Source organism: Nyctereutes procyonoides, unplaced genomic scaffold (assembly GCF_905146905.1).
Source record: "Nyctereutes procyonoides isolate TBG_1078 unplaced genomic scaffold, NYPRO_anot_genome, whole genome shotgun sequence".
Lineage (NCBI taxonomy): Eukaryota > Metazoa > Chordata > Mammalia > Carnivora > Canidae > Nyctereutes > Nyctereutes procyonoides.
Window position 1 is genome coordinate 44,433,420 of NW_026575126.1, and position 143,385 is coordinate 44,576,804.

Consider the following 143,385-nt stretch of genomic DNA (forward strand, 5'->3'; position numbering starts at 1 on the left):
TTAAAGGAGGGAAAAAAAAGAGGGAAAGCTATTGATTTGTTCTGTTTTATTCTTAACGTGCACCCCCCTCCTAGAGTACTGGAGTCCCCTGTCTTATGCAGGCAAAGGACAAGACTCTCAGCTTCCAGGATAGGAAACTGAGGCACAGAGAGAGGTGACGGTCACCCCCCCCCACCCGCCGCCACCTGGTCACACTGAGTCGCAGCACGGGAGGGTGGGGGAGCCCCTAAAAGGGAGCCCAGCCCTGGAAGGAGGCTCCGGTTGGTGGAAGTGGGGAGGAATCCCGTCGCTGTCCTGGCACTAGGAGAGGAGGTGGCACTCCGGTGCCTGCCTCTCAGGCTCTCCCTCCCTTGCCCACAAAGAAGAGACCACTGGGGACGTCGCAAGAAGACAGCTGTCCCCCAGCCAGGAGGAGGGGCCTCCACCAGGACACGAATTGCTGGCACCTTCATCTGGAACTTTCCATTGGCCAGAGCTGTGAGAGGTCGGTTTCTGTTGCATGTGCCACCCAGCGTGTGCGGTGTTCGGCCTTCCTCTTCCTTCGCCACAACTAGCCATGGGCTCGGAGAATTTCACACCCAAATTTGGTGCAATTCTGGTCTTCAGTTATTTGCTGCGTGTGTTGTCCGCCCCCAGGCTCTGTTTGGGGTGCGGAGAGCATCCAGAAGCAAAAAGTGCTCACCCAGTACCCACCCAGGAGGAGTCACCTCCCGGTGAGACAGCAGGTGAGACAGCAGGCCAGGGGGGTGAATAAGGAGGGCCAGCTGGGGGTGCTGGATAAGCCTCTGTGGCTCAGCGAGTGCCCTGCCCTCGGCCCTGTCAGATAAGATAGGTCCCAGGGAGGTGTTCTCTCTCCCAAATTGTCACGGCGTGAGCCTCCTGCAGCCCGAGACATCAGGCCACCATCTGATGACACTGGCCCAGTGGCCAGACTTGAGCCAGCTGCCCATGAGGAGATCCAGCCTAACTTTTCTGATAACGACCAATCACCTATCCAGTCACATGACAAATATTTATCGCACATGTGCCCTGTTCCAAGCCCTGGGCTACACAAAACTCATGTGGGTCCTGTCCCCACCCCCAGAGAGGCACAGTCTAATAGGGGAAGCAGATGTTAAACCAGTCATCACAATGTCAAATAAAATCCAGCAGTACCCACAGCAGGGACAGTCGTCGGGCTGGAGAAGCCAGGAGAGGCTTCTCTGGAAAGTGCTGGCTGACCTGAGATCTTCTGGAAGATCAAGAACTAAACAAAGGAAAGGACATTCCTGAGGAAGGTTAGAGCAAGTGCAAAGGCCCTGAGGCAGAGTGCCGTAGGGCTGGACTCAGAGAGAGAGAGAGAGAAAAGGAGTGTGAGGTGAGGGGGCAGGAGCCAGAGTGGGCTAACTTGATGTGTCTTAATTAAGGAGCTTCATTTTGTAGAGGGATGGCAGCAGGTGGGGTCTAAAAGCAGAGATGAGGGGCACCTGGGTGGCTCAGTGGTGGAGCATCTGCCTTCGGCTCAGGGCGTGATCCCAGGGTCCTGGGATCGAGTCCCACATCGGGCTCCTCACAGGGAGCCTGCTTCTCCCTCTGCCTCTGTCTCTGCCTCCCTCTCTCTCTCTCTCATGAATAAATAAATAAACTCTTAAAAAATAAATGAATGGATAAGTCATTTTTTTAAATTTTTATTTTTATTTTAATTTATGATAGTCACAGAGACAGAGAGGCAGAGACACAGGCAGAGGGAGAAGCAGGCTCCATGCATCGGGAGCCCGACGTGGGATTCGATCCCGGGTCTCCAGGATTGCGCCCTGGGCCAAAGGCAGGCGCCAAACCGCTGCGCCACCCAGGGATCCCCTGAATGGATAAGTCAATAAATAAATAAAAGCAGGGGTGGGGTGAAGGGAATCCCTGGGTGGCACAGCGGTTCAGCTCCTGCCTTTGGCCCAGGGCTTTATCCTAGAGTCCCAGGATCGAGTCCCACGTCAGGCTCCCTGCATGGAGCCTGCTTCTCCCTCTGCCTGTGTCTCTACCTCTCTCTCTCTCTCTCTCCCCCTCTTTATGTCTATCATGAATAAATAATAAATAAAATCTTAAAAAAAAAAGCAGGGGTGGAGACTCCCCCCACCCCAGAGTTTAACTCCACCCACCTGCCCCCCCTCCGTCCCTTCCCACCACGACTAGGGCCTCCACCGTCTCACCAGGAGCAGCCCCCTCCCATGGCTTGTGCTTCCCCCTAGTATGCTCACGTGTGTTTTCTGTGCAGCAGCCCGAGTGAGCCTTCAAAAGCAGAAATCCAACTGCTACTAAAGAAAAAATTGCTTATGACGTTTGTTAAACACGGTGAGACGCACTTTTGTCAGGACCGCGGTGAAGGGTGCAGGGGCCACTGCCATGGGGTTCTGCGGTAAGGGAGAGGGACTCAGCCCCGCTCCGCGCACGTGGCCGGGACACGTTGGGGGGGGGGGCGGATTTAGGACAAGCTGGAGATGGGGAGGCGGCTAGGAGGGCCCCCCCCGGGGGCAGGGGGTGGAATGTGGCTGAGTGGCCCCTGCAGGATCCTTGCAGAACCAGGTCTGGGCAATCAGGCCTTCCATGGGAGGTGGCAGGGGATGAGAAGCTTGGGCAGATCCCCGGGGCTGGGAATTCTGGCTAAACCAGCCTGACGGGATTCTTGCCAAAACTAGACTCCATGGAAAGGATCAGAAGCTCAAGTCCGGCCTAGTAGGGCAGAGGGTGCAGAGGGACGTAAGTGAGGTCTGGTTGGGGAGAGAATCTTGTCACCATGCCCCTCCCCTGCTCAAGACACTTCAGTCACTCCCTATTGCTCTTTATTTTATTTTTTTTACGATTTTATTTATTTATTCATGAGAGACACAGAGAGAGGCAGAGACACAGGCAGAGGGAGAAGTGGGCTCCTGCGTGGAGCCGAACATGGAACTCGATCCCGGGACCCCGGATCACGCCCGGAGCTGAAGGCAGACATCAACCGCTGAGCCACCCAGGCGCCCCCCTATTGCTCTTAAATGCAAGCCAGACTCTGCTGTGACACCTCAGATTGACTCCTCATAAGAAAATGCCAGCAAGGGTACCCAGGTGGCTCAGTTCTGAAGCATCTGTTTCTCCCTCTGCCTGTGTCTCTGCATCTCTCTGTGTCTCTCATGAATGAATAAATAAAATTAGGAAAAAAAAACAAAAAACACCTGTGCTCCAGAGAGGGCCCCGAGGAGGAGCCCAGGCCGGCCTCCAGCCTCCCTCGTGGGGCCCTGGGTCCCGGCGACCGACCAGATCTAAGCCGGCTCCCCCGTGGCCTTGCAGTGTGGCCTTGGGCTGCAGGACACAGGGTAGGACAGGAGTCCTCAGCCCCCAGGGCAGCCCCTGAAGGGCAGCGGGGAGGAGGGGGGGCGCACAGCTCTGGCAGAAGAGGCAGCCGCAACAGTGCAGGCTGGTGCTGCCCCCTGGTGGCTGTGGCCTCGATGGGGGGCTGCTGAGGGCACCCCGTCAGCTCTCTCATAGCTTCCCCCTCAGGGCACCTCAGTGCACAGGCCGCAGCCTGGGTCTCAACCCTTGGGAGCGGGGACCACCGTCCCCCCAGAATCCCCAGACAAGGGGGCTGTCCCCACCCCACGAGGTATAGCCTCAGCTCTATACAAGGACCCTGTTTGCTGGGGCAGGGGATCCAGGGGATTTTAGGCCAGTGGAGTGCAGGGGGGGGCGGGGGCGATGAGTGGAGCGTGCAGCCCGTTCCTTCCTTCCTTCCTTTACTGTCTCTCCGTCACTCATTCGCACGTCCAACCTATGTTAACTGAGCACCTTCTGCATGCCTGGCGCTGGGGGGTACAGCAAGGTCAAATCTCAGACACCGACACATACAGAGGTGTGGACAGGCTCCCGAGGACGTGCCCCCAACCCTGCCGTGGAATGGAGAAGAAGCGATGGTGAGCTGTCACCAAGTGGTGGCAAAAGGGCCCAGCCATGCGGGCAGGAACATGGAACTGGAAGTTTCAAGACTGTGGGTCGGGGGAGCCACAGGCATTGATTGCTAAGAGAGCGAAAGCAAGAGAGAGAGAGAGAGACTGAGATCAGAGGGACAGCTGGGGGGGGTGGCTGGAGCCGGGCCCCCACCTGAGAGGTGGTGTCCATGAAGACAACACCTTCGTGGGAATTAAGCAAGGGCTTCCTCCAGACGCCCCTTTTTCCCCATCAGCTGAGAAGCAGTTGCAACAATGCACAGATCTGCCCCGCCCGCGATGTGCGAGGCACCTGCTAGGCCAGCCCCCCAACTGCCCTGTGCGCAGACGCCCCTCCCCCCAACCCTTGGCCGGCGGCACCTCCACTTACCACACCTCGCAGCTGGTGTCCTGGGCCCCGCTGATGCCTCAGAGGAAGCTGGTCTCCCCAGGGAGGGAGCTGGGCGCCCAGGGCACGTGGAACCTCCCCCCATTCCCAGCTGGAGCTCCTCCCCCCGGGGGATGACTGCAACCAGCAGGTGGCACTGCGGGAGCCCGGGGAAAGCCCGAGGACAGCCCGGGGACCTTATAGATGCGTATATATTAATAAAGCAGGTGCTACCCGAGCATCTCTCTCTATCTCTCTCTAGGTTCCATAAGCTGGACAGTAGCGACGGTCCCAATTCTCCCTCCCTCCCAATGATGTCACGTAGCTTTTGGCATCCCCATCCCGGGAGGGTGACCTGGGCCCTGCTACCTTTCTAGAAATGGGGGTGATGCAAGCTCACCCACAGCCACTGGCTTTAAATGCCCACAGTTCCAGCAAGCAGCAGAAACCCAGTGGTCTGGGGCAGCCCCGGTGGCGCAGCGGTTTGGCGCCGCTTGCAGCCTGGGGCGTGATCCTGGAGACCCTGGATCGAGTCCCACATCGGGCTCTCTGCATGGAGCCTGCTTCTCCCTCTGCCTGTGTCTCTGCCTCTCATTCTCTCTCTGTGTCTCTATAAATAAATAAACAAAATCTTAAGAAAGAAAGAAAGAAAGAAAGAAAGAAAGAAAGAAAGAAAGAAAGAAAAGAAAGAAAGAAAAAGAAAGAAAGATACCAGTGGTCTGTATCTGCCCCAGTTCCAAAGTCCCGCACAAGGAAATCGGGTTGGCCTAAGCCAGGTCGGGCTTCCACCCGCTTCAACCAGCCAGGCCCTGGGGTGGCAGGAAGGGCTCTCGCTGCCCGTTCCTGGGGGAGGGCAGGGGGCTCAGAGACGTGAGCGTGTGGCTCAAGCATAATCCTGCCCATAAATATCACAGCGCGGTGCTGCGTCATGTAAATAAGTCTGCCCTGGGGGACCCGGGGTGGCTCGGTCTGTGAGGCGACTGCCTGGCTCAGGTCATGATCCAGGGTCCTGGGACCGAGTCCCTCATGCATTGGGCTCCCTGCTCAGCGGGGGCTCTGCTTCTCCCTCTCCCTCCGCCTCTGACCCTGCGCGTGCTCTCTCAAATAAATAATAAATAAAATCATAAAAAATAAATAAGTCTACTCTGTATTGTTCTGCTACCGAATTTCTTGGCATGCATTCACTGGTTTTTATTGGCTTTCCACCTTTAGAAATGTCTTTTTTTTTCCTTTTAATCTAATTACTTTTTGCTCTCCCCCTTCCCAATTTTATTGTAACAAAAAATGCGCAAGCGTACAGAAAAGTTGAAATAATTGTGAAGACCCCCATGCCCACCCATCACCTCCATCCTGGTCGACATTTTGCAAGCTTTTCTATTTTTTTCACAGATGTATCCATCTAATAATCCGTCAACCCTTCTTACCTTTCAATGAATTTTTTTTTAAGATTTTAATTATTTAGGGCAGCCGGGGGGGCTTAGCACTTTAGTGCTGCCTTCAGCCCAGGGCACGATCCTGGAGACCTGGGATCGAGTCCCACGTCAGGCTCCCTGCATGGAGCCTGCTTCTCCCTCTGCCTGTGTCTCTGTGACACATACAGAGAGAGGCAGAGACACAGGCAGAGGGAGAAGCAGGCTCCATGCAGGGAGCCCGATTGGGACTCGATCCCGGGACCCTGGGATCAGGCCCCGGGCTGAAGGCAGATGCTCAACCACTGAGCCCCCCTTTCGATGAATTTAAAAGTGAGCTACAGGTACCAATACACTGCACTCCTGAACACTGCAGCTTACATACATCATTAACTAGAACTCAATATGCATCTGCAGCTCTTGAGAACATTGATGATGAAAGACACAGCTCTGACTGCACCATTCTGTGGGTTTGGACAAGGGCACAGACCTGTGCTATGTCAGCCCCTATCAAGGTATGGGAGCCCTCCACTGCCCCATGGTTCCCTCATGCCTTTTTTTTTTAAGATTGTATTTATTTATTCATAAGAGATACACAGAGAGAGGCAGAGACACAGGCAGAGGGAGAAACAGGCTCCATGCAGGGAGCCTGATGTGGGACTCGATCCCAGGACCCCAGGATCACACCTTGGGCCGAAGGCAGACACTCGGCCGCTGAGCCACCCAGGCATCCCCTCCCTCATGCCTTTTCTGTTGATAAATCCACAGCCCAGTTGTCAAGCCCTGATCTGATGGCTTCTATAACTTTTGTCTTATCAAGAAGTCCATATAACAAGGATCGTACAGTACGCACTCAGATGCAAGGCGTCTTTCACACAGCATAATGCATCTGTGATTCATTTCTGTGGTTGCGTGAATGATGTCTTTTCATTGGTGAGTCATAGTCGAGCACGCGAATATATACCACAGTGTGTGTATCTGTTCCCTTGTTTGTGGGCACCAGAGCGGTGTCCAGTTTGGGGCTTGTGGGAGGGGCAAAGCAAGAGAATCCTTTTTTTTTTTTTTTAAGGATTTTATTTATTTATTCATGAGAGACACAGAGAGAGGCAGAGACACAGGCAGAGGGAGAAGCAGGCTCCATGTGGGGAGCCCAGTGGGGGACTGGGTCCCCGGAATGAGATCACGACCTGAGCTGAAGGCAGACGCTCAACCACTGAGTCACTCAGGTGTCCCAAGAGAGAGAATCTTAGGCCCCGACACTGGGCTCAATCTCACGACCCTGAGATCATGACCTGAGCCAAGGTGCAGGCTTAACTGACTAAGCCATCGAGTCGCCCAGTTTGGGGCTATTTTAAATAAAGCTACTCTGAGCATTGGTGTATATCTTTTGTGTGTGTGGATTTGTCTCCCTTCTCCTGAGCTCACACCTACGCATGATATATCTGGGTCATCGGATAGGTTTAGGTTGTTTTTGCAAGAAACTTCCAGATTTCGTATGCTCCCACTGATGACAGACGATGAGAGTTTGGGGTGCTTGACATCCCTGTCACCACCTTCATGTCAGTCTTTGAACATTTTTAACAATCCAGGTGTGCAAGCTCCAAGAGTTTGGAAAAATGAATACACTTATGTAGTCATGATAGAATCCTTCCATCATTTTATTTTATTTAAGATTTTATTTATTTATTCATAAGAGACCCATAGAGAGAGGCAGAGACACAGGCAGGATCGAGTGGGACTCGATCCTGGGTTTACAGGGTCAGCCCTGGGCTGAAGGCGGCGCTAAACCACTGAGTCACACGGGGTGCCCAGAGTTGGCTTGTGATCTCTCTCTCTCTCTTTCTCTCAAATAAATCAACATCTTTAGAAATAAAATAAAAAAATAAGAATGTAACCAGTAGGGCAGCCCTGGTGGCGCAGCGGTTTGACGCCGTCTGTGGCCTGGGGTGTGATCCTGACGAACTGGGATCGGGTCCCGCATCGGGCTCCCTGAATGGAGCCTGCTTCTCCCCCTGCCTGTGTCTCTGCCTCTTTGTGTCTCTCGTGAATAAATAAAATCTTAAAAAAACAAAAAGAATGTAACCAGTAGCACCTATGGTTTTTACATTTCCTAGGTGGCTAGTGATGCTGAACACCCTCTTGTGTGTGTGTGTGTGTGTGTGTGTGTGTGTGTGTGTGTATCGGCCACAGCCACGTTCTCTTTTGTGAAGAGTCTGTTTGGGTCTTTTGTCCACTTGTAATATCGCATTTTTTAAATTGTTCAGTTGGGAGTTCTTTTATATTCTGGACGCCTGCGCCGCAAGTATCGTCTTCCTGCGTGTGGCTAAGCTCTTTGTCTTCCCCCACCTCGTCTTTGGGAGAGCAGGTGCTTTGATGATGCCGTCTTTCAAGTTTTTCTTTTTATGGCCTGTGCTTTGTGTCCCTTGGAAAAAAATCTTGATATTCAGCCACGTTTGTTTGTTTTCCGTTACTTTCCGTTGCTCGGCGTTGCTTTTTTCTTCTGTGCGTGCTTCCTTTTAAATTAGTAAAAGCCGTGATATGGTTCCAAAGTCAAACCTATAAAGCGAGGCGTAGAGAGAGAGAACCTGCTTTCCGCCTCATCTCCCCCAACGTCAGCCTTTAGCTCTTAAAAAAATCATTCCTTGATTTCGTCTTGATTATATATATCCCTCCCCATCTCCTTACACACACATGCGCACACTTACACACTAACTCTATACGTATATATGTGTGTGTGGTTATACAGGTATAGTTATACACAACTTCTTGGGTTTTTAGCAATATATTCTAGAGAAACTGCACCATAGTAATTCGTGAAATTTGTCCTCTTTTCAATCTTTTTCTCTTCTTTCCTTCTTTCCCTCCCTCCCTTCCTTTTTTTCTTTCTTTCTTTCTTTCTTTTTTTTTTTAGATTTTATTTATTCACAAGAGACACAAAGAGGCAGAGACACAGGCAGGGGGAGAAGCAGGCTCCCTGCAGAGAGGAGCCCAATGCGAGACTCGATCCCGGGACCCCGGGATCATGCCCTGAGCCAAAGGGAGACGCTCAACCGCTGAGCCCCCCAGGGGCCCTCTTCCTTTATTTTGGATAGCTGCAGAGGAGCCAGGCACAGACACTCGGGTTCCTTCGAGACTTTTTTGTTGCATCAAACAGCCTTGTGTCAACGTCCTTTGGTATTTTTGCTGGTCTGTCGTTGGGATGGGTCCCTGGAGCAGTATTGCTAGATCCAAGGTTCCCACATCTCTAAGTGAGCTGCACATCCCCAGATCCCCGTTCTGGGTCCTATGAGGAGGCCCATCTCCCCGCCAGACTCGCCGGTAGGTTTCGGTCTGGGCCATCTGAGAGCCGAGCAGGGTTGTTTGGGACACTCCCCCCAATATATATATATATAATATATATATATCTTCCCTATAGAATTCCAAGTAATTTAAGTATATATATATATATATATTTTAAGATTTTATTTATGCATGAGAGACAGAGAAAGAGAGAGGCAGAGACACAGGCAGAGGGAGAAGCAGGCTCCATGCAAGGAGCCTGACGTGGAACTCGGTCCCGGGTCTACAGAATCAGGCCCTGGGCCGAAGGCAGGCGCCAAACTGCTGAGCCACCCAGGGATCCCCTCCCCCCAATATTTTATGGCAACACGAGAAGTCGCAGAGTTTACTGTCTGAGCACACAGCCCTCACTTTGTGCCCTTGTTGGCACCAATCCTGGCTTTGTCCTTACTGGCCGTGACCCTCGCCAAAGCCCCGGGCACAGAGGCCGCCCCCTACCAGGGACAGTGTCTCTCGGGGCTACTCCGGCCAATCACCGCCTCGCAGGCACCACGGTGGCATCGACCATTCGCTGTACCTGGCTCGCGTCTCACAATCTCCCAACAATCCTCTAGCGCAGCAGCCGGGACCCCCACTTGACAGCTGAGGAGGCCAGGGGGTGCAGGGCTGGAGAGTTAGCACCTTGCCCAAACTCAGTTCAGCGGGCAAGAGGGGCCGTCAGACATGCGGGGAGACGTGCGTGAACCGGTGCACCTGCGTGTGCTGCATGGGCACGTGCATACGGAGCGCGGGTCCCTTTCTCAGCCACAGGACGCGACCAGCCACACGGCTGGGTGTCTGCCTACGTCCCTGGAAGCAGAAGTCCCGGCTGTGGTCAGATTCCCCCATCCTGCAGGCCCCGGGTGGCACCCCGACCCACACTGCCGTCGGTAACCGAGGGCTGGTTTCAGGGGGTCCGGGGAGGGCGGTGGGGCGGGGAGCAGAGCCACCTCCACAGGGTCTTCCGGCTCGGCCTGCAGGGAGAGGAGACACAGAGCTCACCCCTCGCCCGGTGACGCCCCACATCACAATGGCTGTTCCACCCCAGCCAGGCCTAGGAAGAGGCGCCAGGGGGGCCCCCACTCTGGTGCAAGGGCAACCAGGCGGCGCCATGGGGACCCCTCGGGACAAGCGCTCGGCCACTCTGGGCTCGGAACCCGACGCCGCCCGGATACCGCTGCTGGAACAAAGGTCACCCGGAGCACCCCGGTGGAACTATCCCCAGGGTGAGATGTCTCCCCATCCTGGGCCCAAGGTGACCTGGGGGCCCACGGGAAGCAGGAGAGGATGGGTCCCCTTGCCCGGTGGGGGCTGAATCCAGTCCTCCTGGTGTCACATCGCATGGTCCTCTGCCAGCCTGGGGACCCTGTGACTCGAAGGAGACAAAATAGGGTTTCCAGCAGCCCGTGCCCTCTCTTAGGGTGTTAACAAGGAGTCAAAGAAGAAGACTAATGACTCCCTTGTTTCAGGTACAGGCTGCCCCTCAGGTCTCCTGCCCACCCCGGGGCCAGACACAACCTAGACTGGCTGGGGTGGGGGGGCGCGGGGGGCCTGGCCCTCCCGAGGAGATCTTGGCCAAGTCGCCCATTGGATCCAGCCATCTCTTTGGATCCAATTTCTTTTTTTAAAAGATTCTATTTATTTATTCATGAGAGACACAGAGGCAGACACAGAGGCAGAGGGACAAGCAGGCTCCCTGCGGGGACCCCGATGTAGGACTTGATCCCGGGACCCCAGATCACACCCTGGGCTGAAGGCAGATGCTCAACCGCTGAGCCCCTCAGGCGCCCCTGGATCCATTTTCTGTCTGGAGAATGGTTTGAGAGGATTAGGAGGTGGTTGGTGCAGGGCTGGCCGCTAACTCAGCCGCGAGGCCAGGTGACAGGTTACTTCCTCCCTGGCCTTCACTTTGCTCACCTGTGAAATGGGTACAAAAGTCAGCCTCAGACGGGAATGCTGGGGACACAGGCCGGCTATGACATCTCCTGTCCCCAGGAGTCTAGGCCGTGTGGGAGAAAGTGGGGAGGGGCTTTCTGTCCCCCGGCTGCTCCCAGTGTGGGAAGAGGCACTGGGTGGTGGGGGTCTGCAGCAGCCTCTTCAAGCCACGAGGCCCCTCCCCCGGGAGAGGCAGGTCCCCATGCAGAGGGTCCGCGTGGTTTCCCGTAGAGACCCCATGAGCCCCACCCATGGACCAGAGGGTCATGTCGACGACGGGGTTCCCACCCTGCCTGCCCCAGACTGCACCCTGGGTGTCCGGATTCTGGAATCCCCTGTCCAAACAGCTTCGCACCTGAGGGCTCAGCCCCGGGAGCTGCAGCCGGCGGGCTGTCGACATGGTTGCGAGAGGCCCCTGGGGGGGCAGGAGGGACCCACGGCCGGGAGGGATGTGGGCAGGCCTGGGCCCGGACGGCCCCTCCCGGGAGGCGCGTGGACCCCGCCGTCTTGGAGCCGTCCTGACCAGGGGCAGGGGCCTCACACGCAGGGCCGCCCCGCACGTCCTCAACTTCCATACCTGCTGGCTGACCTCGGCTGACCCTCGCTGAGCCGGGTCTGCACCTGTGCACCACTGGAACCCTGCTGCCGCCTTCCTCACGGGGCTTTTGGCAAGAGTCCGTGCAGCGAGGTCGTGTCAAATGTGTAGCAGAGTTTGGCACGGAACAAGTGCTCCGTATTCTATATTTTTTAAATTTTATTTATTCATGAGAGACACACACACACACACGGAGAGGCAGAGACACAGGCAGAGGGAGAAGCAGGCTCCCTGCTGGGAGCCCGACGCGGGACTCGATCCCAGGACCCCGGGATCACGCCCTGGGCCAAGGGCAGGTGTTAAACCACTGAGCCACCCGGGGATCCCCGTATTTTTTTTTTAATTTTTTTAAAGATTTTATTTATTTATTCATGATAGACATAGAGAGAGAGAGAGAGAGAGAGAGAGAGAGAGAGAGAGAGAGAGAGAGAGGCAGAGACACAGGCAGAGGGAGAAGCAGGCTCCATGCACCGGGAGCCCGATGTGGGATTCGATCCCGGGTCTCCAGGATCGTGCCCTGGGCCAAAGGCAGGCGCCAAACCGCTGCGCCACCCAGGGATCCCCCTGTATTTTTTTTTTAAGAGAGATGATGGCCCCATGCGCTGCTTACATCCTCAACTTCCTGGCAGCACCTCCAGGATCTTATATCCGAGTCTGTGAGGACACATCTGGAGCCAGAAACGCCGGGTTCACACCTCAGCTCGGCGGCCACCGGCCCTCATTCCTCCAGGCCTCGCCTTGCTGTAAAGTCGGGGTCACCGCGAGGCCGCCGCCTTGTCAGCACCCTGGGGTCTGAGCAAGTCTCCTTCCTCTCTCCCCAAGGGCCTCCTCCTCCTCCTGGTCCTCGGCCTCTAGGTGCTCCGAGTCCTCCCCCGTTGTACATCCAAAGCCCCCAGGCCTTTCACCCCGGTGAGTGCCTCCCCCGGCTGATTCTGCCCCCGCAGCGCCTCCCCTGAGAGCCCTTCTCTGCTGAGCCCCCCAAGCTGCGTGACCCCCACCGCCGGCCATGCCTCCTCCTCCCCGACGTGAAATTGGCGGCACAGGGGCCTGGTCCCGGGTGGGCGCTCAGGCAAGGCTTCTGGGGCAAAGTCCTGGTGAAACCCCCTTCCCTACCCTACCAGGCGCTCCTGCAGCCCCCACCCAGGGTGGGCGAGCCAGGGAGCCCGGAGCGGGCACAGGTCCCCGGGCGGGGCCACCCATGCTAGGTGCACAGGTGCCCAGAGGCCCGTCGGGGTTCCAAATCCCGCCCCCCCCCTCACCGCTGACCCCTGGGAAGGCTGGCTAGCTTCCTTCCTTGCTTTCCTTTTTTTTTTTTTTAAAGATTTTATTTATTTATTTGTGAGAGACCCAGAGAGAGAGGCAAAGACACAGGCAGAGGGAGAAGCAGGCTCCATGCAGGGAGCCCGATGCGGGACTCGATCCTGGGACTCGAGATCACACCCTGAGCCAAAGGCAGACACTTAACCTACTGAGCCACCCGCTTTTTTTTTTTAAAGTTTTATTTATGTACTTACTTACTTACCTACCTGAGCGGGACGGCTTTCTTAACCAGCTCAGCCCCTACCAGAGCCCCCCTTCTCTGCACACCCCACGACTGCAGAAACGGCCGCAATGTTTAAATAGCTAAACGTCCATTTTTTTGGCCTCTCTGTATGAATGGGAGAGGGAGACACAAGGATGCCGACAGGTAGGATCTAGGTTTTGTCGCTTCCCCCACCACGCTTCACCGAGGTTGTCAGAGCTTTCCATCAGGGGCGGGGACTCGAGGACACACTGGCTGACGTCACAGACACCCCGGCACGGGGGTGGATTGAGCACGCTACCCCGGGGGGGGGCTCACTGAATCGTAGGAGCCCCCGGGGGAACCCAGAGAGGCTCCACATCCCCCAGGTGACCCCTGGCCGGGGAGACAAGGTGGAGGGAGGTCCGAGGGCCAGTGGCTGCGGGGGCGGGGGGGGGTGACAGGACAGCATGAAGGGAGGTGGAGCCGAGTGGGCAGGGGGCTGGGGTCTGAGCTACCCCCCCCCCGCCCCCAGGGCTCAGCAGCTTGCCTAGGATGGGGTCTGCCACCCCCATACAGTCCGTATGTCCTTACTGCGGGAACTACATCATCACAGTGACCAACCCGGTCCCGGGGACCCTCACCTGGCTGCTGTGTACAGGCTTCTTTGTGTTTGGGTGAGTGCACCACCTTTGTCCCCCCAGGGGCCCTGAGCATCCAGGGGGACAGGGACAGATAGCCTGCTGGGTTGGGGGAGGGCTGCCTGTGGGGCGGACGGGCAGGGCAGGCGCAAGGGCAGGCGGGGGGCCCAGGTGAGGACGTCGAGGCTGCACCCCCATCCCACTGCTCCTGAGGCTGCAGGTGCTTCCTGGGCTGCTGCCTCCTCCCCTTCTGTGTGGACAGCCTGATGGACGTGAAGCACACGTGCCCCGTGTGCCAGCACGAGCTCTTCCGCTACCGTCGCCTGTGAATGTCTGCGAAATAAATGTCCATTAAATGCCGCTTGTCTGCCCACGTCTATCCTGCTGGGTGCCTGCTGGCGCAGGGAGGGCCGGGCGAGGGCTGGCCAGGCGCCTGGCACACAGCGGGTGCTCAGGTAGCCACGGTGAACGAATCTCGGGGAGCCTGGTCCCCGGTGCCCCTTCTCGGGCTCCGCGGTGTCCCGACCCCAGGGAATCCACAGCACGGTCAAGCCGTCCCTTCCCGTCCCTTCCCAGCAGCCACGGCCTCACGTGTCCAGGGGCTTTGGCAAGTGCTTGGGACAGTGAAGGCCCTGAGCTGGCAAACAGGATCCCCCGGGGTCACGCGGGGTCTGCAGGGGACCAGGTGAGGGCGGGCACAGCCTATACAGAAACCTGGCGCACAAGCAATGGAGGGCTGTGGGTCTTTTTTTTTTATAATTTTATTTTTTATTTTTATTTTTATTTTTTTTATTTACTTATGATAGTCACAGAAAGAGAGAGAGAGGCAGAGACACAGGCAGAGGGAGAAGCAGGCTCCATGCACCGGGAGCCCAATGTGGGATTCGATCCCGGGACTCCAGGATCACGCCCTGGACCAAAGGCAGGCGCCAAACCACTGTGCCACCCAGGGATCCCTATAATTTTATTTTTAACTAATCTCTACACCCAACACAGGGGCTCAAGCTCACAAACCTTGAGATCATGCTCTTCCCACGGAGCCAGCCAGGCTCCCCCCCACAAAGGAACTTTATTTCGCAAAATAAGATGGTTATCCACCCACGTTTTCAATGGAAATGCATTTCCTAGAGAAGGGGGAAAGGAAGTGGGTTTATCAGGGGGCAGGAAAGACAGGGAACGAAGGGAGTGCCCTTCTTGGGATTTAATTTTTTTTTAAATTAAAAAAAAAAAAAGGAACTTCACCTGCTGTGTGCTCATCACCCCCCGGGGAGGGCAGGGTGCCCCGGTCCTACAGACGTGAAGGCCCAGGCAGAAGGGCCCTCGGCTCCAGTGACCCACCGCGGCTGCAGGTCCAGGGCCTGTCCCCCTGCAGCAGAGATGGGAGGGTGTGTGTGTGTGTGTGTGCACGTGTGTGCGTGTGGAAGAAGTTCCCGGAAGCCTCACGAGGTCACACAGCCTGTGGGGACAGCCCTGGCCTGGTGTCACACTACCCAGGGGGCTGCACGAGCTCTGGGGCCGGATCTCTGCCTCTGGATGTCAGCCAGGCCTCCGGCCAAACCCCAGGGGCCCTGGAGGACAGGGGGAGCACTGGTTCCCGAGCCAGCTCCTCCTTCCCAGCAAGGTGTCCAGGACGAGGTGAAGCATCTGACCCATGGGGGGCACTCCGTAGGAAGGGACCAGCCCCCGTCTGTGATACAGCGGGCCGGCCGGGTGCACCCAGGGAGACAGAAGGGCCCCAGGCGGACAACACAGGTGGCCGCCCACCTAGGCTCGGCGCCTGAAGGAGACGGCGCATCCCACACATGGCAGGTCGCCGTTACTGGGGGAGGCGGGCAGCGGGGAGCGAGGCCAGGGCAGGCCCGCCGGCCCCCAGCACCCAGGGGAGTCTTCCTGGGACTGGGCCCGTCTCCGGTTTGGAGGAGCTGCATGCTTGTGCAGAGGCGGCCAGACCATGTGGGGACAGTCACCGGCGTGCCTGGCTCCGCTGACGAGGCCAAGACCGTCTGGAGCTGGAGCCGGAGCTGGATGCACCTGCAGAACTCGCCTCGAGGCTCTTGGACGGACTCCGGGCTCACTAAGCAACTCGCTGGTTTTGACTGGGATTCCCGGAGACATCCACGGGCGGCGGCGGCCGGTCCTAGGACAGGTGCCTCTCGACGTACACGTGGCACTGCTTGCAGGGTGCTGAGTTTGGGGGACCTCCTTCACTGGCCTGGCTCGGCCATAGCCGTGCTCCTCTTCAGGGGCGAGTGGGTCCCTGGGATGCCCTCGATGTTCGGGGGGTGGGGGCTGAGGCGGCCAGGTCTGCACGGAGCAAGTGGGGAGCCCCACCAGGTGGCACATGCTGGTCACTCTGGGCTGCCTGGAGGCTGCACGGCGTGCTCCATGGTGACGACTGTTACAGGGTGGCTGACGGAGCTTTCTCAGCTACTCTCTCCCCCGCGCTTGGCCAAAGCCCAGGGACGGGACCGGAGCCCACCCCGCGCGGCCTGCAGGTGCAGGCGAGCCCCCAGCCTGGAGCGCTCAGGAAGCTGAGCAGCGGTGGGGCGCGGGGGGCACTCAGGCCAGGCTTGGAGGCGACCAGCCCCCCCGCCGCAGCAGCCAGACGCGGCCCTGGACCAGCTCCCCACGGCGAGGACGGGGCCCCGAGGTACCCTCCCTGCCAGCACCTACCACATCTCTGAGCCTAAGGCAACTCCGGCCAGACGGCGTGTGCAGCCTCGATCCAGCGCAGGGCCCTTCGGGGCGCCCCTGGTGGGGGCCCTCCCCGCCAGCCTTGCTCTGATGGCTCTCCACGCCCCCGGGGCCTGGCCTCACGGCCTCCCTCAAGGATGGCGGGGAGGGTGAGTCTGCATAGCTCCTTCCCGGAGGGCGGCAAGGTGAAGGGCGCCGGGAAGCTGGTCTCGATTGTGCTTTGCTCCCACCTGGAAAGGAGCGCCGCAGGCTTTGCGGGGACGGCAGGTCAGGCTGAGCAACGCCGACGCGGGCAAGAGCGGTCAGCGCGGCTTTCCCGACGCGGCACACGCTGGCCGCTTGTGGCACCTGGAGTTACACGGCGGGCGGATGCTCGGCTGCTGGGGCAGGCGCGCAGCAGGCCCCCAAGGCTGCAGGGACAGTGCCCCCATGCCACTCTGCGGGCCACGAGGTGCCGGAGATGTTCCCCATGTTGTCCGTGAGGGGGTGTCCTGGGCACCGGCTCCCCACCGGCCCAACCGCCACACAGGCCTCCTTCCCTGCCACGTCGGGGCCGCGAGCTTGGACGGCCTCTGCCTGTCGGTACCAGGTGCCGCGGGACCCCGGGCTCGGCCGTGTGCTGCCTGCAGTACGTAGCTGCTTCCAGGCTCCCGCGGCGTGGAGCCCCCCATCCCGGGGTGCCCACGGCCAGCGCCCCCCAGGTCTCCGTCCCCAGAGCCACGCAGCCCTCAACCACATGCCTCAGAGCAGAGACGGTGGCAGGAAAGGCCTGAGGCCTGCTCGGGAAGACACGGTCCCGACCCCACCGTCCGTAGGTCCCATCCCAGACATGGGCTCCCATCTCGCGCCAGAGCCGCACTTCCCAGGGGCAGGCCCGCGGATCCCGCTGTTGGGCGCTGGAGCAACAGGCGCCCCCTCTTGCTGGAAGGGGTGGTCCCTGGGACCGCAGCCTGGGCGCTCCTAGCGAAAGGCCAACACTCTGGCCACCTCCATCGCCCCAGGAAGGCACTTCCTGCCTATGGGGACTGTTCTGGAAGGAGATGGCAAGGCTGGTATGCTGCTCACGGGTGGACTGAGGCCGCCTTTCTCCGCCCACTGCGCCCAGGTTGCAGGTCACAGGTCACATCATGCTTCCCAAGGGGCTCCTCCTTGTCAACTGATGGGAACATCCTCGGGGTGTAGAGTGAGCAGAAGCTGCTCTCCGCTGTGCCCCCCACAAACACTGTGAGCTCAGACGCCCAACCAGAGCTGGGAGGGAACGGAGCAGTAAACGCACGGGGCCACACCGTCAAGTCTTTTGTAAAAAGTCCCTTGATAACCCGAGCAAGCGCTGTGCCAGCTACCCGGCCAGGACCAGAACTGAAGTCCAGCTGAACGGAACGTCAACCCTTCACGCTCAACGTCAAACACACAGAGAAAGATCCTCGCCGGCCTGCACACACCTACCCTCCCTATGGCCCGAGGCCTACACCTGGACCTGGAAACAGACCAGCCCAGAGTCCAGGAACCCGTGCCGGGTGGGCCGCGCGGCCGGCTCCCCAGGGCTACGCCGCCCACGGTGCTGGCAGTATTTCCGAGTCGCCTCGCTTGTGCCCAGGATCCCCCTGGAAAACCTCCTCTTGCTTGAGCTCAGACCTAACTAGGAAGAGGCAGCATCAAATACCCGCAGGAAACCAGGGCTGTCGGGTGAGCAACATGACCGGCGGTGGGGGGACATGGGCCTCCCTCAACCTCCACGTCACTCACCGAATTGTCGTTTTTATAGAAAATTTTATTCAACATACAACATTTTCCAGCAAAAAGGCAATATACAGGAAGAGTTGGTGTACATTGCTGCTACAGAAACAAACAAAAATCCTGGAAAAGGATGAAAAATAAGTGTGATCTGCTGATTCTATTTTACTGCACTCAAAACTAGACACGCAGCCGGCATTAGCTCCAAAATAAAAGGAAACAAGGCTGGGACTGAAATAAAACTACACACAATGAATATCGACATCGGTGAGAGTCACTTAGATGCACCCAACAAAGTCACCTCCTCCCAGTGGCGAATTGTACATGTTCATTCATTAAATATACAATTTCATTTCTCTTTTTTTTTTCCTTTTAACTTTTTTACAAAGTCAACAGCTTACTGACTAGTGAGCATGCCCTCTTTGCTAAAAGGCTCTCCTTCCTTTTCTCCTTCCGTCTGTTCCGTCTCGAGGAACCTCTACGGGCAACTGCTTCCCCCGCGTGAGTCAACTGTGGAGAAGGGGCAGCAGAGGACACCGTGATCGTACTCGGCGGGGCTCTCAATGTCAGAAAAGCCCCCGGACTGCCTGTCGGGACTGTACTGGTGTGTACTGGTGCTCGGGGCCTCCACGTGGCGAACGGGCTGCAGCACGGCGGCGGCTGGCAGAGTGAGGACACGGGGACGGAGACCAGGCAGCGGGCGGGGGACCGAGGAAGGGGGACAGTACACGCAGTGAAGGAAAGAGCACTATTTATTAGGTTGTGAGTTTCTCTGTTTTGCCTTTACAGATGCACAAAAGGTCATGGCAAGTAGAACTGAGGGAAATATGTCAGACGAGCCTACACGTACGAGCGGCCGCAGGGGCCGGTGACCGCGGCCCCAGGAAGGCAGCCAGGCAGCCTCGCTGGCTGCGAACACATGAGAGGCCTCGCGCCACAGCCGCGTGGCCCTCGCCTCTGCTCCCCTGCTACGCTGGCAGTCGCCTTGCACTGTGGTTACCAGAAAATAACTCTCATTGGCATCCAAGCTTTATAAAAACACCTTCATTTTGCTCAAAAAGGGCAGTCAATAGATACAGAGAAGCCAAACTGAACAGCCTCAACAAAATAAAATTAACATCAGCAGCAAATCCTCTTGCTGAAGACTTCGGATAGAGTGCACGTGTACCAAAGTTCTAGGCTGGTAAAAGGGGGCACACACCCACGCACGGCCCCTCGCCCTGCACACACTGAGTAAGGAAGTCAGTTATGGATTTTAATGGCCTTTTCCAGATAAGTGTAGCGACTCCTCTTTGGGGCTTTGTTGAAGTGGTCGAGCCCTAGCCAAGGCCGAGGATGAGACATGTTACCTGGTGGAGAGAGAGACACAGCTGAGACCGGACGGACGGCCACCCCGGAGCCCAGGGCCAGCGGCCGAGCACACCCCACACTCCTGGGGCATCCTGTCGGAGCCACGGGCACCTCCACCCCGCCTGTGTCCTAGAGGAACCCCGGTCACACGCCGTTCCTCCCTGCCTCAGACGGAACTGGACCCCGGGGCCGCGGGAGGGCTCTTACCAGGTTGGGGCTCAAAGTCTTTCAAGTTCACTTCATACTCATCCTCGTTTATGTACTGGTGTCGGCCCATCATCACAATGGCAAATTTAAACTGAAAGACAGAAGGGGCCCTCCTCCGTGAACTCTGGGCACGAGCAAACACACACCTCTGGCCAGAGTCCAGGCTGCCTCATGAGCCAAGATTTCGGGGTGCTGCCCCTACTTCCCTCGCAAGTGCCCAGGACGTGCGTTACCTTCTCAAACTCCTTTTCCTGGATGTCTAGCAGACTCTGAATCCGTTTCATGACTTCTCTGAAATGTTCGCCCTACGAACGGTAAAGGACACGTGTGCACACACTCGCCTGTGCCCCTTTGTGGATGCCACCAAAGCCCATCATCAGCCCACGGGGCAGGAGGCCACATTCAGCAGCATGAATCTCAAGGTACCACGAGACGTCACGTTTTGGCGAGCAGATAGATACTTGACTGATTACCAAACACCCTCACCTGGTGTATCCTGAGCAAAAATGGAATCCCGAACGTCCCAAACACCTCTTTGTGGAAGTGTGCCACGGTGACCAGCATCTCATTCTCCTTGTCTATGTCCACCTGGTCCAAAGGGATTTCCTGGGGACACGGAAGGAGACACACGGAGCTGAGCGACTCCGTCTATGCAGGACAAACGCCGCGTCTGCTTCTGACTCGCTGCTCCAACAAGGCAGTCAGGTCCTATCTCTGCCCCAAGAATGACAAGAACTCAAGAGCTGGACGCTCTCTGCATTTTTAAAGGAAGCTCTGGATTTTCAGGGACCAAATAATGGACTATTCCAGTAACTATGGAAATTTCAGCTGCTCTGAAATCAATAGGGAGGCCCAGCTTCTGACCACATTTACTTGGGGCCCATATTTAAAATTTACACCCGAGCACAAATCCTCTGCGATCCTTCCTTATATGTGGACCCCGAGGAGTCAGACCCAGAGACGGGACAATGCTGGTGCCAGGGCAGGCGGGCAGCTGTGAGATGGACAGCAGGAGGCCGCTCAACACGGTCAGCGGGCTTCACGCCGCCGAACTGTACACCCTTAAAGTGCTTACAATGGAAAATTTTGCGTCTATTGTATCACAATAAAACATTAATTTCTCAAAATCTGGAAGAATAAAATTAACTGCAGGGATCACCTCTACTGGTACCATAAACACTTGGGCCACGTCTGCAAGTCGGTGATACGTGAGGAGGCAGGCGGGTGGCCGTCCCACCCGGCCAGGGCGCCAACGAGGGCGAGGACGGGCCGGTTACCTCTATTCGAAACGTTCTACTCGTCGCCGGAGATAAGCATTCCAGCAGCTCATCTTCCTGGTGCACACCAATGATCTTGTAGCTTACGATTTCTAGCAGCCTGCACACAAGAGGGGGGAACCACATCAATTTGTGTGAGAGAAAGGAAGGTTAAGTAGCTTCCTGAAACAATTCTTTAGTAAAAAGCTACTGACATTTGCCTATTTTCTCCCTTTTAGAGCTGAAATGTCCAAAATGCAGGCGTCCCTGGGGAGCACACAGAACCCTGCTTGGCGGCCCCATCTGGGCACAGGGATGGAGCTGAAAGCAAGTCTCCAGGAACCGTGCACATCGTTCCCACAACGGTTCCCAACAGGGCGGGACTGGGGGGTGTTTTCCTCCCGCACCCATTAGAGAATAAGGATCTCATTCTTTTATTAATATCACGGGGCAAACATTCCCGGAACCAAATAGCCTCACGGCCTGTTGTGTCCTGTGAGCAGACGGCAGGGCACCGGGAGAAGAATGCCTGCCTCTGAAACAAGCCCAGCCCATCAAGCCTGGGCCTCTGTCTTTAGCCGGAGCATTAGCGACATGGATCAGAAGTGCCCTGATTTCTCAAATGCAACCAAAAGCAGCTCTGTCCACTTCCAGCTGATATTCCATCTGTATCCTCTTCACCACGTGTGGCTTTTCTACCTGCACCTCATGTGTACGACAGCTTAATAATAATCAGGAGACGGGAAGGAGGATATGGCTTAACTGTGAAATATTTATAAACTGCCACGAAAGCCGGGCCAAAAGCTGGTCTGACGCTCTGCGCCACGGGCCAGGCCCACCCCCACCCCCGGCCACATTCGGCTTCAGAAATACTTGCCTAAGCTTCCCTGACGCCTTCTCCCCGAGCTCAACAGCCTTTTTACATTCTTCCAGCAGGTCCCGGACACACCCATGCTTATCGGGATATAGTGTTATTTCCTAGGAAACGACAAAATTTGAAAGAAAACCTGAGGGGTGTGCTTGAACCCATCCACTTGGCTGGAGAAGAAACTGTAGAGACGTTCAGTGGTCTCTGGCTACCCACCACTGTTGCCCTTGTCGCCCCCACACCCAGGGCCTCACCCCAGGCCCGGAGGAGAGTTTAAGAAATGCCACTTGGATGCAAAAAGGTTGCCATTTATAGGACAGCTTCTCAGGACGCTGCCCACGGAGGGCCATCTCCTAGCCTGCTTGTCCCAGCAAAGTGACAACGGGACACAGTGTCAGCCTACGTGGTGACCACAGGTGGACCTGAGGATTTCAGGCTGTCGGTTCAGCCCCAAAGAGCATGTTTATGGCACAGGGTTGGCAGAGCTACAACAACGAAACACTTGAGTGCAAACAGGGACAGACTTTCTAAAACCACCAACTCAAGTGGGCAGGCACGCCCTCGGTTAACAGTGGGCGCCAGCACCCACCCGCCCTCAGGCTGGCTGCTCACGGCCAGGGGGCCGGCAGAGGCAGAAATGGTTCGAGAAGCGGCAGTGGTGGCAGGAGGGGGACAGAGGGCCTCTAACACCTTCCTGTTTTAGTTTTCAAGGGCTAGACAGACAGAAACACACGCCAATGAAAAAAATCCTATCATTGGAAAGCACATACCTCTTCCCTAAACTGGCTGTTTAACCAAATACACTTAAAACTTCGTCTGTTTTCAAAGTCTGTGATTTTCATCTTAAGCTAGTAAGAAAAGAGAGACTGTTAGATACATTTCCACAAAACCCAAGCCTTCTCCTTATGACCCATGGTTACATGAAATGGGACTCCTACCTGCTGATAGTAAAGCTTCTTAGGTTGTCTAGGCTTGAAGAACTGTAGGAGATCTCTTAAAGTCCCTTCGTAATTATGTCTAAGAGGGTTACCTGGGCCGTCCCTATAGCTGCACAAGAAAACAGCATATACAACAAACGACTTGTTTATTTGCCTACAACAAATATCCACAAGTGAGCATAAAAGCAAACTCTGGCCTTATGCCTACATTCAAAATTTGGGCCTGGCTTCCCTCAAGACTCCTGTTTCCCAAGCCCCAAATCCCTCTGGCGGCCCACCTGCGCGCCCTCAGCAATGGTGACACAGTGCGGGGCCACCACGGCAGGGACGGGCCCCATCTCGATGCATGGGACACGTGTGGGTGCTGTCACTACCGGAAGCCCGGCTTTAGAGGAGGCTGCCGATTACTAGGACATCTGCGAGCAGTGTGGTCAGGACATGCGTGGTGACGACTATTGGAAACTAAGCAATGGCATGCCAGCTGCCGTGGCCAGCTACTTATTAGAGAAGTAGTTGCACCATACGCGGGTCAACTGTGGACGGTTTGCAGTACAGACCAACAGCGAGTGACCGCGGGCGTGCCTTACCCTTGAGACTTGAAAAACTGGAGCAACATGGGGTCAGTGTTGAGTCTCTGTGCTACTGTCTTTGCGACCTGGGAGGAGGGAAGAGACCCAAAGTCAGAAAAGAAGGCTCATCTTGGGGAATCAACGGAGATCTGCTTACAAACTTTATCATTAACCATTTACCCAATGTTCTTAAAAAAATGTGAAATGTAACAGTCTGAATTTACATGGCCTCAACATCCACCACCTACCAGGGATAAACTCCCCAGTGTATCCCCATGGGGAGGGGAAATTAGCTGTTAAAGGATTTTTGTGCCACTCCCCCCTTTTAAGTAGCCTGAACCCAGAACTCTGAGATTAAGACCTGAGCTGAGATCAAGAGGCAGACCCCTAACCGACTGAGCCACCCAGGTGCCACCTTTTCTTTTGAAGGTTACTTAAGTAAACTCTATACACAACGTGGGGCTGCAGCTCATGACTCTGAGCTCCTCCAACTGAGCCAGCCGGGTGCCCCAAGGGTTTCTCACATTTAATGGTGAGGACTACAGGTTTAATTTCCAATGGCATGTTCTAATTGAGGCCAAGTGGCTGTAACAACAATCATCTCTGAAACCGAATTATGCCGAGGTGGATGGGGTGGGGGCCGGGAGGGTGACAAGCAGCTGCTAGCCTCGTGGCAGCGCCAGCACTACCCACCCCCCCGCCCCCGAACCATCTCAGACTACGGGGCTGTTACCCTTCTTCCAGAACCAAACCCATCAGCCTCTTCAGCAACCCTTTCTTTTTAAAAATAACAAGCTCTCAGGTATGGAATCTGAAGGGGAAAGGGCTTTTATTTATCAAATACCTGAAAATAATTCATTCGGTTTGATAATGTAACCACAAATCCAGGATCATTAGGGATTGTTTTATCACAGAAAATGACATCAACACGGTGGTAGAGGTCTCGGAAATATTCTTTTGCAGTGGGTAATTCACTGTTATCATTCTCAGGGTCATCCCTGGGGGGAGAAAGAAACAGTTTCCGGACTGAACCAAAGTCCAGGCCAGGGGTATCGGTAAAAAGCAAACTGGCATCACCTCTCAAACCACAGGACAGGTGTGCACAGAAGTTCCGACTAATATTCGAGGATGCTGGGAGTCTATCCCAGGCGAGGGTGCTGTGTGTGTGCTCTGAGCCTCGCACAGCCCCAGTGCAGACGGCCTGCTCCCCGACTCGATACAAACACGTTTCACGCACAGGGAAGGACTCCGGACCATGCGCTCCTTAACCAGGGGCTGGCAGGCAACCACTGTCACACTAGGGCAGCCAGGCTGAGTCGTCGCTAAGCCTAAAATATTCACTACCTGGCCAAGCCCCGCTCTCGGCCACTGCACTCGGGGGGCCCCCCACAACCAGTGCTGCAGGATGCCGCAGCCAGATGGCTCCTTCAAGAGCACGAGAAAGGCTGCTTTCAGACAAGGTGTCTAAGACCGCAGGGCTGCTGCTTTGACATGCACATGGATTTAACGCTTGCACGTGTACACCGGGGAACCTCACGTGAAAGGCAAGGGAAACCATCCTCCTAAGAGCTGCCATGCTCATCGCTGATTCTTAGGACCTGAGACCATTCATCAAATGAGGGAAAGGTTCACCGCCTGTGACCCCCACAAACCAAGAGAAGGCCGACTTCTGTCAACATTCTCAGCTACTTCAAACAAAATGTAACTCAGGGTTTCAATCCAGTTCTGTTTCTTGGTTCTGGGGCTCCTAGTACAAAGCGATAGAGTCCTTCAAACACTACTCACTTCTGGAAGACGATAATGTCACCATCCATTAGTTCATCAAGGGCTTTATCGAGAGACACGTCGTAGTCCTGAATTCTCTCTGTTAAATTCGGTTTAACTTCCTACAGTAAACAAGATGAGTGGTTGCAGGTGAGCATCTGTCTAATGTCCTCCCTGAGCATCCTCTTCTCTCTGCCCTACGTTTCTAGTGAGTGAAGACGCTAATGGGAACGTTACAATCCACAAAGACATAATGATCAGTGAGCCTTACTGAGGAAAAATCCGAGACTTTCAGATGTGACCTTCAGCTCGATCCCGCCCGAGGCCCCCACCACTTTGTGGCAGACTTCCCATGACAACCAAGTCAGGGCTAGCAGAACAAACAAGAGCCCTCCCCAAACCACCCAGGACAGATACACTGATTATGGAAAAATGAGCCATCCAAACCTCATAGAGGATAAGGCTAGTATCCTGGATAAATCCTGCTCTGTCACACATAACTGGAAGCAGGTCACCTGGGTTCAAGGAAAACAGAGTTCAAAGCTGTAATGGGCCAAGACTTCAGCATGACCAGCTCCAGGGGTGAGTGCAGTGAGGACTTACGTATTTTACAGGATATTGGTGTGTAGATGTGCCCACAGTAATTTAAGCTCCGTGTTTTGGGGTCATACATCTTCAAAAATAGCATGACATCATCTATAAGGTTAATAAACAGGTTTTGTTAGAATCTTAACACTTGGGATGACGTTTTAAAAATATTAATGGTAAGCTTAGTGGCAATCAAAATGACAGCCTATGGCACCCGAAACGTACCAGGCGAGGTTAATCAAAAGGCTAAGCTGAGGACTACGGCACCACTCCGACCATCGAGCCCCTGGGAAACACTAATCCGAGGCAGTGAACTCATGAGGCGTCTTATTTTCCAGGCCAGGTACCAACTAGCTAGCTGAGCGTCGCCATGAGAAAATGGCAGCGTGTGTGTCTGTCAGCACAAACGACTGAGCACTTTACGGCGAGCGTCAGCAGACCCATCTGCCGTGGGTCAGACAGCGCTGTGCCAGAACAGAGCCAACCCGCTCGCCGACGCATTCTCTGCGGCCGCCTTTGGACAGTGGCCCACAGTGGCTCCCAGGCGTGAATATTCACTCCCTGGCCCTTGGCAGGAAGAGGCTGCCAGCCCTGCTCTGTCGCAGCCCCCATGAGGCATGCGGCAAGGGCGGACATGAGGACCCAGCCCTCGGATGGCACCTCCACCTTGGACGGCACCAGGCGAGGTGCCACCGCTTTCCCGCCACCAGTAGTCTGGGAGGCCCACCGGGCTTCGCCAGTAAGCCTGAGCATGGGGAGGGGTTGGGGGACATTTCTGGAACCAGACTTCTTGGCAAGGGAGGAATGCCTAACCCCGTGTGTGTCTAGACACTGGTATGGGAAGCCAGCTCTGCTGCGTGGAGAGCACTTACGATCTTTGTCAAATTTGGGTAACGTGGCTCCACTAGCAGCCAGCTCTGGATCAACGGTTTCCAGGAATATCGTCCACGGGTTTTCATTATCACTCAGCTCAATCATCTATTTCCAGAAGAGATGCCGGTTTTAGAATATTTCAGTAGCTAAGTGAGAGCGAAGACCACACCTGCCTGCACGTAGGTGGGCCAGAGGCAGACCGACAGGCCACAGCAGCGCACAGTCCCCAGCACCTCCCGGGACTCCAACTAAGACACACGGCGCCCGTGACCCTCACCGTCTTGTTGCCATCTGCCTCGTTATCCAACATTGCCGGCCGTTTGGTTCCATTGCTCCTTGCCTGCATGGGCCATAATCGAATTTGATCTTGGGGAAATCCCTGAAAAAAAAAAAAAGTCAAAAATAAATTAATTAAAAACAAAATAAGCTCATATTTTAATTCTGTAGGAATGTAACGGTTCTAGGATTAGAAGGGAAAAGACCGTTACAGCTCTCCCTGCTGACGTGGACAACAGAGACCCGGCCTTCAGGGTTCCCAGTGCCAGGGCTTCAATGCCCGGTGCCACGCCGTCCACTTAGGAAGGAGGGCAGGCAGCACCCGGAGGCCAAAACAACCCTCCCCAGCACGACCGGCACTCACCATGGTCTGCGAGAGGTTCTGCACAAATTCAGCCAGGGAGGAGTTTTTCAATACTTTGAACACAGTGTATTTCACTTTTTCTTCATCGTACATATCATTTCCCTGGTGGCCACAAAACTGGTCCTCTGCGACTATCTGAAAATACACAAGAAAACACACAACAGAGTTCCCAACGGACGCACAAATGCCAGGAGACCACCCCAAGCAGAACAAAGTTTCCACAGTAAAACGCAAGGAAGAGCTGGTCTTTTGCTTCCATGAACCTTCCTCGGGAGGCCCGAGGAGAAAAACATCAGGATGACGAAGGACAGAATCCAGTGTTCAGTTACAAAGTGCCAAGAGCTCCACGTCCACACAGCCACTCCTCCCTTCCCTGAGCACTAGCCAGAGGCCTGCTGCGTGCCAGCGTCTGGAGACCACGCAGTCAGAACGCGTGCGCGAGCACCTCTTCCCCAGCAACCAACCTGCTGAAAGCAACAGCTGCTTCCCAATACTGCAACCGAACCAGGCAGCCAAACCGTCTGGAAACTCACCTCCCCGTCTAGCTCTCCTTCCCTGCCCATCACCAGTCACACCTCTCCTTGGCCCACTGGAAGCTCGCCCTCCCGTGCACCCCTCCTGAGGTGCTCCCCTCTCTGCCCCCCTGCGCTCCTCATCCACACCCTGACACAGCACTGCTGGTCGGGGGCCTTGAGCGGCCCCTCAGGTGCAGATGCTCAGGCGGCAGCCCCGCCCTGATGAGGCAAGAGCGCCGCGGAAGCCTGGCTGACCTGAACTTGCATGTAGAGGTGGGCTTCCTGCCGCTCCTTCCGCTTCTGGGCCTCGATCCTCTTCTCTTCTTGGAGTCGCTCTACCAACTGCTGGGGGATGTCGTGGTCGGTGACAGCTTGTAAAACCTCACCTGCACGACAAATGTGGCCCTGCTCACCTGTGTACAGGCTCTCTTCTCTGTCTCCCACCTCCTCCCCCCACCACTCTTATGAGGCCCCAGGGTCCTGTCGTGGTCAGCACACAATCTTATCCGAGTGAAGTTACTAGGGACCTCGAGGCCACATAAGAACCCGCACGCGCCATCCAGTTGGCCCGGAGACGCCGTGACTGAGGCCACACGAGGACAAGCAGCAGAGCTCAGGGCCACGGGGACGCAGGGCACGCCCCAGCTCTACTCACTCAGCTTTGATTCCCTGATGTACACCAGCATGTATGCGTTCGTGCAGTGCCGCACAGACAGGTCGTCGTCGTGCCCCCCGTAGTTGTGCTCGATGGCCTCCTCCTTCGTACACCTGGACACCACGTCGTCGTCAAATTTACACCACTGGCGAGGGAAGCAACGAGACGCGGCAGAGATAAAGCGCTCTGAGAAGCACACGGAGCAAAAGGCAGTGTATTCCTCCAACCTGTGAGGTGACGGTGTGCAGGCCCGGGCACGGCTGCAGGCAACTGGCCCCCCCTCACGAAGCTCACTGGCACCTCGGCCGGAACCGTGAAGGTGCCTCTGATGGCGACCCTGTCATATACTCCAACGGCCCATTTCAATTTAGATTCAATCTACCGCCAGTACAACTCTTTACAGATTTGAGAAAATCATACAGGGCACACCCAACTCTGCTAGTAAAATGGAAATTTTACGGTATAGCTATAAAATTAAATGAGACATTTGATCCTATCTCATGACATACCACAGCCAAGTGAGGACCTGACTTAAAAAAAAAAAAAATCAGCAGAGTTCTATGTAATACTTATTTTCAATCTCTTCATTGTGGGTTGAGTCATTTTACATGCTGCTACATCCTGCAGTGAAAGGTTCATCGTGGTCTGGTGCTGTGTGGGTCCCTCTACCAAATCTCAGCCTGAGTGAGGCAGGCTCGGCCTCTGTTCGTTCTTCACTGGCCCTATGGTCCTGGACACAGACCCCAAGGAGACCCTCGTCCTCTCAGGAAGACTCTGAGAGCAGATCCATGCAAACCAGGGGAAGATGAAGCATCACAACTCCAGACAACCAGGCACGCAAATCATCACTGCCTCGCCTGCCCGGCCCCAGGCCGTGGATGATTATTCTGCTGGTATTCATAAGTACAAAATTTGTGCCTCACTTTACATGAGGGGATAAAGGTCCAACATTGGATACTAATAAGGAGAGGCATACACAAAGCACAATCACTAATTCACTATCCACCTTTAAGTATCAGCAACTAATGCAGGAGAGCACACAGATAAATCAGAGCCCAGGGTGAAATCTTTTGCTACCCAGGCAATCGGGCAGGAAGAGGAAAAGGCGAAGCTGAGCGTCAGGGTGAATGCCCTACATGCCATCACATCCAACTCTGCCCCCTGCCCAGCACTTACTTTGCCATCCCCTTTGGGGTTTAGATAAACCACATAATGTCCACCATGATTATCTCCACTGTGAACCAGGACTGCATGAAGAATATAATTTGCAGGGTCCTTAGGATCTGTTTTTTGCAAAAATTCATCGAGTGGTAACTGTTCTGGGAATTCAAACCTATTGAAAAACATTTTAAAAGAAATCCAGGTTTATTAACATGTGAAATAGTTTATTTACCCTTTAGGCTTTACTTATTGCTAGGCGTTCTAATTTACTGACTCATCTTTATTTGGACAAGGAAGTATCAATGTGACTCAGGAGGCCCCTGAACGATTTCTAAGGTAGCTTCTATTCATTAGAACAAGTTAATTCTCCATACAGCAGTACAAAATTTGAAGTTAGGTAGATGGAAATGCTTCTACATGCACTGAGATGCCTAACAGAATTTTAAGCTGAGGGTATTACACAACAGCCAGCCTTGTGATGGATACACACCATGACTTTTCTAGGATGTGCGTAATTCCAAATGTTATTAATAAATAATTCCAGCTGTCCAGGAATCAGACCACAGAGGATATACTGTAGGTTTGGGAAACATGGGAAATTGAATCTGAATGGGGAAGATATGTAAGAAAGGATCCCCTATAACCTTCTGATTTCTAAACACATCCTGAACTCGATTCATTTTTAGATTACAGGGTCCATAAATATTTTAACACAGTCAAAATTAGTCACGAGGAGTGCCTTGAGAGGGGGCCGGCGAGGACTCAGAGGAGAGCGTGTACACATAGTCCGAAGGGGCAACTGTCCCGGCACTAGCCCAATGCTGCCCTCAGCAAATCTGGCTGGGATGCCAAATGTTCAAAATTCCTAAAGGATGCCAGGAATCTGGGCTTTTACGCGAAATCTCATGATTTTTTTTTAAACGCTGGCAACTAATGCCAATAAAAACAGAAACAAAAGCAAGGTAAGGACCCAATGAAACACCTGAGCAGGGTGGACTTAGTCTACAAGATGCCAGTATGTGAGGTCTGGTGGAGACAGTTCCTTATAGATTCCACAGTGATGGGCAAGAATGAAAGAGCAAAGACCTGGCTGGTGGCAAATAATTTGGATCCCATCCTCCTTCAAGTTTGATTGGTGAATAACCAACCTCTATCCTGTGCCCAAACTAACCAGGACAAAACTTATATATTCTAAACCAGGGAAGGTAGTTATGTACTATCACTTTTTTTAACCTGGCATTTTAGGAATCTAGAAAACACCTGGAATAAAGCACACACATACATCTACATCATCTTCCTGAAAATTCCAGCATATTCTAGAAGTCAATGCCAACTGAGAGGTTAGAAAGTATTGGAGAATCCTATTTAAACAAATACAGCAACATCAAATTCCACTCCTGAGGTAACAGTGACATTCTGGTGAATGCACCCTCCCCTCAGGGACCTCCTCCTGCCACAGTGTGGAGGGGGCTGGTGTTCCCTAAGAGGGAGCTATGGGAGGAGCAGCTTCTGAAATCTCATAAGGGAAATTATCCTTTAAAACCATAGTTCTTGGGATACTGAGGCAGGAGAGAGACCGAAATACATCAGAGTTGAACTGAAAACATAAACAGACGAAATAAAGCACTGGGACTGACCCCCAAGGGCAGGCGATGTTCAATCTTAACTTTCACATCCCACTATAGATTACCTATCATTGATCTTGATATTTTGGTCCGTCTGAGGGTCATACATAAATCTCATCAGCTGTAGATGTAACACTGGTGGCAAAGTTAGGAATTTCACACCTTTCTCTGCTTCCTGAACATTGAAAAAGAAATGCAAGTTTAGTTCAGCCCTACTTAGTCCTTGAAACAAGGACAGCAATAGTGGTCAGTGAAATCTGGTGGGAGAGGAAGGGGTTTATTAGGTATCCAGCAGGGGTGCTTTTAAATTGTTTAAGAAAAGCCTGGATGGCTCAGTTGGTTAAGCGTCTAACTCTTGATTTGGGTTCCAATCAAGATCTTAGGGTCAGGAGATCCAACCCTGTGTTGGCCGCCATGCTCAGTGGGGAGTCGGCTTGAGATTCTATTTCCCCCTCCCTCTCCCCAGTTCACACATGCACACACTCTCCCCCCCAGATAAATAAGTAAGATGTTAAAGAAAACCAAAACCCCAAAGACAAAAAGAGAACCAGGCTTATCAACAGTGAACAAACTGGTGGTTGTCAGAGGGCAGGGGTGGGGGAGGGGTGACACAAGTGAGGGAGGATCAAGAGATACAAAATTCCAGTTAAAAAATAGGTCACAGATACAAAGTACATTATAGGGACAGAGTCTGGCAACACTGTGCTGTGGTGAGCACTTCCTAATGTATGTAAAACATCAAATCACTATGTGGCACACCTGACACTAATATTAAAACTGCACATCGATGACACTGCAATTAAAAAATAAAGGGAGGGCAGCCCCGGTGGCGCAGTGGTTTAGCGCCGCTTGCAGCCCAGGGCATGATCCTGGAGACCCTGGATCGAGTCCCACGTCGGGCTCCCTGCATGGAGCCTGCTTCTCCCTCTGCCTGTGTCTCTGCCTCTCTCTCTGTGTCTCTATGAATAAATAAATAAAATCTTTAAAAAAAAAATTAAAATTAAAAAAAAAAATAAAAAATAAAGGGATGGCCTGGGTGGCTCAGTGGTTGAGTGTCTGCCTTCGGCTTAGGTCATGATCCCGGGTCCTGGGATCGAGGTCCACAGTGGCCTCCCCGCAGGGAGCCTGCTTCTCCCTCTGCCTGTGTCTCTGCCTCTCTCTCTCTCATGAATAAATAAATAAGATCTTTAAAATAAAAAATGTAAAATGTTCTGCTTAGATCATTCTCTCAGGTTTGCTACAGTAGCTTGCATGGGAGAGATTTACTTTGCATTATATTCTGATGCCCAACAACAGGGGAACGGCTAAGCAAATTGGGGCTTAATCACTTGGGGCTGTTTTACACAATCATTAAACACTATGGGAAAGAAATATGAAAAGAACACCAAAAATCAATAATGGGAAAAGCAGAAGCTCAGGACTACAATGACGTGAGATCAGCTGTGCTTACAGACACCTGGCTGGGGCAGCCCCAGTGGCCCAGCGGTTTAGCACCGCCTTCGGCCGGGGGTGTGATCCTGGAGACCCAGGTTTGAGTCCCACATTGGGCTCCCTGCATGGAGCCTGCTTCTCTCTCCCTCCCTTCCTCTCTCTCTCTCTCTGTCATGGATAAATAAAATCTTTAAAACAAAACAAAAAACCAGACACCTGGCTGGAATAAGCACAGGTGCTCAGAGGTAGGGGTCAGGAGGACGCTACTAACCGGCTTCCTTCCCCTGGGCTCTCAGCACCTCCAATTCAGAGCACATGTTGCAGAGTGCGCACTGGATGCTTACAGTCCAACCCACTTCCGAAGACTGTCCTCACTCAAAAGCAGCAAGACCCTCACACTAGCAATGTGGCCTCTGTGGAGTGGGATGTGCCCTGCTTCTGAACAAGGCCTCCCCTGGAGGGGACCAACCGACTCCATAGCTCCCACAGCCCTGCCCTCACCTCAGCCGACTCTGGTTTCCTCCTGTAAATAACCCTCTGATAACCCAACCACCACCGGACCACGGGGGCTCTCATCATAGCTCAGCTTCCAATTCAGGCCTTCCCTCTGGGGCTGGCTAGGTCCAGTCGGAAGAACCAACACAGACAAGGTTCTTTGACATCGCATTAGTGTAATTAAGAGGACAAATTATCTTTGGAAAAATGAAAACCCAGGAGCTTCCTGCCACACAAAGGAGTGGCATGGTTTTGATAAACTTTAAAGGACAATAAAAGAATTGTTTCCCTACCATGGTCCCTTGAGGCTACGATTCCAAAATATGTATTGCTCACTCAGACCCCAAACTATCCAGTGTGGACCAAGGCAATTCTTGTGAGTTGACCAAAGTGTTCCCTAAGCGAATCTGGTTGCATGCTTGCAAAGTGACTTTCTGATCCACAACACAGCATCCTGAGCGGCCTAAGCAGAAGAGCAGATCTGTGGCCAACTGCAAAATAGGCACATCAGTGCCACAAACTGTAAATTAGCAAGCTTGGTATGGTAAACACAGGATGGTCTGGGAAATTATAAACTGGCTGAGCCCACATGTCCAGGTTATGCACCTGCAACACAGACTCTGGATGGCTGCATCTTGGAGGATGCTGCTGACCCACTCATTCGCCTGACTGGCAGGCAGGAACATATCATAGTCCATGTCTCTCCACCCAATTGTGGACTGACCAGTCACCTGTCCATAACGCTCACTGCACTGCCAGAAGCTTAGAGTCCCCGCAAGGCCTTGTGGAAGACAAGCAGGGACACCCTGTGTTCACAGAACAAGCAAGGGAAAACACGCTGCTCATTCTACAAATAAGGATCCTTTAGAAAACTCTCATGAATAAATAAATCTTTAAAAGTAAACAAGAAAACTAACTACATCACACATATAAGTGCCAAAGTACACCACGAGGCAAAAGCAGAGCCCGAGCAAATAAGAAAGTCTGTAAGAAAGTCTACAACAACAGGAAGCTGAGGGAAAGTTCCCAGGGACACCAGTGAGGTGAGGAACGGGGTCTCGGATGCAACAGAGACAACACCACAGAGCACCAGGACAGGGCCTCTCGTGCACCAGGCCCACCTGAGCAGCTGCACAATCAGAGGCCCCAAAATACAGTGTGTGCACTAAGAAATAAAATCCTTTGAGCTCTAAACTTGAGCAGCGCATGAAAAGGTACGAGTAACTGTTTCATTCACAAGTGACACAGAGGATGTGGAAACACAGTGAGTGCCGTGGCGGGTAAGGTGGCACACAGTTCCCACGTTACCTGCAAGCCGTGTTCCCCGGCGTCGTATTTATTGTCACCGTCTAGTTGCTCTACGGCCACGTAATCCACGAATGATTCAAATACTTGAAAGAGAGAAAGAGAAGAAAGTCAGCTAATGATTTCACTAAAGTCTTGATGGTGACACCACCGTCCCGATTACTTGGGCCTGCTGGAGGAAAGCAGAGAACCGCAGCTCCTGGCCTCTGCCCGAGACCCACCAACACCCACTGTGACCCTGCCACTGCTCCACAGGAGCCCCAAACCTCTAAGAACACAGACACGGTTTCTTCAGGGTGTTGCAAGTGATAATGTGGAGTCAAATGTTTTACTAACTTTAACATGACCAAGTAACATTAAAGCGCACAGTTTGACCCAAACACTTACCAAAGCTACAATCAAGACAGTACAGGTAGAGAAGGGGAAGGTGGGGACGAGAGGGACAGGCTGGGACAGTAAGTAATAAGATGAATTGGGGCTAAGGACCACATGGGGAGCACGGGGACTAGAGCTGCTAACCTCCTGTTGAGTAAATGAAATTCGCTACGAGATCAGAACTCAAATGCTCTGACACGCACACAAAGAGGACGATGTACAGGCATAAATGTGCTCACTAGGATGGAGTGCTCCTTTCATAGTATGTCCAGAAAAATCACAACGCACACTGTGAACATCTTACAATTTGGTCAACTAAACCACAGTAATGCCGGAGGGTGTGGGGGAGGGTGTACAATTCGTGCAAGGATGACCCATGTCCCAGAAGAAAGAGTCTAAAAACAAATCCACACAGATATGAACACCTGACTGCTGACAAAGTTGCAGAGCAAGGGGAGAAGGTGATGGGTTCACCAGAGACCCACATGTGGAGGATCAGTCTTGACATCCTACCACATGCATACAACCCATTCTGGGGGCAGCCCGGGTGGCTCAGCGGTTTAGTGCCACCTTCAGCCCAGGGTCTGATCCTGGAGACCCGGATTGAGTCCCACGTCGGGGTCCCTGCATGAAGCCTGCTTCTCCCTCTGCCTCTCTCTCTCATAAATAAATAAAATCTTTAAAAAAAAAAAAAACCCATTCTGGGTGGCTTATGTATAAATAGAAAAGATAAAACAACAACAACTAAGGGAATATCTTATGACTTCAGGGCAGGTGTTCTTAACATAAAAAGCAAAGAACGAAAGGCTTGATTTCACTAAAACTCTGAAATGCCCTTAAAGGAGCAGCACCCCTCAAAGAGTGAACAGAGGTGAGCCCCACATGGGGAAGCGGCTCTACCTGCAGCCAGGCCAGCATCCAGAGTGGGTGTGGAACCCCCCCTCCTCCCTGCTCCTGCCCACCTGGCACCCGCTCAACTCTCTCTCCTGTGCTGAACAAGTTCACACCCTGGACCATGGGCGGCACAGGACTGTGAGCCTCAGAGGGCCCTTCAACTGTCCAGCTCACTGTGTGGAAAGAAACCCAAATGGGGCCCTATCTCCTGAGAGCCTGAGGGCCCAAGGCAGCTGGATTCTGTAGTGTAGAGTGCACAGGAAGACGGCAGTAGCAGTTTGTGGAAAGCTCTCCTGGAGCCTTGGGGGGTGGTCATCAGCAAGCAGAGGGATGACATGATCTGAGGCCAGGGGAGGAACCGCCCAGGACAGGATGACAGTCCCCAGAGCTTACACCTGCCTGACAATGGGGGCTCTGCTCCCTCCAGCCACAGTGAAAAGCCTCCTTGTACGTGAAGCTCCAGGCAGAAGGCCCAGAACGGCGCTGCCCAGCCGTAGGCACCAGTAGCCCTAACTAAACACTGTGGAGCTCCCATCTGACGGCATGAAAACCAGCCTCCAAAGAACTACACCATGTCCAAGTCATCTCAACATGCTCCAGAACAAAGGTCAAGAACATCCAATACCCAATGACAGAAGAATTACCATAGCAGGCATCCAAGAAGATGCCCAGACATGCAAGGAAGCCGGAAAACAGCCCCCGATGAAGAGAAAAGTAAATCCACAGAAACAGATCCATAAATCACAGGTGACAGAACTGGTCAACTAGGACATTAAGTTACTAGGAACTCTACTCCTGACATTCAAGAAGATATCCCAAAGACCAGCAACCACTTGGAGAGGTGACAAGGTGACTGCCCTTCAGGGGAACATATATTAAAGCGGAGACAGCCCCATACTCCCACTATGATGTTCAGTGTGATGAACATGTTCTGAATGGACACCCCGCCTTAGAGCCAACAATTACGCTCACCGTGAACGCACAAACACATATGGGAGCCGGGCCCAAGAGCGGTGGGGGAGCCTCAAGCCCAACAGCCACACCCTGAAAACCCAAATGTCTATCAAGGAAGGTGTGGTCTGGAAACACCCGTGAATACTCCTCATGTGGAATACTGGAAAGCAGCAAAAACATTACACTATTGCTTCTCTCGTCCATAGGATGTGGAGCACAGGAAATGCAAAACAGAGGCTATATCCAACACGATCTGATCTTTATATTTTAAACATGCAAAAATAACCTGGGGGGGGTGTTTTTTTTGGGGTGTGTGTGTTAAAAGCCCAAACAGTGGTTTCCTTTGAGAAGAGGTGGTCATGGCCAGGAAGGGCCAACCTCTGTGCTGCAAATGCTGAGGTGCCTGACCTGTGTGCGGGCACGAGCCTGTGTGCACGTGGGTAGCTGCACACCTATCAGCTGGGCAATGTTCTCTAGCTGTGCCCTATTTCAACAAAAACCACTTGGGGAAATGAAGTATTAAACCAAAACAGAAATTAGCAAAAGGTTGTGCCATGACGTTCAAAACTTACTATTTTTCTTTCCTTTTATACTTAGCTGGATATCGTAATAATCTTCTCTTCTATCAGATCGATAGTCTACTTCTTTGCACTGGATATAGGACTACAAATAAGGAAAATAAGATGGCTTAAGTACTGATTGTCAAAATAGTAGCATTCTTAAATCGTTTAAAATCATTGGTGAAAACTGGTAACCACATACCACCATTTTGCCTCTGAATAATTTAGGTATGGTGCCCTCCACACACGTGCCTTTCATCTTATTCTCCACATTATCAAGCAACTGGAAGAGAAAGTTTTCACTTTAAGAAAATGTTATGCTCAATTAACACACCATAATTTGAAACTTGACTAAGAAATTTCAATGGTCAAAGAAGATCTAGACTATAAATATTATGACCTTTAGCATGCAATTATGAAAACATACAAAGTCTTCTTTCTTGGTTGGATATTTACAAAAATATCTACATGCAACAGTTGAGATTAACCTCTATACAGCCTTTGGAATGAATTAGTAATCTGTAGTGCCTTTAGAAGCATTTTTTATATTCATTTTACCTCTGTGGAAAAGCATGTAAATTGAGCACTAAACTTAACTCGTATTGGTCCACACCAAGAGATTAATGAGGTTGAGCCTGTCAACAGGATTGACTGGTTTGTCCATGGATATTTAATGAACTGGATTCAATCCAGCTAGTGCTGCAAAAAAGAAAACACACCTTGCCCAGCCAATCACCTTGAATAACCATTTCATGTTGTGTCTGTGTGTCTGTGTGTGTGTCTGTGTGTCTCTGGTTACAACTGGAGGGACGGGATTTTGCTAGTGCCTAAAGATGGTTCTGGGGATAATCACCTGTACAGATGGCTGCTCAGTTAGAACTTCTGTGCCCAGGAGTCTGGACGCTACAGAGTAACAACGGAAGCACTATTCTACAGTGAAGCAGAGAGCTCAAGAGCTCGGGACAGCTACCTAAGCTGATCTGTGGTTCCTCGGATTAGTAACTCAGGCAGATGTACCAACTCAACAAATTCAAACGATGCTACTACCTATTGCTACTGAAATCCAAGTTTCCCCTCATACTGCCCTCTCCAACAATTTTCTTTTCAAGCTTTCTGGCTTGAAAATGAGACGGATGCTGCCTCTCCTTCCTGGCCTGGTTGTGTCCTGAGAAAGGATGGGCGCATCCGAGTTGCACTGGCGTGAAGCAGGCCTGAGCTTTGACTCGGTTACCACTTCTGAGAGTGCTTCACAATAGCCAATGTTAAGGAGTGCAGGATTACAGCGCAGAACTTACCACTCGACACAGCTCTTGAACGTCGTGCTGCATGAAGCTATCTAAAGTTTCCCACCTTGGAAAGAGAAAAGGAACGTTTATATTTAAATTTCCAAATTTCAAGTAAGAACAAATTAGGCAACTCAGACTTATAAAGGTAAACTGGGGGGGGGGGAGGTAAACTGCATACTCGGCCATTATTCTTCAATTCATTTTTTGAGGAGATTATTTATTTTGGGGGGCCCAGATTAAAAGATATATTGGATTTTATCAGGCCACCAACATCTTCACAGCTTTGTCCTGTTCTGAACACCTTGCTGTGTGTGAGAGGATGCTGTCAGGTGGAGAACCAGGTCTCAAGCAAAACTCTGAAAGAGCCTTTATGTCCCAACAGGACAAAGCAAAAATATGGTGATAAAAACACTCAGATGGACTTAAAACTTAAATGCCTACACTACACTCTGGATTCTCCTACTATGCGCTCTTTATTCTTCCTTGCAGAAGGAAGCAGAACAGAAAGGCAGATAGATATCTGATACATACCCAAAGGACTTCGTTAACTTTTTTGTTCCTACAGGCTTATCGCTGTGCTGTAATTCGTAGAACACTCTTTGTAATGCTAAGGGGACGCTTTTGGATGAATCATCACCCTCTGTTGGCATCATGTACACAGCCTAAAATAATTGATTAAGAAATAAAAATGGAATTTTATGTGAAAGTAACATTTCTAATATCACAATGGCTACAGTAGTTGGTTGGGCTTCTAACTATCCCCCAAAATAGGTCAGAAAGTTTTTTTTTTTTTTAAATCATGAAAGTCTTGAGAGGCAATATAAAAAAAAAATACAAGAAAGTAAAAAGGAATTTAAAAATTACCCACGGCTCACCATCCAAAGAGAACCACTTTGAGTTCATACCTCTTGGAGCAACACTTTTTAGCTTAACATTACTCGTGAACAGAAGATGTGATAAGACCTAAGTGCCACTGTAATGATCCACATCCAGCTGTCCCCACACCATCCTGTCGGGGCAGCTACGGTGCTGTGCCGACGGAACAGGAGAAGCCAGCAGACCAGCCAGCGGCACCCCCATGACCAGGAGTACATGTTGTCTGTACTGCTCCATGCTGTTCACACGGCATTCCTAAAGGACAGACGACTAGCTAGGACAGACGACTAGCTACACTGGATGCAAGGGACATCTGTGGTTTCTATTAGAATTCTCATGAACGTATGTTTTACCTGTAAGTGAAAACTACACTTCATAGCCAGGGGCTTTTTAATTCAGATTGGATATAAAACTTCCCAAATGTCCCTACTAATGGCTTTCATATTAAAAAAAAAAAAAAAAAAAAAAAAGAACAACTTTATCATGGGGCTACAGAGCCCGCCAAAGCTAGGTCTGTTAGCCGGCAAACGTCTGATCACCCAAGTTAGCTTTACGAGCTTCCACGCGCTGGAAGTGGGGCCCCTTTCTGGAGACAGCACTGTGGTACTGGGAGAGCAAAGCCGGGGGGGCAGGACTCTCTGCCTGACCCTCAGTACTTGAGCAAAAGGGTGGGTGGAAGGTTGAGGGAGAGAAATACCATCCATTTACCTTTCGTAGTTGATTTGTGAAAAATAAAGTCTGCAGCAGGCTGTTCATGTAACAAGTCGCTCCCTGATTCTTTAAACCGACATAGCCCGTGTGCTTCTTTGAATCCCACCTACAAGATCAGTTCGAGGTTGAGGGAAAACCGCACAGGACACCTCCTCGCTTCTGCAGTGTGTGTGGAGTATTCTGGCGAGACGCAGGCGTGTGGCCGACACCGCACTGCTGTGCACCATCACCTCTCTCCCACCATCCTGACACAGGAACGACAGCCACGCACCCCGCCATGGCAGAAACTCACCGCCAGGCCCCCAGGGCGCCAGGGGCACCAGGGCCAGTTCTTAGCACGGTCATGGGCCCTGTCCGCCCAAGTGCACGAACCCGGTGCTGGAGGAAGCGGCTTAATGCTGCCTTTTCCCAAGATCACCGCTCACAGGCAGTCATTGAATCCTATCAGACTGGCTCCCAGTGTGGTCCTACTGCATGTGTACTGGCTCCCAGTGTGGAGTCAGCATGAAATGCAACAGACGAAACCCGTCTTTTCTGCAGTCATACACATAAAGCAGAGACAGGCACGTACACTGGGCCAAGTGTTAGTTTGGGCTTCTCAACTCCTAGTGCTTTTTCCCTAGTCTACGGTGGGGGTTGCTGAGGAGAAGAGGTACATATTCTCAGAGTTAGCAGCCCTCACTGCTCGCTGCCCCCATCGTAACAATAAGCCAGAGAGAATGCCAGTTGAAACCACCCCCTTCCCCATCTCCCTCTGTACATAATGCAAAGACACAAACACATTTGCCATCAAGTGTGAGCAACATTAGAGATGTTTATTGTTGGTTGCGGTCAGGGTCAATAGTACTTCCAGGGGTTACTCCATGACCTCGCTGACACGCTCACACGTGCCAAAGTGCCCTGGTTAAAGTGTGTGGGTGGGTGTGTGCACCTGTCCGTGGATAATTTTAAGAATTGGCAGGAAAATCTAAGAATCCTACGTTATAGAGGTTATTTTAAAAACCATAATCAAAGATTTAGGTGATAATGGTTGAATAGGTTTTGGTAAGACTAAAGTAAAAATCTGTTTTGATTGGGAAGATTGAAAAACCCAATCCACTTTCTTAGTCAAGAGAAGTATATCATAAACAGAGGAAAGGTTTTCAAAATGGGGGTGGGGAGCGCCCTCACAAAAAATTTAGTTTCTTGCTTTTGCCCCCACTCCTGACATCTGAATACAGTTTGAACTCTGAAAAGTCTAGTCAAGAAAAGTTCGATTCCTCCCGAACACACTCCGGGACCACACCAGCCAGGACCCGGACCAAGTAACAGCTGCTTCTCGGCAGCCCCACGGCTTTCTGCCCTGGTCTGTCCAGGTCATCCCACACACACACTCGTGCCAGAGCAGAGCCACGTGAAGACAAAGTGACGTGGGCAAGAAACTGGCACCTGCCGCTCAACTTCTTCCCAGATTGCAGTTGACGGCCTCACCCTCGGGCCTCGAAGTCAGTAGGGCCCCACAGCCTGATTCCAGCTTTCGGCTCAGTCTCCACACCTTCTGGATGTGCTGCCCAACCCCACACTTCCCTGCCGGTGTCTCTGCTCCTGTTGCTCTCTCTGGTCCCAATCCCTTACCCTCCCCGTGACAAGTAACCCAAGCCCACGCTTCCTGTAGGGCCGGACACTGCTCGGCCACACAGACCGGCCACCACAGAGGCATAATCGCTTCTCTTGCGGGTCCTCCGACCTCGGCTCCACCTCGCTCACCACCTCCAACCCATCATTCCTCCTCTGCTTCCTCATCATACCCACCACTCCCAGACCTTCACATCCCTGCCTTCTTCAAAATAAAACCAGGGTGTTTCCTCTGTAGTTATTTACGAACTGGCATGAACTTCCTCTGTCCCACCAGTCTGAACATTCTTTGGGGACAGAAACCTGTGGCTGTCTTGCCAACCACAATCACCTTCCTAGTGCACAGCAATGTCTGGCAGACAGAACCCACTCCATAAGCTATGCCAGGCGAAGGGGCGAAGGTGAAGTTGGCAGACACAGCTGGGTATCCCCCGTATGTGTGCCAAGGGGCAAGCGCAGAGAGGGTGCGTTATCTGTTAAGTTTATGCATCTGTTAACATGCTAGTGCATCTTTCACCACAGCAGAGAAGGCATTTCTTAATAGCACCCAATTAAAGAAAAACTTACGCAACTCCATGGGGAGCATCCGCCTGTACAAAGACTTCAAAAGTAACTTTGTCATCATCTATAAATCCTTTCTCAGGATCAGTCACTTCCTATAAAAAAATAAGAATATCCAACTTGCATGAGAACACACGAATGCCCACTTTATTCCAGAGATAATAACCCTGGTGCCCTCTACTTAGAGGAAAACATTACTTTTCCTAACCCTCAAATTGTGCTAATTTTGCAGTGTTTTGATTTGCATTAACTAGCGTCCTCTGAACAAAATCAGTAAGAGCCTGGTTCCCGTAGGAGGCATGCGGGAGGCAATGGGGGCTCGTCACCAGGGCACGGCCTTGAGGCATGGGTCCTGAGGCATCAGTCCCGCTTTCCAGAGCAAGGGCTTGCAGAGGTTTTGAAGAACCCACGCTGGAGAACCAAGAACTGAGGAGGTTCCCCGAAACTATGCTTCACTTGGGGGCCCCACCAATGCTGCCTTGTTGGCTGCTTAAAAATAAAAATCTCGGCTAGCAAACTGGAGAAAACACGTTTTCGGACACCTGTCCCACTTAGGAAGCACACGTTTTGATTCTAGAATGAAGAGAAGGCTCTGAAGAGTGAAGGACTTGGGAAGACGGAGTAATGCTCAGATCATTCTGCGTAAATACTTGGTTACTTACGCTCCAGGCCATGAAATTGGAAAACCCCCAATCATTCTCCTTGTGGAAGAACAAGTGGCTAATGCGTCGGCTGAACGACTTCTCATCGTCTCTGTAATTTATTATCTTCAGCACAGCTTGCGCATGGCAAGACCACGACCTGTTCAAAGAAAATCTAAGCCTCAGTTGACCTATTTAACTAATGTTTGTACTTTTAAAATCACAGCACACAAAAATGCCCACATTTTTCTCTTTTATTTTTTGGGAGGGGCACATTTACCTTTAATGGAGAAAGCATCTAAAAGGGTTTGGGGTGCCCCTATGCCATCTGTAGTGTTGTGACCTATGGTCTTATTATTTCCTTAAAAAGTTTTATATCAGGTGCTGTTTTTTTAAATTGGTCTCAATAAAAAAGAAATTTCTGCATTTTAGATACTGGTCTTTAGATTCTGTTCCTGATCACATGGTAGTTTTAGGATCTGATCAGGGTGTTAGGTGAAAAGATGAAGGCCATGCCGTCCAAGAGCCCCCTCTCACACAGGTTCTGGGGCAGAGCTGTGCTGGGCACCAAATCCCAGCCGCAGAAGTGTCCCCACTACTGTCAAGTTGGGCACAGATCACAAAAGGGCCTCTAGAGCAGTATTTGAAAACCAAAAAGATCCGGACCTCTAAAGCTCCGCTAAGGACCTAGTGCTAAAGGAGAACTGCCCAGAAGCAACATGGCAAGACAGCTCCGAATCCATGTCAGCGCAGACGCGCGCGGCTCAGCGGGAAGAGCCGATGTTGGCATTTCTGCCGCTGTGGGCACAGGCCAGGCCGCCTGTACTGCACACAGACAGCTCACTGTTCTCCCAAACTAATGTCAGGCTAAAGTTGTCTGTCAGACTACAGTGTAGCCCAAATACTCACCAGAAATCAGATCATAATGTGAACATGGGAAGAAAAAATTTAACCTACATACAGGCCCTGGCAGCAGCACATAATCACCTGTGCACTTCTTATATAGTCACGTAAAAAAACCAAGGAAATGCACTATGTTCCCTGGAGCCTGGACAGAGCAGCGAGGGCCAGAGCCCTTGGGCAACAGCCTTCATGAGTGCTCCAAAGGGCTCAGTCTGGGGGTGACTGGACAGACGTGGGCCAAGAAAGCAGCCTTCTCATGGGCTCCTCGACATGGAACGAGAAGGACAATGGGGGACAAGTGATCCAGGATCCTCTCAAACCATATCAACTAAACTTCTGATAGATGCTGAAGTGACAGTTTTTAATTAAGGGAAGAATCAAACTTTTGAGAATGAATCAATAGGTAGAAAATGTGAAGCCTCTAATCTTTGGTTTCACCTGAATAAAGGGACCATGGAGACTTTTCTCAATTTGAAGACATTTTATTGCACACTTCTTTTTAAAAAATTATAGGAACAAAACAATTTTCTTAAAATAAGCTGGAGAGGCTCATGTTATAAAGCCCTCAAAGGTTTTGATTCCAACTTTCTGATTTAACACAGAGGAACTGGTTAACGCACCAAAGGAGAAGCTGCAGGACCTGAGGGATCTTCCTTAACTACAGTTGTCCTCTCAGGCAGTTTCTGGGAGGACGGGAAAGCCCGCAGTCCAGCGGTGAGCCAGGCCACATGGGCCCCAATTCCATGTTCCACGGGCTGGTAGATTCTAACACGTGAAATCTGTGTTTTTAGTTGCAACACACACCTTTTCTAGTTTGGATAGAATACCTACCAGTGAATTTTAAAGAGGGAAATGTATTTCACCGAATGTAATGTCAAAAGGCTATGCAGAGGCAGCAAGGAAATTCAAAACTGTTAAGTTCAGAGAGGCCGATCAGATCGGGCCTCCGATCGATCGCGTAGCGTAACTATTTGTGGGTTTGTAATCGCATCATTTAAACTGTCTTACGTGGAATCAGATTCAGCATTGCACTGGAGAAAGAATCCTACGCTTTTTTGGTGTGGTCTGTCTGGATAAAAGCGTGGCATCACCATAATCTTCCACGGCAGATTTCGCACAAAACACGGAGGGCTAAGGACCGACTCACTCAGTCTGCTGAAGCGCTCCACAGTGAACTGAAACGTGGCCTCGGAGCGCCAACTCGTGTCTGCAAGAAAAGGCCACATCAGTCACAGGGCTTGGACATTGGGAGACAGCACCGACGGCCGTGGGACACTGCGTGGGACCACCACCAACTGTGGGCGACCCGATTGCGAGAGCCTGACTCTGAGGGAAGTGCTGATGAGCTAGAACAGTGAGGTGACACACAGCTTCTGGGTGAGTGAAATCCCAAACCCAGAGGGCTAACACACGCCTACCGGCTCTCCTCAATCCCACAGTTGGGTAAGAACTCATCTACTCTACTCTGGCAATTCCTGAGTCCTCCTTGGTGAGCAGACGGGCTTGGCAGAGGAGGTCTGGAGCAGCTCAGGTGACATCTGCTCCCCTGTGCCGGGCTGGGGTGGGCCGGAGCAGGCCTGGGTGTTAGGCCATCGGGTGGGCCCCGAGAGGAGCAGTGAAGGGGCCATGCACTCGCGGGTGCAGAGGGAGCAGTGCCCCGGCCACTCCTGCTGCAGGGGAGCACTGTTTGAGACACAAGTCTGGCTAAGAAGTGAGCCCCCAAATAAATGTTAACTTCATCAGTCCACAATTTTTGTGAAATACCAGCCTGGACTCCCTAAGGAGGATTATTAACTTAAAGAGAAAGAAATTTGTATTCTTATCCACATGAATCACCAAAATTGTTAAATTTACTCAACAAGACGTGAAGGCCAATTTAAGGAATTAAGGTTTCCTCCAGTAGAAAGTGATGTATTGATATGGTGCCTCTCTTAGCAGACTTTCAATTAAAAGTCACACTTTCATATTTCACCTCTGACTGACGGTGACTATTCATTTACAAGTGACACTGGCTGCTGATTAGCCCTGACAACCCCAGCAGTGTCCAGATGGATGCTTCTCAAAGTCATGTGAAGGAGCAGCCCTCCCCAGGTCACCGCGCCAATCTTACCGGCTGGCACTTTTATAAAACATCAGGAAGCTGCTACAACGAGGTCAAACTTCTATACAAGTCTCTAAATGCTTGCTCTCCGTTTCAGTACCTATCTGATTGCAGAAGGACTACAGTTCACAGGGTGGCAGGGGGCCAGAAGCCACATCTCAAAAAGACACAGTAGGTCTCCAGAATACTCTAAGGTACATGGAAGGCATTTTGTGGCTTGGCATCTCTCATCCCCAGGCTACTGAAGCACCTAGGGGGACTCTCAGGCTTGAGGTAAGAGCACGTTAAGCAGAACATACTGCCCTCCTTCATTCTTCGGTCTCCAAACTTCCCCAAGACAACCAGGTGCTCAGGATAAGGACTTCTCGGGGGTATGGAAATTGCTTATGTTTGTGACTATCTGAATTTGCTTTTAAGAAAAACATGTCCATCAATCCTCATGAGAGGGTAGTATTCTTTACCAAAGAAATAAGAACCAAAAGTAAGCTTGAGAGTTTGGCACTGACCCCTTCTTTCAACATTCTTTATCCCCAATTTTTCTGTTACATGTAGCCCTGCTCATGTAGAGCTACAGCCCTTCAGAAACAAGGGCTGCTCAGGAGGTATGAGTCCTACCTAAGAGATGTAGCATGTACTCAAGCTTCATTAAGTGGTAGGTATGACCTCAACCCCTTTGAGGGGCAAAAAGATAGAAAAGGCAAGAGACAGGTTCAAAAGGTCATGTCTTAGACTGGCTTAGCCACTATTTCACAGACTCAAATCACATGTGAGCAGCATTTCAATTCTGCAAGGTAGGCAAGTGCAGATGTACTCCCAACTTTACAGATGAGGAAACTGAGGCTTGCTGAAGCTAAGTGGTTTATCTTATCTGAGGTGTTTCACAAAATGAGCACAGCAGGTTTTGGGACCTGAGATCTGTGGCACCTTAACAGTGACCTTGCCTCTGGTAAGTAAAATGTCATATCCCAGAGTTTAATATCCCCCCAAAAGCAGATCTCAATAAAACTGGTCCTCTTTTTTGGGGACCAAAGAACTGCAATTAATCAAATAAAAATCACCTCAGGGCATGTACTCATGAGATCCTGAAGTGTTCAGTGTTCCCAAGTTCTGCCTCTCTTCTAACTCACCCATTTGTTTTCAGATACAATTCCACTCTCTGTACAATTACATTTTTACAGACAAAAGTCAAAGCCCATCAGAAATGCTTTTTTGTTCTACCCCACTTCAGTCAAATTCCAAAATTAATCTTAAATATCAAATAGGCCCAAACAAAACTCAGCATGGTACCGAATCCACAAGATGGCAGGCCCTTCCTTCAGAGGCAGAGAGAGGTTCAGGGGCCCATGCCTGGCACCATCCTGCCTCACAGAGCTCAGCTCACACAAATGGATTTATATACTAGATGTGAGATTCCACCTCACATTCAAGGCACACCCTTAGGACAGACTGACTTCTGAAAAACGCCAACCAGGACATTTAACATGAGATTTCATGTGAATAAAAATGTCACCTTATGGCTCTCAACTCTTTTTAAACTAATTACATAAATGAAAAATAACATTATATACCAAAAGGTCAAGACAGCAGGGCCTACGAAAAAGCAGAGCAGACTTGAAACCTATCTTTGGCAGAAAGACCTGGCCTGATCACACTCCCATGAGGAATTACGGGAGCCATAAACATCTTTGCCCAAGAAAAGAGATAAAAGGTACTCCAAGATCCTATTTTTGCAACTTCCCTGTGTCTATATATAATTACTTCAAAATTAAAAAAAAAATTAAAGCAGTACACTTGAGATTCTGAAGGATGCCCCACATCCTGCAGAATTAGTGTTTCATCCAAACAGAGACTCTATAACCTGCCTGAATGCTGAATTTAGTGCATTACTCCATGCCTCTTTTTATTGTCAAGGACAGGATGAGGAGTTTCTGCTACCTGCGGTCACCATACATCCTCAACATGAAAACTAGGTTACCCTCCACCTCCACTCTTGCCCTTACAGAGCAGCGTCCACCATGCCCTTTGTACTCCAACCTTATCTTCCCAGGGCAAAGGCCAATGTACCAGACTAGGATCCAGTTGCATGAAAAAGGTAGAGGAAGATACAATCTTTTGTTTTAAATCAGAAGATTAGCCTAAAGAGTCCCCAAATGGCGCTCTTGCAGTTAATTTTATCAAACCTTAATTTTTTTATTCTTTGCAAGTCCTAGTTGGCCCTCAGAAATTACTTTTGTTTCATGGGTACCGACAATCTACATTTGCAGAGGCTGCATTTACTCTAAAACTTCTCATCATTATCTAAGGAAAAACTGAGTAAGAAACCAAAATCAAAGTAGCATAGATAAGTGCAACCAGAAAACAACTCTGACTCTTGCTCATAATTCCATTAATAGGACTTTTAAGTACGGCTCTATCTCAACCAAATTCCTGCCTGTGCTGTCAGCTACTTAACTTTTGTAGAGAAACTGCCCTCCCAAAAAAGGCCCTTCTGCCCAGTAGATATAAGCCTAATCCAGTATTTCCCAGATTGCATGCCCTATTTTACAATGTCAAAAACAGATTCAGCAAAGGGGGTTCTACAGTTCAGTGTTGGGGAATCACTAACAAAACGAGTCTTTTGGAAAAAGATTTTAAGGTGTGGACAGTCCAGAGAAGCTCCATGATATGGACATTTGCTTGACCCAACACCGCTCCAACTTCCTAGACCACTGAATACTTCTCATCACATGCTAACATCCCACAGAAGAGAGTTTCAAAATACCTATTGGGATTGGGAAAATGCTGCCCTAAACTAACGCTTCTACTCCTAGAAGCAGAACAATCTCCCTTCCATCCCCTTATCATCATAGAGAGACAATCTTTTCACTCTCCTAGCCTGGGCCTTTCAAAAGACACCTAAAATCCCAAATCAGGAAGGAATACAGTGCCACTGAAGACCACTCTGCTTTGTCCTATGATGCCTTTTACCCGTCTGGTAACTCACTATGGGAGTATTTTCACTTTTAGGTTCTATGGTTTGGCACTATTACTTATTACTACTGATTTAGTAAAAATTGCCTCAAAAGGAAAGAGGTTTTATGTATATTATAATCTCCTAACAGTGGTTCTCAAGTGAGGCAATCTGGACCCCCAGAGACACCTGGCTGTGTCCAGAGACATTTCTGGTTGTCGGGACTGCAGGGAGTGGGCATGACTGCAGGGATGACACTGGCATCTGATCACACTAGAACAGACCCCTAAAACCAAGAATGATGCACCCAAAAAGGCAACAGTGCCAAGGTAGAGAAACCCTGCCCTTTATCTACATCTGTGCCTCATCCCAAGCCTTCCCCCCCCCCAAAAAAAAACACATGCAGAAATATTCGTTTAGAATTGCTCTGTGGAACTAGACAGGGAGCTCTCTGCCTGGGGTAAGCCAGTTACTGCTCAAGTGACTGGAAGCCCTCTCTGATTCACACCGGGCCCACCGGGCCTGGCTGCACCTTCCCAACTGCACTCTCTGAATCACTTTTGGCATCTCCGGTGTCTGAAATGAAACCAAGAGCCCAGCAACCAAAGAGACCACACCCACACCGTTGCCCTTGATCTACGGTGGGAAGCGCACTCCACAGGTAACAAAGCAGCGGGGTTTAGACCACGCCTCTTTACCTTCCTCAGATATTGCCTCAGCCAGCTGCCAGGGGGTAAACCGCACTGTGAGAGAACTCTCAACTACGGCTGCAGTTTCTCATGGAGGCTGAACTTTTGGCAGGAGGTCTGAACAGCAGTCCTTCTGGTGGCGCAGCCCGGGACTGATGGTTCCTTTCAATTGCCCCGTTACTCCCCTGGGAAGGACACAACCCTCATGAGGATTGATGGACAGGCTTTTGACAGAACATGGTTTTATATTACACTGCAAGATTCCAGGGACTGCATAAAGCAATTACTGGCTGCTACCAACTCACGATTTTGACCTTGCAAATAAATGTACAGGTCACCTATCTGATAAATTATATAGAAGAAATGGCCTCAAAAGAAAGTGATTTCCTGGGCACAAAATGTCCATGCATATACCTCTGCATACACGTTTGGCACAGAAGATATAGACCAAAAGTTAGTGTGGGAGAATGAAACCCAAAGCTCGATTCTAATTTCACACCTAATGGGAGCGGGGAGGAATTACCAGCTACAGACAACTACAGTAAGAATGCAATGGAAACCCAAGTTCCAATGTCTAGAAGTATCTTGCTGCAAATAAAAAGGAAAGGAGAGTAAGATACACTTGTTCTGAACACTAACAGTGGCTGGGAAATTGCAAGCCTGAGTAAATCCCCATCTGCTACAAACTTCTGTATTTAAACCTTCTTGCCTAGGCTGGGGAGAACCACCTTACCCTGAAATAAGCAGGTAATCTTGAAATTCAAATCCAAAACGGGCTCCTAAATTTTCTTCGGATATAGACCTCCTGAAGACTAGCTATGCCTAAGAAACTCAGAAGTACTCAAGGAAGATATGTGTTTCTGATTGTTTTCTGCCCAATGCAAGTAAACAAACCACATGTACTCACCATCCTCCATATCTTCCTCTGTGTTGTTGTGCCCATCACTCATGGCTACATTCCCGTTGATAACAGGGTTTTGAGTAATTCTTGGTGGGTCATCTGTGTCTCCAGCTTTAAAAAAAAAAAAGAAAAAGAAAAAGAAATTCCATGGTTTTTACCTTTAGGTCTTGAATTAAATAAATAAAAACATATTTGTACTTCTGACGATTTCTAGTCACTAATATGATCCAAATGTGCCATAATAAACATGCCCTATCCCAAAAGGTATTTACTAATATGTTTACTACGAATTTTCATTGCTTTCAAAATGCTAAATGGGACACGAACAACCAGTATACCACATTTGCTCCATTTGCAATGATATTTTGAAATAGGCTTCCTACTCATTAAAACTCAACCCCAAGGGGCACCTGGGTTAGTCAGTGAAGTGTCTGCCTTCAGCTCAGGTCAAGCTCCCTGCTCAGCAGGGACCCCGCTTCTCCCCTTCCCACTGTTCCTCTCCCCGCTCATGCGTGCGCGCTCTCTCTCTCTCTCAAATAAATAAAATACTTTTAAAAATAAAAATAAAAATCCTAGAAAAAACATGGTTAACTAAATACATATAGAGCAATGTGCAATGGAACTTTCTACATGTTAATGCTTTAAAACAGCAAAAAACTGTGAGTCCTAAAGTGCCATTGGACAATTATTGTAGTAACTGAAGTATAAATCCATGCAAAAACCAGAATGGGGGAGGTGGGGCAGAAGGTGTGTGAAAGGGGGTCCCTAAGAGGATTGAGAAGCACATAAAAAGATGTGCTACAGATTTCTAAATGCTTGCTGAAATATGGCTTGACAAACATTTATATATAATCAAAGGCATGGATTCAAAACTTTGAAGCAATGAATGGCAAATATCATTCTCATCTCTATTTAAAAGCAATCTTCTTACACCGACGTAGGTCGTTGGCTTAAAAGGAAAAAACCAAAACAAAATGCTAGGTCAAGTGTTGGGATTTAAAAAGCCTTCGGGGGATCCCTGGGTGGCGCAGCGGTTTGGCGCCTGCCTTTGGCCCAGGGCGCGATCCTGGAGACCCGGGATCGAATCCCACGTCGGGCTTCCGGTGCATGGAGCCTGCTTCTTTCCTCTGCCTGTGTCTCTGTCTCTGTCTCTGTCTCTGTCTCTCTCTGTCTCTCTCTCTCTCTCTCTCTCTGTGATTATCATAAATAAATAAAAATTTAAAAAAAAAAAAAAAGCCTTCGGTGGCAAACAGGGTCCATCCTTCATATGTAAACCCTCTCCTTCTTCCACATGTCAGAACAGCTCACTGCAACTAATGTGGCCCCCTTATGTTTCCTGTATGCATTCTGACTGAAATCAACAGTCTCAGCTACAAATAGGAGATGTGGTTTTTAAAACAGCTACCTAAGTGTGTCCTAGGCCTGCAACTTTTCAAAACATTTCCCCCATCAGATCGTCAGCAGGTCTGATTCAGCACCGCGGACAGCACCCTCCCCATTCCCCTCTAGACACTCTCCCAAACCCCCAATTACCAGATTACATCTCTCAAGTAATTCCTGAATATAAACCATGTATTTCCCCTTAAGCATCTCAAAACACAACTCAGAAATCCTTGGAGGCTAAGAAACCGGTATTACCAAATTTGTGTCACTTCTAATCCTGATACTCTTGTTTTATTAACTATTATCAATATATACAATTAACACTTGTATTAAAATTATTTTTAAAAACAGAGACGCCTGGGTGGCTCAGCGGCTGAACAGTCTACCTTTGGCTCAGGGCATGATCCCGGCATCTGGGATCAAGTCCCACATCAGGCTCCCTGCGAGGAGCCTGCTTCTCCCTTTGCCTATGTCTCTGCCTCTCTCTCTCTCTCTCTCTCTCTCTCTCTCTCTCTCACTCTGCGTCTCTCATGAATAAATTAAAAAAAAACCTTAAAAAAATAAAAATAGAAACAAACATATACATTTTTGAAATGGTCCCTCCACCATCATACCCTCATGCAAACACACACAAAAAAACTGGGGTGGGGGAGTGAGGAAGAGAAATCCTTTTTGAAGTTGCTTAATTAGCTAAAACTCTAAACTCTTAAAACATATGTGTTTAAAAAGCAACATGAAAGATACGGTACTTTTAAATGTCTTTTATACACATTTATCATCCTAAATTAACATCAAACCATCATTAAAAATATTTTAGGGCAGCCCCCGTAGCCCAGTGGTTTAGCACTGCCTTCAGCCCGAGGTGTGATCCTGGACACCCGGGATTGAGTCCCACATCAGGCTCCCTGCATGGAGCCTGCTTCTCCCTCTACCTGTGTCTCTGCCTCTCTCTGTGTGTGTCGGTCATGAATAAATAAAATCTTTAAAAAAATATTTTATGAGGAAAAACCCCTATGAAGCCCTATGAAATAGATTATGGCACATTCCACCAATAGAAATATTATGCAGCAGTGTTTTATAAAGGTTCACAATGTACCCATATGCAAAGTTCTCTAAGCTATGCTAAGTTACAAAAAAGAAAAAGATACTAAGCAACCTTTGGTTATAAAAGACAGTTTGTTGGAATAAGAACAAATTCTCATTTCCCTTTACATGATAAACATTGGAAGGGCACATAAAGTATTAAAAGGCTCTCCAGAAGCACTGGTAGTAGGAGTCTGCACTATACACAGACTCACATCACATGAATATACCATAAATCTTAAAATACTTTGCTTGATGTATGCCTGGTATTTTAATTTAGTTCCTCGGTTCAAATCTGCCCTACTACAATTGACTTAAAATATAGTTTTTAGTGCATGACTGCAAAAACAAAAATCTCTATACAAAATAGAGCATCACACCTGTAACAAGGATGCTATGTAAATGTAAGCAGTCTATAAACCACAGCAGGTCATAGAATTCTCCAATGATCTGTAATCCTGAAGATTCTGAGATCCAAGTGAATTCAGATTATAACTGAAACAAGGTATCTTCTTTAAAAGGTTTTTGTGACTTGAAATAAGAGTCCTTTTTTTTTTAACCAGGAGTTATGGTAATTAAAAAAAAAAAAGAAAAATCAAGATCAGACTGGTGCATCTGGGTGGCTCAGTTGGTTAAGTGCCTGACTCTTGATTTTGGCCAGGTTGTGATCTCAGGGTGGTGAGATGAAGCCCTGCATGGGGCTCCATGCTCAATGTGGAGTATGCTTTGCCCTCTCCCTCTCCCTGCACTCTCATGTGCTCTTTCTCTCAAATAAATGTTTTTTTTTTTTTTAGATTTAATTTATTTATTCATGAAAGACACACACACAGAGAGAGAGAGAGTGCGAGAGGCAGAAACACAGGCAAAGGGAGCCTGACGTGGGACTCGATCCCGGGTCTCCAGGATCACACCCTGAGCTGAAGGCGGCGCTAAACCGCTGAGCAACCTGGGCTGCCCTCAAATAAATAAATCTTAAAAAAAAAAAAAAAAAAAATCAAGACCAAGTCAAAAGATCTATGGATCACAGCACTTGACTGTGTAGGGTAGGAAAAAAAGCAAGCCACAGTTTTTTGGAAGTAGGATTAACTACCGTGCACTGACAAAAATCTAATATTTTACAAATGAGGGATCCTATTCTAGTGTTAATTAAGACAGGATCAGTTGGCCCCTAAAGGCAAAGTAAGAGAGTTCTACATTTGAACTGAGGTTCTCCTGAGCAATATCCCACCTTTTTACACATCTGTACTGGTCTGATCAATTTGCTCTTTTCTACCCTCCTTAAGCATGAAGATGCTGGTCCAAGCCAGTAGCTGTGAAATGACAAAAAGTCCCTGGTAGGTCCACTACGTACATGAGAATCTAGCCAATAACAGGCCCCACTGATGCTCCTAACCAACTGCCACAAGACCTTGGTAGAAAAAGTTGGCAACTCAAGTCTAGCTCCTAAGGGACTGAACATCCAGTTAAAAAAAGCTCCTCATAAATGAGTTAATTCAGCAGGAGGATTAAAATTTTAATTAAGACACAGTAAATCCCTGGACCTGAATTCAATGATGAAAGCACCCAAAGCCCACAAAAACTCTGTATTAGACTTCCAGAAATATCTCAAATGGCAAGACTTCCTTCATTATCATCAAAGAAGTGCAAGATTGGTGTGTATATGCATTTATTGCTATATATACGGTGATCCTATTCCTGAATTTTATGTCTCATCTAGTTGGAATTTCCCCAAATGTGTTAACTCTCATTTGGTCAAATGTGAACCACAGCACTACTTTTTTGACACACAATGGTCTCAAATAAGATTGGGAAAATGCTTGGTGAGCACTTCCAAGAACAATATGGCATGCTTCAAATAAAAAGACAAAAGGTCCCAAATGTGCCAAATATCTGAGGGGGAGAAGCAGTGATTATTTCAAAATATATTTATGACACTCAAATACAATCAAAGATCATTTCCATTACTTGAGACTGGTAAAGCTTAAGTACCAGAGGCACAATTTTAATATATATACAATAGGACACAAAATGCCTTTTCTGAAGACTAGAAATACACAGGAGGTTAGAGTGGTTGGTTACAGACCCAATACACTTCCTCCTCTTTCTACTGAGGAGCCCATGCTTATATTCAGCTTCCCTTCCCACTAACTTCCATTTGTGAGGTCATAACACAGTACCTACTCAACAAAGAACACTTGCCAATTGCTATGGAAATGAGGTGGTGCTAATTCAGCGTCTGAATCTCACTCCTGGATGAAATAAGAAAGAGCAGAATTTCAATTTGCTGGCTTTAACATTTTCTGTCACTTTACAAAAATTACTGAAACCTCTCCCCAAACAGCCCGAGTTGAGGGGACAAACCAACACAGTAAGACCTCGCAGCAGCCTTCCAAGTAAGAAATTCGTGTACCGCCACCAGGTGGTGCCTAGACCACAAAGATCCAGCCACACCTCAGATTCAGTCTCTGCTCAGGCCCCAGATTCCTCCTCAAACTTTCCAACTAGTGTGATACAAGACAGTGAACAAAACACTAGCTCAGTTAAAAGGCTAGACTATATGGAGTGCCAACACAGAGTACACGGTCTAACTCTAGTTCATCCGGAATTCCAAGTCAAAAGCCCTCTGACTTCTGTGAGTCCTCCTCACCTGGTCTCCTCTCCTGGCACCGAACTCATTTTAAGGAACCTTACAGGGGATGGATCCCTGGTGGCTCAGCGGTTTAGCACCTGCCTTTGGCCCAGGGCACAATCCTGGAGACCTGGGATCAAGTCCCGCGTCGGGGTCCCTGCTTGGAGCTTGCTTCTCCCTCTACCTGTGTCTCTGCCTCTCTATGTCTATCATGAATAAATAAATAAAATCTTAAAAAAAAATAAAGAACCTTACATAAAGTAGAGATTATCATGGTAAATGAGAACACTGGTATCTCCCTGCATATTGATCTATTAACAATCCCAAATATGTTTAGTAGGGGCAGTTCAGAAATAACAGTACTGGTTCTGGAAATCCATTAGCACCTAATAAGCCCCATCTGAGCCTCCCCCCAGTTACCTTCTTGTCCAAGCTTGTGATTCCCCGCCATGTCTGCATGGCTTGATAGTAGTGTCTGCAGGGGCTGGGGAGGGGAGGGTTCTCTCGTCTCCACATCAGAGTGACTGCATAGAATCTCTAGGAGCTCCACCTCAGCATTCTTTTTGTTAAAGCCCCCTCCCCCACACACACACACTCAATTCTTGGGTTCAGGAAGGAATATATTCAAGCAACCTCATCAATTTAGATAATCACTTCCAAAAGGCAAAGTGGTCCAGAAACAGAAAGAGGATGTTAATGGGAAAAAAAGTCGACAGTGGGGTTACTATTACTAGGTTCCTCAGCTGCTGCTGTGGGTCCCTAACAGCACGGGAACCTGGCTGAGGGGAACACAGACCTAGAGCTCACATAGTACCTCTCTCCTGTAAACCCAGAATTCATCCAAAAGTGAAAGTTTACTTGAAAGACAAAACAGAAAACCCTTAAGCATAAGAAGCAAAGAATGTAACTGATATTAAATTTCTATGTGGAAAATCTGGACATGAAGCATCCACCTCAGCAGCCTGCAATTCTCACACAATTCAAGGGAGAAAAGAGCAGCCTGAGAGCGAGCGTGGTCTGTGCTGGAGCAGGGCAGCAGAGGAAACAGGATGTCAAGTCTGCTGGAGTGTTTCATGAATCTGTAAAACTCCATTTACTTACTGAGCCCCCACTGAGTGCCAGGCCCAGTGCAGACATTCTCAGGTAACAACCACAAGCTCCCTTTACCAGTGGACTCACTGGCTTCAGGCTACAGCTGGACATGAGGGGCGGGCACTGTCCCCAGGGGAGCCCCGTCCACATTCTTGGCTCTTCCTCCAGAAGACCAGCTCAGCCCACTCCAGGAGGAGTGTTCACTTCTTAGATACAGTACATGTTAGATTGAGCCCCCAAATGAACCCAGAGGCACCAGTCAGGAAGAAATAAAGTAAAAAGTCCTGAGGAAAGAGGTATGGTGCTGTTTTCTTTTTGCTGTTGTTGTTTATTTAAAAGACAGAGAGAAAATAAATAAAATAAAATAAAACAAAACAAAACAAAAAGAGAGAGGGGATCCCTGGGTGGCGCAGCGGTTTAGCGCCTGCCTTCGGCCCAGGGCCTGATCCTGGAGATCTGGGATCGAGTCCCACATTGAGCTCCCCGCATGGAGCCTGCTTCTCCCTCAGCCTGTGGTCTCTGCCTTTCTCTCTGTGTCTCTCATGAATGAATAAATAAAAAATCTTAAAAATAAAATAAAAGAGAGAGAGAGCTGGGGGGGGGTGGAGCAGGAGAGAGAGAGAGAGAGAGAGAGAGAGAGAGAGAGAGAGAGAGAAGATCAAGCCAACTCCCTGCTGAGTGCAGAGCCCAGTACAGGACTCCATCTCATTACCCTGAGATCATAACCTGAGCTGAAACCAAGAGGCAGATAGATGCTGACCTGACTGAACCACCCAGGACAGAGCCTGATGCTGTTTTGAAGGCTGAATTTCTTGATATGCTTTTTTAAGTGTCTACTCCCAACATAGCCTATACTCCTACAAATTTCTACTAGATCACCCTGATTTAATTCTGTATTAAACATACTGTTGAGGGATTCCTGGGTGGCTCTGCCTTCAGCTTACGGCACGATCCTGGGGTCCTGGGATTGAGTCCTACATTAGGCTCCCCGCATGGAGCCTGCTTCTCCGGCTACCTATGTCTCTGCCTGTCTCTCTCGTGAATAAATGTTTAAAAAAAAAAAACAGCATACTGTTGAGATAACTGTGGATACGCAACTATTTTTTTAAGATCTTATTTATTTGAGAGTGAGCGAGCAAGAGAACATGGGAAGGCAGAGGGAGAAGGAGATTCCCTGCTGAGCAGGGAGCCCCCATATGGGGCTCCATCCCAGAACCCTGGCATCACAGACCCAAGCCAAAGGCAGCCATTTAACCAAAGGAGCCACCCAGTGTCCCATAGATTCACAATTATAGAAATAATAGAGATCTACTTCCCTTCACCCAGTTCCCCTGGCACCATTTTGGGAAATCATAGTTCAATTCACAATCAGGACACCGACACTGATGCAACACACTAACCCTGTTACTGTTCACTTGAACTTGTAAGACACGCGTAGGTGTGTGTGTCTGTCCAGTCAAGACACGAACAGTTCCAACACAAGGACCCTTGGGTTGCCTTTTTTTTTTTTTAAGATTGATTGATTTATTCATTCATTCACTCATTTATTTATTTATTTATTTATTCAGAGAGAGAGAGAGAGAGAGAGAGAGAGAGAGAGAGAGAGAGAGAGAGAGGCAGAGACACAGGCAGAGGGAGAAGCAGGCGCCTTGCAGGGAGCCCGACGTGGGACTTGATCCCGGGTCTCCAAGATCACACCCTGGGCTGCAGGCGGTGCTAAACCGCTGTGCCACCCGGGATGCCCTGGGTTGCCCTTTTATAGCCACCCACACACCATTCCCTTTGTGCACACTCGTCTCCCATAACCCCTGGAAATGATGAACCTTCTCTGTCCCCATAATTTTGTCATTTCAAGAATGTTATATAAATGGATACAGTATATAACCTTTTGGAATGCCCTCCTCACTCAGCACAATTCCCTTGAGACTCAGGTCAACAACTGTTTTTTTTTTTTTAATTTTTATTTATTTATGATAGTCACAGAGAGAGAGAGAGAGAGAGGCAGGCAGAGACACAGACAGAGGGAGAAGCCGGCTCCATGCACCGGGAGCCCGACGTGGGATTCGATCCCGGGTCTCCAGGATCGCGCCCTGAGCCAAAGGCAGGCGCTAAACCGCTGCACCACCCAAGGATCCCAACAACTGGTTTCTTTATATACCGCTGAGTAGGATTCCATGGTAGGGACACACCATCTGAACCTGAGAACATCTGGGCTGTTTCCAATTTGAGGCTATTACAAACAAAGCTGCTATAAACATTTTTGTGCAGGTCCTGGTTCTATATTTATTTTTACTTTTGGATTTGAAAGAATGAAATGCTCACAGTAGCAAGGCAGGCAGAACAGAGATGAATTAAGGGAAATGATTTGTCCACTCCAATCCTGACGTGAAGGAAGAAGTCACTGTCTTATGCATCCTCTTTCAGGCATCCTTACTATTCCTATATATGTGTATGCAGCAATGTACATGCGTTTTCTCATGAACAAAAAATGGTATTAACATTACACGAATAAACTAGAGCTACCCCAAGTCAGTACACATAAATATGCATAGGAACTTAATTCTGAATAGCACCACATGCCATGATTTACTCAACCATCCTCGGACCATGACTACCTCCAGTTATCTATTTTAGATTTTTTGCCACTCGAATGATGCCACCATCTGTACTATGATTTCGGTCCTGCTACATTTTATCATCAGGTTGTCGTTCCCAAACACGTCGGACTCCCCGCCACCACCCACCACCAGTAGATAGCCAAACTCCTCCCGATGGCAACGACTGGCAGAGCATCCAAGACTACAAGGCTGCCAAGTGACACAGAGCAATGTATCAGATGACCCACGTCCTGCGCAACATTCATGCACTTTTCAGGAGAGCTCTTCCAACTCTTAGCCCCAGCTCCCTCATTCCTGCTTTGGAAAATTCAAATACAACTCATCTGTTGATGCTCTGGCCCACAGCATAAATCCTAATGTACAGGACCTAGAAATAAGCTCACTGAGAGGAGCAAAGTGACAGCTCATAACCCAACAACAGTGAGAGGCAGAGCGCGGGGCTGGCTACAGACAGAGGCAGACCAGGAGACAGAGCAGGTGACTGATGTGTGGGACCCCACAAGTGGCACAGGGAACCTGAGCAGGCCCCTGTGCAGGGGAGGGAGAGGCGGGACACTCCCCAAGTAACCAGAGACCCCTGAGAGCTGGGAAATGCTCCTGGCAAACACAGTATCTGGGAAGCCTCAGGAGCTATGGAGTCAACTCCAGGCCCTCTGGGGGATTCTTCTAGGGCAACACTGGGCCTCAGGCAGAACATGGAGGTCAAAAAGGGGTGACAGTCACCCAAGGAGACAATATGGTGAGGATGGTGGGCCCCAAGGCCTCTGCAACTGGCCTCTCTCTTCCAGGAGAAGAGTGGTCCCTAAGAGCGACCACTCCTCCCAGCGACCAGGTGCAAAGCAGCAGGTGCTGACCAGGAATGCTGCCTGTTTGCCACCCTTGCCTCCCCAGTCACAAAGACCACACGCCTGGGGACCGGGAGGAAACACAGATGCCTCCCTGCCAGCTCTCTGTGCCTGGCGAGGCAAGGGGAGCCTCTCAGACGCAGTTTCTGAATGAGGTCCTAGATGGCAAGCTTCAACTGTGCTTCAAAAAGTTCCTCCCTAGTCCATCATTACATTACCAGGAATTCAATACATCTCCCTAAAACACGAGCATGCCCTGAGCGCCTGCAATTACAGTAACTACTAACTAAAACAACACCTTCATTACTTCCTTGCTGTGTGCCGTCCTTTCCAGGTGGGGGAGGTTGAACAGCAGGCACCTGAGGCCAGGCCAGGCAAAGCCGGCACCCTTCTCGGTAGTCAGTCAACCTACTTATCAAGTGTCTCCTCTGTACCCAGAGCTGGGCTGGGCCTTGGGGTTCAAGAGGGAACAGAGAGATAAGCCCCCTGGTCTCCTGCTGCTTGCTTTCTTGTGGGAGGAGACGAGAAGGGACAACTGCCAAGACGGGAGGAGAGAGCACAGTCACAGAGCTGCAGAACACTAGCCTCGTGGGGACAGGTGACATCTGCGTGGAGACCCCAGAGTGCAAAGGAGCCAGGCTGGCAGAGACCCCAGAGAAGCACACCCTGGACAAAGCCAACAGGGACAAGGGCACTGGGTAAGGGGAAAAGAGGGAGAGGAGGTCCAGACAGAAGGCGGGCAGGGCCAAGGCCACGGAGGGCCCTGATGGCTACAATAAGGGCTCGCTAGCAGGGCAGGCCTCCCGTGCCCTTCAGGGCATTGCGACCTGAGATGGTCCCAGTTCCCAGACCAGGGCCGCCACCCCCAAGCATCCACCTGGTCGAGCCTGACCCAACCATCACAGGCAGGTGGGTTCCATCAGAAGCTCCTCTGCGTCCACAGAGGATGTGGATGAGGTGGTTTGGTTTTGTTACTGTTTTTTTACTATCTCGCCCCCGGGGCTAGCCTGCCAGTACTGTTAACAATGAAACCATGGCTTAATCAATACCACAACTCTAAAGTGTCTGGTTTTACTCCTTTTATGATTTTATATACAATTTGGCTATATGCGTCCCCCATGAGGCTGGCTGGGAGCCCACTTTCAGGTGCAGTCCTGTCCTACTAACCAGGGAGGTCTCTGGTCCTCTGCCGTTGGTGGGCCACTGCAGGGCCCAGGGGCAGTGCACACACAGCTTCATGGAGCCTGAAGGTTCAAAGCAGACCCACTGTGTTGAGACCTGACAACTCTATACCCTGAAACAATCCTGATTTAAATTAGGTATATGAAAATAAAACCCCCAAAGACAGCCATATATAAATTTGTGTACCTTAAATAAAAATATTTGTTTGGGGCCTCCAGTCTGGCTTGATTATGTAAAAAATCATCTATTCCCAAGAGGATCGCCCTAACTGCCAGTCATATCACACACTCTGGCGACTGGCGTGAATGCTGGCAGGCACGGAGAGGGCTACACTGCGTGGCTAAAGAGCTTATAATTATGTCTGTGTTGCTTGCTCACACACACCGTCCTGTTCCACAGAAAAAGAGAAATGCCACTTATCTGCTAACTTGTACAGCACAGACCACTTGTGGGAAAGAAAAGGAAGTCCCAGCATGTCCAGCAGAGACCGAGTTTCAGGGAAGCCACAGGACAAAGGTGGGAAATATTTGTATCACACAATGGCCAAAGGATTAATATCCAGAATACACATAGTTCCTAAAACTCCAGAAGAAACAACCCAACAATGAATGAATGAATGAATGAATGAATGAAACAACCCAACTACCACAAGGGAGAAATTCATAAAAAATACAAATGACTCGGGTGCCTGGGTGGCTCAGTTGGTTAAGCATCTGCCTTTGGCTCAGGTCATGATCTCAGAGTCCTGGGATCGAGCCCTGCACTGGGATCCCTACTCACCGGGGAGTCTAGTCTGCTTCTCTCTCTCCCTCTGTCTCTCTCCCCCACCTGTGCATGTGCTCTCTCACTCAAAAATAATAAAATCCTAAAGAAAAAAATATACATACGACTAATACATATGCTCAACTTCTCTAACTAAGGCGAAACCACTGTTTATGTACCAGATTAACAGTGAAAAATACTGGAAATGCACACTGATGGAGAGTGTCACAAAATGAGTGGTGTCAAATGGCTGTCAACTATTTAACCCAAAAGCTGTATTTATTAAAACCAAAAAGCTGAATATCCTTTTATTCAAATGTCATTCCTAGGAATCTGTTCCAAAGAAAACTAACATCCATGCCCAAAGATCTAGACAAGCATTTCTTACAATGAAACACCATTTTTTTTTTTTTACAGAGAACAGTTAATGCCCAATACGAAGGGTTACATATAGTATGAAGTGTCCAGAACAGGCAAATGTATAGGATGCTGATCAGAGGTTGCATGGAGCTGGAGGATGGGAAGGCAGGAGGGGTCATGGCGAGGGAGTGCAGGGATTTCTTTTTGGCAAAAAAAAATCTTCCAAGATTGACTACAGTGACAGCTGCACAACTCTGTAGGTATGGTAACAGACACTGCATTGTCCACATGGAATGAGAGAACTGCAAATTATATCTCAATAAAGCTGTATCTAAAACAAGAAGAGCACTTAATAGAAATAAGCTACTTTGCATGGGGACAGAGTTCTGAGAGCTCCCGCAACAGCAAATGATGTACTAAACAACTGAGTCACGTCAGCTGAAACACACTTGTTCTACTTTCTGCAGTATTGGTCTAAAAAGAGTAAACATTTTGGTATTTTAAAATTTTAATTATCTACAAAATTTACTTATGTGTAGAAGTTCACTTTACACTCATGTAGTTTTAAAGAAAGTAAAACTGTAGTTAAGGGGGTATCCCACCAAGACAGGCATCCCTGAGTTACCAGGACGTCCCTACAGAATGAGTGAGGCAAGTGTATGTATCCACGACATGACATAACGACCTAGACCCACTAGACCCACCAGACATTAAGCGCACAATGTTTACTTCTGGGGAATGGCATCTTTCTTCCTTGCCTTCTTGCTTCCATGTTGTTAGTTTAGAAGGTTCAGAGAATACTTACTATCTTTTAACAATGTAAAAAAACACACACACAGAGCAAACCAGAGAGCAAAGGGTACAAACCAAATACGTCCTAACACCAGCCCAAGAGTCCTTAGAAGGTACACCAGAGAAGGAAAAAGAGGGTGTACTGGCGGCACATGCAGAGTCAGGAGGGAGTGGGAGTTCTGAGACAGTCACAGAGCAGAGATTGCCTCAACTATTTGTGGTCTGGAAGCTGTCTACACCTTGGCAGATGGCAGCATCTTTTTAATGTCTGCATTTCCCTTAAGAACTTAAAAAAAAAAAAAAAGGATTCTAGGGGCTGGGGGTGAGGTCAGACACGGAGGAGAGATTTTAAGCAAACTCCTGATTGTGCTAATAAAAACTTTTAAAAAGTAGGGACGCCTAGGTGGCTCAGTGGTTGAGCGTCTGCCTTTGGTTCGGGTCGTGATCCCGGGATCCTGGGATCAAGTCCTGCATCAGGCTCCCTGCATGGAGCCTGCTTCTCCCTCTGCCTGTGTCTCTGCCTCTCTCTCTGTCTCTCATGAATAAATAAAATCTTTAAAAAAAAATTTTTTTTAGGTAGTCAAATAGAGCCATTTCAAATGGGTTCTCTATTTGAATAACACCACAAAGAGCAACCTAGAGGGGCCCCTGGCTGGCTCAGTTGACAGAGCATGTAGCTCTTGCTCTCTGTCAGGTCATGAGTTCAAGCCCCATCTAGGGGGTAGAAAGAACTTTTCAAAATAAACATAAATAAGCAAACAGCAACCTAAGATAGAACCCTAGGTTGTTTCTGGATTCCTTAACACACTGGTGCAGGCTGATCACCACTCACCACTTGCCCTCCTGTTGAGCGGACCCACCAGAGCTATCAAGAAACAGCCACATTCAAGACTTTGTAAAACACCAGTGGCCATAGAAATTGTTTAAACGTTCCTAGGAGGAAGACTAGTTTTCCAGTTAACAGCAAAGGAAATGTGGTTTAAAAAAAAAAAAAAAAAAAAAAAAACCATGGGGACAAGACACTTCAGTCCACAAACCAGTGGAGACCTTGACCTGCTGTGCACAAGCAACGTCCCTTTGAGAACTGGACATTCATTCAAAAGGCAGGGTCATTAGAACAGGAGACACCATGCTCATGGACTGAAGACTCCTAGTCAACATATCAGCTCTCTACAAACTCGTCCTTCTGTTTGAACACAATTCTGGTCAAAATTCCAAGATTTTTTTTATACTTACAGATAAGTTGAGTCTAAGTTTTTGTGGAAAAATGAAGGAGATACATAGAATAAATTAAACAATTTTGGAAAGAACACAGTTTGAGGAATTATACCACCCGATTAAACTCACTCAAAAGCTTCAGTAATCAACATGGCAACCAAAGTAATCACAGAGAGTATTGTCTTAGCCAAGGGATGAGCACAGAGATGAACACGACAGTAGAGTCCAGTAACAGACCCACACAAATGTTACTATTTTTGACAAAGGAGTAAGCAATTCAATGGAAAAGGAATAGTCCTTATAACAAATAGTAAAGGAACAGCTGGACATCCATAGGCCACAAAAAGGAATCTCCACCACACACGTTACACAGAAACTAACTCATAATGGATCTTAGATATAAATATAAAACCTAACACCATGAGACTTTAAGAAGAAAACACATGGGATGGGGCAAAGAATCCATACAAGAACATTTTGACAAGCTAGACTTTGCTAAAACTAAAAGGTTTTGCTCCGACCAAAAGGATACCATATATGAGAAAGGACAAGCTACAGATTAGCAATCTGTTACTCATCTTAACAGGATCATCTTATAAACACCTGCAAGTGATGGGGAGAAGATGAACAAATCTGGTGCCCACGCCCCTGTCCATGGCACTTCCCCATCACAGGGGGCCAAACAACACCTGCTCCCACCCGATGGCAGCAGCCCATGCACATAAAGTGGCCACCCTGCTGGTGGGGACAGTCAGGCTACCCTAAATACCACCCAACCATCTTCACCCATGCTTCTGGGAAGTATTAAGACTTTTCATACCTAACAGAAGTCACAGCTCTCTTTGTCCCAAAGAGCTTTCTAGAATTGTAACTACAACCCTGTTCCCAATTAAGTAACAGCACAAGGTTGCTAGGACACATAAATGTGACTTACACTCATTTTTTTAAAAATGTTAACTGTACGATGCAATGTGTCAATATTTACAAGATCTGGGTAACTCAGTGAATCAAACTTTTCCAAACGACCAATGAATCATATAGAAAAGGTCCATTCCAAGTACAAGACAGGGGTACCTGGGTGGCTGAGCTGGTTAAGCCACTCTTCATTTCCGCTTAGGCCATGATCTGAGGGTCCTGGGCTCTGCATTCAGCACAAATCTGATTGTCCCTCTCTCCACCCTCCCCCCCCCCCATGCTCTTATTCTCTCTCAAATACATACTTACATACATACATACATACCAATGAATCTTAGTATAATAATTAATTTGGGGACACCTGGGTGGCTCAGCAGTTGAGCATCTGCCTTTGGCTCAGGGTGTAATACCACGGTCCTGGGGTCAAGTCCCGCATTGGGCTCCCCACAGGGGAGCCTCCCTCTGCCTATGTCTCTACCTCTATCTCTGTATTTATGAATAAATAAAATCTAAAAAAAAAAAGTTAATTTGTAGGGTTTCAAACTGGCACACTGCAATTAACCTTAAGAAGCTACCAAATTTGGTGTAGTATCAAAGAACTGTCACAATTATCTTAAAAGGCTATTAAACTACTGCTCCCTTTATGAACCAGACACCTCTGTAAGACTGGGTTTTCTATTTCCACTAAAATACAGTGCAAGTGATAGAAAGCAGAGGCAGAGAGAAAGCAGAATCCAGCTGTCTTCTATTAAGCCAGACAATAAAGAAATTTGTAAAAATACAAAAATAATGCCATTCCTTATTACATTTTTTTTGTTTGGGAAAATATTTATTTCCTATAAAATGCACATTATTTGTGTTGCCATGTATTGGTTTATTATTCCTAAATGAGTAAGACTGGTCATAATTATAGCTTTTTAAGACAGCAAATAGTGACAGATATAACCCACTACCTGAAAGCTCTTTGGGGTTCTCATCAATTTTAAAACTGTAACAGGATCCCAATAACAAAAAGTTTGACAGTCCGAAGGCCAGACCAAATGGTGGATTTGTGTGGTGTGCTGAGTTAGCTACACTCCAGTGTACACACCCATGTGCCCTACCTCAGGAGCCACCATGCTGGCCATCTGGAAGGTGGAAGCCAAGGAGCCCACATCCCTGTAGGCGTGGGGGTTTCCCTGCCTGCCAGGCCGCTAGGGGACCTGGAAGTCAGGAGACGCTCACAGGGATGTGGCGCCAGCTCAGCCTCACTTACCCTGCTTCCCACTAACCGTCCCTCGCAGACTACATGCCCAATGGACTCCAGCACCATTAGCAACAGGCTGTGAGCAGGTCCCACAGTTGTGCATGGTAAAATCTAACAAATCCCTCAACTCTACTGCTACTCGCTTGAACCCTCAAATGACACTGCTATCCCCACCCTGCGCCACCCAGTTAACTCAATGTAGTACTGAAGCGCATGCAGAACCACAGAAAAAAGTTCCAAATCGCTTTAAAACATGTTGACAAAAACCTAGTGCAGATGACAGAACCAGGAGAGCCTACACATCTGCCTGAGCCAACGCACACGAGTGAGGCTCCACACGACGGCGCATGGATACAACTCTGCGGTAGAGAAAGCAGACAATGGGACTCTTGGCACAAGAAGCTGGACACAAAACAACACATAATGTAGGATTCCACTTATAGGAAACGTTGGGAAGCGATCTGAAGGGAGAAGAGACTGCTGACCACAGAGGCTGTAGGGAGAAGGGAGTGTCCCTAATGAATATAGGATCTCATCTGGGGGGAATGAAAATGTTCAAAATCTGATTGTTGAGGGTTGAACAACTGTGACTACACTGGAGCCCACTGGATGGTATGCGGTCAATGGGTGGATGGTGATGTATGTGGATTATGTCTCGACATAAGCTGCTATTTTAAAAATCATGGTGACTAACACATTTTATCAGAAGACTTCTAGAAGGGTGGTGCAAATCTAACCATTTATAACTGTTACCAAAGCAGGTAAAATCAAGAGTTAGCGTTAAACATTGTGGCATGTTCCCATCTGATTGAAACTAAAATACAAAAATGCAGTGCACCGAATGGTCTGTACTCCGAATGGTCTGTACTCCGTGGAGAGAAACTACTGTTCACAGCATAGAAAACCCCAGGCTCTCCCCTGGTCCTCTGACCTCAAAGTCTGATGGGGAACAAAGCAAGCAGCCAGCACACAGTATGTTAATTACACTACAATGACCACGTCCCAGAAGTACAGAGGTGCCATTCCTAGCATCTAGCAGAAGCCTTGCCTCTGGCTTTCACCTTAAATTCCCTGGAACACACGCTAGGCATCCAGGCACCAGTCCCTCTCAGCCCACTCCCCAGCACCATCGTGCCAGGTCTCCCTGTTTCCCCACAGCCGATGTAATCTTGCTCTTCACTTCCAGAACCCTACCTCCTCACCTCTGGTGGCACTCGCTTTCTACCCTGCAGTAATTATGTGCGCACAGGACCTATCTATGTCCGATGACTTTCCTTAAGCAAAGACATCTTACTACTTTTGTGTCTTTGCGAACCACTCCCCACCCCCACCGCCCAAGGCCCTGATTGCAAGATTACCAGCAAGTCTGCACTCTGCTGAGCCGGTTTGGGGGAACCTTCTTCCTCAGTAATTACAGAAGAAAATGCTTGGTTTTCCATTGTGCCAGCCGATCCTGTTCAAGGCACCATGCACCAGAGAGGCAGAGCTAAAATTCAGCTCACAGGCTGGGGCCGCAGCATCCCTGCCCCATCGAATGTTCTGTGCTAATGGTCACATTCCAGAGCTGTGCACCCAATACCAAAGTCAGCACCCCCATGAGGCAGCTCTGGAGCCCCTGAAAGATAACTAGTGAGACTGAGGAACTGAATATTTTTTGTATATATTTTTTTTTACTGGAGTTCGATTTATCAACATGTAACACCCAGTGCTCATTCCGTCTAGTGCCTCCCTCAGCGGAATTGAAGATTTAATTTTAATTCACTTCAATCTACTCGGCTGTGAGTGGCTACTGGCTACAGTACTGGACAGCATAAGGCTAGAAATCACTGCATCCCTCTAAGCCTTGGTCTCTTCAGCTGCAGAGCAGGGGGCTGGACAGATACTTTTCTGCGTGAAAGCAAAATTCTATGACCAAGTACCTTCTGATAACATACCCAAAATGGACGCAGCATTTCAAGGAAAATAAAAGGCCTTAAAAAAAACACACACACACAAACAAAAAAAACAACGAAAGGACTTAATTCATCAAGAGAAAACAGACTGTAAATAACAGCCTCCGATTCCCCAGGAAACACTGGCCCTAAAACATTGAGATGTGTTAGTAGCAGTCCTCCTTCTTGACATATACCCTCCAAGGTCATTCAGAACCAACTCTAAAGTCATCCTAACGACTCAGTAGCATGGCAGGGACCATGCCTTCCACATCACCCTTCAGTACTGGGACTGAGTACTGAAGATGGCCACCAGTACCCACCCATGCTGGGCAGCACACACACTGCTGTGTCGGATACACAGACGCTGACGCTGTGGGACTGGCACCAGGCACCGTGACGCTCACCTCAAAGATGAGACGCACCCCCAACTAGGACACCTGAGAGCCACAGCACTTATCTGCATCGCCCCCCCCCCCGCCAAGTCAACTTGCCTGAAGGCCTCAATTTTGCCTACATGCTGCTCAATGTGGTAGCAGCTACCTGGGCATCAATGCACGTTACCCTTTGCTCTAGACATCTTCACTCCTGGCCGCGTCCCCTTGAGGCCAGAATTTGTGTCTCCCATCTTCCTCTTTCTTTCCTGCAGAAACTCAAGGACAAATGATGACCAATAAATATCCTAAATCTATTATCTGAGCCATGAGTTGAAATCACCCATCTGGTGTGATGTCCAAAAATAAATACTTTTGGAGGAAATTATAGAAATGAAAGATCCTGTGCTCACACAATAAAAGATCTTGTATTGCACTGTGTGAGCAGAGGGGACATTCAGGAAAGCTAAGACCAAAAGGCCACATTCACTTGAGTTGCCTTTAATCAGGTACGTAATAAGCAAAGACTAGCATCCAGCCATGTAAGGGTTTATTTAAAACTGTTCTGCTAGGGATCCCTGGGTGGCGCAGCGGTTTAGCGCCTGCCTTTGGCCCAGGGCGCGATCCTGAAGACCCGGGATCAAATCCCACGTCGGGCTCCCGGTGCATGGAGCCTGCTTCTCCCTCTGCCTGTGTCTCTGCCTCTCTCTCTCTCTCTCACTGTGTGCCTATCATAAATAAAATAAAATTTAAAAAACTGTTCTGCTATAGTTTTTGACTGCTACAATCACTTTCCAAATTAAATGTGCTTCCCAAAGTAGCCTATGAATATATTTTTTCCCCTGAACCCCCTGTCAGGGAAAGACGCCCAGAAGGAAATATTCAAAATATGCCATAAAAACAATGCCACACAGCTAGCTGGCAGCTAATGAGGCAAGGAGGGTGGCCACCCAGGTCACCCCGCTTCTTTGAGTCCCTGCCTCATTAAGGAATCCAGGGCTCTGGTACCCAGGTCTGCAGAATCAGGGACTCTGAAATGCAGTATGACTGTGCCCTCGGCCCCCACTAAGCCTTCTCAATTTCAATTTTTCATCTCTCCATATACCCAGAATCCTGAATGGTTTGCTTTGGGGATGATTTATTTGAGCACGTTATAATAATAACGTGTTACTGAATACCTGATTCAGTTACCTTCATTCTCAAAGGAGGAGGAATCTACAGCTAAAAACCTACTATTTTGTTCTGTGTCTTCTCCTGCCACCATACTCAACTCGCTGAAACGTACACGCAACCCCGGCCAGGTCTGGCAGTGAGCTACTTTCTATATTCAAAGCATGTGGTGAACCACACAGAAACGTTCAGCTACGACGCCCAATCGCAGCGTACCACTTTGGGGCGGTGGAGTAAGATGTGGGAGAAGGCAGCACAGGTGTTTCAACTAAGAAGCAGTAACCACAACTCTCCCGACCAAGGGGAATGACAAATCACAAATGGCCGTGAAGCCAGACTGCAAGGGTTCAAATCCTATCACTGACCCGAGTAATGACTCATTGCCTGGTTTTGCACTACTGTAACCCAGGGATGATGACACACCTATCCCCGAGTCGTAGTAAGAAGCACGGGAGTTAATAATACGTGGACAGCCGGGCACAGAGAGAGAAGTCCTCAGGGAGGGTGAGCCGCCACACGCTCCTCCAGCCTCTCCAAAGCCTCCTACAGGTTTGAGGCCAGCTACCTATGTGGGGCACACAGCTGCTGCTTCTCACCCACATCCCTGCATCCTGTATTTCTGATCGCTGCTGGAACGGATTAGCATAAACAGTGGCTTAAACAACACACACGTTTCCTTTTTCAGTTCTGGAGATAGAAACGGGGCTCACTGGGCTAAAATCAAGATGTCAAGAGCAGGGCTGTGTCCCTTCTGGAGGCTCCAGGGGAGAATCTCTTTTCTTGCCTTTCCAGCTTCTAGAGACCTCCCCCATTCCTTGGTTCCCCTTTGCGTCCTCAGAGCCAGCAATGGCCTTCCCACACCACACCCACACCCACACCCAACACACCCCAACCCCGACCTCCTCCTTTCACACATAAGGACCCTTGAGATTATACGGGGCCCGCCCAGGTAGCGCTGAATAAACTTCCCTTTACAGGTCCTCAATCCCCTTTGCCATGTAAGTAAGAGTCACAGGCCCCAGGGATCAGGACCTGGACATCTTTGGAGGCGATTATTCCACCTACCACAGATCCTACACCTGTCAGTCACAGATCCTGATCCAGCCAACCTCAACATGCTATTCTACATCAGCCTCCTCCTCAAATTCAGCTGTGTCCCCTCCTCAGCTAAGCTTCAGCTGACTGACCCTTCCCCAGGGAAGCCAGTCCCATCCCTACTTTGTGGCCCAGCCCCCTCCTGTCCACTGCTCCCCCAGAGCCCTCCCCTAAGGGCTTCCCCTGCACATATGCATCTGGGCACCTGCACTCAGGCAGTCACACCCAGGGGTGGCCAGCACCCTACCTGTCAGTTCAGAGGGGATTCCTATGTGTCTGTCCTGCAAACTGGCCTCTGTGAGCGCCACAGCAAAGACAGCTCTGCTGCAACTAGGGTGCAATGGAGTCAGGAGAAAGGCTCAGTCCCTCTACTGTGTGGAAACCAGACAGGAAAGCCAAGAGAATAGGGCTAAAGATGACATGCCCTGTGCAGAGCCCACCAAAAAAGGTGCCCTCTGTGGACCTAAGCACAACAAAGAGCAAGCGGAGAAACTTTCCAGCCACCTGACTTTCCCACAACATGGAAGCACGGGGCAGTCTGGGAGTTGTCAAACCGGGCAGGACGTCACATAGGACCCCACATAGGACCCCATTACACCTTGTGAGACTTTAGTGTTCATTTGTTAATTGTAACCCAAAAGTATATATAACCCGCAATCCATTTATTTGAATGAAAGATAACTTGGCTATACATTTAACAGGATAGTTGAAGCTGTCCACAGATAAATTCTGCAAAATTCCTTTAAAAACCTGCTCCCCCATTCTCAGTGTACCTCTGTAGCACCGGACTCATAGGTGTATTAGCAAAACAGAAGTGGTCTGGATAAATATCATCCCTGTGAGCAGCAGACGTGCCATCCACCTGAGCAGGAAGCAAGACTGTTACTTTAAAAACTACTCATGTATGCCGCATTCCTTCAAAGTGTGCGTATAGGCTTTCAATACGGGGGAATTGCTATTTCACACAAAATTGTGCTTGGTTACCATGGTGGAACGACAGAGTTACAAGTGTAATCGAGTTTCTCTGTATTAATGGCCTATACCCACACTTTCAACGAACATAAACAGTTTCTGTAATTTTCTTTCTCTGTATGTATGTTTGTTCTAATAACTGATTTCAACAGTTAATGTTACATTTGTTGAATTTAATAATAAACCGGGGCTTGTATTTTGTGGATCTACTTTATTTCACTTAAGTAATTTGCGCTGTATTTCTACAAAATATGATTTAGAAATTGTCCACAATGGGGCAGCCCTGGTGGCTCAGCGGTTTGGTGCCACCTTCAGTCCAGGGTGGGATCCTAGAGATCGGGCTCCCTGTGTGGAGCCTGCTTCTCCCTCTCCCTGTGTCTCTGCCTCTCTCTTTCTCTCTCTCATGAATAAATAAATAAATAAATCTGAAAGAAAGAAAGAAAGAAAGAAAGAAAGAAAGAAAGAAAGAAAGAAAGAAACCAACCACAATGGGCTAGAAATTAAGGGGGGGGGGACCTGGTTCTTCACCACAAATAAATGAAGAAGCCCTGCTCTATAGGGTTTGCCCAACAACTATTTTATTCATTTTACCTGAGCTTTCCCAGGACACACTGTACCTTCAACACGATACCAATACTACCAGGAACACCTCCAGCCAAGGATCCAACCAGATCATGTAGGTCAGCACCAGCCACTAACACTTTCTCTGGTTGGCAGATGTGCTGTGCACCTTGCTGTCCCATGTGATGGCCATCAGCCACATGTGCCTACGGAACACTTGAAATGTGGCTAGTTGGTTGAGGAATGGGATTTTTTTTCTTTTTAATGTAAGCTCTATAACCAACGTGGGGCTCAAACTCACAACCCTGAGATCAAGAGTCGTGTACTCTACCAAATGAGCCACCAGGCACCCCAATTATATTTTAAAACTGAAACTGTGGCCCTGCAACTGGTGGCTGCTGTCATGCACCACACAGGCCCTTCCCCCCACAGGGCATCTGCTCCTGCCCTCATGTGAAAACCAGTGGATTTCTGGAGAAAGATGGGTCTAACGTAGGAACATGATCTCAATCTGTTCTCAGCAGAACCAGGTAGAGACCTGGAATGCTTCAGAGAAATGAGGAATCCTTCTGGCTAGGGCAGCACACCACTCCAATCCAATCCAAGCAGTTCCTCAGCCACCACAGTTCCCAGCCTCCAGGGGAAGGGGCAGCCCCAAGGCTGGGGCTCACAAGGAGGAGGCCACAACCACCTGCCCCTCCTCCCAGATGCTTCTGAGGGCATTCTGCTAGTCAGGCTTTTCCCACCCTATTTGTGCACCCTCTTAATCCTTAACACACTCCTCAAAATATAAGAGAGAATGGCAGAGAATCTTTGGGGGTATTTCTTACAAGTGTCTACGATGGTTACAAAACAGAGATATGGATTGAGGAATGTTTTTAACCACTTCACATACAGTTTCTTTGACTGAATACCGTCTCCTGTCTCCTCCACGTCACCTGTCTCCTCCACAGTAAGAATGTAAGAAGGACCTAACGTAAGCAGCAAGCATTAGGACGACGAGCAGGACTATGCAGCCGCGGGAACAGTCAAGACGTGTTACACGTACTTGTTTTAAGACAGCCAGTGCCCAGGGTCAATTAAGCGCCTTGAGAGAGAAGGAATTCCCCCAAGTGCATTGATGAAATATACCTGCAACCCCAGCGACACGGCCCACGAGCCTTTTAATAAGGGAGGGCCTTCCACTAACGGGGTTTGCTCAGCAGACACGGCAGAGCAACAGCACCCCATTTCCCCTGGAAAAGCCCCCCATCGACTCCTGAAAGTACGATGAATCGGGTGGCAGGAGGGGGAGCCGAGGGAAGTCAGATTACCACCCAGACACCTGTGGCTCCACCCTGGGGTGTATCACGCTCTGCAGTATGGGTCACCTTAATAAACTCATACAACCGATTTCCAAACCAGAAGCCAGTTTAGCAACCTGTTCGGAGAGCCAGACTTGCCCCGGTGGATGTTCTGAGGCCTGGCACGGCCCTACCAGTATCAGTACCAGTCAGGAAAAGGGATTTAGCCACCCGCATGCAATTCAAACCAGGGGAGGACCTGGGTTTTGAATATTCTATGCCAGGCAGGACAACCACACAGAACTGTTGTGGTGGCACAGTGGAATCTAATTTTCTACAGCTTTTATTTATTTATTTTTTAAAGATTGTATTTATTTATTCTTGAGAGACAGAGAGAGAGAGAGAGAGAGAGAGAGAGAGAGAGAGGCAGAGACAGAGGCAGAGGCAGAGGCAGAGGGAGAAGCAGGCTCCCTGCAAGGAGCCTGATGTGGGACTCAATCCCAGGACTCCCAGATCACACCCTGGGCCAAAGGCAGGCACCAAACCGCTGAGCCACCCAGGGATCCCCTCTCTACAGCTTTTAGATTCTCCATGCCCTCCTCCCCCAAAAGAACCAGCCATTCTTGAGACTCCAAGTTGACACTCAGGCTTCAAACACTGGGTAGGTGAAGCCCCTCAGGCAGGTGACCTGGGCTCTTCTAAAGGACACTTGGGCATCTCGGTCACTATTAGCAGCCGCCACCTCAGAAGCGTGGGCTGCACACCTCAAGGTCGCCCTGAGAACTGAACTGGCTACCACGCAGCGTTCGCACAGCCCAGGGAGGACCCAGCTCACGCCAGGCACCGAGCTCTGCACTCACCGCAACCCCCCAAGCACGCTCTCCTCAGCCAGTCTCCACCCCGAGGAGGACGGGACTCCACTTCTCAGGGTGTGTCCTCCCAGACACTGCTCTCCCTCCCCAGGCTCCCACTGGTGCCTCACTGGGCCCTGCCCTCACCTCACTATGTTCTGGAAGCATTCAGCTCTTGCCCAGGTCAATGTATTTCCTGACATAAAAAACTTTCTCATTACCCTCACTGCCAACTCCCAAGTTTAATTCACCGACCCTCAGAAGTAGGCCTGCTTCTCTTCAAGAGAATTTCAACACGTCTGACTTCTCATTAGCCAAGGCATGTGTTAACTTACTAGAAAAATGGCATAACTGACTCTTGCCTACGCATGACACTTAAAATCCTGCTTCCTCTAACTTTCTTAAGTCCAAAATAGTTCAGAACAAGTTCATGAAGCAGGTGACATTGAACACTTAACTCTGTCACAGGGCGCGTCAAGAAATACCTCGTTCCAACACTTGGGTCTCCAGCGTGAGATCCCTCTGCCTTGGAAATCAAACAGAAATAAATGCCCAGGTTGCATACGACTCCTCCAAAAAACCAGAGTGACGAAAAGAAATTTAAAATACTCAGAAGAGACCTTCCGTAATTTATGAAGGTCCAGCAATGCCCTTGTCTGGAAAACCACCTTTTCCTTCCAAAAGGATCAAAAATGCCATTTGAAGCAACTTACGTTCAAAGCAATAAAACCGAATTAGCAGCTATCAAAGCAACATCGGGTTTATGGCTTCAGCTTTCTCTTTCACACACCACCTTGTTTGCCAGCCAGCCAGCCACCATCCCACGGTTCAGGCTCAGAATTGCTGTTTCCTGAATGAGTATCTCCCACAAGTACACTGACCAGAAAAGGAACAGAAGATGTCACCTTCCACACAAACAATCCAACATCAAGGAAGAGGGGGGTACAGAAGTGATGACCACAAGGTCCACAGGACTCTAACTGCAGGCCAAGCAGCCGAGACAAGCAGAAAGGTTTAAGGAGAAGATGATGGCACTGGAAGCGGTTCCGAACCACTGTCCTGGGGGTACCTGTCCTGTTTGCATTCCAGAAGGAGAAACCATCGGCCCCAAAGCCGGGGCCGCACCCCACGAAGCACAAGTCTGCGTGTGCTCGGCACTCAAAGCACAAAGGAGACCAAGGCCAATCCTGAGGGTCCTCATGGCCTAGCCTGGACTCTGCGACTTCCCACATCCAGGGAAGGCAGCACACCTGCACCCCCTTAAGCAGGGCAGTGATAGGGCAAAGCAGTCCTGTAGGCAGTCCATCTTCATTCATAGCTGTGTGAGCTGCAGGAAGGATGGAGGCAGAGACCAGTAAGAAGGCTATTGCAAAGTCCCAGCATGAGGCAACAGGGGCCTCACTTAGGGTGGTGGCTGGAAAACCAAAAGGGCTTGGTAACAGAATGTGGGGATCCAGAGAGAGGGCCGACTCCCAAAGTCTGGAGATTCGGTGACTCGATTTCCCAACTCCAGAGTCATCACTAGATGCTCTAAAAGTTTCCCAAGAACGAGAATACTCTTATCAGAGGGCCACTCAGCTGAGTACACGGCAGTACCCACGTACTGCAATGCCCTGGGTCCCATCTCCTCTATTACCCATGTCACGTTTCTTAAAATATTAAGACCATGAACCTTAAGTAGCTACTGAGGCATCTCAAGCCCAGGGGTCCATAGTGGTGCCGAAATGGAGGCTGGTTAGGTTTTCTTCCCAATGCCCATTAGGATATAATGACCCCAGGGCATTTTTGCACACCCCCGAAAATCACATGCTTTGTTCCCTTCCTGGAGGGCGAGACTTTACCATCACACAAAAACACCATGAACTGAACATCCACGTTCACGGTTGTGGTGTGCGGCACCTGACAAGCGCTCTGTGCCTCCACCCTCACAATTACCTGGCAAGATAAGACTGACCTCCTTTTCAAGGAAGCAGAAAAACTGAGGCATCAAGAACTTAAGCAACGTGCGTGAGGTCACACAACAATTAAAAGGCAAAGTCCACACTCAAACTCAGGCGGGGCCGAGGCTGTGCTCAGGCACCACAACTGCCCCGCCACGAAGAGCTCTTTACTCAATGGTCCCTCCTCCTCCCTTTCTGCAAGACTAATTCCAAAAAGAAAAAGAAAAAAAAAAAATCAAGGAGGAGGTGTTTGCTTCCTTCCCATATTTGTCTGTTCTCAATCTTGTATTTGTTCAGAGATGATCAAAATCAGCAGCCTGAGAAAATCAGGAGGGCCGATACCCACAGAGAGTTAACTCCCAATCCTATCAAAACCTGACAGGCTCCGAGTCAGACATTTCTAGGTTTGGCCTAATTTTGTCTGTATTTCTTCTAGGTTCTCAGAGGTTGATTTTCGACTCTGGAGCTCCGCAGAGTTCTTTTACCAACCAAAGCTAAGGTGAGAGAAGAATCAATACTATCATATTCTGTGATTTTTGTCTCGTTACGGTGCTCCCTGGAGAGGAAACTTGCATTTTAAATAGAATAAAATGTGCACGTTTGGTTTACCTGCGAGCACGTGTGCAAGGCAACTCACTTTCCGCTCCCAAACCTGCCTCAGCAGAAGAGTAACTTGAAACTCCACCTACCCACACGTGTTTGAAAGAAACAGAAACCCACTAGCACTGCTGCCCCCCCTCCCCCGACAAAAACACAGACGTCAATGATCAATTCTTTGCAAAAACTGCAGATGACTCATTGATTTGCTCCCAGCTTGGTGTCCTGATGGCAGGGGTCTGGGTGTCGTACAAAAAAAAAAAAAAAAAAAAAAAGTCTAACGAAACCGTCTGTCCCCATTAGTCTGAGAGATGACACTCTGAAACAGAGACTGCTCACACAGGCAGGAGAACCAGGGAACAAACACCAGGGTATTTACATTTGTGCCTGCTGGTCTATGCAGCAGAAACAAGGCCTTGGGAAAACTTCCTGTTGACTGAACAGGGCATTAACACAGACCAGATTATCACCTCCCCAAGTACTCAGGGGGCAGAGGCCTGCGAGGCCTCCTCGGAGTTAAGACAATGAATAAACTGCTAGGCAAATTCCTTACTGGCCAGACCTAATAACGCCACCCCTCCACAGTTCATCTGCCTCCCGACCCGAAACGTGCGGATCAACTGCTCCGGGCCTTACAGGAAGCATGTGGCCTGACCCCAGTGAACTGCCAGCACGTACCCATCTTCCCCCTCTCTGTCCTTCACCCTTCATAACTTTCCCAATGGCTCAGAGTGAGACATTTTTAAAATAACTAATCCCGAGCGTTGTTATTCTCCAGCGGATATGCAAGGGCTGTGCAGAGTTGGGTTGAAAGCAAATGCTATCCCAATAAAGTGGAGCAGGAGAGCAAACTAACATTGACTTACGGATTGGGGGGGGGGGGGGAACCAACCAACCAAACCAGTCTCCCAAGCTCCTTCGAAACCTGCCCTGCCCAGGAGGGGCGGGTAGGATGCTCCTCACTGACAAAGCCTTCCCTTCCTCAGGCTGACCAGAACCCTGACAGGTTCCAGCTGCTGATTCAACTGGACTCAGGGCAAAGACACCGGGCAGGTTCAAGGCACTACCACAGCCTGGCATACGAAGCCAACTAGAGTTGACGTTCGCTAAATCCCACCCCTCTGGCTTTTAATAGCCAGGATTCCTTCACGCTTCCGCATCCTAGACTACGCTATCTAAACCCGCCACCGCGTTTCAGCAGTGGGAAGGCTAAGAAGGGGTGAAACAGACTGCCAAAGATACAGGCAGCTTTTTAAACCACACACCTGCAGATGCTCACGGGGCGCTGACGATCGATCGCAGGTCCCACAGAGACAAGGTACCTTCTGGATAATGAATCTGCAACAGAGGTCCGCTCAAAAGAAATGAGATCCTTAGGTTTAAGGAATCGGCAATAACCGCAACCTTCGCCACCCAACTTTGAGACACTAGCGAACGTGCACCTTACTGATTTTAGGGGTGGCCTTTCCAACGCAAACTCTGATGTAAAAATAAAACCCTAGGAGGAGAGAGAGCAGTCTTGGAAGCATGCACGGACTTCTGAAAAACCTTCCACCACCCTTCAACAGCTCTCCCACCTTACAGAAAGAAAAGCCTTTAGCACTCGTGGGCATGACTATTTCCCCAAACACACAGCTCTGTACCAGAAATAGGCTCTTCAGCGAGGTCCATGTCTATTACTTCTCGCTCATGTTCAAAGACACTTGCAAAGCGGTTAAGACAACGTACAGGGGCAATCCGTGTGCCAGCACTAACTGGACTTTTGTCTCGACTGAGTGATATCCAACAAGAAACCAGAGAAGCAAGGCTTTTTTGTTACGCGGCCTAGAAAGAATACACAAAACTGTCTCGGCAACATATGCCTGCGACTAGCTGGTGAGGTCACACGTGCCAAAGGAGTGGTGGAGCTACTGCCTTGCCGAGGCCAAGTGAAACACAGAGGCCGGTCCTTGGCGTGGACTCTGCTCTCCTGTCCCCCATTACTGCCATTGTTAAGTACCACCGGGAAGCGCTTTCTGCAGGCATTTCCACCGCTTTGCCTTCAGCAATCTGGCAAGCCCTTTTTTTTTTTTTTTTTTCCCCGGTGAACATCCAATTACCGGCGGTAAGTTATTCGCAGGGAAATACCAGTCACGGCTAAAGCGTTCCCACCAACCAGGGTGCGGCGTCCCACACGTGTGTCCACCCCACCGGACGAAGGGTCGGTCTTGGCCTCACTCAGCTTCCCGAGCAAGGTTCCATTCATTTATACAGCCCAAGACCTCTGCTCAAAGCAAAGTAAGAACACTCGCTGCCCCCCTGCTCATCCAGGTACCCCCCTTCCTTTTGGACCCCTGAAGGCAGGTGAGAGAGAGCCAGGACCTTTTGAGACCTCTTTGGCTTCTCTGCCCTTAAAAGCAGTTGCGGGGGTGGGGCACGAACCATAAGAGATGCCTTCCGACGGCCCCCTCTGCCTCAGCCGCGCAAACCAAAGACGCCTGACGCCAAACCTTTGCAACCTGGACCTTGCGCATCTCAAGGCACCTGGGAGAACCGCGGCCACATGGGCAGAAAATCCAGTTACCTCGGGGAGTCAGCTCTGATTCGGCCGCAGGTAGCCATGTGCAGCGGCTCGCAGTTTTTCACACACACACACACGCACACACACACACGCACACGCACACCTGGCCGGATGCGGAGCGGCGCTGCACAGAGTCAGGTACCAAACTGCCCCCCTCCCCCCCCACCCAAAAAAAAAAAAAACAAACCAGAAGCAAACAACTGATCGCCCAACAGTGCTCGCTGGGCTCAGAGCTCGGGCCCGGTGCAAGCGCGGAGAGCATGTGCCCTTCCTCTCGCAGGTGTTTTTAAAAATGAAGCCCGAAGCAAGCTAGGAAGTGCTCGGTTTTGTTTTGTTTTGTTTTAAAGAAAAAAGCGACCCGGGTCTGGTGGGGTGGGGTGGGGTGGGGTGGGGGTGGGGGGACGCGCCGCGCGCTGCCCCGGGGCGGGCTCTCCCGGGCGGGCTCTCCCGGCGGCGCGCGCGGGCAGGTGCGGGCGGGCCCCGCGTCCGCGGAGGGGCCGGGCCGCCGCGACCCCGCGACCCCGTGACCCCGCGACCCCCGGCGACCCCGGGCCGCCCGCCCCGCGCGGGGCCGCGGACAATGGGCCGGGCCGGGGTCTCCGGGCGCCCCCCGCGCGGGCCGGCGTGACGGTGCGGCCCGGAGCGGCCCGGAGCAGCCGCCGGCCCCGGCCCGGCCCCGGCCCCGGCCCCGGCCCCGGCCCGGCCCGGCCGCCCTGTAAAGATGGCGAGCCCCCCGCGTGGCGCCGCGGCTCCCCCGGCCACAATGGCCTCACCTTCCATCTCCATGTCCTCGGGCTCGCTCAGCTGCTGCTCGCCCGCTTTCTGCTGCTGCTGCTGCTGCTGCTGCTGCTGCTGCTGCTGCTGCTGGTGGTTCATGTCGGCCGCGGCCCGGGCCTCGCCTGCGGGCGGCGGCGGCGGCGGCGGCGGCGGCGGCGGGGCGGCCTCCTCGTCCTCCTCCCGCGCGTCGTCGGCGGCGGCGGCCCCGGGGCGGCGGGCGGCGGGCGGCGGCGGCGGCGGCGGCGGCGGCGGCAGGGAGACGCGCACGTACTTGCTCGCGATTCGCCCAATCTCGGCGCCGAGGCGGGCGGGCGGCCGGCGGGCCGGGCCGGGCGGCCTCGTCGCTCCCTGCGGCCGCCGCCGCCGCCGCCTCCGCCGCCGCCGCGGGGCCCGCCTCCTCCCGCCTCCTCCGCCGCCGGGGCCGGGGCCGGGGCCGGGGCCGGGGCCGGGGCTGCGGGGCCGCGGGCCGGCGGGGCGCGGAGGGCGGCCGGGCGCGGGCCGCGGGGTCAGCCCCGCCTCGGGCCGGCGGCGGGCGGAGGAGGAGGAGGAGGAGGAGGCCTGGGCGGCCGCGGCGGGCCTGCGGGGCCGGGGCCGGGGCGGCGGCGGGCGGCGGCGGCGGCGGCGGCGGGCGGAGGCGGCGGCGGCGGCGGCGGCGGGCGGGCCGCGCTCGGGGCGCTGCGGCCTCCGCCTCCTCGGCGGCGTCGGGGCTCCGGCAGCGGACGCGGCGCCCGGCGGCTCGGCTCGGCTCGGCTCGGCTCGCTCTCAAAATGGCGGCGGCGTGAAATGTCACATCCGCATGGGGGGCCCGAGAGCGAGCGGCGAGCCGGGAGCGGGCGGGCGGCGCAGGCGGCGGGCGCGGAGGGCGGAGCAGGGAGGCGGGGCGCCCGGCGGACCGCCCGCCGCCGCCGCCGCCGCCGCCGCCGCCGCCGCCGCCGCCGCCGTCTCCTCGGACCGCCCGCCCGCCGCGGCTGCGCTCGGGCCGGGGCTCGGGGACCCGGGGCAGGGGGGCTGGGGCTCGGGCAGGGGCTGGGGGCTGCGGCTGCGGCTGCGGCTCGGGCTCGGGCTCGGGCTGGGGCAGGGGCTCGGGCTGCAGCTCGGGCTGGGGCAGGGGCTCGAGCTGGGGGCTCGGGGCTCCAAGGCTAGGGCCGGAGCAGGGGCTGGGGGCTCGGGCTGCAGCTCAAGCTGGGGCGGGGGCTCGTGCTGGGGGCTCAGGTCGGGACCGGAGTTCGGGCCGCAGCTGGGGCTGGGGGTTCGGGCTGGAGCTCGGGGCTGCGGCTGGGGCTGGGGCTGGGGCTCGTGCTGGGGGCTGGGGGCTCGGGCCGCAGCTGGGGCTGGGGGTTCGGGCTGGAGCTCGGGGCTGCGGCTGGGGCTGGGGCTCGTGCTGGGGGCTGGGGGCTCGGGTCGGAGCTGGGGCTGGGGGCTTGGGCTGGAGCTCGGGGCTGCGTCTGGGGCTGGGGCTCGGGCTGGGGCTGGGGGCTCGGGCTGGAGCTCGGGGCTGCAGCTCGAGCTGGGGCAGGGGCTCGGACTGGGGGCTCGGGTCGGGACCGGGGTTCGGGCTGGGGGCTCCGGCTCCCGCGGCGCCGCGCCCCCCGTGTCCCCCCCACTGGCCGGGGCTGGGACTAGGTCTCGGGCTGGGGCTAGGACTCCGGCAGGGACTCGGACTCCGGCTCCCTGGCGCCGCGCCCCCCGCGCCCCGCGCCCCGCGCCCCCCGCCCCCGCCCCCGCCGAGCTGCTGAGCCCCGGGCCGCGGCGCTGCGGGTCCCCGGACCCCCCGGCCTCCCGGCGGTAGGGGGCGAGCGCCGCAGCCCGGCCGGGGCCCGAACCCCCGACCCCGGGGCCCCTCCGCGTGACCTGGGGCGGCGAGCAGGGCGGGGGACCCAGGCGGGAGGCCGGCACCCGCACCCGCACCCGCACCCGCCGCCGCCGCCGCCGCCGCCGCCGCCGCCGCGCTCTGGACCCCGCTCCCCGCGGTCCCGCGCGCCCCAGGAGCCAGCGGGGACAACCGGGCTCTCGCTGCGGCCCAAGCCAAGTAGTGGAGCCCCTCACCGCCGCCCCAGGAGCTCCGACTGCTGTAACCGCGGCGTCTCAGCTGCTTTTCCTGGGGTGACCGCGGCAGCGCAGGTGGATGAGAACGTGGGCGAAAGGGTAGACCCGTCCACGCACCTGTCCACCCAGGTGACCGTCTCAAGGGAGAATACTATTCTGCCCTAAAATAGCCCGGAAGTTGTGGTTCCCGTCCCACTTCTCATCTCCCTCCTATCTCCCGATCTCCTTTCCCTGCACTTTTATCCAGTTTTCCCGCCGGGCAGCAACTGTCCCATCTCCCCACCCCAAAAAGAACGTTTTGTTCTCCGCTGCGGTGTCCCAGATGCGTAGGACACAACAAGGACCCAATAAGTACTTGTTAGATGAATGTATGATTCGCCTGTGACTGGGCACCCCCACCCCCCCCCCACCACACGCACACGGGCATTTCATACGCCCGAAGGTTTCCCACCAGGGGAATTTCTTGCTGGAACCGAGGAAGGCAGCAAACAAGAGGGAAGGAGTAACTTCACCAGGAATCCATCCCAGTCCCCAGTCCCCGGGTCACCCCCAGATCCCCAAGAGGTGTTGTTATTCACACAAATTCTCACAAATGCTAATGAGCGGCTCTCAGATGCAAAGGAATCCTCCCTTCCAGCTCCCAAGAGGCTTGGGGGAGGGCAGAAAGGAACCTCCGGGTGGAAGGAGGGGTGGCAGGGAGTGACAAGTGATGCCTACCCACTTCCGCACCACCCAGCCTGTCTTTGGGGCCTGGTTCAAAACGAACCCTGGAAGTCAATGAGTTAAAAGGGAGGCCCGGCATGGTGGGCGAATCCAATGTGGTATTACTCCCATCCCATGAAATACTATTTGGCAATTAAAAAGGAGGAACTGGGAGATGCTACCAACATAGATAAGCCTTGAAAACATGGTACCCAGGGAAAGAAGCCAGACACAAAAGACCCCCGGAGTGAATGACTCCCCGTTACAGGAAACACCCAGAGCAGGCAAATCAGTCTGTAGAGGCAGAAAGCAGATTAAAGGCTGAGGGGTTAGGCATCTGAGCAGTGTCAGCTCCCAGGCACCGGATTTTCTCTTGGGGCGTTCTGAAAATATCCTAAAATTTGACTCTGGTAATGGTTGCACAACTCCGCGAATATGCTAAAAACTACTCAATTATCCACCCTAAGTGGGTGAATTGTATGATGCATGAATCATATCACAGCAACACTGATTTTTTTTTTTTATTTTCAAAAAGAGTATCCTGCGAAGGCCAAGAATGAGGGAGGATGACCAGAATGGAGGCTGATCACAATCTAGGGGAAGGGCGGAGATGAACTGAACAGGTGCGATGGATATGGAGAAAAAGAGGACAGGTATAGGTGGGTTGACAGGTCCATCTGGCTGGACTTGCTGATACGCTGGAGTTGGGTAGGATGGTAAGAGAGGTTGTTTTCAGCCTCTGAGTTGGTGGTAATTTATTACACAACAATAAAAAAATGAAAACACATAAATACTGTCTGCTATCCTAGCAGCATCTCAAGGGGAATAACTTCACTGCTATATCCTCAGCACCTAGCACAGGCCCTGGTGCATAATAGATGCTCAATAAAGACTGAGTGAATGGTCTCACCCCAGGTAATGTTTACTTGCTGCTAGGAGCCAAGGATTTGTTTGGGATACAGAGGATGCCCCACTCTCTTTAAAGGCCTTTCTGGGCAGCCCGGGTGGCTCAGTGGTTGAGCTCCTGCCTTTGGCCCAGGGTGTGATCCTGGAGTCCTGGGATCGAGTCCCATGTCGGGCTTCCTGCATGGAGCCTGCTTCTCCCTCTGCCTCTCTCTCTCTCTCATTCTGTTTCTCCCTCTGCCTGTGTCTCTGCCTCTCTCTCTCTCTCCCTGTATCTCTCATGAATAAATAAAATCTTTTTTAAAAAAATAAAATAAAATTTTTAAAAAGGCCTTTCCTGGGACCCCTGGGTGGCTCAGTGGTTGAGCATCTGCAGTGGTTGAGCATCTGCCTTTGCCTTGGGGCATGATCCCCGGGTCCTGGGATCGAGTCCCACATCAGGCTCCCTGCAGAGAGCCTGCTTCTCCTTCTGCCTGTGTCACTGCCTCTCTCTGTGTCTCTCTCATGAATAAATAAATAAAATCCTAAAATAATAATAATAAAGGCCTTTTGTAAGGATTCAACAAAAGGATTCCTCTGCTCTTTCCTTCTGCTCTTTCCTGCCTCCTTGCCCTTATCTTTCGCGGAGGAGTAGCTGGTAGGTGGGGAGTTCACTTCTAGGCCACGTAGGCTACTCGAGAAAAGAAATACCAGTGTCCTTTAGGGCCTCAAAAAAGGACCCAGACTCAGTTACTCATTCCAGAGGCCTCTGCAAGCCTATCTGCAGCTTCCCCTGGTGGAATCTTGTCTGCATGAGCTGTAAAGCCCATTTGCTCACAGAAGGGGTGTGTGTAGGGAAAAATGCTACAGAAGACGCAAATCAGCTGAGTAATGCTTGCTTCCTGGGAGGTTGAATGCCAAGATGCTTCCAAAGGACCCAGAGCTGTAAAGGCCAAGGCTACTCAGGGCACCGATTTTAATCACTACCAATTTTTTCTTCTTTAATTTCACAACCTGGGCGCCTGGGTGGCTCAGTAGGTTAAGCGTCTGCTTTCGGTTCAGGTCGTGATCTCGGGGTCCTGGGATCAAGTCCTGCACATTGGGCTCCTTGCTCAGTGGGGAGTGTGCGTCTACCCTCTGCTCCTCCCCCCTGCTCGTGCACGCTCTCTCTCTCTTTCTCAAATTAATAAATAAAATTAAATTTCACAACCCTTACCCTAGTTCAGAGACCAGGGACCTAAGGAAGACATGGGAAACCGGGGAGACAGGAACTGCTGGAGCAGCTGACTTGTCATTAGGTAGAGTCAGTAGGTGCAGGGAGGGGCCACCCTATCATTACTCTCTGAGCAAAACATATTTTTGCTGCTCCCAGGGCCCGTGCCATGACTTGGCATAAACAGCCAGGTTTTTCTTCTTGAGAACCAAAATATTTATCTACCTGGCAGCTATGTTGGCCAGGGTCTAAAGTAAGTTAATGGAAGTGTCAGAGGGAAAAATGAAATTCACGGGAGCTTTTTATTTTTCAGGTTAACCAAATTCTTAGATAATCCGGGCCTGGAGAAATGGCCTAACCCCACCACCACCCGGTTAGTTAGGAGGATATGAATTTAAAAGAGATGAGGCATTCGGCCAAGGTCAAGGTCATGAGGCTAGAAGCAGTTTGGGAGGGTAAGGGGCTTTCGGATTCAGAACCAAAAGACCTAGGTTTCACAGGAGGTTCTGCAAAGTTGAACTTGAGAAGCTAACCATCTCTCTGAAACCAAGATTCTTACCAGGGAAATTGAGGAAGACAGTTTCTATCTAAAGGGGCTGTTGGGGATCCCTGGGTGGCGCAGCGGTTTGGCGCCTGCCTTTGGCCCAGGGCGCGATCCTGGAGACCCGGGATCGAGTCCCACGTTGGGCTCCCTGCAGGGAGCCTGCTTCTCCCTCTGCCTGTGTCTCTGCCTCTCTCTCTCTCTCTCTCTCTCTCTCTCTCTCTCTCTGTGTGTGTGTGTGTGTGTGTGTGTGACTATCATAAAGAAATAAAAAATTAAAAAAAAAAAAAGAAACACACTTTAAAAAAAAAAATAAAGGGGCTGTTGGAAGTCAAGTGAAATAATAAGATTTTAAATACTTCATGTACCAGACATTGTGGGACCCCAGCCCCCAGTTCCTGGCCCAACATCCTTTCACACAAAACCAGTCATGGGTCAAAAACCTACTGTGTGCCAGGGGCTGGGCTGCCCTCAGGGATAATCAAGAACAGAAATGACCACAGGGTGTCTGTCTCATTGAAACAAAGTCACGTGACTCACATTTTCCTGCGCCCTGTTTTGGGAAAGGAGAGGCAAAATGTTAATGCAAGCTCTTTGCTACAAAGACCGCTCAGGGTTGGCCACGTGTGCGTGCAGACATTAGCGTCTTGTTTTTATTTTTTGAAAAACAGCTCACAAAGATGCTTTGGTAGTGTGACTGGGCTGAATCAAAACAAAGATCCAGTGATAAGAGGCCATGAAAACGTGGGCAGACTTTGGTGCTTTCTTTCCCTCTTTTCTTTTCTTTTGTAGAGTTGTCGGTTTTTGGGAAAACTAGTCAACTAGTTTCCGAAAACTAGTTAACTAGTCATTATCCAGCCCTCTTGGTCAGACCCTCTTAAAAGGGTTAAGAATATGGAGCAATGGGATATTTTCAATTATGTGATTGGGGGGGGGGGGACAAGTTAACTCGGTTAAAGAGCACTTTGTGTGAGCCAGGGACTGTTTAGAGCATTCCATATGTTAACTCTTTTATTCTCAAGTTAACCCTACAAAGCAGGTGCTATTTTACAGCTGAGTCAGTGCAATCTCCAGATTAAGTAACTAGTTCAAGGTCACACAGCTAGTGAAAGACAAACCCAGATCTGAACCCTGGCATCTGGTTCCCCATAACCCAATAGAAATATATTAGTAAGAGAATTACTTTTGGGGCACCTGGGTGGCTGGGTCTGTTAAGCATCTGCCTTCTGCTCAGGTCATGATCCCTGGGGGGGGGGGGAGGGTCCTTGCTCAGCGGGGAGCCTGCTTCTCCCTCTCCCTCTACCTGCTGCTCCCCCTGCTTGTGTATGCTCTCTCTCTGTGTCAAATAAAATCATTAAAAAAAGAGATTTCCTTTATACCCTCAATGTAAATCCCCAAATGTGATAATACTTCTCAACTGCATTTGCCACTGCTTTCTCATCCGTATTAGCTGGAAAACAGACACGGGGCCACCTTTCCACAGAACTGCTCTCAAATCCTGCAAAATCTTCAGCAAGCATCCTTTACTTCCAAGGCTACCGCTCTGTTTTTATGTGGCCAACATTCACCTAAAAGTTTGTCACCTTAAGTACATCCTTGACAGAACTGTCTCAGCTCCAACTAGAAACGGAATAAGTAACTGGTCCCTTCGCCAGTTAACATGGGTTAAGTGACTACCCTACTTAATCCTCACAACCAGGTAAGTGCAATACTCATCCCTAGGATTTACTGAGTGCTCTTCTCCTGCCAGGACCCTTCCAAGGACTTTACATGAACTCCTTCATGTAATCTGTCAACAACCCTGTGAAATAAAACTGTCATGCACCCCTCTTTAGAGATGACAAAACCAAGACAGTAGAAGGAAGGCGATCAGTGTCTCAGGCAACAAGTAGCAGCAGAAGGTTTTCTTCACAGAGGTCAAATGCAAAACCAGCACAAGAGTGATGCAGCCATTCCACTCTTGGGTCTGTAGCCAACAGAACTGCAAACAGGGTCTCTGACAAAACCTCGTAACAGTAAATGTTCATCATAGCACTATTCGCAATAGCTAAAAGGGAGAAAGAGCCCAAATGTCCACAGAGAGGTGAATGGATAACAAAATGGGGTCTAACCACACGATGGAAAAATCATTCAGCTGCTAAAAAAATGAACTATTGGTACACACTACAAGACCAATGAATCTTGAAAACATGCTAATAAATGAGGGGGCGCCTGGCTGGCTCCGCCGGTGGAGCGTGCGACTCTTGATCTCACCGTGGTAACTTTGGGCCCCACGTTGGGTACAGATTACTTAAAAATAAAATCCTAAAAAAAAACTGAGACGCCTGGGTGGCTCAGTGGTTGAGCATCTGCCTTTGGCTCAGGTCGTGATCCCAGGGTCCTGGGATCCAATCCCACATCAGGCTCCCCTGATGAGCCTGCCTCTCTCTCTGTGTCTCTCAGGAATAAATAAATAAAATCTTAAAAAAAAAAAATTGCTAGTAAATGAAAGAAGCCAGACGTAAAAGGCCACGTATTCTATGATTCCACTTGTATGAAATATCCAGAGTGAACAAATCCATAGGGACATAAAACAGGTTAGTGAAAAATAAATAAATAAATAAAATAAAACAGGTTAGTGGGTGCCAGAGGCTGGGTATGCGGGTGGGGGGCGTGGCTGCTAAATGGCTTCTTGGGTTCCTTTTGGGGTCACAAAAATGTTCTGGAAATTGAGTAGTAATGATCACATAGCACGAACGTACATAATGTCCTAATGTTAAATTTTGCTGTGTTTTACTAGCTTAAAAAAAAATAAGGTAAAGATTTGAAGTATGGTATTCTCTCATTCCATAAAATACATCTCTAACCACTGTGGCTTGCTTTGCATTCCGGTAGAAAGCATTGTTATTTTCGTTGTACAGAAGAGGAAACTGAGGCATAGGTAGGCAGTGGTGGAGATGGGTTTCAAACAACTCTGCCAGCTGCAAAGTTTGAGATGCCATGTGCTGCCTTCCATTGTCCTCAAGCTCCTTGCTTCAGATGGGTTCAGCACCACTGCCCCTTGGGCCGGCTCATCCTCTGTGGGGGGCTATTCCTGCCCTGTAGGATGTTTAGCAGCATCCCTGGTCCACCCACTGGAGGCCAGGAGCACCCCCAACCCCAGCTGTGACAACCAAAAACGCCTTCAGAATTGCCACTGGGTTATTCAGTGACTCAATTTACTTTTCTATTAATAAACTCCAAAAATAAAAACTGCTGACCTGGATAATTACATTATTTTACAAAGATCTCTGGCAAGGAGGGTGGAAAATATCTATGCATTAAAAGTAAAATTCATTTAACACTTCTGAACCCCACACACATTCGTTCATTCAACAAACATGGACAGAGTGCTCCGGGGCCTGGTTTTGGAGGTCTGGATTGCAGGCTGCTCCGTCAGGAGAAAAGGGGATTATGAAGCAGAAAAAAATCTTGCTTCAAGAGAGTAAGTTGGGTCCCTCATCGCGTGAGAAGCTGGCTCATCCTTGCAGCTGGAAACACCCTTTCCTGGAACCCCTCTTCCCACATCTCTGAACACTCAACACACGGGGCACAGCAACCCGTCTGGGCTCTGGGTGCCCATCAAGGAGCAGGTCTCGCTCTTGCTCAGGAAATAGCTTATGTCGAATCAGTGGATACACATGCTGGCACCACTTCCAGGCAGGTTTCTTGCACCACAGGAAGAGTTCAGCGGCTGTTGCAAACAGCAACTGGACTTTATCTGCCAGATGGGAACTCGGGGAATTTAAATGAATTAAAATAATGGCATTTGATATCAGAGTTGATAGGGAAAGGGTTTCAGTCTCAGGTTCTAAGGGCAACAAGCAAGCTGGAGAACATCGAGATCCCTTTTGTATTAAAGAAAATTAGACGCAATCAATGGAGAACATTTATTAAGCACTTACTGTGTGCCAGGCATCCTGGTGCGTGTTTTCCCCAGCTTTTTTAATAACCCAGAAACCCCAAAGACTTAATACGGAAAGATAATGTCCCATGTTCATAATGTTTACATTTCTTTAGAAGGTAATTTTTGTTCACAGATAATCTCCGCTGATCCTCACCCATGTCTGACAAAGAGAAGCATAAAGGAAATTCTTGTCTATAATTCAATTATCTGCATTTTGTGAGAGCTCTTTGAGTTGCTTTTAAAAACAATAACATTTGGGGATCCCTGAGTGGCTCAGTGGTTTAGCGCCTGCCTTTGGCCCAGGGCGTGATCCTGGGTCCCGGGATCAAATCCCACATCAGGCTCCTTGCGTGGAGCTTGCTTCTCTCTCCTTCTCTTTCTCTCTCATGAATAAATAAATAAAATCTTTAAAAAAATTAAAAAATAAATAATTAAAAAATAAATAAAAACAATAACATTTTCGAAATAGCAAAGGACAATGCGTCTCAGGGTTGGCTGTTGTTTACTCATGTATTTTTAAGGATTTTATTTATTATCGTTATTTTTTTAATTATTTATTTATTTATGATAGCACACAGAGAGAGAGAGAGAGAGAGAGAGAGAGAGAGGCAGAGACACAGGCAGAGGGAGAAGCAGGCTCCATGCACCAGGAGCCCAACGTGGGATTCGATCCCGGGTCTCCAGGATCACACCCTGGGCCAAAGGCAGGCGCCAAACCGCTGCGCCACCCAGGGATCCCTATCGTTATTTTTTAAGTAGTCTCCAGACCCAAAGTGGGGCTTGAACTCAGGACCTTGGGATTAAGAGTCACTGCATGCTCTACGGACTGAGCCAGCTAGGCACCGCTGCAGGATTAGGTGTTATTTAGATATTTTTTCTCAGAATAAGAAAAACCGAGGCCCTAAAAAGAGTGACCTTTTAGCAACCTCCCAATGCAACCACTTTGTTTTGTTTACTTTATTCAGCAGTGAATCCTGCTATTGGCTTGAAGTAACAAAAGGAAAACAGTAGTAAAATACAACTAGGAATATGGAATTTGGGGCGCCTGGGTGGCTCAGCAGTTGAGCATCTGCCTTTGGCTCAGGGCATAATCCTGGAGTCCTGGGATCCAGTCCCACATCAGGCTCCCCGTGGGGAGCTTACTTTTCCTTCTGCCTCTCTCTCTGTGTATCTCTCATGAATAAATCTTTTATTTTTTTTTATTATTATTTTTTATGAATAAATCTTTAAAAAAAAATTCTGGGGCACCTGGGTGGCTCAACAGTTGCATCTGTCTGCCTTGGGCTCAGGGTATGATCCCTGCAGGGAGCCTGCTTCTCCCTCTGCCTGTGTCTCTGCCTCTCTCTCACTCTGTGCCTCTCGTGAATAAATAAATAAAATCGTAAAATTAAATTAAATTCAAAAAATAAAAATAAAATTTTAAAAATTCTTAGCTATATCTCAAAGTAAAAATTCAAGAGAAGAGGAAAAAGAATACAAACATCCAATTAATGAATCTACATTGTTGCTATTGCTGTTTCAGATTTTGCAGTTAATTTCCTGAGCCAAATTTATTTGTTTATTTTTAAGACTTTATTTTTAAGTAATCTCTAAGCCCAACATGGGGCTCAAATTTACAACCCTGAGATCAAGAGGCCTATGCCCTATCAACTTAGCCAGCCAGGCGCCCCTTATTTACTGGGCCAAATTTAAATTGAACTGCCCTGATTTCTGAGGAGAATGATTGTTAATCCTGGAGCATTTTATTTTATCTTATTTTTATTTTTGGAGTATATATTTTTTAATTTTATTTTTGAATGCAGTTTTTATTCAAGGGGCTCCTGAGTGGCTCAGCGTTTGAGGATCTGCCTTCGGCTCAGGTGATCCTGAGGTCCTGGGATCGAGTCCCACATCGGGCTCCCTGCATGGAGCCTGCTTCTCCCTCTGCCTGTGTCTTGCCTCTCTCTCTCTGTGTCTCTCATGAATAAATAAATAAAATCTTAAAAAAAAAAACTGCGTCCATTCATTTATGTATTGCCTATGGCTGCTTTCGCCCTGCAAAGGCAGAGTCGAGCAGCTGAAACAGAGACCTTGTAGCCTGCAAAGCCAAACTATTTACTTTCTGGAAAGTTCACCCTTATTTGCTGTACTTACTCGAATTTTTTCCTTTATTACCTACATGTCGTACTTTAATAATAATAACATTTGGAGGAAACATGCACCAAAACTGTCACATTAGAGTAGGGCTACAGGGAACCTCCAAGATGGTTAAGGCTGGAGAGCCCAGGGAGGCAAGCAGTTAACCAGGGCTTCGGAGAGGGTTAGCGGTGGAGAGACAGTGCAGGTGACTGTTACGAGACCTCCATTCTGTCACCATTTGTCTTGGTTGCCTCTCTGGGTACAGTGGCTCCCCAGGTTCACCAGAGCAGATGACAGACACTTCCTGGGTGCCCTTTCACCCTAGGGATACCAGGACTTCTCCAGCACTCTCTGAACCACATCACACAAGCCACCCCAAAGCAGTGTCTCAGAGTGTGTGTAGTCCCCACAATCTCTTGAGTCACCACCCCAGGAAAGGCTCCATCAAATATCCCTCGCAGGGCGACTCTCTCCAGGTTGAGGGTAGGGCCAGGGATGGGTACTGAAGTGCCCCCAGGTGATGCTGACTCATGCTCTGCAGCCTGCCGAGTTTGCTGGTCTCTAGCTCCCCACCCCCGCCCCACAGTGAGCAGAGCCCACCAGCCTGTGGCTTCTGACGTGTCTTTGAGAGTTAACACAGCTCATAGGTGATGGGTGATGGGTACTTAATACATGCCAGGCCCTGTCCTGAGTGCTTTCCATGGATTAATTCATTTAAATGTCACAACAACCTCATGAGCAGAGAGCCATGCTTGTAGTCATAAAGTGTGGCCACAAATCAGTGTTTGCCAGGGTTTGGGATAAAGTCCACTGCAGAAGAACACACACAGGGGACTTTTTTTAAGATCTTCGTTTTGATTGTGGGGGTGTTACACGGTCCTATGCATTTGCAAAACCCATAGAATCTTATATCACAAAGAGTGAACTTTAATGTTTTTAAGAAAATAAAGGGGGGCGGGCGGCTGGCTGGCTCAGTCAGTAGAGCACGCTACTCTTTTTGTTTTTCTTTAGGATTTTATTTATTTATTCATGAGAGACACAGAGAGACGCAGGGACATAGGCTGAGGGAGAAGCAGGCTCCCTGCCAGGACTAATGTGGGACTCAATCCCAGGATCCTGGGGGATCAGGACCTGAGCCCAAGGCAGACGTTCAACCACTGAAACACCCAGGCATCCCAATAAATAAATCTTAAAAAAAACAAAGTCGGGGATCCCTGGGTGGCGCAGCGGTTTGGCGCCTGCCTTTGGCCCAGGGTGCGATCCTGGAGACCCGGGATCGAATCCCACGTCGGGCTCCCGGTGCATGGAGCCTGCTTCTCCCTCTGCCTGTGTCTCTGCCTCTCTCTCTCTCTCGCTCTCTCTCTATCATAAGTAAAAAAATAAAAAATAAATAAAAATTTAAAAAAAAGTCAAAAGGGATATTGAGGGGATCCTAAAATGGAATGCAGAACTTGGCAAGTAAGTGTACAACATTCACTTTAAGGAGCGCTCACCTCTTTAAAGGAGGTGAGGGAAAGGAGGTGAGGGAAAGAAGGAGCTGACTCAGGTGACTTTGGAAATGACAATTTTAATGGAAACTATACAGCTAACATCAAAGAACTGTACATTTAAAGAAGGGAGGAGGGCTGAAATCCAGCCCTGGAAACCCAAGCCAACCCTACTTCTGACAACAAAGGCTCCATCCATCTGTTCGCCCTGCCATGGGCTGAGACAGCTGTCTGCCAAGAGGGGCATCTCTTTCGAATCTGTATGGAGGGCCCATAGAGGGTAGTAATGGCCCAGTCTATGATCAAGGGCTTTATTGCCCCCATTTTACAGGTGCGGAAGCCAAGGTAGCAAGAGATTAACTGGCCCACGAACTGGTCCAATAAAGCACCAACAGTTTATATCTGGAAACAGCTCAAAATGTCCATTGACAGAGGGTTAGTAAAATAAAGTTCTATCCATACAATGGAAATATTATTCAGCCATAAAAAGGAACATCACTACAACATGAATAAGTCTTGAAAACAACACATCAAAGTGAAAGCAGCTAGATATACAAGACCACATACTGTATGATTCCATTCATATGGCACATCCAGAATAAGCAAATCCATATAGACAGACGGTAGAGTAGAGGATCCCAGGGGCTGGCAGGGAGCAGGGAATGGGGAATGACTGCTAGTAGATCCTGGATTAGGGGGGAGAAACGAGGATATTTTAAATTGACTCTGCTGATGGCTTCCCGCTTCCCTGCATACACTACAGACCACAGAATTAATCATACACTTAGAACTATATAGCATGTAAATTACATCTCAATAAAGCTGTTATTTCAAAAAAATATTTCGGCTCTGGCAGCCTGAACACCACACGATGGGAGCTCTTAAACAGACGTGCCAGGTTACCCTCACCCAGGCAGGCCTGGTAATATTTCGAAACGCACATCCAAGGAATTCCTAAATTAAAGCCCTGCCATTGAATGCACACAAGTAGCCATTGTTTTGCCTGGTTCCACCCTGGGCCAGTCACTTTTCTTATATTAACTCTACTTTTCACAGCAGCTGGGCAGGTTGGGTTCCAGGCTCCCATATTTCCTGGGAGGGTGGTGTTCCTAGAAACCTGGCAACATTTGAAGCCAATCAACACAAGACTACCCTTAACCATGGGGGGGGGCAGGTATTTCCGTTTTTCAGCTCAGAGGGGTTGCCCTGGTGGTAAGAGTATACGCAGAGGGTGTTGCAGGCCTCTGGGTCCCCACCTACCCTGGGGTTCCTGGATTCTTAAATTCATGTGGGTTGTAGGGGTTTTGCATGATTTCACTTCAACACAGAAAGTGAGACTTACCCCTATTTTTATTGCATGGATTCACATAGGCACTGAAAATGACAATCCAGTATGGTTATCTTTCTTTTATGGAGAGGTTAGCAACTTGTCCAAAGTCACACAGCAAATAAGTGAAAAAACTCAGATTCTGAGTAAGTCTAACTCTGCAGCTGGGGCTCCAGTGTCCCAACTTCCTAGGACTTCACCTCCCTCCTGGTTTCATTTTGGAAGGCTTATCTTCTCTGAGTTTGATAGTTTGAAGAGGGGCAGCATTGATGGGATCCAGTTGGGCAAGGAAAGTGTTGAAATAGATACTCTCAGACAGGAGAGTATTCCTTTTTAGAAATATCTGATCTGGGGCGCCTGAGTGGTTCAGTCGGTTAAGCGTCTGATTCTTGATCTTGGCTCGGGTCTTGATCTCGGGGTAGTGAGTTCAAGGCCTACATAGGGCTCCACACTGGGCATGGAGCCTAATTTTTTTAAAAAAAAGTATTTGGCCTATGAACACATATACAGTTTGGGTTCTAGGGTAGAATCATTAAAACTTTGGATTTCTCAAAGACTTAAAGAGTTTTAGTAAGCTTCAAGTTTCTAAAACCTGTAACATTTTGAACAGAAGATTTTGGCTTCCACTGACCCAATCTCTCATTTTTTTTTTCTTGTGAGCATGTATAGGACGGAGCAGGACGAGCCAGACCACGTGAGCTCCATGCCCTCATCTGTCTGAACTTGCTTCTGCATGTACTGGAAATAGAGACTCATGCCTCCCTGTCCACCTCACCAAGAGGGAATCAAGTTTAAATGGAATAAAGCAGAGGCTGGCAAACTCTAGCTCATTGGTCACATTTGTCTGGTTTCGTTTCTGTTTTTTGTAGACCCCAGGAGATAAAAACGGTTTTTTACATTTTCCAATGGCCGGAAAAAAAAAGGTCAAAGAACAACATGTCATGACACATGAATATTATGTTAATTCCGCATTTCCATGTCTATTAACAAGGTTTTGTTAGAATACAGCACACCCGTTCGTGTACTTATTGTCTGTGGCTGTTAGGGTAGCAGGGCAAAGTGCTTGGCACGGACTGTGTGGCCACTAAATCCTAGTGGAACTTTATTTAAAAAAAAAAAAAAAAAAAGACTGCCGGGCACCTGAGTGGCTCAGTCATTTGAGCATCTGACTCTTGATTTCAGCTCCAGTGATGATCTCGGGGTGGTGGGATCCACACTGGGCAGGGAGTCTGCTTATCTCTCCCTTTGCCCCTTCCCCTGCTCCTGCTCATGTTCGCTCTTGCTCTTTCGTTCTCTCTGTCAAATGAATAAATATATATTTTTAAGATTTTTATTTATTTATTTATTTTTTAAAGATTTTATTTATTTATTCACGAGAGATACACACACACAGAGGCAGAGATACAGTTAGAGGGAGAAGCAGGATCCCTGCAAGGAGCCCGATGTGAGACTTGATCCTGGATCCCGGGATTACGCGCTGAGCCGAAGGCAGACGCTCAATCACTGAGCCACCCAGGTGTCACAAAGATTTTTATTTATTTATTAGAGAGAGAGATAGCAAGAGAAAGAGAGACAGAGCAGGAGGTAGGGAGAGGGGAAAGCAGGCTCCCCGCTGAGCAGGGAGCCCAACACAAGGAGGGACTCAATCCCAGGACTCTGGGATCATGACCTGAGCCAAAGGCAGACGCTTAACTGACTGAGCCACCCAGGTGCCCCAATAAATAAATCTTAAAAAAAAAAAAAAAAAAGACTGCTTCCCTCCAGGATAAAGGATGCTCTTGGTAAAAAAGCGCACAAAAGAGAAATATCAGCTACTGTTTATCCTTCCTTCTTAATGATGTTCCCAATAAACGCCTGAATGGCTCAGCGTTTGAGCATCTGCCTTCAGTCCAGGGTGTGATCCTGGAGACCCAGGATCAAGTCCCACGTCGGGCTCCCTGCATGGAGCCTGCTTCTCCCTCTGCTTGTGTCTCTGCCTCTCTCTCTCTCTGTGTCTCTCATGAATAAGTAGATAAAATCTTTTAAAAAATAATAATAATGTTCCCAATATACACACCCAAGTTTTTTCAATTTCCTATATTTATGAACTATGAGATTCATTGTGAGCAGACGACAAACAGGGGAAAAAAATACTCATTACACAGACAAAGGGCAGAAATCCTTGACATGGATTTGAGATACAAACTAAGCTTCTAATCATTTATTTAGTCATAAAACCAAATAACGAATAGTGAAAGATGTTCAATCTAGTTAGTACCCAAGAAACCCAAACTAAACACTTTCATCCTGCAGATCGGCCATGGTTAACATTTAAAAGACGGATATCCAGACAGAGAAGATGCAGGAAAGTGGGACTACATGGCATATGAGATGGTTTCCTGGATACTAAATAATTTTAAATGTGTTAGCCTTTTTACATTTAAAATGCTTTTAAAAGGATGCCTGGGTGGCTCAGCAGTTGACCATGTGCCTTCAGCTCAGGTTGTGATTTCCCGGGTCCTGGGATGAGTCCTACATCGGGCTCTCTGCAAGGAACCTGCTTCTCCCTCTGCCTGCATCTCTGCCTCTGTCTCTCTCTGTCTCTCATGAATAAATAAAATCGGGGATCCCTGGGTGGCTCAGCGGTTTAGCCCCTGCCTTCGGCCCAGGGCGTGATCCTGGAGTCCCGGGATTGAGTCCCACATAGGGATCCCTGCATGGAGCTTGCTTCTCCCTCTGCCTGTGTCTCTGCTTCTCTCTTTCTCTCTGTGTCTCTCATATAAATAAATAACATCTTAAAAAAAAAGAATAAATAAAATCTTTAAAAATAGATACATATATAAAATGCCTTTCAAAAAATATAGTTTAGGAGCAAAAAGACATTAAAATGTTTTCCATTATTTATTCAACAAATATTTTAGGAGCACCAAATGACTGCCAGACCATGGGAAAGAATTTACATTTAATAAAACTGCAATGGAAAGCCACTGAAGGGTTTCACACGGGGGATGGCATGATCAGATTTACACTTTTAAAAATATCTCTTTGGCTGCTGGGTGGAGATTTGGCCCTGGGGCAGAGAGACCAGTTAGCATGATTTGTCATTACCATTGAGAGCAATGAGGAAGATACATCAAGTAAAATTTAAGTTACTAAAGGGTAACAACCCCCACTCCCTGCCCAGCACTGCCTTCCCCTGACCCATGATGGTCTTTAGTATATTCTTTTCAACCTTTCAGGACAATGCTTGGGGGCAAAGTAGACATTCCAGGCCAGCTGTACTGATACAAGTATCATACGAGCCACATTTGTAATTCTTAACCTTCTAGGAGTCACATTTTATTTACATATTTATTTTTAAGTTAAGGTCTCTGCCCAACATGGGGCTTGATCTCACGACCCCGACATCAAGAGTCCAATGCTCTACCGCCCGAGCCAGCCAGGCACCTCTCTAGGAGTCACATATTAAAAGTAAAACACAGTTCCTCAGAAAGTTAGAGTTACCATATATATGACCCAACAAGTCTGCTAGATATAAATCCAAGAGAACTGAACATTTCTGTCCGCACAAAAGCATGTACACAAGTGTTCACAGCAACCTTAGTCTTAACTTGGACGTCCATCCACTCTTGAATGGATAAACAGCATGTAGAACATATCCACACAGTAGACTAATGTTTAGCTGTAAGAAGGAATGAGATACTGATAGTTGCTGGGCATGGATGAACTTTGGAAACAATATATTAAGTGAAAGAAGTTGATCACAAAAGGCCACATAGCATATGCTTCCTTTTATAGGAAATGTCCAGAATAGGCTAATCCTGGACAGCTAATGTAGATTAGTGGTAGCCGGGGATGGGGGAGGAGTGAGGAGTGGCAGCTAATGGGTATGGGCAGAGGTATCATTGAGGAGCAATGCAAATATCCTGAGATCAGAATTGTAGCATGCACAATTTTGTGACTATACTGAAATCCAAACTGCACAAGTTAAAAGGGTGAATATTGGGTTTGAGTTATATCAATTATATATATATATATATATATATATATATATATATATATATGCTTTAAAGAAAATTTCTTTTTCTTAAAGTTTTTTTTTTTTAAGATTTTACTTATTTATTCATAAGAGACACAGAGAGAGAGGCAGAGACACAGGCAGAGGGAGAAGCAGGCTCCCCACGAGGAGCCCCATGCGGGACTCTATCCCAGGACCCTGGGATCATGACCTGGGCCAAAGGCAGAGGCTCAACTGCTAAGCCACCCAGGACTCGAACTCACGTCCCTAAAATTAAGTTCAATTAGAAGTTCAATTCCTGAGATCATCAGAATCACACAAATCAAATTTAAACCACAACCACCTCCCACCACCAAACCCAACCTAATTTAACAACCATAAATAAAACTGACAAATTTTAACCACTTCAATCATCAAAAAGGCAACATCCGCGCCCCTCATAGGGTTAACAAACAGGATCTAGCCCTCGCCTTCTCTAACTTCTCTTTCTCCTCTTAAGATTTCCCCTCCATATTTTTCAATAGATGAGACACAGCTCAATGTCTTGCAGGACCAATAGCAATCAGGGCATCAACTCATGAGGCTAACCACAGCGGAACACGCACACATGTGGGACTTGATCCTCAAGATCATTCAGCCTGAGGCCTCTTCAGGACACCTCGGATTTAACTGATATAGATATGAACCCATAGGCCAACCCCTTTGACCGCCCCCGCCCCCGGAGCCCCCAATAACTTTTTTTTTTTCCCTACCAAATATTTACTATACCCCAGTTTGGGGGGTCCTCCTCCCGCCGCCCCCCTTCTTCCCCGGACCGGCCCAGACCCAAACCTGTCCTGAGGTCTCTGGGCTCCCACAAGCTTTGCCGCAGCTGACTCCAGTCACTCTCTTAGGGTACCCCTCCTGCCCCCCAACCACTGCACCTCAAGCTGCTCCTCCCCAGCAGTTGCAGCTGGTAGCCATCTGTGTGTTACTGTTCGGATGAAAAGCTGTGATGAGTTAACATGTGTTATTATGTGCTTAATGCCTTTCTTCTGCTAGATGTTGAAGTTCTTGAATGTGCAGGGCCCCATCTGCTTCATCTGTCCCCAACCCCCAGGGCCTGGCACACGTAGGTGCTCAATAAATGTATGTGCGTTGACATTTTTTTTCTTAATGTAGATTAAAAAACAACAACAACAAAAAGCAAAAAGTCTATCTCCTCCATTGAAATGTAGCCTCCGAAAGGTAGGACCTGCCCTTATCTGTTCAAGGTAGAATGGGCAGGAAAGACTCAAATATCACTTGAAGGAAGAAACGGATTAATTTCGTTTGCAGGTTTGTCGGAGCCAGAGTGTCTGAGACAGCTGTGGTCAGCAGCCTACCTGCAGCGGGCAAGCCCCGCCCCGGCTCCAGAGCCCGCCCCCATCACCTGCAAACCCGCAAGGGACACGCACAACCTTCTCCCCATCCGTGCGCTGCCCCGGGATGCAATCTCCTCGAAGGCCAGGCTGCACGGAATCACAAGAACGTGTGCAGCAGAGAGCTGTCAACCACGAAGGAACGAGAATAAGAGCCCCTGGGCTTGGATCAACTCTTGGGAGGGAAAGCATCTTGCAAGTTTCTGGAGCCAGAACCAAGGGCCGGGATTGCAATGCTAACTTACAAGATTTCAAACTCGGGACTGCTGTGATCCCCGGATTTGAAGGGTTTTTTGTTTGTTTGTTTTGTTCTGTTTAGGGAGGGAGGATGTAAGGACGTTTCTAAATACAATAGTCAATTCAGCAGTGCTTGGTAAGGTGATCTGTACCTACTGTGGAAGAGAATTGGATTTAAAAAGATGATTAAAGGTCACTTAAGGGATTTTCTTTTTTTCAAGAGGAATTAGGACCACTCGTGCATCTGTGCGGATCTCCATCTCCGAGCCTGGGTTTGTGTAGGAGCCCTTTCACCGGTATTCTGGTGAGACCCTGTTAACAGCTCCCCACCCGGCCTCTAGCCCCTGCCCTAAATCCATCCCTCCGCTTGCTACCCAGGCCGCAACTCCATTTTGGTGAATCCAACCACCTTCCAAAGGAACTGCCGCCAAAGGCAAGAGAAAGGAACACAGACAGGCTCACACTGCAAAGGAAGAGGTCAGACTCGCATTTGCAAATCACGAGCTTGCTTACCTAAAACCCTCCAGAGAAGAGGGGAACCCGCGAAGGAAGGCAAAGCCAGATTTCCACCAGGTGACCACCTGCAACCCCCACCCCGCGCCCCCGAAATCCACAGCTTTCCCAGGAACCAGCAACATAGTTGGAAGACATGATTCTTTAAAAACAAACAAACAAACAAACAAACAAACATACCTTTTTTTTTGCTGTTGTCCCTCCAGCTAAAACTACTCAGGAGCAACCTGGATTGGAAACTGGTGCTGGGGGCGTGAGGGGGAAGCTCCCTCAGGCACCTGGGGAGGGACCATCGAGGGAGAGACCGACCTCTGCGCCTGCGGCGGGGCTTACAGCCCTGCCTGGGCATCTGCTTCGCAGGTGGCCTTGACTGCTTGGTGAATCCCATGAGAGCGAGGTCCTGGGCCCTCGCAGGCTGTTCTGCACCCACCGGGAAGGACCTAGCCGAGAAGGGAAAAGCCGTCTGGTCCTGTCCTTCCCCACCTCCAGCCTTTTATAGGCCCCCACCCAGGGCCCCACCCTCCACACCCAGCCCACCCTCCCCCACCCCCCACAGGTCCAAAGGCAGCGGCTGGAGTCCTTGCTTCATTTGCAAAACCTAAAGGTTTACTTAGGGCGTAATTCCAGAACCCAAGAGCGAGCTACTCTAAAGTAACTTTGAAGGTTCTGCCTCTCCATCATCATCTCCTCCTTCTTCTTCTTCTTCTTCTTCTTCTTCTTCTTCTTCTTCTTCTTCTTCTTCTTCTTCTTCTTAAGATATATATATATATATATATATATATATATATATTTATTCAAGTAATCTGTACACCCAACATGGAGCTTGAACTCAGCCCCAATATCTGAGTCTTCTGACTGAGCCCGACCAGGCGTCGTGCCACCTCTTCTTGAAGTGTCGTGCAAAACCCCCCTCAGGCGAGGACTTTCATTCCAATTACAGTAGCATCTCCTCTGCCTTATCCAGAGGGATACTGTGCAAGATCCCCCAGGGGACGCCTGAAACCATGGATCATACCGAATCCTACATAGACTGGTTTTTCCTATACACATACCTATGATATGCTTAACTTTTTTGGGGGGTGGAACATTTTATTATATTTTTAAAAGATTTTATTTATTTATTCATGAGAGACACGGAGAGAGAGGCCGAGACATAGACAGAGGGAGAAGCAGGCTCCCTGCGGGGAACCCGATGCGGGACTCAATCCCAGGACCCCGGCATCACAACCTGAGCTGAAGGTAGACGCTCAACTGCTGAACCACCCAGGTGCGCAACATTTTATTTTTAAGTAATTTCTATGTAACTGTGGGACTCGAACTCACGACCCCAAGATCGAAAGTTGCATTCTTTACCCTGGAGTGAGCTGGGAGCCACCACACATACCTATGATAAAATTTAATTTATGAATCAGGCACAGTCAGAGATGAACAAGAATAACTAATAAATAGAACAATTATAACTATACTGTAGTAAAAGTTATGTGAATGTGGTCTTTCTCGATATATCTTATTGTTCCTACCCTCCCTTCTTCTTGTGATGATGTGAGATGATAAAATGCCTATGAGATATGCTGAGGGGAAAGAGGTGGGTGCTGTGATGTCATGTTAGCTACCGTTGACCTTCTGACCGTACATTAGAAGGAAGATCATCTGTGTCTGGACTAAGGCTGACCATGGGCAATTGAATCCTGAAAAGTGAAACCACAGGTAAGGGGAGGCTACTGTATTCACCAGAACATTTTGTTAGATAGATGGATTTAGTTGTACCTGTTATTACAATATTGTATGTTTTATCCATTCTTTCCCTAAAGACTTAGTCTTTTTTTTTTTTTAATTTATGATAGGCACATAGTGAGAGAGAGAGAGAGGCAGAGACATAGGCAGAGGGTGAAGCAGGCTCCATGCACCGGGAGCCCGACGTGGGATTCGATCCTGCGTCTCCAGGATCGCGCCCTGGGCCAAAGGCAGGCGCTAAACCGCTGCGCCACCCAGGGATCCCAAGACTTAGTCTTTTTTAAAAATTTTTATTTATTTATTCATGAGAGACACAGAGAGAGAGGCAGAGACACAGGCAGAGGGAGAAGCAGGCTGCATGCAGGAAGCCCGATGTGGGACTCGATCCTGGGGCCCAGGATCAGGCCCTGGGCCAAAGGCGGCGCTAAACTGCTGAGCCACCCAGGCTGCCCCAGACTTAGTCTTTAATGGGTCCCAATATTGGCTTCTGTCCTGTACCTTGGAGCTAATGAATCAGGCTTTCTTTAGATAGTATCTTCATGATCTTTAACATATTTTTTCATTGTTTAATTGCATTACAGTACAGGTTCTTTGCATGGTTAAAGGAAACATAATGTAATATAACACGATTACATGTCATACATGCTGCATAATATTGGTGCCTACATCACATTGCTCCACTAATGAGTTCATTGATGTGAAATAATCAGGCAACTTTTTATTTTTAATTTTAATTTAATTTTTATTTTTTTATGTAGGTTCCATGCCCAGCATGAAACTCGAACTTGCAATCCTCCATTTAAGAGTCACATGTTCTGGGGAGCCTGGGTGGTTCAGTGGTAGAGCATTTGCCTTTGGCTCAGGCCGTGATCCTGGGGTCTTGGGATGGAGTCCCGCATCGGGCTCCCAATGGGGGGAGCCCATTTCTCCCACTGCCTGTGCCTCTGCCTCTCTCTCTGTGTCTCTCATGGATAAATAAATTAAAAAAAAAAAAAGAGTCACATATCTTACCACCTGAGCCAGTCAGGTGTTCCATTTTTGTTTTTGTTCTTGTTTTAATTTAAAGTAATAATCTGGTAATTTTTTTAAAGATTTTATTTATTCATGAAAGACAGAGAGAGAGAGAGAGAGAGAGAGAGAGAGCATGCAGCAGAGACACAGGCAGAGGGAGAAGCAGGCTCCATGCAGGGAGCCCGACGTGGGACTCGATCCCGGGACTCCAGGATCATGCCCTGAGTCAAAGGTAGGAGCTCAACCGCTGAGCCACCCAGGCATCCCAATAATCTGGTAATTTTAAATGCTCTATATTTTGCAGAAATACTTAGTAGGTTGTTACACGGGTGTTTAGTAATGTTTTACAATACGTTTTGGGAACATATTATTAGCGGGGAATGCATTATTCTCTTTTTCATAAAATGTTTTATTTATTTATTTGTCAGAGAGAGAGAGAGGACAAGCAGGGGGAGTGACAGGCAGAAGGAGAAGCAGGCCCCCCACTTAGCAGGGAGCCCCATGTGGGACTCCATCCAGGACCCTGGAATCATGACCTGAACTGAAGGCATATGCTTAACGGCCTGAGCCACCCAGGTGTCCCTGCATTATTCTTTTTTTTTTTTTTTTAAATAATGGGATAGCCTAGTAACAACAATAATGACAAAACGAGAAACAACCCAAGTGGCCATCAACAGGGGCATGGCTAAGTTGTCTGTAGCATAATCATACAACAGACCACTTTACAGCAATACAAAAGAATAAATCACGGAGACATGCGACAATATGAATGACTCTCCTGTCACAAACATGTGGGGTTCCATTTATATGAAATACAAGAAGAGGCAAAATTAATCCGGGGTGCTAAAACTTGGCATCATGGTTACCACTGGAGGGGGAAGGACTGGTGCCTGGCTAGGATAGGAGGGAAGCTTTGGGGTGCCGGAGACATTCTGGAAGTTGGTGTTGGTCGGCACGGCGGTTATGGGATGTGTCCATATGTAAAGGTCATCAAGTAGTACATGTAAGGTTAGTGCAACATACGATACGTAAATTGATTCTCCTTGCTCCCAGTAGCCGTGTTCTATAAGGTCACCACACACACTGAATTAGTGACCACTGAACGATGATTGCTCTTAGGGAAAATACAGGAGTCAGGTTCCTGCAAGCCTTGGGTCACATTTCCCAATCAATACATAACCCTGTTTTGAGACGCCTGGGTGGCTCAGTGGTTGAGCATCTGCCTGTGGCTCAGGGTGTGATCCTGGGGCCCTAGGATGGAGTCCCACATCGGGCTCCCTGCAGGGCGCCTGCTTCTCCCTCGTCCTGTGTCTCGGCCTCTCTCTCTGTGTCTCTCATGAATAAATAAATAAAATCTCTTAAAAAAATACATAACCCTGTTTTATATGTGTTTTTGATTACAGACACCTTACTTAATACACCCTGCTGATCCCAAACATGTAGTTCATGGAAGCAGCCGGGCAGCTCATGCCTGACTGAGGCTTACCTAATGCATCTATCTTCCCTGTGCGGCACTCCTCAGCCTTCTTGCACTTAGGGACACCAGCCGGCCCCTTGGGGGGTCGTGTTAGACAACAAAATCAACAAAACACGCAAAAATGCAGAACACGTGGCTCTAGATGGAGCACACAGAGGACACTGCTCAACGTATGAGGCCTGAGCCAGGAGATAGAGTGTCATTGCCTGGTTGGACATCAGCTGGGAACTGTGTTAGGGAACGTGGTCACTTTGCCACTCTGTGCACACCAGGGAAATGAAGGCTTCCCCCACAGTCCCAAGGTTGTACACAATATAAACTGCGGTGGTGAAGTGAGCTGATTCCCTGATAAGCCTCAGTTTCCTCACGGGTAAGACATGGACTAATTATCGTAGTTAACCCCAAGGCTTACCCCACCTGCCTGGATGTGGCAAGTCTGTCTTCCTTCCCTCACTGAACAGTTACGGAGCACCTTTTATAGACCAGCTGCTATTGTAGGCACTGGGGCTGGGGCTATAGCAGAGATTAAACAAACAAACAAAAAAGACATGTACACATACAAATCCCTGCCCTCATGAAGCTTACATCAAGTAGGGGGCAACGAAACAAGCCAATTATTAAGTCTATTAGAAGGTAACAGGTCTATGGAGAAAAGAAAAGGAAATTAGGGAACTGGGGACTTGAGGGAGTAGATCAAGCTTTAAAAGGAACAGCAGGGATACCTGGGTGGCTCAGCGGTTGAGCATTGGCCTTCAGCCCAGGCCTGATCCCGGAGTACTGGGATCGAGTCCCACATCAGGCTCCCTGCACGGAGCCTGCTTCTCCCTCTGTCTCTCTCTCTGTGTCTCTCATGAATAAATAAATAAAATCTTAAAAAAAAAAATAAAAGGAACAGCAGCTTTAACCAGACCAGGTAAGCAATGCTTTTGTGAAGGTGACCTTTGCACAAAGAGGGTTAGCCAGGAGGTTATGGGGAGAAGAATGGCAGGTGCAAAGTCCCTGAGGCAGGACTATGGAAGGTTTACCAGAGAAAAAGCCTAAGGAGCCATAGCAGATAAGTGGAGAGAGCAAGGACAATGGTCGGTGAGAGCCAAGAACTAGGGAGTGGGTGGGGTGGGCTTGCAGACTATGGTCAGCACATCGGCTTTTACTCTGAAAGACGTAGGGGTGTCAACCAAGAATTTCTGTGCATAGAAGTAATATTATCTGCCTCCCTTCACACAGTTTTAACAATATTTGGTGTATCCTTTCAGAAAGTTTGCATGGACATAGAGACCTACGCTCAGGGCTGCCTTCTGGGCTTGCAACCTTGGCAGGTGCATGTGGGTCCACTCTCCCAGGGGCTTCATTTTGGCTTAGTGCTCTGCTGTTGCAGTCTTGAAATTCTTAATAGTTGTTGAACAGAAGGCCCTGCCTGCTCCCCACTGGCCTGCGGGCCCCATGGGAGCCAGGAGGGGGCCTGTGTGTGTGTTTTCAGCCAGCACAACGCCTGATACACAGGGTGGCCTCGGCAAATGTTGAAGATCATGCCTACGAAAGGCTAAACCCACGCTATCTGCATTCACCCCGTCATTCTGCGGGGCTCTTGCTGAGCACCTGCCGCACGCGCTCCGGACGTGCATTAAGTACTATGGATACACACGCACACACCTGTGTAGGTGACACCAGAGACTATTTGTTATCGATCGTTCTGTTAGCAGACAAGGAGAGGTGGTGGGCAGTGAGAGAATTTATCATGAATCTGCTGTTTCAGTCCAAACCACCAATCCAGAGAATGAAAAAAAAAATCCCTACTGACGAAATTATATATTCCACACAAAACAATAAAAAATGCTCAAAAATGTTGGGGTCACCGGGGTTGCTCAGCTGGTTAAGCATCTGCCTTTGGTTGTGATCTCTGGGTTCTGGGATCGAGGCCCCGGGTTGGGCTCCGTGCTCAGTGAAGAATCCGCTTCTCCCTTTGCCCCTTCTCCACCGCTGGTGTGGGCTCTCTCCCTACCTCCCCTCAAATAAATAAATAAAATCATTTTTTAAAAATGCTCAAAAATATGAAATAGCAAATGTATAGGCTGATCAAAGTGTGTTCGCGGTGGGCTTTCTTCCAACTCCAGATACCCTAATACAAGAAGGAGATAATGCTACAAAGAAGGTTTTTGCAAACTTTGATCCTTTTCCTTAATAGCTCCTGAGGCTACTCTTTTTAAGAGAGAGATTCTTGGGATCCCTGTGTGGCTCAGTGGTTTGGTGCCTGCCTTCGGCCCAGGGAGTGGTCCTGGAGTCCCAGGATCGAGTCCCACATCGGGCTCCCTGCATGGAGCCTGCTTCTCCCTCGGCCTCTGTCTCTGCTTCTCTCTCTGTGTGTGTCTCTCATGAATAAATAAAAAAATCTAGGGATCCCTGGGTGGCGCAGCAGTTTGGCGCCTGCCTTTGGCTCGGGGCGCGATCCTGGAGACCTGGGATCGAATCCCATATCGGGCTCCCAGTGCGTGGAGCCTGCTTCTCCCTCTGCCTGTGTCTCTGCCTCTCTCTCTCTCTGTGTGTGACTATCATAAATAAATAAATTTTAAAAAAATCTAAAAAGAGAGAGAGACTCTTCCTTATGGGAACAGGTTTCATTGCCTGGGATTTTTCCAGAAGGATGCAAATGAGGGTAGATTTCAAGTTTCCAAATGTGCAAAGGGCTGAGTGAATGCGGTTAAGGACATGACCCCTACAGGCTGACAGTTTCTTTTGGAGTCTCAATTCCACCACCACCTACCCGTGAGGCCTTGAGGCCCAGACAAGGCACCCTCTACAAGTACTTTAAATAGCATTTCTCAGGGGCCGCCGGGTGGCTCAGTGGTTGAGCATCTGCCTTTGGCTCAGGGCATGATCCCGGGGTCCTGGGATCAAGTCCCACATCGGGCTCCCGTGGGGAGCCTGCTTCTCCCTCTGCCTGTGTCTCTGCCTCTCTCTCTCTGTGTCCCTCATGAATAAACAAATAAAATCGTTTTGTTTTGTTTTCTTTTTTTAAATAAAAGGAACTTCTCAGAGCACCTGCCTGACTGTCAGTAGAGCATGAGACTCATGATCTTAGGGTCATGAGGTCAAGCCCCATGTTGGGCATAGAGCTTACTTTAAAAAAAAAAAAAAAAAAAAGCTCCTCAAACAGTATGGCGGTTTCTTAACTAGCATTAATTTACCATACAATCATCTCACGCCTAAGTATCTATTCAAAAGAAATGACAAAAAAATAAAAAAAAGAAGAAGAAGAAATGACCTCATACCATCACATAGACTTGCAGGCGAATATTTCTCATGGCATTTTTCACAATAGCCAAAAACTGGAAGCAGTTAAATGCTCATCGGCTGGCAAATGGATAAATAAAACATAGTTCATCCACACAATGGAATACTATATGGCCCTAAAAAGGAATGGAGTACCAATACACGGTATCACATGGATAAACCTTGAAAATATGATGCTAAGTGAAAGAAGCCAGACGCCATGTGTTGTAAGATGTCACATATATAAAATGTCCAGAATCAGCAAATGCATAGAGACAGAAAGTGGATTCAAGGTGGCCAGGGCTGGTTGGAGGATACATCCTGGAACAGGATTAACTGTAAAAGGACGTAAGGGATCATTTCAGAGGGATGGAAAGGTTCTGATGTTAGATTATAGTAATGGCTGCACAACTCTGTAAGCATACTAAAAATCATTGAACTGTACACTCTAAATGGGTTAGTTTTATGATATGCAAATTATACCTCATAAAGTTAAAAAATAAAACCCTTCTAATACTGACATGTAAAATCTGCTGCAGACATAACTGTTCGTTCAATATGCAGCCGTCTGACTAATAACTACTTGCAAAAGGACTCGTTGGCATGACAAACTGCTATTGCCTGTGAAACCCTCCCACCCTGCTGCCCTGGGCCCCTGCACGTCCTCTGATGTCTGCTACACACCTCCGCCTCTGTTCTGGCAGTTTCCACCAGCATTGGCATGAGGTGAAATCCTGATCGGTTTTCAGGATCTTGCTCAAAGCACTGCTCTTCCGAAGCTTTCCCCAGCGATGATACCCCTCCTGCACCCCCACCAAAGAATCGATTATTCCTACACCTTTAACTTGGGTCTAACTACAAGATGAGCAAGTTCTAGAGATCCATCGTAGTTAACAGCACAGTGTTGTGCACTTAGAAACTCAAGAGGAGGGTCAATCTCAGGGTCTAAGTTTTCTTGCACCCAAAAAAGAATAAAAGCAAAGGGACACAAGAAATCTTTGGGGTGTGATGAATAGGTTTCCTACCTTGATTGTGGTGATGGGATCATAGGTCTGTGCATATTTGGTGTCAAGCCACCAAGATACATTACATATATGCCGTTTGTGTAGATTAAGTATACAAAAGCTGATTTAAAAAAAAAAGTGACAAGAAAATAATATAGTGCTTTGCACCTTATATTAATGGGAATTTTTTTAAAGATTTATTTTTTTAAAGATTTTTTTATGTTTTTAAAAATATTTTATTCATTTATTCATGAGAGATAGAGAGAAGGGCAGAGACATAGGCAGAGGAGAGACATTGGGCAGGGAACCCGATGTGGGACTTGATCCCAAGACTCCAGGATCATGCCCTGGGCCAAAGGGAAACGCTCAACCACTGAGCCACCCAGGCGACCTGGGAATTTTTAAAAATATGTCTGTGGAACCCACTATTGTGAGTTTCGTGTTGCTTTTCATTTGTGATCCAAGGCTCTGAAAAGGTGCACAACATCTAGTAGGGACTTGAAAGTTGTGGAAGGAAAGAAGGCAGGAAGGGATGAAGTATGGAAGGAGGGAGGAAGAGAATGAGGACAGCATGGATCTGATTTCGCAGTGAAAGGAGAAACGGAAAGAGCTTCACTCATTAACACCTTCAACAAGTATTTACTGAGCACCTGCTACATTGCCTGGTGCTGTCATAGGGCCCTGGGAACACATGCACACGTCTAGCAACCACTTCCCTTAATAGGAGAGCTCTCAGGACTGATATGATCTTTTTTTTTTAAGATTTTATTTATTTGTTCATGAAAGACACAGACACACACACACACACACACACACACACAGAGGCAGAGACACAGGCAGAGGGAGAAGCAGGCTCCATGCAGGGAGCCCGACATGGGACTCGATCCCGGGACTCCAGGATCATGCCCCAGGCTGAAGGAGGCGCTAAACCGCTAAGCCACCAGGGCTGCCCTGATATGATCTTATAGGACCGATCAAAGTCAGTTGAACTCATTTCTGTCTAAATCCAATTCTTTCCAGCCACGTGCATCACACCACCAGCAGGGGATGATTCACCAACAAGCGTTCCTTTGGCCTTACATGCTGGTGGAGGAGACAGATGAGCAATGAATGCATCTGTAAGTGCCAGGAGGAAAAAGCAGGGCGGGCTGAGGGTCTGAGTGTGGTGAAGGGGTGGTGAAAGGGGTCCTCTTGGAGACCGTGGTCCAGAGTGCCTTCTAAGGAGGGCCCGGGGGAAAGCAACGCTCAGACAGCTCTGGTTTCACAGGCCACCAGCCCGGTACTTGTCGGGGGAACCCCCCGCCCCCCGCCCCAGGGCCTCAATGTGGATTCCAAAATGCTAGCCCCTGGGGTTACTGTGCGGATGAAATAAAGCAATGCAGAGACAGCCGGAGTGCTGGCTGCAACTGGCCTGAGAATGCAGGCAGGGAGCCCCGTGTTCCCAGGACGCCGCCGGCAGCTTCCGACATCGTGCCCCGGACTAAGGAGTGAGGTCAACTCACCTCCTGAGTGTGTGCAAAATTTTCTATTTGTCCGGCTATTTAGTTAGTGGCCGCCTGCCCCTTGGCTGTCAGCATATAAGACAAGATGTGAGAAAAGCACCCATGGGTTGCGTTTTTTCCCTTGGACACGAGTGGGGAAGGGGACAAGGCCAGGTGTCTCTCATGAATAAATAAGTAAAAACCTTTGGAAAAAAAAAAAAGAAGGGAGTCTGGACCACCGTCTCCGAGAGGACCCCTTCTCCAGTGGGGAAGGCACGTGTACGCTCCACCCTCCTCCATCTCAGCACCCCAGCATACAGCAGGAGCTCAATAAATGTGCTCTGGGCAAGTGAGCAGATGTCCTGCGTGGTCCTCTAGGTCGCCGGAGCCTACCGCGTTTGGCGTTAAGGTAAGAGCACACTCGCGTGCCCCATGCACGAGCGTTGACGCACAGCTTCAGATCCAGCCACTGGTTCTCCAGATTGTTTCTAAGCCCCAGGGACGCGCAGGCCCCCAGGAGCAGGTGGGGAGGCAGAGGCAGCTCTTCCCACCTCCTGGAGCAGACAGTCAATGGGGAGATGGGAAATAGCGATTCGAACAAAGGATCACGGTTATGACCATGGACACGTGTATGGAGGCTGTTGGCCGTGCTCCTCACTTCAACGTACAGCATTGGAATGTAAGCAAGGCCTCTTCTTAGCTTCTTTCTTTTTTTTTTTTTTTTTTAAGATTCATGAGAGGCACACAGAGAGAGGCAGAGGGAGAAGCAGGGCGGGGAGCTGGATGTGGGACTCGATCCCAGGACCCCGGGATCACGCCCTGAGCTGAAGGCAGGTGCTCAACCGCTGAGGCACCCAGGTGCCCCCAAGGCCTCTTGCTTTCTTGCTTCTCTTCCCTCCCCTTCCTTCCCCTTCTCTTCCATTCCCACCCCATGCTTCCTTGAGGGCTCGACTCTTAAGCTGTGTGCCTTGAAGCTAGACCAAGAAGGATTGGGAGAAGAATCCAAGAGAAGAGCTCCAAGAAGCTCTGGAAGATACAAGACCCAGACAGGGGTTTGTGGCTGCCCACTAAGCAATGGGAAGAATAGGATGGGCTCTCAGCCCTTTAGGGTTGGTGCGATCAGACTTGGTGGCAGAGTGGAGATGGGATTAGGTTTGCAATCTCGGCTCTGCTCCCACATCTTGGGGTTGACCTTGGGCCATCTTTCCCCTGAGGAAGAATCGTGGCCTTCTCTTCCCTACCAAGGTGATGCTCAGAAGACCTCCGAGGGCTTCTCCTCATCATATCTGGAATGTTCCCTTGTCTCTGCAGCCCAGTGTCCAAGCACCATCGCCCCATCCAGACTCCCTCAGTAGATGCCTACCTGCCTCCCCACCCCGACACTCTTGTTCCTAGCTGTCTGCGGGGTGACATGAGGACTCCATTGGCAGCTGAATGCCTGTTTACAGAACACCTATCAGATGCCAGGCCCTGCTACTGTGCGGGGGACACCGTGGAGAGAAATGTCCTTGGCTCTGAGGCAGGTGGAGAGAGAGAAGCCAGAGAGGTGAAATGCATGGGGTTGCAGGGGGTCCCTGGAGAGGAATAGTTAGGGCGGGGAGGCAGAGGTAGAGGGCTGCATGCGGTCAGGTGAGTTGTGTGTGTGGTGGGGGGATGAGGGTGTGGGGGATCCCATCAGGAGCCAGCAGACCGCTGGGATCCTCATTGCTGCCCGTGGGATATCCAAGGCTGGGGGGGAAGGTGGTCTTTCCTGAGGCAAATTAGTCAGGTGTTTGCTGGCTTCACATCCTCAGAGGCCTGTTACTCTCAGGACAAAGACAAAACTTTCCAAAGGGGAGGGTGCAGCCTGTGTGTGTGTGTGACCTGGCCTCTGGGTCTCCAACCTGTCCTGGCCACCGAGGCCACAGGGCCTTTACACCAGACGCTGCTTCCTCTGCCTAGAATGTTCCTCCCTTCCCACCTCTGCTCAGGGACTCCAACTCACCGCTCAGTTCCTGACTGTCACTTCCTCCAGGATGCTGTCCCCAAACTCCCCTGACGGGGTGGAGTCAGTTTTCATGCTCTCTTCCAGGTACTTTCCTTCTCAGCATGCGTCCCGGGTGAGTGGGCCAAATGTCTTTCTCTCTGTCTGCTGGACCCCGGCATCTGGTACAGGACCTAGCACCTAGCAGGGGTGCAGCTCACGTTTCTTGGATGAAAGAACGAAAGGATGAATGGATGAGGGGGCAGCCACTGTATAGCTCAGTGGGTCCCGGCGTTGCCCGCAGTGTCAGGCACGCTGGGACCCCCCTCCCCCCACCCCCCCCCAACCTCCAGCAGGCTGAGCGTCTCCCGGCGCCCAGAGGTCTCCGAGCCTCACTTTTTCTCATTTGTAAGATGGGCGTGATCACAACAACGTCTAGAAAAACGAGTGGGCATGCGCAATTTCCCGGGCCTGCCTTATGCCCAGGTGTGTGCATGTAGGTGGTAAAGTAGACACACCAGTGCATTTACCTTTTTAACCATTTGAAGCACACAATGCACCATTCGGAGGCCGTGAGTACGTTCACAAGTGCATTCACAGTGCACGTTGTGCAGCCATCATCACCCTCTGGTATTTTCAGAGTTTGCTGTTTTAAGTCATCTCTACACCCTGTGTGGGGCTTGCACTACAACCCTGAGATCGAAGGTCGCCTGCTCTCCAGACTCAGCCAGCCAGGTGCCCCTGGAACCTCCTGGGTTTCTTTCTTTCTTTTAACATTTTATTTATTTATTCATGAGACACACACACACACACACACACACACACACACACACACAGAGGCAGAGACACAGGCAGAGGGAGAAGCAGGCTCAAGGCAGGGAGCCCGACGTGGGACTCGATCCTGGGTCTCCAGGATCAGGCCCTGGGCTGAAGGAGGCGCTAAACCGCTGAGCCACCCCGGCTGCCCACTCCTGGGTTTCTATGAAGATTCTGTTACACACCTAAAGCTTTCAGCACAGACTGAGGGGTTCGAGAAGGGCTCGTTAAACGTGGTTATGACCAGCAGTACTGACAGTGGCAGCAAGAACACTGACTCCTCACTTGCTGAATCACAGACGGCAGGCACCCTGGGCCCCTGACATACATCCACGCTCATTGGCTCATTCCTTCCTCACCCCCACCCAACGGGGCACAGGGTCCGTGATCCCCATTTTGCAGATGAAGAAACCGAGGAACCAGAACATTTCATTAACCTGCCTACCATCACCCAGCAGAACCCGGGGTTAACCTGGCTTCACAATCCACTCTTGACCTCCGAGTGATGCCAAGCCTCGGGAAGCCAGAGCCAGACGTGTTTTCCCAGAAGCAGGGAAGAAAAAAGAATTCCAGTTTGCCAAGTGAAAACAGGGGGGAGGAGGGAGGGGGCCAGTGATTTCTGCTCACTCTGAGGTGCCACCTGCAGGCCACACAACCCATGGCTTGTAGGAAAGCAGGGCGGGTGCCCCGAAAGCACCTTCCTCCCTCCTTCTGCCCACCTTCTCTCTGATGCCTGGTGTCTTCGAAGGTCACTGTCCCCTCATTAGGCTGGAAACAGGTCACAGGGCCCCGAACTGCCTTCTCACCCAGGCCCCGAGGGCCAGCTGTGACTCCGACGGGCTGAGCTACAGGAGCGGAAAGGCGAACTGAGAGGCTGTCCAGGTTCCCGGGGAAATGTGAAAATACAGTATGGATTTTCATTTTGTTATTATTACTATTATTATTAATGGTATTTTTATTTTAAGTAGGGATAACCAAACCAGCTATAAATTTTCCTCTCTCTTTATTCATGTTTATACCAGCCCATGGGATCACCTGGGTATAAAACACACTCTTAGTTTCCTCCCCCTCCCCTTAGTTTCCTATTGCTCCTATTGAGATAATAGTAAAAGCAAGAGCAAACATTTATTTAGGACCTACTAGGCAAATTTGCGTGACATTTGCATTTTTACCCTCACAACACTCCCAGGAGACGGGTCCTATAATTATCACGTCCAACTCTTGAGAGAAGGTAATAAAATAACCTAACCAAAGTCACCCAGCCAGTAAGGGGCAGAGAAAGGATTTTAACTCCAGGCTGTCTGAGGGCTCAACTGCTGTGCCATGCTGTGTTCCTACCCTGGGCACCCTGAACAGGTGGCAGGCTGTGACGTGCACCACAGACAGGAAGTGTTGGATCCCCAGGGAGATGTTTCGCAGGGCATAGGGCATAGGGTTGGCATCTGGACCTGTTTGTCTTTTCCTCCAGTGGCAATAGAGACATCTCTTAGAGGTCTTGTCAATCCAAGGACATTGTTCACACTAGGAAGGGAAATCGGCTGGAATTATTTTTTTTAAAGATTTTAATTATTTATTTGAGACAGAGAAAGAGACAGAGAGCATGCATGGGGGGTAGGCAGAGGGAGAAGCAGACTCCCTGGGAGTCCGATATGGGGCTCGATCCCAGGACCCTGGGATCATGGCCTGACCTGAGGCAGATGTGTAACTGACTGAGCCACCTGGGTGCCCCTTGACTGGGAATTCTATGTGTGGGACTGGGGTACCCAGGGCCACAGTTAGGATCCAAAAAGCACTAGGCTTGTTTTCAGCATGGGGTCACCCAGAACAGGGTAGATTTTTAAAAAAAAAATTATTTATTTATTCATGAGAGACACACAGAGTGAGGCAGAGATATAGACCGAGGGAGAAGCAGTCTCCATGCAGGGCGCCTGACGTGGGACTTGATCCCAGGTCTCCAGGATCACACCCTGAGCTGAAGGCAGATGCTCAACTGCTGAGCCACCAAGGTGTCCCCAGGGTAGATTTTTTTAAAGATGTTGTATATTTGGGGCGCCTGGGTGGTTCAGTCGATTAAGCATCTGCCTTGGGCTCAGGTCATGATCCCCGGGTCCTGGGATTGAGCTCCCCATCAGGCTCCCTGCTCAGCGGGGAGCCTGCTTCTCCCTCTCCTTCTGCCCCTCCTACTGCTCGTGCTCTCTCTCTTACTTGAGAGAAAGAGAACATGAGAGAGGAAAGAGAAGCTGGGAGCCCATGACTCGGGGCTGGAGCCCAGGACCCCAGGATCATGATCTGAGCCCAAGGCAGACGCTTGACTGACTGAACCACCCAGGCACCCGAACAGGGTAGATTTTTTTTTTTTAAGATTTTATTTATTTATTCATGAGACACAGAGAGAGAGAGACAGAAACACAGGCAGAGGGAGAAACAGGCTCCTTATGCGGAGCCCAATGCAGGACTCGATCCTGGGACCCCAGGATCACACCCTGAGCCAAAGGCAGATGGTCCACCACTGAGCCACCCAGGTGTGCCTCAATAGGGTAGATTTTATTGCTGTGAAAGTTCAGACACATCTAGTTGGCCTGAGTGGGAAGAGAGTACAGGTGGCAGGCTGGCTACCTGGTGGCCCCTGTCCCCTCTGCACAGGTCAGAGATGTCCCAGAGAGATCATATTTAATGTCATGTCTTCCCATTTGGGAAGGCCACATGCTCTGTGTGTGGCTGGGCGGTTCATGGCCATCAGCAGTCTGGTCTCTCCGACACTGATAAAAACAAGGACGTCTGATGTGCAGAGGGCCCGGTTAGTAACTTCCTCACAAGGGCACTGTGGTGAGCAGGATCGTGCCCCCTCAAAGGAGTCCACATTCTAATCCTGGGAACATGTGAATGTGCCACTTTACATGGGATGGGGAGAACTGAGGCTGCTAATTTGCTGACTTTAAAGTAGGGATTGGGGGTGGGGGTGGGCGCCGGGCTGGCTCAGTCCATAGAGCACACGACTCTTGATCTCAGGGTCATGAGTTCCAAGTCCACATTGGCTGTGGAGACTACTTAAAAAATAAAATAAAATAAAATAAAATAAAATAAAATAAATAAAATAAAATAAAATAAAATAAAATAAAATAAAATATGGATTAAAGTCCTGAATGACCGAGCGAGACCAATGTAGTCACAGTTCTCAGGAGGAAGGCAGAAGCAGAGGGTCAGACCCAGAGATGTGACGTGGTGGGAGATACTCAGCCAACGGTGGCTGGCTTTGCCGGAGGAAGGAAGCCAGGGGCCGAGGGATGTAGTAGTCTCTTAGAGAAGCTGAACAAGGCAAGAAAATAGATTCTCCTCTAGAGCCTCCAGAAAGGCACACAGCCTGGCCGACAGCTTCATTTTAGCTTAAGAGACTCAGCAGACTTGTGACCTGCAAAGGGGTAAGATAATGATTTTGTGTTGTTTAAGCCACAATGTTTTTGGTTGTTTGTTACGGTAGCCGTAGAAAACAGAAAATGTGTTGATACTGGGCGTGATGCCTAATGTGGGTAGGCGTCTTTTTAAGGTGACTCTTTTAAGTGTATCAGTCAGGTTAGGTTGGATTCTACTGCGTAATAACTGACCCCAAGAGCCCATTGACTCCCGCAGCCCAAAACTACAAAGGTTTACTTCTTGCCCACGCTACCCATCCATTGCCAGGTGTCGGGGACTCTGCTCCTTGTGGTGACTCAGGACCCAGGCTAATATGACTGGATATGGTGCTAAAGAGAATGGAAGCCACTAAATGTCTTACAGGGTCCCTTTCACGCACGACTCACTGGCTGGACATATCACAGAGCCTGACACATACAGCAGGGGGCAGGAGGTGCCATCCCGCTGCATACACAGAAAGGAGGAAATGGTAACATCAGTGGAGACCTAAAATGCAGCTCTCCTCACCCTTAGCAAAGAATCGATGGCAGTCACGTTTGGATGGCATGCTCCCTGTACCACTTATGGGACTAGGGTTGTACACCTGACTCATTTTGGACAAAGAGGCATCCTTCCTCTGCTCCAAGCTCTGCTCCTTAATACCTGGGTCGTCCTGAGCAAGTTACTTTGCCTGCTTGGCCTCGGCTTTCACATCTGTGAAATGGGACAATTACAATAGTACCTACCTCATGAGATTGTTCTTTTTTTAAAAAAAAAAAGATTTTATTTATCCATTCACGAGAGAGAGAGAGGCAGAGACACAGGCAGAGGGAGAAGCAGGCTCCATGCAGGGAGCCCGATGCAGGACTCGATCCCGGGTCTCCAGGATCATGCCCTGGGCCGAAGGCAGGCATTAAATCACTGAGCCACCCAGGGATCCCCTCATGAGATTGTTCTAAGGAGCAAACGAGTCTACACAAAAAGTGCTTTGAACAGGGCCTGGCACATAGAAAGTGCTCGAATATATCTGTTGTTACTGCTGCTGTTGTAAATTAGGGTTTTTTGGTTATAAGCAGCACACAATTTTACTTTGACTATCTTCAAATAGGCATTTGTTGAAAGGAGAAAGGATAGATGAGACAATCAAAGGGAAAGGCAAACAAGTCAGACCTCGGCCAGAGATAAGAGCAGCCTTGGGGATCCAGCACACAGAGTCAGACAGTCTCTCCAGGCACAGCTGCTGGGCAAGTAGGCTCCAAGATTCAGATTCCAAGATCTAGCTTCAGCACACCCTTCCCCTGTGATACTTTGATGGACAATCCCAACCACGCTGCAAATACCTGGGAGAGAACAGTTCTTTGAAGGGATTCAAGGGCTGTGGTTGGAAGATGAGTCCAGAGTTCACTCTGGGAGCCCCTAACCCATCCAACAGCTTTGTTGAGTTGGAGACCAAGACCTTCCCTGTGGGTGGAAGTGCCCCTGAGCCTGTGCACATGGTTTGACAAACATAGGTGGGGGGTCTCCTAGCTCCAGTCCTCGTACAGTGTGGAACCTGCTTGACCATCCGTGGCTACCCTACACCCTCTGCCAGGCCATAGAGAAAGAGAGTGAGAGAAGGATACCATGTGGCCAGAACTGAGCCCTGGAGCTGCCACAGTCCTTGGAGCGGCCTGGGCTCCACTGATTCTCCGGAGGAAGTCAGGCTGGAGAGAAAAATAAGAATAAATTCAACTTGCAGAGAAAAACAGAGCCAAGAGCCTCCGGAAATGCAAATCTGGTCTGCATTTCTGATGGCTTTCCATTTCTGGACCCTCCCGAGGCCTTTAGGTTCTGCAAGACGCTCTGTATCCTTATAGTAAGCCCTCCCTTTCTGCTTAAGCTAGCTGCATTCCAGCCCCAGCAGACTCCTAACAAAGGAGGAAGCATTTGGTTACAGCGATCATTCTCCAGGGTGTCAGGGAGACTCTTGCCTAACACCCCTGGGAGGTGAGATTCAGACTACCCCCCGGGGTACAAAGGGGAGTGGGGTGTGGTGGAGCTAGTGTCCCTGGAGGTCGCAATGAAAAACGACATTTGGTTCTCTGCAGATGATGGATGAGAATTTAGCTACCTCCACCCCCTACACCGTAGCTATTCTAGGCAAACAGCTCTGGCAGCAGGGAGAGTAGCTTCCACAAGGAGAAGCCTCCGGGGGTATATTAAACAAAATGCCTTTGGTCACCTCCCCCCCCCCAAAGAGTCCTGCTAGACAGTCTGACACCACCAGGCCTTTCCCATTTTTTTCTGGGTCACAGAGCCCAGGATGATGAGTCTACACCAAGTATCAGGGCAAACATGTCTCCCTCCCCCTATAAAACATCCGGGCATGTGGGGATAGGATTATTTTATATCAGGTCCGCGATTTCACAATACTGATTGATCTCCTCTGCAAATATAGGGTAACCTTGTGTAAATCTAAATGTCCCGTCTGGGTCACAGTAACCTCAGCAATAACATGACGGGGATGACGTCAGTGGTTGCCATCCCTGTGTCACACACTGTATAGATAACCGTTGGCTGTTTCCACTCCCCTTCCTCTAGCTCCTTTTGGAGGAGTTCTTGTGGTCCTTGGCTATCCCCCTCTCTCCTCCCCCATGTGACTCAGGCTGGCCAGGGTAGCCCAGTTCCCGGGCCGCTGGATTGACTCACTGCATAGGCATGTAAACCATGCTGGACCAATCAGAATCTTCCCTAGGATTTTTTTTTAAAGATTGTATTTATTTTATTTTATTTTATTTTATTTTACTTTACTTTTTAAAGATTTTATCTATTTATTCATGAGAGACACGGGGGCCGGAGGCAGAGACACAGGCAGAGGGAGAAGCAGGCTCCATGCAGGGAGCCAGATGTGGGACTTGATCCCAGGACTCCAGAATCACGCCCTGGGCTGAAGGCAGGTGCTAAACTGCTGAGCCACCCAGGGATCCCTGTATTTAGTTTAAACGTAAATTCTACACCCAATGTGGGGCTCTAACTTATGACCCTGAGATCAAGAGTCTCATGCTCTTTCGACTGAGCCAGCCAGGCACCCCTTCTCTACAATTGATCTGATCCATAGATGTTGGAAGGCAAAAATTCTTCTTCTTCTTCTTCTTCTTCTTCTTCTTCTTCTTCTTCTTCTTCTTCTTCTTCTTCTTCTTTTTTTAAAGATTTTGTTTATTCATTCATGAGAGACAGAGAGAGGCAGAGACACAGGCAGAGGGAGAAGCAGGCTCCCTGTGGGGAGTCTGATGCAGAACTCAATCCCAGGACCCCAGGATCACGCCCTGAGCCAAAGACAGATGCTCAACCGCTGAGCCCCCCAGGTGGTCCCAAAAGTTCTCCTTCTGATGGGCTGCTGCCCTAGGAATCTAAAGCTACCACAGGTCATTTTTTCTGCTACATGGAGAGAATATCCTTGCAAAATGAAGCCAGGTAGCAATTTACAGAACAGAGAGAGAGAGAGAGAGAGAGAGAGAAAGTTCTTACCCACCTCTAAAATTCCCTGTGACTTTCACCCATCAGTTTACCTTCTAGCTAAGCATTTTGAGTCTGGGTTCACACTCATAAGGAGAAAGTCACATGTTGTGGGGACCCTGGTTTATGTGATTTTGGAGGGGTTCTCCTTAAGAAAAAATTTTTAGGGGTACCTGGCTGGCTCAGTCAGTAGAGCATGCAACTCTTGATCTCACGGTCGTGAGTTCAAGCCCCATGTTGGATGTAGAAGTTACTTAAAAAAGAAGAAGAAGAAAGAAAGAAAAAGGAAAAAGAAAAAAACCAGTTTGATTATGACTATAAAACTGCTAGGAAACAAACAGCAGGCCAGACTTGCTTGCTGACCTTTGATCTAATATATGAATTATGAGTACAATGCCTAAAAGAAACAAAAAAAAATTACTAGGGCACCTTCCAGGGCTTAGGAAGAGATAAACAAGTGCCTCAAAAGTCCTGCTTCATGACCCTCACATTAAGGCACCTCGGTGTGCACCCCCTTAGAATCAGTCCCTTCTTTTGTTTGTATCTATCACTTTTTCTCCTTGATGATGACCCAGCTTAAGTGTGAGCATTGCCTCATCACTACATTAGTCTCTGTCTCCAAGGCACCCCAGAGCTGGCAAATGGTTGAGAATATTTATACTCTTTCTCTTTTAACTGTATATATATATATATATATATATATATATATATATATATAAAGATTTTATTTATTTATTCATGAGAGACATACACAGAGAGACAGAGACACAGGTAGAGGGAGAGGCAGGCTCCAGGCAAGGAGCTCAACGTGGGATTCAATCCCGGGTCTCCAGGATCACCTCCTGGGCTGAAGGGGGCGCTAAACCGCTGAGCCACTCGGGCTGCCCAAACTGTATATATACTTTTTAAAAAATTATATATTTATATATTTTAAACTATATATGTATAATCATATATATAAAATCAATCTTGCCTGTGCTCTCTGTTCTCTCCTTTGGAAACCAATTTAGTAGTTCCATGCACTCAATTCCGCTCCCAGTACCAACACAGATAAACTTAATAGTAAGTGTGAGGCACTGTGTTTAAAGCCTCAAAGACATTTTTTTTAAGATTTTATTTGTTTCAAAAAAAAAAGATTTTATTTGTTTCTTCGAGGGAGAAGCAGAGACACAGGCAGAGGGAGAAGCAGGTTCCCTGTGAAGAGCCTGATGCAGGACTCGATCCCAGGACCCCGGGATCACGCCCCAAGCCAAAGGCAGATGCTCAACCAGTGAGCCCCCCAGGGGTCCTGAGTTTCTGGGTTCTTGAGGACCAGATTCAGTTTCTGGATTAGCCATGCCTGAAGGACACCCCACCTTTTGGGCTCTTTGCTATGCGAAATGATACATTTTTCTTATGGTTAATATAAATTTGTTCCTCCCAGCCAAAAACATCTGACTGAGTCGCAAGTAGATATTTATCTTCATTTTACATTTGAGAAAGCTGAACTCAAAGATGTTATGTAACGCAAATGAGTCACTCGGGTAGTAAGTGGCAGATCTGGGTCTGTCTGACTTCCATGCTAATGCCTTCCACCATGCCAGGGCAAGGATTAGCTTGAGCATCCACGTCCAAATACCCCCATATCTGCAATACAACTAATGACAACATCAATAACAACAATAATGGTAGTTAATACTTGTTGGACTTCTATGTGGCGTTCTCAGTGATTCATCTTTGTAAATTGTTACCTTTTAAAAAGATTTTATTTATTTATTTGAGAGAGAGAGAGAGAGTACGAGAGAGCAGAAGCAGGGGGAGCAGCAGAGGGAGAAGGAGAAGCAGACTCCCCGCTGAACAAGAGCCCGATGCGGAACTCGATCCCAGGACCTTGGGATCACAACCTGAGCTGAAGGCAGAGGCTTAACCGACGGAGCCACCCAGGTGCCCCGGGCATTATTTTTCTATATCCATTTATTTCTTGGTTTATTTTGCTTGTTGGCTAGCTTTTTCCAGTTTGCTTTTGTATCTGCAATGCCACCCACTTCCTTATGCTAGGACTTTAAATGAATTACATTCTTGGAACATTCACCTCCCTTCTTCCCTCTCTTGTCTGAAGCTCAAGTAAACCCAGCTGGCAATAGGTTCATCTCCTACTTGTTTCTTCCTGCCCATCATGAACTTCGGAGCTGAAAGCAGTTCCCAGTGCACAGCCAGTGTCCAAAGGATGCTTACCACGGGCCTGGCACCATTCTGAGTGCTTGACATAAGCTTCTAGAAACAACCTCTGAAATAAGGTCTATTATTATCATCCACCCTTTAGGGATGAAAAAAACTGAGGGAGATTCAGTAATTTACCAAGGTCACACAGCAATACAAAACAAAGATTTGAATGTAGAAAGTCTGATTCACCACTCATTATGGTGGACCTGGCGCTGCACCACCAGGGGAGAAAGGGCAATCTCTGTGGCATCAGGGAGCTTTTGAAATATTAAAGCACACCGCCACCCCTACCTCTGGGCCAATCCTGTGTTTATTAAAGATCCCATCAAGCGAAGAATTGTATCCACTCAGACCTGACCTTTCTCAAGCGGGCCCGGGCCTTTTCTGCCGAGCCTGACTTCCTCAGCTTAAAATGCTCTTTGCAGGAGTGCCCGGGTGGTTTGGTCAGTTGAGTGTCTGACTCTTAATTTCAGCTCAGGTCTTGATCTCAAGGTCATGAGTTCAAGCCCCGTGTTGGGCTCCATGCTGGCTGTGGAGCCTGCTTAAGATTCTCTCTCTCTCCCTCTCTCTCTCTCTCTCTCTCTCTCTCTCTGCCCCTCCCTCTGCTCACATGCATACTGTCTCTCTAAAAAAAAATTAAAAAATAAAAATAGATTGGGGCACCCGGGTGGCTCAGTGGTTGAGCATCTGGCTTTGGCTCAGGTCATGATCTCGGGGTCCTGGGATCGAGTCCCACATCGTGCTCCCCGCAGGGAACCTGCTTCTCCCTCTGCCTGTGTCTCTGCCTCTCTCTGTGTGTCTCTCATGAATAAATAAATAAAATCTTTAAAAATAAATTTTAAGGGAGGTGGGTGGGGGGTGGGGGTGACTGGGTGATGGGCACTGAGGGGGGCACTTGATGGGATGAGCACTGGGTGTTATTCTATATGTTGGCAAATTGAACACCAATAAAAAATAAATTTACAAAAAAAATAAAAATAAATTTTAAAAAACAGATCAATGTTTGTAAAAGCCCAATCATTTCTAGGAGAGCCACCATGCAGGTAATGAGTGGGGTTTATAGCATTTTACCTATCACCAAGTTGGGGTACTAAAAGAGACGGTTTTCCAGATGATTGCTGGGCAGGTGTTTGGTTTGGCAGTGCCTCTAACTCCCATTTACTAATAAACCAGAGCAGTGCCCCAGTGGACTATTTCCAGAGAGAATGAATCCTTCCTTTGTGTGGCTAAGGCCCTTCACCAATCTTGGACACCTCTTAGAATATTCCTGGGAATTAGTATGGCAACCCACCAAGACTCCAGTCACCGCTGTCAAACTCATGTGCCTCAATCCCACGAAGCTCCTAACCACAGCTCCCAGCGATGTGATGTGTATGATCAAATCGAAATCGCCATGACTATGCTTCGGAGATTTCTCTCATGACCACACCTTACAGAGGACTGGCCCATTCTTGCCAATAACCCCAACGATGGTGAGGATGATAAAACAATTCACATTTGCTGATGCTTATTCTGTGCCAGGCACTGTCAGAGTCTCAATAAGACTATCTTGGGCTTGGGGTGCCTGGCTGGTTTGGTCAGCAAAACATGCCACTCTGGATCTTGGGGTCGTGGGTCTGAGCCCCACATTGGAGACAGAGATTATTTAGAAAAAAAAAAAGACTTTCATAGGCCCTTCCCTATTAAAAAATATATATATATTTATATTTATTATATATATATTTTGTAACTGTACTGGTACAAAGGGAAAACGGAGGCAGGTAGGATTATGTTCATTTTTTTCTTGTTATTAAAATCAATTAAAATAGTTCCATGGGTCCCTGAAAGTATCAGGGCACCTAGGCCCAAAGCCTGTGGCGCCTATTGGAGAATCAGCCCTGGACACTGTCTTAAACATAGTCTCATTTATTTTTTTTAAGATTTTATTTATTTATTCATTCATGAAAGACACACACAGAGAGGCAGAGACACAGGCAGAGGGAGGAGCAGGCTCCATGCCGGGACCCCGATATGGGACTCGATCCCAGGTCTCCAGGATCTTGCCCTGGGCCAAAGACAGGTGCTAAACTGCTGAGCCACCCAGGGATCCCACATAGTCTCATTTAATTGTCACTTTAGCCACCTGGGGCAGGGACAGGATGGAGCATCTTGTATGTCTAGGATTCCTTCCTAATGATTTGGCATGATTTTAAAGTCATATCATTTACCACCATATCTGACCCAAATTGGCAAATATTTCTATTTCCCAAAGACACGATGTAGCAGGAGCCATCACACCATATGCCATATCTTGAGCCTTACACTCCTAGTCATTTTGGAAATTTTAAGATTCCTGATGCATTTAACATTCGAGAGGAAGGGGTTCTAAATTATTTCACATTGGGTGTACCAAGGGGCACCTGGGTGGCTCAGTCAGTTGGGCATCTGCCTTCAGCTCAGGTCGTGATCCTGGAATCCTGGGATTGAGCCCTGTGTCGGGCTCCCTGCTCAGTAGACTCAGGGAGTCTACTTCTCTCTCTCCCTCTGCTCCTCCCCTGGCTCATGCTCTCTCTCTCACACACACTTGATTGCTCTCTCTCTCAAATAAATAAATAAAATCTTGTTTAAAAAATTGGGTGTACCAAGCAAGTTTCAGTAATAGTCTATTGTTCTACTTCAAATTCTCAGAATTCCAACAGTATCGTATTGTTATGCCCATTTTAGAGATGGGGTTACAGAGGGTACCCAAGACTTTCTGATGGCAGAGGGCAAGATCTCAACCATACCTTATCCCCCGCTTTGTTTTTTTAAAATTAAAGATTTTATTTATGAGAGAGAGAGAGAGAGAGAGAGGCAGAGGGAGAAGCAGGCTCCATGCAGGGAGCCCGACATGGGACTCCATGCTGGGACTCCAGGATCATGCCCCAGGCCGAAGGCAGGTGCTAAACCGCTGAGCCACCCAGGGATCCCTTATCCCCTTTTTCTGTCTTTTTTTTTTTTTTTTAAGATTTTATCTACTTATTCATGAGAGACACAGTCAGAGAGAGAGGCAGAGACACAGGCAGAAGGAGAAGCAGGCTCCATGCAGGGAGCCTGATGTGGGACTCGATCCCAGGACCCCAGGATCACGCCCTGGGCAGAAGGCAGACATTCAACTGCTGAGCCACCCAGGTGTCCCTATCTTTTTTTTTTTTGAGGGCTTTGCATGTATGAACACCTCTGGGAAATGGGGGCTATTATTACCCTCATTTTGCAGGTGAGGGAACCGTGGTCTTCAGAGGTTAGGTGGCTTGTCCCTGATCACACAGGTGATAAGTGGCAGAGATTAACCTTATATTTCCCAGTCCAGAGCCTGACTCTTATCCAGTGTACTTTACTCACCTAACAGCAATAAAATTGCAAAGGGTGGGATGGGGGTGCCTGGGTGGCTCAGTCAGTTAAGCCTCTGCCTTTGGCTCAAGTTGTGATCCCAGGGTCCTGGGATGGAGCCCCATGTCGGGCTCCCTGCTCAGTGGGAGTCTGCTTCCCCTTCTCCCTCTCTCATTTGCCCCTGCACTCTCTCTCATAAATAAAATCTTAAAAATAAAGTAAAATAAAACAAAATAAAATTGCAAAAGGGATAAGTGATGTAAAAAAAATGTAACCATTATAAGAGTGTTTACATTAGAAGTAGAAAAACAACCTCTCTTTTATGCCACTTCAGGTGTGTGTTAGGTCTGGGTCCAACCAGGATGGCAAAGATGTTGGGCAATTAGTACAGTGAAAGTTTAATATAAAGAACTATTAACTATCATAGAGGATTGGTGTCATGATGGATTGGCCCCTAGGGATGAGACAGGATGCCCAAGGAAGGGACCCCTGGGTGGCTCAGTGGTTGAGCATCTGCCTTTGGCCAAGGGCGTGATCCCGGGGTCCTGGGATCAAGTCCTGAATAGGGTTCCCTGCAGGGAGCCTGCTTCTCCCTCTGCCTGTGTCTCTGCCTCTCTCTGTGCATCTCATGAATAAAATCTTAAAAAAAAAAAAAAAAAAAAAGAATGCCCAAGGAAGAGTCCCTCTCCCCCCAGAGCTGACATGCAGACAGCTCTTGTTGGTGAGATGATGCACCTTTCTGGAAATCCGCTCTCTGGGATGCTGGGGAAAGTCTCCCTGGGGGCTCTGGCTACAGAACTATCTGAGGGAGGAGGTTGTGGGGGAGGTTGGTGGCCGTTTGGTGGGTGCTGCTGACTATTGTGCCCTGGCCTTGTCCTAGAGAAACTGTGCACACCAAAGGATGGACTCTGGGAAAGCTACACGTGTGGCAGGAGGCAGACACTGCAGGAACCGGCAGCAGTGCAGGCTCTGGAGACATTTCTGCTACATAACCCTGAGGAGGGGTGCCGAGGGAAACTGCTGGCCACTGGGTCCCGCTGGCCGTGGGGCAGCGAGGACCAGGCCCTGGAGAGGCTGGAATGGCTGCAGGAGCTCGAGGGGCCTTGCTATAAGCCCCCCGAGGAGGACTCCGGGCAAAGCTGCCAGCCCCTGGGTGCTGCTAGCCCCAGATGCTGGAGGAACTGGGCCCTGGAGAAGTATCCAGATGTACTCCAAGGGCCTGCCAGGTGAGCCACGGCCCCAGGAAGTGAAGCCCTTTCCTCCTGCAGTGTCTCTCCAGCGCTCTCTCCTGACAAAGCTTCAGTGCCAGTTGGCACAGGAAAAAAAGTGTCCAAAGGCCCAGATCTATTTTCAGAGAGCAGGTGGAAAGGGCGACTTTCGGTAACTGGCATCCGCTCTAATAATTAGGATTCTTCCGATTGTCAGGGCCAGATATCCAGTTCAAACCTGCTTCTTAAAAAGCTATGTGTGGAGGGACACCTGAGGGGCTCAGTCGGTGAAGTTTCCGACTCTTGACCACAGCTCAGGTCTTAATCTCAGGGTCATGAGTTTGAGTCCTGCATTGCCCTTCACTCTGGCATGGAGCCTATTTAAAATAAATCAATAAAAAAAATAAAAAATAAATCAATAAATCAATAAATTAATTTTAAACACTGTGTGTGTGCAAGGGTGGAGGTGTACACAGTCTTAAAGTATCGCCCACTGGCTTACTTATCCAGTACAAATGACTGAAGGTGGCTTTGTGGTGGATAAATCTGGATGCCACCACCATCAATAAATGGCCAAATTGGGCAGCCCGGGTGGCTCAGCGGTTTAGCGCCGCCTTCAGCCCAGGGCCTGATCCTGGAGTCCCTGTGATCGAGTCCCAAGTCGGGCTCCCTGCATGGAGCCTGTTTCTCCCTCTGCCTGTGTCTCTGCCTCTCTCTCTCTCTCTTTCTCTGTGTCTCCCATGAATAGATAAATAAAATCTTAAAATAAATAAATGGCCAAATTGTTTGGCACCAATGGTGAGAAAAACCCATCTCAAGTGCCCTCTGTTGGTGAGTAATTGACGGACACAAGATCACTAAGGAAGTAAAGGAAGTATTCTCACCAAAACACATTTCCCCGGCCTCTAAACAGTGGAGGGGCACCTGGCTGGCTCCGCTGGAAGGGCAGGTGACTCTTGACCTCAAGGTGATGAGTTCGAGCCCTATATTGAGTGTAGAGATTACTAAAAAAAATAAATAGGGGCACCTGGGTGGCTCAGTGGTTGAGCATCTGCCTTTGGCTCAGGTCATGATCTGGGGGTCCTGGGATCGAGTCCCGCATCGGGCTCCCCACAGGGATCCTGCTTCTCCCTCTGCCTGTGTCTCTGCCTCTCTCTTTGTGTCTCTCATTAATTAATGAATAAAACCTTTAAAATTTTTTTCATTCTTTTTTTTCTAAGTTGATGGTAGATGGTATTAGACAAACATAACAGAGAACTAAAGAAAATGTAGGGAAAAAATTTTTTTTAAATAGGAGCAGAAGAATTGACCCACACAACTGAAAAGGAATATATTAGCTTCAGGCATAGTTGGATACACCTGTTCAAATAACATGTCATGAATCTGTCTTTCCCTGTCTCTCATCTGTGCTTTGTTCTAGTTGGTTCTCTCTCTTTTTTTTTAAGATTTTATTTATTTATTTTAGAGAGTGTGTGTCAGCAAGGGGAGGAGCAGAGAGAGAGGGAGACAATCTCCAGCAGACTCCACACTGAGTCCAATGCAGGGCTTGACCCTGTGACCCCGAGATCACGACCTGAGCCAAAACCAAGATTCAGACGCTCACCAACTACACCACCCAGTTCCCCTAAGATTTTATTTTTAAGTAATCCCTATACCCAGTGTGGGGTTCAAACTCATAACCCCAAAATGAAGAGTTGCATGCTGCACCAACTGAGCCAGCCAGGTGCCCTGAGGCAAACATTTTTCATTCATCAAGTTATCATTGTCAATTATATCTCAATAAAGATATATATATATATATATATATCCTATATAGATATCCTATAGATATCCTATAAAGATATATATATATATCCTATATATATGTGTGTGTATATACATATACATCATATATATCATAGACAAGAACCAAATCATGGACATTAAAGAAACCTGAGAGACATTACCTTTTCCAGGTCATCGTCAAGGTCAACACCAACAGTGAGAAGTTATGTTGGTAACCTGCACCATTGATTTGATGCAATGAGAATGGCACTTCTTCTGTGTGGCCTTCCTCCCCAGCTCCATCATCCCAGGCTCTTGATGACAAAAACATCAGACAAATCCCATCTGAAGGGCATTCTGGGAACACCTGGCCAACACTCCTCAAAACTGCCAAGGTCATCAAAGACAAGGAAAGTCTGGGAGGAACCCAAGGAGAAATGACAAATAAATGTAAAGTAGTATTCTGAATCTGGCCCTAATGTCCCAGAAAAAGGACATTAGGTAAAAACATCTGAATAAAGTTTGGACTTTGGCTAATAATAATAGATCAATATTAATCAATATTAGTTCACTAAATGTTCATCAATTTGTTCATCAATTGTAACAAATGCACGTACTAGTGTATGTCCGTTAAGTACCATATTGTACATAATAGGAGAAACTGAGTGCAGGTAGATGGGAACTTTTCATGCTCTCTTGGCAATTCTTCTGTATATCTAAATAAATCTTATTGATTTTTAAAGATTTTTATTTTATTAAGTACTCTCTCCACCCAACGTGAGACTGGAACTCATAACCTTGGGGGTGAAGAGTGACACACTCCACTGCCTGAGCCCCTAAATTTTATTTATTTTTTATTTTTTAAGGGATTTTTTAAAAAAGATTTTTATTTATTTATTCATGAGAGACACAGAGAGGGAGAGAAGCAGAGACACAGGTAGAGGGAGAAGCAGGCTCCCTGCAGGGAGCCCAACGTGGGACTCGATCCCGGGTCTCCAGGATCACACCCTGGGCTGAAGGCGGCGCTAAACCGTTGAGCCCCTCGGGCTGCCCTAAATTTTATTTTTAAGAACGTATTATGGATATTTTGTACCTCATCAGTTTTTAAAATTTTTTTAAAGATTTTATTTGTTTATTAAAGAGAGTGAATGAGAGAGAGAAAACACAAGCCAGGAGAGGGGCAGAGGGAGAGGGAGGAGCAGACCCCCCCTGCTGAGCAGGGAGCCCGACATGGGACTCGATCTCAGGACCCCGGGACTGTGACCTGACCTGAAGGCAGATGCTGCACCCACCAAGCCACCCAGGCTCCCCTACATCACTTTTTAATTAATTAATTTATTTTTATTTTAAAGATTTTATCTATTCATTCATGAGAGACATACACAGAGAGAGAGAGAGGCAGAGACACAGGCAGAGGGAGAAGCAGGCTCCATGCAGGGAGCCCGACGTGGGACTCGATCCCGGGTCCCCAGGATCAGGCCCCGGGCTGAAGGCAGTGCTAAACCTCTGAGCCACCCGGGCTGCCCTACATCAGTTTTTTTTTTTTTTTTAAATTTATTTATTTTTATGATAGTCACAGAGAGAGAGAGAGGCAGAGACACAGGCAGAGGGAGAAGCAGGCTCCATGCACCGGGAGCCCGATATGGGATTCGATCCCGGGTCTCCAGGACCGCGCCCCGAGCCAAAGGCAAGCGCCAAACCGCTGCGCCACCCAGGGATCCCCCCCTACATCAGTTTTTTAAATGACTGCTTGGTATTCCTGGGTATGGCTGATTCATGATTTTTGCAGTTTTCACAATTCGTCAGTGTCTTTCTAGACACACTTCTAGAAAGGAAGCTGGTCTCCCTATAAGTGGCCGAAGCTTGATAAAATGCTCTGAAAACATGCCACCCTTTTGTCACATCCTTTCTGGGTCGGGGGGAGGGGAAGCAGCGATCGGCAGTAGCCAAGCTGGGTTCTAGAGCGCAGGATACTATGTCCCCAGCCCCACTGCTAACTGTCAGCTCTTCCTCCCCCCACGACCTAACCATCTCTGCCAAACCACATTGTTGACCTTGGTGACCTCAGTTTGGGTCAAATGAACTCCAACGTCTGTGCCTAGATCCCGGTTGATGTGTGACCTGGGAACGCGGTAGGTCCACGAAAGGATCATCAAGGAAGGGACTTGTGCTCACAGCACTTCCATGACATCCCCAACTTCCTAGCCGGCGGTCTCAGGCAGGGCTGGGACTCGAACTCGGGTTTCCCTGAACCCCGGGCTAGTCCCTGTGAGGCCTGAGCGCTCTGGATGCACCCAAGCGCTTGCTCTGTGCTCCGGGAGGCGCGTGTGCTTCGTCATGGTGTGAGCTCGTCACCTGATCCACTTCTCTTCATATATCAAAGGCCAGACACACACACAAAATGAAGGCTGCAGCTCGTCCTCCCCTCCCCAGCCGACTTCCACTTGTAAATGTCTCAGCTCAGCCACCACCTCCTCCAGGAAGCCTTCCCTGGTCATGACCTGGGGCTGCTGCAACAGATTTCCACAAACTGGGTGGTTTTGAACGATAGAAATGTATTCCCTCGCGGGTCTGGGGCCCATAGTCTGAAATCCAGCAGAGCTCCGGTACCTCCGGCGGCTGCAGGGCAGGATGTGTTCCTTGCCCCTCCCGGTTTCTGGTGACTTCTGCCTGGCTCTCCTGGGCTTGCCCAAGGCCCACCTCCGTTCCAGAATGGCCTTCCTCGCGCTCTCTCTGGCCTCCGTGCACCTCTGCTGGGGACGCGTGGCATTGCATTTAAGGCCCACCCGGATAACACAGGATGACCTCCTTGTCCCCCGATCCCTAACTGAATTCCATCTGCACAGTCCCTATTTTCAAACAAGGCCACATACAAAGGTTCTGGAGATGTGGGTGCGAACCTACCATTCAACTCACTCTACCCACTCCATCTGGATTATTGCTTTTCTTTCTGTCTCCCCATGACAGTGCCTGTGTCACCCAGCAATACATTAGCTGCAAGTCATAGAAAACTCCACCAGCGGGGCTCAAGTCATAAGGACACTTACTGCTTTGGTTTTGTTTTGTTTTGTTTTAAAAAAGAGAGTGGGGTATCCCTGGGTGGCTCAGCGGTTTAGTGACTACCTTGGGATCCTGGGATCAAGTCCCTCATCGGGCTCCCTGCATGGAGCCTGCTTCTCTCTCTGCCTGTGTCTCTGCCTCTCTCTCTCTCTGTATCTCTCATCAATAAATAAATAAAATCTTTAAAAAAAGAGAGAGAGAGAGAGAGAGAGAGATTTTATTTTTATTTATTTGTTTTTATTTTTTTATTTTTTATTATTTAAAAATTTTAAAAAAATATTTATTTATTTATTCGTATTTATTCTTAGCGGCACAGAGACAGAGAGGCAGAGACACAGGCAAAAGGAGAAGCAGGCTCCCTGCAGGGAGTCCCATGTGGGACTGGATCCCAGGACCCTGGGATCATACCCTGAGAGCCAAAGGCAGACGCTCACCTGCTGAGCCACCCAGATGCCCCCATAAGGGGTCTCCTAAGAGGAGGCAGGAGAATCAGAGAGTTAAAAAGAGACGTGTTGGCGGAAGCAGAGGTTGGAGATCTGTTTGGAAGATGCGGAAGGGGCCACAAAGCAAGGACAAGGAATGTCACTGGTTCCTAGAAGCTGGGGAAGCCAAGAAAAAGGATTCTCTCCTAGACCCTGCAGAAAGGAAGGCATGGGTGGGGGGGTGCACTCCAAATTTGGCTCAGTGAGACCTATTTTGGACTTCTGACCCCTAGGACTGTCAGGCAATAAGTAGGTGTTATTTTCAGCCATTGGGTTTGTGGTGATTTGTTGCAGCTGCCATAGGACACGGGGACACCCTGTCTGGTGTCCAGACCCCAACCGCGGTTCCCTGGGAGTCGTGAGTCTGTGGGGCCTGGGGCTTAGGGGCGCAGTGACGGAGGAGATGCGCAGTCAGCAGCAGGGCTGGCAGCTCCACCTTGCACCTCTCAGAGCCCCAAGATGCAGCAGGTCCTGCGGGAGGAGGCCGCTGGGGTAGAGACAGGCCCAGGCTTCTCAGGGTCCCCGGGGGGGGGGGGGGGGCACAGCGTTGCAGACCCCAGGCCAGACCAGCTGTGGAGCAGCCCAGCCGGCCTGGTCCACCGCAGGACCAGAGGGATAATAACACGGTTGTTTTAAGCCACAGTCTAATTTTAGCTCCGGAGCCTTGAGGCCCTTCTGTGGTCGGCGCTGGGGCGCCATGGATCTCCCATCACCGGCCTGAACATCGCCCCCACTTTCAGGATGAAGAAACTGAGGCCTGCAGAGGGAAAGTAGCAGAGCTGCTGGAAGAGGGGAGGGCTGGGTTTGAACTCAAAAGGCCGCGTCCTCCTGCGGACCCCAGGCCCTTAGCACGTCCCGGGGCTAGCTGTCCTCACTCGGCGGCCTGGCTGGGCCCCAGGGAATGTCGCCACGTTGGTTCAGTGAACTCCTGGCTAGGCTCGGGCCCTGCGCCGCCTCTTGCTCTCCGGACAGGAGGAGAAGCGGGGTTACTTACACTAAGTGAAGTGCCCCCACCCTCACATGGTCATTCCAGCGGGTTAGGGACCTGCACGCCCTCAGACACAGCTGCGGTCTGCAGAGGGCCCCGGAGGCTTCCCCGCGGCTCTAGGGCTGCTACCGGTCCTGGCCCAGGAAGGCAGGGCTGCAGGGGCCACAGATGGGGTTGCCCGGCTCAGGGGGGTGGGGGTGGGGGGACCGCACCCTGGGCCGGCCGCAGCTGCTCTGGCGCAGGGGTGTCTCCCGCAGTCCTGGGGCTTTCCAGAACCTGCTGTTTCTTCCTTGCCCTGGAGGGCGGAGTGGGGGGGCTTGGGGGAGGAGCCCATCACCCCCCCCCCCGCGCGGGCCTTGACCGCAGCTGCCCCCCCAGGTCCGCAGGTGCCCGTGGTCCTTGCACCCTCTAGTGGCCACGGGAGGAAAGAGCCGCTCGGTGTCCTGTCCGCGGAGGGGGCGGGGGGGGGGCGGGGGGCAGGGGTCCCAGGTGACCCGGACACGGCAGACTCTCCTGTCCCTGCGCCACCAGGTACACAGGACGGAGGGGCCCGTCCCGCATCTCTTCTCTGGCGCTGAAGAAACGCAGGTGCCTGTGGCCTTAGGGAATAGACGTGCTCCAGCTGTTAGCTAGGAAAGCAGCCTTGCGTCCTCCTGTTTCTTTTCTTCTTAAGACTGTATTTATTATTATTATTAAGATTTTATTTATTCTTTATTTTATTTTTTTAAGATTTTATTTGTTTATTTATTTGAGACATGAGAGAGAGGCAAAGACACAGGCAGAGGGAGAAGCAGGCTCCATGCAGGGAGCCGGACGTGGGAATCGATCCAGAGACTCCAGGATCACACCCTGATGCTCAACTGCTGAGCCACCCAGGTGTCCCCACACAGAGCATTTCTTAATCTGGACCCTGAGGGGCACTGGAGTACTCACAAATGGGCTTCAGAGAGAGGATCCTCTGAAATCATCTGTTAAATCCTCGAGTGGTTTTGGGAAGAGAGTCTTTATCAGCTGCTTAGGGAGTCTCTGCCTCCAACCCCTGTCCCACCAGAGCTAAAGAAAATTACTGAGAGTCCTGGTTTCTAGCACGGCCTCTGCCTCCCTCATGATCCAGCCCCTTCCTACCTCTGTGATCACCTTCCAGAAACGAAAGCAGATAAGCAAACAAAAAAGTCACCCTCCCTCCTTGCCTGCTAGATTAGTGGGGAGAGGATAGCTGTGTAAATCAACCCCCACATCTTAGGGGTTTCACCCAAGAGAACTTTATTTCTGGCTCCTTGTCCAGTGGGGAGCCCCTGGCTATCAGGCCACACCATCTGTCAGGGACCCAGGCTCTGTCCCTCTGTCCATCCTGTGGCTCTGGCCTCCTTGGTGTCCTCTCCATTTGGTTGGTCAACTGGGAAAGAGCAAAGAGGATCAAACGCCAGAGGTTTTCAAGGGCCAGGCTGGCAAATGGTGCCCAGGGCTTCACTTTTCACCCCACCAGCCCCAACCCAGTCACATGTCCACACTCAAGGGAAGCTGGGAATCTGGTTCTTCCCCAAAGGAAGAAGCAGGTTTGCAGAGCAAACAGCTACTTTCTGCCTCCCCTCGCTGACTCCTACTCATTCGTTCAGCTCAGGTGTCATCTCTAGGCAATATTCTCTGACACTCTACCACCCTCCCAGGTCCCACTCCTGCTCCCCCCTCACCCCTGTGGCACACACGCCATGCCTCAGCCTGCCTTGGCCCTGATCCGGTTAGATTAATGTTCCTCAAACTTTATTTTTAATTTTATTTTTTTAAGATTTTATTTATTTATTCATGAGAGACACACAGAGAGAGGCAGAGACACAGGCAGAAGGAGAAGCAGGCTCCATGCGGGGAGCCTGATACGAGACTCAGTTCCAGGACCCCGAGATCATGACATGAGCCAAAGGCAGACGCTCAACCCACTGAGCCACCCAGACGCCCCCTGAACTATATTTATTGAAAAAAAAAATCCACACATAAGTAGACCTGTGCAGTTCCAATGTATGTTGTTCAAGGGCCAGCTGCTTATGGCAGGGGACACTGTTCCCCATTGAGCACAGAAAAAGAATGGGCTTGGAAGTCAAAGGGACCCACTGTCACCCTCGTGGCCTTGGACAGTCCTTTTGCCTCCTGAGCCTTGGTTTCTTCATCTGTGAAATGGAGCTGAGCAAGAGTTCATCGAGATGAACTCACTATGAGGCAGTGAGCACAGGGCTTGGTGGGCATTCAAAACGTGGCAGGTACTTGGCTTGAAGAATACCTGGCACCTATTGTAGGGGTGCCTGGTGGTGAGCTCGGCATATTTATACACCTGCAGCACCATCGCCATGATCAAGAGGGTGAGCATCTCTGTCATCCCCTCATGTCGTCCCTCCCACCCTTATGACCCTCCCTCTCACTCTTCACCCTCCTCATCCCCCCCCCACCTGTCTCCAGGCAACCACTGACACTTGCCTCCGGTAAGGAAGAAAGTAAAAACACAGCTGAAGGGCCTGCTGCTGGGTGCTGTGAGTCTCCCCACTGGTGTGGCAGCTCGCCCAGGTAGTGGGGCTGGGGAAATGCATGTTCTCAGGCCTCCCTGAGGTGAAGCAGACATTGCCCACTTTTATTTTTTGAGGATTTATTTATTTACTTATGATAGACAGAGAGAGAGAGAGGCAGAGACACAGGCAGAGGGAGAAGCAGGCTCCCTGCAGGGAACCTGATGCGGGACTCCATCCCAGGACCCTGGGGTCATGACCTGAGCCAAAGGCAGAAGCCCAGCCACTGAGCCACCCAGGCGTCCCCAAAGGCGTTCTTGATGTGACCTGTTTCACACTAAAAACTCATCTGCCTTGTCTTTGGAGAGAGGAGTGCTTTTTCCCTGATGTTGGTAGAAATGCTTGGTCTGGGGGGTCTAAATTTGAATAACAAAGAGCCTGGGTTGATTTGATGATATCTGTTGAAGCTGGACTACAAAGTGAGCATGGCACACAGTCAAAATTACCTTTGCAAATCCTTATGCCAGGTCGCCTAGGTGGCTCTGTGGTTTAAGTGTCTGCCTTCAGACCTGGGATGCAGCCCCAAGTTGGCTCCCTGCTGAGTTTCTCCCTCTTCTCCCCCTCTTGTGCTCTCTCTTGCTGTCTCTGTCACAATCTGTCTCTCTTTCAAATAAATAAATAAATATTTTAAAAAAGGAAATGCACAAATGATCTAACGTACTTTATATTTGTACCTGCATTGAGAAATGTCCCGAAGGATATACACCAAAATGTCAACGTACATCCGGCAAGATGGAATAGGAAAGTGGGAGGAAAACATTTTATTTCTTCATTGTTTGAATAGGTTATGTTGAACAAGTACTGTCTTTGCAATGAAAAGTGTCCTGTTGGGCAGCCCGGTTGGCTCAGTGGTTTAGCACCACCTTCAGCCTAGGGCGTGACCCTGGAGACCGGGGATCGAGTCCCACCCTGGGTTCCCTGCAAGGGGCCTGCTTCTCCCTCTGCCTGTGTCTCTGCTTCTCTCTCTCTCTCTCTGTGTCTCTCATGAATAAATAAATAAAATCTTTAAAAAAGAGAGAGAGAAAGAAAAGTGTCCTGTTGCAAACATTGGCCCCATATCCATTAAGGATTTGAGGAAAACATGACTTTCAGTGACTGCATGATATTTGAAGGGTGGAATTCAAGTTGGAGACTACATCCATTGTTCGTTTACTCACCTGTTTATGGCATGAAACTGGCAGATCTCCAGGGCAGGGACCTTGTGCCATTCATATCACAAGGCCAGCGACAGAGAACAGGCCCATTCAGGAATTCTGGAACAAATGGGCAGAGGAGGGTGAGGGCCCTCTGAGAGATGAGGGTGGAGACAGCTGGCTTTGCATCCAAATTGCTTGCTTGCATTCAAACTTTTGATGTGACCTCACGCAGGTCCCTTAACCTCCCCGGGCATCAGTATCCCATTGATAAGGCATAGAAGAGTGATAGCGTCCGCTTTATGTGCTGTGCTGAGGATTGATAGGTCAATAGACAAAGCATTCAAAAGTGCCTGGGACTGCTCTCCGTACTCTCACCTATTATTACTATTTTGGGGGATGAATTATTCCGGCTGTTTCTCAAGATGAAGTGCCCAGATCACTTATATCAGAATCCTAGAGGGGCAGAGGAAGTTACAAAGGCAGATCTTCGTCCTGCACTCAGATCTACTGAATCCAGATCCCTGGAGATGTGGCCCAGGCATCTACATTTCTAGCAAACTCTCTGGGTGACGCCAAAGGTTGAGAGCCCCTGATTAAGAATAGCACTTGCCAGGATGCCAGGGTGGTTCTGTATTCGAGTGTCTGCCTTCCGCTCAGGTCATGGTCCCGGGGTCCTGGGATGGAGTCTCGCATCCGGCTCCTCGCAGACAGCCTGCTTCTCCCTCTGCCTGAGTCTCTGTGTGTGTCTCTCTCTTTCTCGTGAATAAATAAATAAAATCTTAAAAAAAAAAAGAACACTTGCCTTAGATGAAAGTGGCTCATTCACCCCCCAGGAGTGCATACCTCAAACCTACTGCAAAACCTTCAAATGTCTACTACCTCCCTACCCGCTTCCAGGAGTTGCTGGGGTCTGAGGACCATTTCTAACCTAACAATACGGCTGCCCACCTGTATCCAGAAGCTGGGAACGTCGTCTTTTTTTCTCCGGCTTTTTCAGGACCCCATAAACACTAAGTTGTGGCCTATGAAATTGCCTATATTCCATTGTTCTTGACCCACGAAAGGTCAATTTCATTTGATTCAGCTTAAGAATCCAGTATTTCAGGTATTTACTTACTCATTTCCCCAAGGGAAATCTATAGATACTCCTTTCTGAAATATTATGACCCAGAATAGGCAAAGATGTCAACATAAAGAAAAAAGAGTCACTTCCAACTACTTAAAAGGAAGGCAGGATCATTGTAGTGGGAGCCCAGGATGAGACAATCAATGAACTTAAGCTTCCAGGAATTCAGGGTGAAGAAGAAAATTCAAAGAGCATAGGATTTTTTTGCTGTCAGGTAAGAGGAATTAAGTTCACAAGGGGAACCAGATGTTGTCCTTAACCCAAATTCAGGAAGAAAATGGTCAAGTTAAACCCAAGACTGGGTGAGCTGGCATTTCCTAAACTTGAGCTCCTAGAAAAAAAATCTCATTTTTCTTTAAGCCCGAGGAAGTAACAGTGGCTTTTGGTTCCAGCGGGGAGGCAGCACCACTCCAAAAGGCAATGATCAGATCAAAGACAGGATTTAATGCATCTATAAAAGCCACTAATTTGATGCAGAAGTGCCGTTCTAATCCTGCTCCCATGGCTGGTTTACTTGACCTTAAGAAAGGTCTTGTCATTTTTGCAGTCATGCTTTAAGTCTTCAAATAAACATTTCCTTTATTCTCACAGCATTAAAATATAAACAAACAAACAACAGCAAAGACCCAGAAACTTCAGGGATGGATTAGGAGGTGGGTTCCTGCAACTCAGGCTCTTCCCAAAATCAGCAGCAGGAATCTTATCTCCAGAGAAATCCAGATTTGGGATCCATACAGTCCTTTCCCCACTATTCCAGCCCATAGTTATCTCACAGGTAAAGTTTCTTCCTCCAGGCTAGCGGTTCTCACACAGGGGTGGGGCAAAAGGAGGGGTGACTCACACAAATCCATTCTGGCAATGCTTCAGGGGTGTTTTGGGTTGCAGCGACTCGGGCCTATGTGTGCCGTTCCCATCTAGAGAGTAGAGGAGGGAGAAAGGGAGCGAGAGAGAAGGAGAGAAGGGGGAGAGAGAGGGGAGGCTAGAAGAGATGAGACACAAAATGAGACAAGAGAAGAGGAGGAAGATGCCTGGTCTCACGTGGGTGCTGGATCCAGCCAGACCTGAAGTCTGCCCTTGGACTTTCCCATTGTGTGAATCGATCACGTCCTTGTTTAGTTTAAGCCTGTTTCATTTTTTAAAAAAAGATTTTATTTATTCATGAGAGATACACAGAGAGAGAGGCAGAGACACAGGCCAAGAGAGAAACAGGCTCCATGCAGGGGGCCCGATGTGGGATTCGATCCCTGGTCTCCAGGATCACATCCTGGGCCGAAGGCAGATGCTCCACCACTGAGCCACCCAGGCGTCCTTAGCTTAAGCCTGTTTCAGATGGGTTTCACTTATAACTCGCTTGTAGCCCAAAGACTGACACGGAAGTGAGTGACCGCCCACATTTTAAGGACGCTGAGGTTCCCTTACCTTGGGTCACTCTCAACGCGGGGTGGGGTGGGGGGGGAAGCGCTGTGCTCCAGACAGTCGTCCTTGGGTTTACGGTGTGATGTGGGAAAGAAGCAGAGCGACAGGGACCCTGGGTGAGAAGGGGCAGCAGGCGCAGGAGCCACCAGCTCCGGAAGCAGGTGGCGGCCTCCTGTCATCCCTTAATTTGGAGGTTGGAATCTCATATCGCCTGCAACGGGGACATCGTCTTCCAGATGTCCAGGGAAAGGCAGTTCCAAACAGGAGAGTCCTTGGGGCCCCCTGCTTATACTCCCCAGGATCTGGAACTCACGTGGGAGATCACAGGAGCCAGAGAGAGCTGGTTCACAGATTCCCCCTTCTAGCCTCCCAGCTGTCTGCCCCCCATCCTGTCCCCACCTGCCCTGGGGGTGGGGTGGGCTGGGGAGCACCGGGCAGAGGACGTGAGCAGGGTGGTGCTCCATTTGGGCAGCCTGGGGGTGGGTAGGGGTGGGAGTGGGGGCTGGACCATTTTGGGAGCCAGGATTGGGAGCTGGCTCCAGGGAAGAGGTGGGCCTGCCTGCTGACCAGCCTAGGCTGACTCTCGGTTTCTCACCTGGTGGGGTCCTCGGGGGGGGGGGGGGAAGAACACACGCAGGACTCTCAGCTCCTTTTCTTGCAGCAGGGAGACCGAGGCGAGACAGGGGTGGGGGTGGGGGATAAAGCCCCCTGGGCCCCTTCTGCCCTCAGGGCTGATCGCGAGCTGCTCTGCGCCCTGGCACCCCGCTGAAAGGAGGTCCCATGACATGGCAAGCGACCAGACAGTGGAAATAAGGACTTGAGTGTCACCAGAACATGCTCTGGGGGACAGGAGGACCGTCCACCAGTTGTTCTCGATCCTGACTGCCCCTTGGAATTTCCTACGGAACTCAAAAAAAGAAAAATTCTGATGCCTGGATTCCATGTCCGGGGAGTCTGGGGGTGCAGTTTAACACGGAGAAGAAAACACAAACAAACGGAAGCTTTAAACCACAGGCATCCTATAAACCAGGGTTTGGCTCCTGACTTCACTTGGACATCACAGGGGCCGGACTGTGACACTGGTCAGATTTCATGACCTCCCTGAACTGTAATTTTTTTTTAAAGATATTATTTATCCATCCATGAGAGACAGAGAGGCAGAGACACAGGCAGAGGGAGAAGCAGGCTCCATGCAGGGAGCCCGATGCGGGACTCGATCCCTGGACCCCGGGATCATGCCCTGAGCTGAAGGGAGAAGCTGAGCCACCCAGGCGCCCCTGTTTGTTTGGCTCAAGATGCAAATACAGTGCCTACGTTGCAATTGCTCTGTGTGGCTAAGTCCCTTTTAACGCTGGTTCCCTCCGTCTGGGTTGTTCCTCCTTGTAGGAGTCTGCTGATTGCATGGCCCGTTATGTCACTTCATACGTTCCTCTGCCCCTGCTAATTTGGCCCTGGAGTGGGATGCCAGACGCTGGGGAGGGTCAGTCAGGGGTGCACCCCAGCCGAAGGGACTGCAGAATCTTCCATCCCCGTCTCACGGGTGAGGAAGTGACGTGCTCCATGCCAGTCTCTCACAACCTGGAATTCCCACGGCTCCATGAGACTCAGATTCCAGTTTTGAGGGCAGCCTGGGTGGCCCAGGGGTTTAGTACTGCCTGCAGCCCGTGGTGTGATCCTGGAGACCCGGGATCTAGTCCCACGTCGGGCTCCCTGCATGGAGTCTGCTTCTCCCTCTGCCTGTGTCTCTGCCTGTGTCTCTCTCTTTTTGAATAAATAAATAAAATCTTGGGCATTCCTGGGTGGCTCAGTGGTTTAGCACCTGCCTTTGGTCCAGGGCGTAATCCTGGAGACCTGGGCTCGAGTCCCACATCGGGCTTCCTGCATGGAGCCTGCTTCTCCCTCTGCCTGTGTCTCTGCCTCTCTGTGTGTGTGTGTCTCTCATGAATAAATAAATACAATATTAAAATAATAATAATAAATAAATAAATAAATAAATAAATAAATAAATAAAATCTTTAAAAAAAAGATTCCAGTTTTGAGCAAGACTGCCTCATGGGGCGGCAGGGGCGGGGTGTGCAGCTGTCACGTTGGATGCCGTTGGTACTCATTACCTCCACCTATCACTAATTCATTAGAAGTTGCAAAACCGGGATCCCTGGGTGGCGCAGCGGTTTAGCGCCTGCCTTTGGCCCAGGGCGTGATCCTGGAGATCCTGGATCGAATCCCACGTCGGGCTCCCGGTGCATGGGGCCTGCTTCTCCCTCTGCCTGTGTCTCTGCCCCCCTCTCTCTCTCTGTAACTATCATAAATAAATAAATTAATTAATTAAAAAAAAAAGAAGTTGCGAAACTGTGACATTCTGAGGGCATCCATTCCTCTTCCTGTATTGGGTGGAATCTTCCCTTAATCAACTCTTTGGTTATCCTGAGGTACTGTTCTCAGAAGGCAGAATGGATGCTTCTTTCTTTCCTTTTATTTACCAGTTTTTGAAATAATGAATTGGTTTATTAGTATCTGCCAAGGTGAGGTTTTCTTTTTTAAGTATAGATTATTTACTTTATTTATTTAAAACATTTTATTTATTTATTCATGAGGGACACACAGACAGAGGCAGAGACACAGGCAGAGGGAGAAGCAGGTTCCCTGCGGGGAGCCCGATGTGGGACTTGATCCCAGGTCTCCAGGATCACGACCTGGGCTGAAGGCAGATGATGATCAACCACTGAGCCACCCAGGTTCCCCTATTTTATTTATTTTTTAAAAGATTTTATGTCTTGGGCAGCCCCAGTAGCTCAGTGGTTTAACGCTGCCTTCGGCCCAGGGCCTGATCCTGGAGACCCCAGATCGAGTCCTGCGTCCTGCGTTTTTATTTATAAATAAATAAAATCTTTAAAAAATACATTTTATGTCTTTATTTGACAGAGAGAGAGAGAGAGAGAGAGAGCACAAGTGGGGGTGGGGAGGGGAGTGGAGGCAGAGGGGGAGGGACAAGCAGGCCTCCTGCCAAGCAGGGAGCCCAATGTGGGGCTCGATCCCAGGACCCTGACATCATGACCAGAGCAGAAATCAAGAGTCAGATGCTTAGTCCCCTGAACCACCCAACCAGCCACCCAGTCCCCTGAGCCACCCAGATGCTTAGTTCCTTGAGCCACCCAGGCACCCTGAATTTATAGCTTTAAATATATTTGCTACATTTCAGCATGTTTGAGTTATCCTTATCATCCCCTCTTTGGCCCATGGGAGCCTCTTTAACTTGGCCCCTGAGACAATCTGATAGGACTCCCGTCGTCTTCAGTCACTGCCATGCTCACCTGGTACCCTTCCTGCTCCAGACCTAAAATCAGCCATTTCTCCAAGGAGAAATGGCTTTTTTCCACACACACAAACTCTGGCAAACTAATCATCAAGCCCTTCTGCGTCTTCTCTGCGACATGGTGT

The 143,385-nt window shown here is 49.5% G+C and overlaps 2 protein-coding genes across 3 annotated transcripts; one reads left to right on the plus strand and one right to left on the minus strand.

The window, feature by feature from the left end:
• The first annotated feature begins 13,633 nt into the window (after nucleotides 1–13,633).
• On the plus strand, nucleotides 13,634–14,048 carry LITAFD (LITAF domain containing). The gene is made up of 2 exons (XM_055340679.1): nucleotides 13,634–13,755; nucleotides 13,940–14,048. The coding sequence occupies exons 1-2, from the start codon at nucleotides 13,634–13,636 to the stop codon at nucleotides 14,046–14,048; spliced, it is 231 nt and encodes a 76-aa protein (XP_055196654.1).
• Nucleotides 14,049–18,881: 4,833 nt separating this feature from the next.
• On the minus strand, nucleotides 18,882–80,817 carry USP7 (ubiquitin specific peptidase 7). 2 transcript variants are annotated; one of them, XM_055339693.1, is made up of 31 exons: nucleotides 80,636–80,817; nucleotides 50,410–50,514; nucleotides 44,771–44,969; nucleotides 42,881–43,019; nucleotides 42,225–42,313; nucleotides 40,041–40,149; nucleotides 38,988–39,118; nucleotides 38,466–38,520; nucleotides 37,373–37,453; nucleotides 37,183–37,273; nucleotides 34,391–34,473; nucleotides 31,222–31,331; nucleotides 29,547–29,703; nucleotides 28,371–28,515; nucleotides 27,971–28,101; nucleotides 27,201–27,335; nucleotides 26,838–26,939; nucleotides 26,560–26,665; nucleotides 25,703–25,795; nucleotides 25,547–25,614; nucleotides 25,121–25,221; nucleotides 24,180–24,333; nucleotides 23,354–23,421; nucleotides 22,767–22,875; nucleotides 22,599–22,676; nucleotides 21,838–21,938; nucleotides 20,982–21,081; nucleotides 20,191–20,310; nucleotides 19,938–20,009; nucleotides 19,705–19,795; nucleotides 18,882–19,496 (listed from the first exon to the last, which is right to left on the minus strand). In XM_055339693.1, the coding sequence occupies exons 1-31, from the start codon at nucleotides 80,736–80,738 to the stop codon at nucleotides 19,390–19,392; spliced, it is 3,333 nt and encodes a 1,110-aa protein (XP_055195668.1). In that variant the 5' UTR covers nucleotides 80,739–80,817; the 3' UTR covers nucleotides 18,882–19,389. The 2 variants fall into 2 exon arrangements, with proteins under 2 accessions (XP_055195668.1, XP_055195669.1); XM_055339694.1 differs by lacking the exon at nucleotides 80,636–80,817 and adding an exon at nucleotides 49,512–49,687 and having other exon boundaries at nucleotides 50,410–50,517.
• Nucleotides 80,818–143,385: the final 62,568 nt, after the last annotated feature.

Bases quoted from the DNA above. Each gene is read 5' to 3' on its own strand.
- LITAFD (XM_055340679.1), top strand. From the start codon at position 13,634: ATGGGGTCTGCCACCCCCATACAGTCCGTATGTCCTTACTGCGGGAAC. The intron at 13,756-13,939 runs GTGAGTGCACCA...CTGAGGCTGCAG, and splicing joins ACAGGCTTCTTTGTGTTTGG to GTGCTTCCTGGGCTGCTGCC.
- USP7 (XM_055339693.1), bottom strand. From the start codon at position 80,738: ATGAACCACCAGCAGCAGCAGCAGCAGCAGCAGCAGCAGCAGCAGCAG. The intron at 34,474-37,182 runs GTAAGTTTTGAA...CTCTCTTTCAAG, and splicing joins TATAAAAGGAAAGAAAAATA to TATTTGAATCATTCGTGGAT. The intron at 29,704-31,221 runs GTAATCTATAGT...GTTTTTCAATAG, and splicing joins AATATCAAGATCAATGATAG to GTTTGAATTCCCAGAACAGT.